The sequence below is a fragment of the Delphinapterus leucas genome, chromosome 1 (assembly GCF_059928025.1).
Source record: "Delphinapterus leucas isolate spDelLeu-1000000601 "Yukka" chromosome 1, BTC_Dleu_Yukka2, whole genome shotgun sequence".
In the NCBI taxonomy this organism is placed as follows: Eukaryota; Metazoa; Chordata; class Mammalia; order Artiodactyla; family Monodontidae; genus Delphinapterus; species Delphinapterus leucas.
Window position 1 is genome coordinate 171,179,152 of NC_143129.1, and position 142,027 is coordinate 171,321,178.

At 52.9% G+C, this 142,027-nt stretch overlaps 1 protein-coding gene across 2 annotated transcripts; it reads left to right on the forward strand.

Moving 5' to 3' along the window:
• The first annotated feature begins 49,045 nt into the window (after positions 1-49,045).
• RUNX3 (RUNX family transcription factor 3) lies at positions 49,046-111,790 on the forward strand. 2 transcript variants are annotated; one of them, XM_089898832.1, is made up of 7 exons: positions 49,046-49,137; positions 49,356-49,444; positions 83,056-83,324; positions 85,208-85,364; positions 93,028-93,132; positions 103,914-104,072; positions 108,697-111,790. In XM_089898832.1, the coding sequence occupies exons 1-7, from the start codon at positions 49,061-49,063 to the stop codon at positions 109,239-109,241; spliced, it is 1,401 nt and encodes a 466-aa protein (XP_089754958.1). In that variant the 5' UTR covers positions 49,046-49,060; the 3' UTR covers positions 109,242-111,790. The 2 variants fall into 2 exon arrangements, with proteins under 2 accessions (XP_089754958.1, XP_022407516.1); XM_022551808.3 differs by lacking the exon at positions 49,046-49,137 and having other exon boundaries at positions 49,268-49,444.
• Positions 111,791-142,027: the final 30,237 nt, after the last annotated feature.

The window sequence follows — 142,027 nt, forward strand, 5'->3', positions numbered from 1 at the left end:
CCCCAGATGGGGTGTGTCCCCAGAGCCTCTCTGGTCTGTGTGTAGGTCACCGTGAGGAAGCAGAGGGCCCTGTCCCAACCTCCCCAAGGGAGGCTGCTGCTCACAAGCTCCGGGACCTTAGGCAGGCCACGCCCCCTCCAGTCGGGCAGATACCCCAACTCTAGAAGGTCGTTGTGAGGATTAAATGAACAAAATCACCGGTGTAAAGAGCAATCATTACTTCAACAAGCACTACTGATTTTTTTTTCTGACTAAGTGTGAGTTCCAGGAGTGGGGACTATGTCTCTGTGTCCAGGGCCTGACACAGTCCCTGCTGCATGGTGGATGCCCTGCCTGTGTTTCTGGAGGGAATAAAGGCTTAGAGAGAGAGCCCCCCTCTCACAGCACATGTGTATGCATGCATGCACACTCGGTATGCAGGTGTGAGCCAGCATGGAAGTGTGTGTCTGTGCATGGGCCTGTCTGGGTCTAAGTTTTGCATATGGGTCTAGCGTGTGTGTATTTGCATGTATGTCTTAGGCTGTGTGCCTGGACACATGGACCTATGTGTATGAGTGTGCTCACCCCACAGGTGTTCAGGCCTTATGTGGTTAATTCTTTGTGTTCAGGCCTATATGTTAATTCTTTGTGGGGCGTGGGGTGGGAGGGTGCCCCTTGCTCTCCTGACCTCGCCCTTCCCCAGAGACTCCAAGTTATGGGCCCACCTGCGAGAGCCAGACTATGCAAAACAGAGGCCAGGCTTGGGGAAGCCCCTGGAGAGCAGCCCCTGGGGACTGGCTGGCCCTCCTCTCCTACTTAGGTTCCGCCTCCCCCCACACTCTCTCCATCCCCACCACCCTCACTACCCGCAGTAGAGCAGCCTGCCCCTTCCAGAGTCCTGTGACCCTCCGCTCCAGGCCCTTCACCCCGTCAGGAGCCGGGTGCTTAGATTTCCCTGCCCCCCTGGCCCTACCCGTCCTGCTCTCTGCCTCTGTTGACACTATGCCTGGCATCTCCTTCCTTCCTCTGCGAGGAAGGTGGCATCTCCTCTCCTTCCTCCCTTTCACTTCTGCACCTCCCTGAACTGCTTTTGCGAGCTGCACCGTGCAGCAGGTACTTGGCGCTTTACCAAGAGAGAGGTCTGGCAAGCGCCCCATTTTACCAGTGAGGAAATGGAAGCTCAGAGAAGTTAAGGAACTTGTCCAGGGTCACACAGCAAGTGACTGAGAGTCAGACACGAACCAGAGTCCACATCCAGATGTCTTACCCACTAGGCCACACTGCTGTCACATTTCAATTCACCTGAATGGCCAAGCCTTGCGGGGCTGACCTTGCGGACCTCCCCCCACCTCCAAAAGGGGCCTCAGGGGCCTGGGCACCATCTCATATGCCCACAGCCTAGGAGATGGAGACCCCGGACTCAGGAAAGAGCTCTTGTCCTCTCAATGGTGGAACAGTGGCCCATCCCTAGCTCTCGGTCTGAGCCACGTTTGGGCCTAGAAACTTCTGAGCCCACCCCAGTCAGGCCGACTTGAAGCACCCCAAGTCTTCCCATTGCCTGGTGGTCCCCATGGAGAGATCAGAATCCCCTTCAACAGGGTCGTTATTGTTTCCCCAGAGCACGCTTCCATTTGTCAAGGGGGTGTGTATCGGGGGAGCCATGTGGCTTTGATTTAAATTTCACCCTGGAAAGACAATGGTTTGGATTAAGGGAAGAAACAGTTGGTGACAAGTCATGAAAAGAAAGAAGGGGGGACCTTGTAGCAAAAATGAGCCCCAAACTTTCAAACCGGCGTTCCAGAGGTTTCTCAAGGCCTGCCGTCCAGCCATAGCCTCCCACCCCAGCACGCTCCTGTCCCCTTCAGTAGTTGGGCGGGCAAAGCTGAGGGAGTGGAAGGTAGGGGGGTCCCACTGGTCCCCCTCCCTCCTCTTACAGAGGAGGAAACTGAGGCTCAGGGAGGTTGATGATGGATTCTGGTGGCTTCCACGGAGGGCAGAAGAAAGGTGGGGTGGGGGAACACGAGCCTCTGCTGTTCGCACTCTGTTGGCAAGGAGCTTGCCCTCTCTAGGCCTCCATTACCCCACTGAGAAAGGGGAGAAAAGGGTGTTACAGTATCTTATCACCACTGGAGCTGAGTAAAGCCCAGGAAGCCCAGGCAAGGGTGATCTGCTTGGCTCTGACCTACTGGCCCTTTTCTCATGCCAGACTCTGCACCGAAAGCTTTCCACACATCGCCTGCATGAGTCTTCCCAACACCCGAAATCCCCATTTCACAGACGAACAGACTGAGGCTTCAAGAGGCTAAGAAACTTGCAGAGGTTCCCCAGCTAGGATGTGGTGAGTGGGTCTTGAGGCCAGGTCTGGGCGGCCCCGAGGGCTGTTTCTAACCACTGGGCTGTGAGACTGAGGCCAGGAAGGCAGAGTGGAGGGGAATCAGCCTAGGGAAGTGAGAGTTGGGAAAAGTCTGGAAACACGCCCACAAGAGCATTTCGTGTCTCCTGAATTGCCAGTCGTCAGAGCTGGGAAAGCCCTCAAAGATTATCCATTCCTCCCTCGTAGGGAAGAGGGAAAACTGAAGCCAAGGAGGGTGGGACGTGTCCAGGGTCACACGGTGGGTGGTGCCAGGCCCAGTTACAACCACGTCTCCCGAGGACCAGCTGGGGGCTTTGTGGTGCATGTCCACATTGTCCTGGAGCCGCGTGGATGGCCTTCACCTTCGGGGATGACAACCCTGGCCCAGCAGGCCAGCCTCAGGAAGTGAGCAGCCTGGGCTGGTCCAGAGCCCACATCTATGTCTCTGACATGGCTGTTTGGGGTCAGGACCCTGTGGCTGTGGCTATGGGTTCATCTGAGGCCAAGGTCAGGGCATGTTGTGTGGCCGGCGCTGTGTGTCAGGAGTCAGAGCTTTGTCTGTGGCTGGGGTCAAGGATGAGGAGTCCAAGGCAATGAACTGACTGTGGAAGACCAAAGGACTTCAAGCCCCAAAGACCAGGGCTGCTAATGGTGGAGTTGCAGGGGCTGTGATGGGCTGGGACAGAGGTGGGAAGCTGGGCTCTGGAGTCTCTGGGGGCAGGAGATGGGGGCTCTCCACCCCATGCAGTTCCCCTTCACACCCACCACTGCCTGGCTCCAGGTGTGTGCAGATGGCAGGCACACCTGGCTACCCCACCCCCACCCTCCCCCGGACAATGCCACCCTTTCCTCTGGAGAGAAGTAGCTGGCAGTCAGGTCCCTTCCCTCTCCTGATTTGCTTCCTATCAGACCAGAAGAGCCACTGCCCCTCAGTTCTGTGGTCACCTGTGCTCAGAGCCCAATATTGCCCCCCGTGATGGGAGAAGAACCATCTGGAGGCCAGAAGGGCAGTTCTGCAGGGCTGGGTGTGGGGATGCTGAGCAATGGACTGTGGAGGGCATCGTTCCAATTCAAGACGCTTCTGATCCCTAAACCCACCCCTGCCCCTGAACTATTCCTGTTACTGGGCACTTACCACCAAGCCAAGCCATGTGAGGTTGAGACAAATACCCCCATTTTATGGGTGGGTAAGTGGAGGCTCAGACAGGTGCCTTCACTTGCTCAAGGTCACCAGCCAGCAGGGATGGGGCGGGGTTTGCCAGGCCCGCCAACTCTGAGACTGGGCCATACCCACTCCTCACACGACCTCCTCCAGCTCCTCTGCCCATCCTGGGCCCAAGGAAAGCACTCCCGGGCTGAACAGGACAGGGCGAGGCGAGCACACCCAGCCATGGAGACGCCAGATCTGCCTTCTCAGAATTTCAGGAGAAACGGTTTTCCCTGGCGGTGGGGAGCAAACCTCGGCTGATATGATCTGCTTATCTACCTCCCTTGGGTTTCTGTGCCCGGTGTCGCCCCACTAATGCAATGATAATAATAAGGGCCAGCACTTCTTGAGGGCTTTGTACGTACCAGGTACCGTTCAAAGTAATTTCCATGCATTCACTCATTTCATCCTTCCAACTACCCCATGAAGTAGGAACTATTATTAATCCTATTTTTAAAAATAAGCTTTAGTTTTTTAGAACAGTTTCAGATTTACAGAAAAATTGAGAAGCTAATGCAGTGTTCCCGTATACCCTACACATATATCCCGTTTCCCTGTTATTCACATCTGACATTAGTCTGGTGCCTTTGTTACAATGAACGAATTGATATTATTAACTAATGTTCATACTTTATTCAGATTTCCATCATTTTTACCTGATGTCCTTTTTCTGTTGCAGGATCCCACCCGGGAAACCACGTTACATTTAGCTGTCGTGTCTCCTTACTTAGGCTCCTCTTGGTTCTGACAGATTCTCAGGCTTGCATTTTTTTTTTTTTTTTTTAAATGATCTTGACAGTTTCAAGAAGTGCTGGTACTGGTCAGGTACTTTGTAGAATGTCCCTCTGCTGGAATCTCTCTGATGTTTTTGTCATGATTAGACTGGAGTTATAGGATTTGGGGAGAAAGGCCATACAGGTAGAGTGCCATATCCATCACATCATATAAAGGGTACATACTATCCATATGACCTATCACTATTGTTGTTGACCTTGACCACTGGCTGAGGTAGCATTTGTCAGGTTTCTCTACTGTAAGGTTACTCTCCCCACTCTCAAACCTCTCCCTTTCCATACTGTTCTCCTTGGAAGTAAGTCATTAACCCATTCTACAGGTGCAAACACTGGGGCCCAGAGAGGTTAAGTAACTTGCCCCAGGTCACACAGCAAAGGACAGAGCCAGGATTTGAACCCTGGCAGTTTGGCTCCTTAGCCCATGCTTCCAATCAAATGCCATAAACTTCCAAGAGCCTAGTGAGGCATTTATAAAAGGTCACGTGCACACTATTTTAGCAAAGCAGGGCAGTGTGGGGGCAAAGGATAGAAACTCAGGGCCACATGGGCCTGAGTGTCAGGCTCCATCCTGCCATCGAGACTTTGAGCAAGTCACCTCACATCATGGGGCCTGACATGTAGTAGGTGGTCAACAAACAAGAGTCTTAGACTCTCAGCTCCAGGCTCCAGGTCAGGGAGATACTGCATAGCAGGGGAAGGAGAAGCCGGCCTGAGCCTCCAACCTGTGTCCCAAGGGAAGGGGCCCCCTCCAGCCTTTCCTGCTGACCTGGGCTTTGCCAAAAGGATCAGGGTCAGATTCCAGGTGTTGCTCTCAACCATATCTGCTCATGACTACCACATCTCTGAAGACAGAGAGAAAACAAGAGCTGGGTAGGAAGGGACCCTACATATCACCCTCTCCCCATTTTACAGAGCAGAAAATTGAGGCTTCAGGTTAGGAGGGGACTTGGCCAGGGTTGTACAGTGAGGTGCAAGCACATGCCTGGCCCAATAGGTGCCTCATGATAACAACGGAGCTATGCTTGCCTGCGGGCAGCCCTACCCCTCGTCCCCTGCACGTCCAGTCTCATCTAATCCTGTCAGGGCCATACGACCACCAGCCCCATCTTGTTGGGGGGTGTCCACTAGTGGGGGACAGTTTAAGGCTACGTTCACTCAACCAGCAAGTAAAAGAGGTGAGATTTGAGCCTGGCTGCCAGGCACCCAGCCATGTGTCCCCTCTGTGCCGCCAGCCTCACTCCCAGCAGCCCAGGCCAGGGGATGCCCAGGGTGTGGCAGCCTCATGCCCAGCACTCCTCACCCCTGCATCTTTGCGGAAGTCCGGGCCCTCTGCGTTCCACAAGGAACACTGTTCTCTTTACCCTCCAGCCTGTCTCATGAGAGGTAAGAGGAAGACAAACCCACAGACACAGGCGAAGTGACCCCACGCCCGCCATCATTTCCCCCGGTGGATTTTTTCTCTGCCGCTGAATTCAGAGGAAGCAGCCAACCTGGAGAAGAAATTAGGCTCGGGGCGAGGCAGCTGTGGCCAGGGGTGGGTGTGGGTAGACGGGGGTGGGCAGTACATTGACCAACCAAATGCAATTAGTCCATTTAGCATTAACCTTGAACAGTGTCAGAGTCCTGCTGGGTTGAGGGATACCAAGGCCCAGTTCTAGTGCCACTGATTTGCTGTGTGACCTTAGACAAGTGACTTGGCCTCTCTGAGGCTTTGTCGCCCCCACCTATAAAGCGAGGGGCTTGAGTTCATCAGCTCAACTCCGGCTGCACTGGGGATCTTTTAGAACATGCACTTCGTTAAGGTTCTGGGGTGGTCACCATTTAAGCCCACCCCAGGTGATTCAACCGAATAGCCAGGGTTGAGGGCCCCTCGCCAGGTCGTGTGTGAGGGGCCCTCTGGCTCTGACATTCCACCAGAGCATAGGGTTTGGTGTCCAGCTCTGCCACGCACTGCTGTGTGCGCCTGGGCCTCTTCTCTGCTCTATGCCTCAGTTTCTCCATTGGGGGCTCGTCCTAGCCTTCCCTGCATGAGGTTGTTGGAAGATTAAATAACCTGGTTGTGTAAAGTTCTGCCATGTGCAGAGGAAGGACTGGGTAAACTGGTGTGGAAAGAGTAGGACGACAGTTCTGAGCAGAGGGCCTCAGCTGGCATGTGTCCCTGGGTTGCAGGGGAGGATGCAGTGGGCTTTCCCGGAATGGATGCTTTTCTACCAGTCTGCCTAAGCCCCTGCGGCCGTGTTCTTGTGTGATCCCCTGAGCCAGTGCCTCCCCGGGGTGCAGCGGGGGCCTCCGGAGGCGGCGAGCTCCCTATTGGTAGGGGTGTAAGCAGGGGCTGGAGGACCCATGGTTGACAGGGAGCAAGCTGGTTCGGGCCTATTCAAAGAGGGTTGGACAGAGCTGGGTGTCCGACCATCTCAAGAATGTCTGCTTCTCCTGTTCCAGGATCTGGGGAGTCTAGAACCCGTTTGGCCCATCTGGGCCTCTCCCTCTTGCAGCTGCAGCCTCTGGCTCCCCACGCCCTCCCCACTGCCCCCAGTGTCCCTGTGGGCCAGGTGTTCTAGCCGTGGCAGGAGGTGCCTGGTGTGAGGAGAGGATGGGGGCTGGAGGTGGGACCTGTCCGGGGGGCGCGGAGGAGGCTGCCGCTCCGGGGTCGGGGCTGGCGCTGGGGCCCCCTCAGAGCCAGCAGCCCTGGGCTCCTGCTTGAGCTCGCTGAATGCCAGAAATAGGGCTCTGGACAAATCACTGCCTTCGATAAGCCTCAGTTTCCTCACCTGCAAACTGTAGCTGATAAGTCCTAACCTGTGAAGCTGTGGCGAGGAGAAAATGAGGCCACGCTCACAGCGGACATCTCGGAGATCACAAGGCGGGCGTCGGGCCCTGCATGGGGGAGCATCAGCTCAGCTCATCCTGAGTTCCATCAGTGTGCACACCGTCCCCGTTCACAGAAGAGAAATGAGACCTGTTTCGTTCACTGAAGGCCTGCTCTATACTTGCCCCATTCCTGCATGCCTCCGCCCCGAGCCAAGGCTCAGAATGGTAAAGCCACTTGCTCCAAGTCCAGCAACAAGAAGCGCCAAGCCTGGATTTGAGCTCAGGACCAGCAGACTCCCCAGCTCTGAACCAGTTGACTGAAATGTGCAGAGAGGCCCTAGCAGGGCTCCTTGCTGGAGGTGGGTGCCTCACGCTGACAGCTGTCGTATTGTTGCGTGGTACCCCTGGGCTCAGGCCTGGGCTGTCAGGAAAGTGAAGGAGGTGGGGCTTCACTGCCTGTGCTGGACCAAGGCTTGTGGCAGGAGAGCTGGAAGTGTGCATCCTTGTGGCCAGAGAACATCTCAGGTCTGGTGTGGGTGACAGTGATGATATCGACATGGCCTGAGCACGTACTGTGTGCCAAGCCCTGCTCCAAGCACTTTCCACCCACTAACTCACAGCCATCCAAAAAGTAGAACCACCATGGGCCCCATTTCACAAAGAAGAAACTGAGGCACAGAGAGGTTGAGTAAGGTGCCCAAGGTCACCGAGTTAGAAAGGAGCAGAGTTGAGGCTCAGGTCCAGACTCCATACGTGAACAGCTATGCCTTAAGACCTCAGTGTAGACACCTGTATAAATTCAAGAGGTCTCTGGATCAAGCACCCAGACTCTCCAGCCTGCCGCCTGGAATCAAATCCCAGCTCTGCCACTTACTGGCTGTGTGACCTTGGGCAACTTACTCAACCTCTCTGTGTGTTTCAGTTTCCCATCAATGAAATGTGGATGGAAACCAAGTACCCGCCTTATGGGGCTACTGTGACACTTAATTTATAAATCGGCCTGGTGCAGAGTCAGCCCCACGTAAGCTGTGATCATTACGATTATTTCACCCATGTAGATGGTATGCACTTAGCTGTTAGCAGGGGTTACTTCTAGGAGTGGGATGGCAGCATTTCCACTTCGTACTCACCACACTTCAGTAGCATTTTACTTTTTTTTCAATGAGCATTTAACCTCTATTTTGATATACACACCTTTTTTAAATAAAGAAAAACCTCGGGCTCAGCTGAGGTGTGAGTAGGCGTCAAGAGGTCTCTTGTGGCTAGTATGTTGCTCTCTTTAGATAAAAAAAGAGGGAGCATTTGATTGTACTTCATAGAACCTGAGTCACGGCTCGTGGGTGTGCAGGAGGCCAAGGCATTCCCATCGAGTTTAACAAGAAACAGTTTCACCCCCCTGCACACTCGGGGCTGCAGAAGGACCACTGGACCGTGAGCCCAGTGACTTAGGGTTAGCCTGGCATTCCGTCACCACGTATGATGAAACCTTTACTTATTTGCTCAGCAAATTCTCCCTAGTGCCTCCTCAGTGCCAGGTGCAGGGCCCCATGGGCTCTGAGGGTCCACTGCTCACCAGTCCTGGCATCAGTCCTGGGGGACAAAATATAGGACAAGGCGGAGGTGGTCCCCCTCCTTCTGTAACCGGCAGTCAAGCAGCGGAGGCCGGCACTATCAGATCATCCCACAAGCAAATGTCCAATGGCCACCTGATGCATGCTGGGGGAGAGGCAGGGCACAGGTGCTCTGAGAGCCTCTGTCGGGGCAGGGAAGGGTCAAGGCAAGGAGAAGATAAAGGATGTATTGCAGGGAGAGAGGACAGCATAAGCAAAGACCAGGTAGTGCAAAGGATCATAGTGAGCCTAAGGGAGTGAAAGTGTGCCTGGAATGAAGGGGGCAAAGCGGAGCTTGGTATGAATCTTGGTATGAATAAGAGGGAAGTGGGGGCAGGGCCGGGCCATGCGGGGGGTCATGGTGGGGATTTGGCCTTCACCCCTGAAAGCCACAAGGCCATGAAAAGAAAACCAGGGGAGAGGGGGGAAGGTCTTACCTAGTAAGATCCCTTCAAAGCCTGGGGAGAAGAGATTAGGTAGAGGGTCAGAGTGGACCCCTGCCAATCTCCAGTTCCTCTAGCTGCATAGGTATGGGCACAGAGCAGCATCAGTAAATGGCTCTTCCCCCATATCCTTCTCCATCAACTCACAGTAGCAAAATTTAGATCTCAGTCTTTTTTTATTTAATAACTTCTTTTCCTGATTACAAAATATGCACTCTATAGTGCAGAACAATGGGAAATTAGCAAATATGAAGGGCTGCCATGGGAATTAGGGGCTCAGCTTACTTCTTGAGGTTCTCATCAAATGGAAAACCAGATCTATAGGATGTAGCTATAAGGATAAGGAAGAGTTCCTAAGCCTGTTCTAGGAAATATTCTAAGATTCCTGGGTTCCTTGATAGGTAGTGAGTTCCCCATTCCTGGTGGTATGTAAGCTGTCAGAGTTTAATCTTAAAAAAGAAGTATGACTCATTCAAATATAGATTGAACATACGTCAAAAATTTGTTTAAATCATGAATGAGAGAACCAGTAAGACGGTAATGCTGATTCCAAGGAGAACAAGAGGAACAGAGTTACAAGATATTAGAGAAAGAACATTGGAATAAAATGGCTCAGTTAAAAACAAAACTGATTAATGTCCTAAAGGGCCAAAAATCCATAACCTTTTGGGGTTTTCTACTAGAGAGAAATCTATCAGCTAACATATAACTTCTAAAGTCAGGTCTTTTGATAGCACATACCAAGTCAAATGGAAAATCCTCCAGATAATTAAATACCCTTGGTGGGCCAGTTAAACAGTGCTCCAATATGAAGTTGAAAAAACATGTTGCCCTCTCTTTGTCTATTTTCAAGTTTTGGGTAATTTTTCTTACAAAGCTGTGCAAATGGCTCCAGTGAAAGGCTGCAGGAGAGTTCTGGTGGCAAGGGGTTGGCTGGTATATTGTCTTTTGTGGTATAAAATATTACCCAAAACTTAGTGGCTTAAAACAATTGGCTTTTATTATGTTGCAATTTCTATGGGCCAGGAATGGGAGAGCAGCTTAGCTGGCATTTCTGGCTCAGGGTCTCTCATGAGGTTGCAATCATATGTCAGCTTGGGCTGCACTGACCTGAAGGCTTGACTGGGGCTGCAGGATCCCCTCCCAAGGTGACTCACGACTGGCCAATAGGTGCAGGCTTTTGGCAGGGCTTGTCATGTAGGCCTCTCCATGGTTACTTGAGTACCCTCACAATATGGCGGCCAACTTCCCTCAGTGATCCCAGAGGGTAAGACAGAAGTAGCAATGTCTTTTATGACCTAGGTTCAGAAATCATACTCCAACATTTCTCCAACAGGCTACTGGCTACACAAGTCAGCCCTGCCTGATGTGGGTGGGGACTTCACAAGGGGGTAAATACCAGAAGGTGAGGATCATTGTGGCCATCTTGGAAACTGGATCCACAGCTGGACACCCTTAGGGTCCTTTCAGCCAGAGGATGTGGTTAGTACAGGTAGCAAGCAGAAGTTGCCTTCAGCTGCCCGACTGCCCAGGACCCTTCCTATTCAGCTCCTTAAAGCTGCTACACAGCAAAGGTCATGGGGCAGGTGGCTCTGCATCAAAGTCTGTCATTGTAGCACCTAGTTGTGTCTTGAGAGCAAAAGTTGCTCTGCCCATCCCAGAATCTCAGCCCAGGACCTCTCTGGGAGCCTCTCTGGGAGAGCTAGGCTGGTCAGTCAGACACACCTTGGTATGAATTAGTAGAAGGAGAAAAAGAAGGAGATTTGGGACGGGAGCTGGTGGGAAGCAGAGTCAAGGTTGTAGGGAAGGTAAGCCAGGGGCACTTGGAGGGATTCTCTGGCAGGGAGCAGCCTTTCTGGGGAGGGCCAGAAGGGACCATCTTGGGGGAAGCCTTAGAACGGGGACACCTCATGCAGCACATGGGTGGGGCCACTGAAGGGGGTCAGGGAGGGAAGAACTTGGGATGGGAGCTGGTGCCCACTGCTCAGGGTCATCTGGGGATCAACAAGTGCCCAGGTGAGGGCATCAGGAGAGGGCAGAAGGCATGCAGGGGGAAATGGCACAGCAAAGAGAAGCTTCTGGCCCAGATGGGTGGACCCTGGCTGGCCGTTAGGATGTGATTGGCTGGCTGCCTGCCAGTGTGTCTGACTGAGGGGTGGGCCACAGCCCACTAGCGACCAGCAGAGGCAGACACTGCAGCTGGGCCACCCCAGGCCCCTTGGAAGGCTCCCTTGAGGTCATGGAGCGGGAAGGAGAATCCGTACCTTGCCCAATGGACTGGCAAGGACCCGGGGTGGAAGGAGACCTCCTGGTTAGAGGCTGCATTCTCAGGAGTCCTGCCAGGCATCAAGCCCATCAGTAGAGGCCCACCCAAAGCTTCCAGGTGAGGCAGTTGGGACGAAGAGTCCAGGGTCCAGGGTCCAGTCTGGTCTCTGTCCTCCGCAGCACCGTGCCGAGTCCTCCGGCACACTTCTTCCCCTGTCTGGTGCTCAGTTCCCTTCTGTGGGAATAGCCAGGGCACCATGATGGTGGAGCCAGCTCAGGGAGCTGTCACCAAGGCTTTGCTTCTTCCTTGGCTAGGCCTGGGGCACAACAAGACTCCCTTCTCCTTCCTCTCCTCCCAGGCCAGTCCTCACTGAAAGAGGAGATAGGCAACCAGGAGGGAGGGCAATGACCCCTGTGGACCCCATGCCCAGCTGATGCCCAGGATCTGATCTGAGGTGGGCAACTTCTGGGGGAGGTGAGGGGCAGATCCAGCTGGGATCTGAGGTCTGTGAAACTGTCCTAGAGGCCTTTATGCAAGGAGGGAGGGGAGGGAGTCTGCCAGTTTAGGGGGTAATTATTTTGCAAAACTTTACTTCGGAAAATCTTGTTTCCCCCTTCACTGAAACCATTGTTTTTCAAGGGAAATTGAATTAGAAGGTGGCGGCTGCTGGAGGGGGCTGGAGAGGGAAGAGTAAGCCGCATGTTTTTCTAACTAACTGGGCAACTGTCCTGTACCAGCAATTCCAGAAGCTCCTCATACTTTGCCTCTAGGACCACCAGGGCTGTGGCTGGGGCTGGGAGAGAGCTCCCAGTAGCTCTAGGGACAGTGGCAAGACTGGAGGTGCCCCTAAATCAGCCCCCTTCGTCTGGGCTGGGAAGACAGTAGGATGTAGCTGAGAAGGGGGGTGGGGTCAAGCCCTTGGTGCTGGGACGGAAGCCTGGGAGAGGCTTTTGCAGAAAGCTGGGTGGCCTTGTGCAAAGCCTCCCTGTCTCTCTGCAGCCAGTAAGAGTACTGGCAAGATAAGCCTGTGAAGCAGAAGAGTACTGGCAAGATGGGACTAAAGCTCTTCTGCAAGGTGAAAAGGGCTGTGGTCTTCATTGCAATTAGCATCACCATCATCACCTTGTTGAGAGATAGTCAACCAGTGCATCCTTTAGGCCAATTCCATGTGATCCCAGAGACTGGCTGGGGCGCTACAGAGCTGAAACTGAGCTCAAAGGGAGAAAGTGCAGGGATTGACTATTGATGCCTGCTACGGATGCAGATAGGGAAGTACTGTTGTGTGTGCCAGGTATTTACCATCTCTAAACTAGTCCAGTTCCCTCAATCTACTGATAAAGAAGCTGAGCTCTAAAGAAGAAAAGGGGCATTTCTTCCTGCTTCACAGGCTTATCGCCATGTCCTTGCTCAAAACCCTTCACTGGCTCCTGCTGCTTAAAGAATAAAGTCCAAAATCTTTAGCTGGTCATTCAAGACCCACTCCAAGGACACTTTCCAAATGTCGTTTCCCTCCCTAGCAGCGTGTTCCAGCTGAGCAAGGCCACGCACGACCTCATATCCCCACCGCCAGGCCTTTGTCCCTGTGGCGCCTGTACCTGGGATGCTCTTCGCATGTCTCGCCTGCTCAGCTTCCTCTCCCACCCCAAGCCCTACAGCCCCCCACCCTCTGTTTTCCCTCCTGGTCCTGGTCAGACTTTATATTTTACTGATATTCCCATATGTTCTCTTCCCTGCTGAGCTGTGAGCTCCTGTCACTGAGAAGGCTGGACACAGTTTTTTCCTCTCCCCTTTCCTAGCATGGGGCCAGGCACAAAGATCCTCAGCAGACACTCAGCAAGTAAGAGAAATGAATGTCCAAGTTCACAGTGGAAACAGTGGCCTCCTCGCACTGGACCCTGGGCCCCTGACTCCCTGTCCGGTGCTCCTCTGGAGCCTCAGATGTCTTTCTGGGAGTCTGGCTCTCCAACATTAGCTCTCTAGTGGCTTCCACAGGCCAGATAAGCCTCCCTTTTCTCTCTCCCTCCCTCCCTCCCGCCCACCCAACCTCCTCAGAGGTATCAGGAAGACCGCATTCAAGGCTGGCCTGATCGGGACCAATGCCTCGTGGTGTGAACCCCCAAATGAGGAAAGCCGGGCGGCCCAGCCTGAAACCCTACCGTTATCTCCCCGGCTCCTGGGCTCAGCACATGTCTCTCTCCTCCGATGACCCTTTATCCCTAGGCATGAAGGAACCCCCAGTGCAGAGAAAGAGCCCTGGGTTGGAGGGTCTAAGTCACATGCTCTGACGGTGCGACCTTGGACAAGTCCCTCCCCCTCCTTGGGCCTCACCTGCGCAGGAAATCAGAGGACCCCCTCCAGCTCTAACAGGTGAGGCTCATTTGTGCCTCCCAGCAGAGCGGGGGGTGGGGTGGGGGGACTGGGACTGCGGGGGTAGAGAAGGGACCCCACTATGCCCTGTCCTGAGCGCCTGGCCTCCTGGCCCCAGTGCTTGAGCCCTCTCCTCTGGGGCCACGTGTCTCATGCTGCCAGGGAGGCTGTCGTTCATAAGGCCGACTGTCACAAAGGCCTTCCTGGGCCAAAGTGATGATGAACTGGAAACCAAAGACAGCTCCCGCTTCTCTATACATTTGGCAAACTGAAATACCTCCTTTGCTGGGGGGTGGGAGCGGGTGGGGGGCAACTTTGACTAAAGACACTAACATTGGTTTAAAAAAGAAGTTTTACATGTATTATATATATATATATATATATATATATATATACTTATTTACATTGAGAAAATACATTTCTACAAAGAAAGGGAGCCTCCAGGAGAGAGAAAGAGAGAAAGAGAGAAATGGGAGGGAGGGGAGGGGTATGGGGAGAGGAGCAGACTCTGATGATTCGGGCACTCTGCACACATGACAGCCACATGCAGGCGTCCTGACTGGGCATTCAAGCCCTGTTCTACTCCCACTTCTCCTCTTCGCCTTCCCCAGGCTCCAGGAAGCAGAGTCCAGCCTCCGAGCCTTGCTCCTGCAGTTTCCCCATCTGGAGTGTCCTCTCTGCTGGCTCAGCCTTGCTGTCCCTTGGGCAGGCAGGACAGGGTGGTGGATTTGGTCTCCGGGCTCCGAAAAGCCTAGGTTCCAGCGCTTCTTCTGCCACCTTCCTGCAAGTTACCTCACCTCTCTGAGCCTCAATTCCCATTCTGAAAAGAGAGATAATAGTACCAGCATCTGGTGGCTTTGAGGCGATTTCAACACTCTCCAATACTTAGGATGGCGTCTGGTATATATTAAGTGCTTAAGTCGTTAGCTATTAAATAATGATAAGGTCCATTAATGCCCCGCTGACAGCCTGCAGCAGGTTCTCAGCGAACGTCTATCCCTGGTGAGGCTGTGGGTGAAGAGGGCGGTGGAGAAGCTGTGCTGCCTCTCATCAAAGCCCCCGCCTCTGCGCAGGCCTCGTCCACAGCTGATCCCAGACAGTCTTGTACTTTTCGAGTTTGGAGCCACAAGAATGTGTCACTAATTGTTCCAGTTGCTACTGCTGCATAACAAATATAACAAATTACCTAAAATGCAAGAGCCTAAAGCAGCAATTTTATTTTGCTCGTGATGCTGTGGTCAGGAAGGGCTGGGCCGGGCCGGGCATCTCTCGCTTGGGGTCTCTGATGCCGCTGCAGTCTGGTGCCAGCTGGGGCGGCATTCATCTGAGGGCTTGACTGGGCTGGACGTCCAAGCGGGCTGCCTCTCACAGCTGGCTGTCGACCCGGAGCTCAGCTGTGCCGCAGCCACTGGAGCATCTACGTGGGGCCTCTCCAACACGGTGGCCGCAGGGTAGTCATATACCTTCCACGAAAGTTGGCTTCTCAAGCAATGGGGTCCCAAGAGAACCAGGCAGAAGCTGCAAGGCCTTTTACCACCTAACACTGCAGTCACATCACATCACTTTCATCATATTCTATTGATGGAAGCAGACGCAGGCCTACCCAGATTCACGGGGAAGGGACATAAAGCCCACTGCTTGATGATACCAGTGTCAAAGAATTTCGGCTACTTTTTGATCTGCCACACTGATTTTTTAAATTGAATTAATTTAATTTAAAATTATATCTTATATCTCCACACTAAATAAAAACCAACACCAAGTAACTGCAAAAATAAGTGTAAGGAAAGCAAAAATATTATCACTTTCCTGTTGCTGTTTAATAAATATATCAGCTTAACTCAACTGCAAGTTATGATCTCACGGTTCCTGTAGGTCAGGAGTCCAGGCACGGGTTAGCTGGATCCTCTGCTCAGGGTGTTGGCAGAACTAAAATCCCACTGGGGCCCAGGCTCCTCTTCCAAACACACTGGTTGTGGCGGACTTCAGTTCATCGTAGCTGTGGGGCTGTCTGCTTTCTTGCTAGCAGACAGCCCTCAGCTCCTAGAGGCTGCCCGCAGTTCCTCACTGTATGGCCTCCCATGTGCTGTCTCCCAGGCCAGCAGGAGTCACTTCTTGGCACTTCACCTTCTTTGAAAGTTTCCTCTGATTAGGTCAGGCCCACCCAACATAAACTTCCTTTGATTAAGTCACGTTCACGGGTTCTGCTCTCCCTCAAGGAGACTGGATTACACAGGGCATGTACAGGACGCTTGGGGGCCATCTGAGAAAGCTGCCTACCACAAACGTTCTGAAACTCCAGATGGATACTAGTCGGCTGAAGCCTCTGACTCTGAGACTCTCTGCCTAGACGGGAGTCTGGCAAGAACAAGACTGTTAAAGACTCTCCAGCACCTAACTGATGGGAATCAGAGGTATCAACATGAATAGAAAAGGGCACTCCAGGCTCACTCTGGAGTCCGTGCCCATCAACAGCCACCTAAAACACCTCAGAGACCAGACAGCCCTTGGCCTTTCCAGCAATAACGTTCTATGACTTTGACCATCAATCTCAGCCCCGTCCTTTTTGGTCACGTGGCCTTGGGCTGCTCACAGTGAGCCTAGGACTTGAGAATGGGCTCTGCCAACTGTAAAGTGCTGTGCTAATACAGGGGGTTATTATTATTCGTCCTGCTTCCTGAACTAAGCCAAGCTGGGCTTTGTAACTCTTCCGGGTACTCACAGCGGCTGCGCAGAATGGAGTTTGGCTCCCAATCCATTCTCATGACATTAAGTAGCTTTCAGTGTTCCTGGTGCTGGGGGTGGCCCAGAAGGGGCCAGGCTGTGCCATCTCAGGGGTCTGATAAGAGATGGGCTCGGGGATCCTCCATAGGGATAACCATCCTAATTGCTCTCCGAGGACTGTGTTATAGATGGTGCACCAACCAGTATTGGCTATTTTCGTGGTTATTTCATATATTTTAGGGTGGAAAGTCTCTAGTCAATCAAACCTGTGATTCCACAGATAAGATTTCTCAGGATGAGGCTAAATTTAATTAAGTAAAAACAGTGAATACATTTTTTAAAACATACGAAGTAAGGAATATTATGTGCAATATGAATTTAGAGCAAGAAATGTCTTGAAGTTGTTACCGGAATGACTGAAGTTTGGGGAAAAAAAGCATGTTTGGGAGGACAGTTCACCACAGAGCGGGGTGTGGCTCTGTTTCTTCCTGAGTCATCAAGCCAAAAGTCAGGGAGTTTAAGTCGGGTCCCTGCCACCCAGCCAAGTTAAGATGCTCTTCTCTAACAATGGCAGAAGCAGAGAAGCAGAGAGCGTATCCTTGTGGATTGAGTTGCCCGGCTGGACCTGGCAGGACAGTGGCTCTGCTGTGTTCCGTAAAGCTGACTGATGTGTAGCCTGTGGCCGTCCTAACCGGGACCAAAGGGCGACCTGGGCTGAGCCAGCTGCCCGTGGGGGCCAACTTCCTGCTAAGGAAGAACCTGAGGGGCTCTGGAGGCTCCTGAGTCTGGTTTCCGGTGGCCAGGGAGAGGACCTGGAAGGAGAGCTCACGGCAAGGGTGGAGGGGGTCCAGGGTGGGGCGGCTAGCAGACATGCCAGACAGGGAAAACCCAGGCAGGAAACATGGTCAACAAGCAGGACTTCACCTCGGGGACAGAGAAACCAGCATCGGCAAAGAGTAAATAAACCCACCCTGCCCCGTCCGAGCCTGTGCAGAGAGGCTGGCCTTGTCTCCTGGTGGGCCCAGCAGTCAGCGACCATCGTGGGGTGTAGGGAGGGAGAGCCAGGGCAGATGTCCTGGATGTCCTCGGTGGCCTCTTCGAGGTGCCGGAGGACAAGCCTATAGCCCCATCCTGAGCCGGGCCTCTGCTGGGAGGCGGGAGCCTCCCTCTGTTGTTGCGGAGAGCTTGGGGTGATGGGCAGGATGGAAAAGGAAAGGTTGGCACCCTGTCCTCAGAATTGTAAGAACAGAGTGGTGATACCCACTGGGCACTGACTGCATGCAGGCCCTTTGCAGCGTTAGCTCATTGGAGCCTCCCGACTCCCCAGGGAGGGAGACACTCTCATAGCCCATTTTACAGATATGGAAACTGAGGCCCAGAGAACTTTAAAAACTTCCCCAAGTTTACACAGCAGAGAAGTGGCCAGGCCCTGCCAATGTCACCTCTGCCCTCAAGAGCCAAAGTACATTTTTTTTTTTTTTTTTTTCAGTACGCAGGCCTCTCACTGCTGTGGCCTCTCCCGTTGCGGAGCACAGGCTCCGGATGCACAGGCTCAGCGGCCATGGCTCACGGGCCCAGCCGCTCCGCGGCATGTGGGATCTTCCCGGACCAGGGCACGAACCCATGTCCCCTGCATCGGCAGGCGGACTTGCAACCACTGCGCCACCAGAGAAGCCCCAAAGTGCATTTTTACATCAAGAAAACATGTCCTTCATATGAATGTAATTTACCAAGATGAGTTCACACCACATACTGCTCTGTAATCAGCCTTTTCCCTCGGTACTGAGAACCTCTTATCACATGATGACCTCAATCCTGATATTTCTCAAGGCTGAGAGAACCCAGGTCTGGGCTGGGCCTCTGCTGTGTCCCAGTCCCGTGCTCGGCATGACGGGGAAAGGGGTGACAGGGAGAGAAGAGTCTCCAGGACTTGCAGACGGTGGAGCCTGGTACCTGGTGGAATATCTCCAGTGGACATTTGTCCCCTCTGTGCCAGGTCCTGAGCTGGATGTGGGGCGCAGACACATACCCGACACAGCCCTGCACGGGCGGGAGCTCTCTCTAGTTGGGGTGTGAGCAGGGAATCCATTAATTCCAGGGCAATGAGTTGAGCTACCTGGAAAGAAGAAAACCCTTGACCCTCAGAACACCTGACAACTAACCTGATGTGCAGTGCTCTGCTGCAAGGGACAGACAGTGAGTTGGCGGGAAGCCTGAGGAGGGAGAGTTCGCTATGGAGGGACCCATCCGAGAGGCTTCCTGGAGGAGCTGAGCCTGGGCACCTTGGGAGGACGGGCCGGGTACAGAGTGCGTTAATGCCGGAGCAAATTCCCGCAGGAGGAAGGAGCCTGGTAAGCAAACTGGGACAGTTGGTCACCATAGGACGGAGCTGCTCGATGTCAGCACTAATGACATTTGGGACCAGCTGCTTCTCTTGGTGAGGGGCTGTCCTGTGCTCCGGAGAATGTCTGTAAGTGTCCCTGGCCTCTGCCTGCTAGTGGTGGCCCTCCAGTTGTGACGACCAAAAATGTCTCTAGACATTTCCAAATGTTCCCCTGAGGGGCAAAATCCCCCAGTGCTGAGAACCATCACCCTAGAGGAAAGAGAGCCTGAGAGACAAAGACACTTATCCAAGGCCACACAGTGGTAAACAGCAAGCCTAGGGCTGTTGGAATCGCAAACATGTGGACTTTCCACTGAGCCATGTGGCTGCTCCTGGCGTGGGGTATCAGGACATCTGGACGGGGGCCTTCGTTCTGCCTCTGATGTGCTGTGTGTCCCAGGCAAGGCTCTCCCTGACTCTGGGCCCCAATTTCCTCATCTCTAGATTTGACAGCCTCTGAGGCCCCTTGGGTTTAGATGCTCTACCTTCAGCTCAGCTGGCACGGGTGGGAAGGTGAGGTGTGGTGCAAAATCACGGGCAGGGAAGCTGGGGGGCAGGAGTGGTTACCGGGCAGTGAGTGCCAAGCCCTGCTGTCTGGGCTTGGCCACCATCGTGTGTCTGTCTGCCCACAGGCGTATCTCATTGGGGCACAGGAGGGCTCTGAGGTGCTCGCAGTGGGTGCCTTCAAAGGAGAACAGAGCGGGCTGAGCAGAGAGGGTAAGAGAACAGGGGTCAGCGGGGTGACCCAGCCGTTCAGGAAGCCTAAGCCTGTCTTCGTAGCCATCGCCCACACTCCTTCCTTTGACTCCTGCCTGCCAGGTCTTTGCACCTAGTGCTCAGGAAATAGTTTTTTGAATGAATGAATGAATGAATTCCAGCCCAGCTCCCACCACGGCTGTGCAGGATCCAGTCCCAGGCACCCCTGAGATCTCCCAGGCCTGTAGTTTAACCATCACCCCATCTTGGCTCCTACCTCCCTGTGGTCCTTCTTGGTCTCACCCTCCCCTGCCAGGCCTGACACACACTGTGCGGGCCCCCTGTAGGGAGGGGATGCTGCCCACCATGGGGTAAATCTCCATCTCCCTGGCAGAGAGCATCTGGCACGTGAGCTGGGGGATGCCTGGCAAGGAGGGGCTCGGAGCCCCCATGCTCCCCACCTCTCCCGCCCCCCACACTGCGGTTTGCTCACAGAGGAAGCAGCAGCTGGGCCTGAACACGAAGCCTAGAGGTGTGCTCGTTGGGCCGTGTGGAAAGTTACAGCCGACACCACTGAGGTCTTTGAAGACCAAACTGTTTGTGTTCCCCACAGCTATTTGTGGCCAAGGCGCCCACCCGCCCCCATCCCGCGCTGGCTCAGAACTGGAGACGAAGCAGAACTCACAGCCCTGTGGCTATACCCCAGCCAGCTGGAACCCAGGCAAGACCAGGCCAGCCTACAACCCAGCCCACCACACCAACCTATCCCAAGCCAGACAAGCCAACCAACCCAATCTGTCTAAGGCAGCCCAGTTCTAGAAACCCAAGTAACCTATCCCATCCCACTAGCTCTACCCAGCTAACCTTGCCCGCACCAACCCAAAGCAATCACCCAACCAACTAACCCAACCCAAGTAATGACTCAACCCCTGTAAACAAGCCTAATTCAGTCAACCAGACCAACTCAAGTAGCCCTGCTCCACCCACGTAACCCATCTTACTCAACAGGTTAGCCCAACTCAGCTGATCCATCCCAAGTCAACCAACCCAACTTGCTATGGACTGAATGTTTGTGTCCCCCCTGAATTCATATTTTGATGCCTAAATCCCCAATGTGGTGGTATTTGGAGGTGGGGCCTTCCAGGGATAATTAGGTCATGAAGGTGGAGCCCTCATGTTGGGATTAGTGCCCTTATAAAGGGATGAGGGGAGCAGAGCTTGCTCTCTACATTGTGAGGCTATAAAGAGAAAATGGCCATCTGTAAACCAGGAAGAGGGCCTTCACCAAGAATCTAACCATGCTGGCACCTTGGTCTTGGGCTTCCAGCCTCAGACCTGTGAGAAATAAATATTTGTTGTTTAAGCCACCCGGTCTGTGGCATTCTGTTACAGCAGCCCCAACTGACTAAGATTCAACTCAGCAGCCCAACACAGCTAACCTAGTTGAATCCAACTAACCAGCCAAATCCAACTAAATCAACCCAAATCAACACAACTCACCCAACCCAAATGAACTAACCCAAACAAAGCCAACACAATAGCCCAGCTCAACTAACTTAAACCAATTCAATTTACCCACATCAAGCCACCCCAGCTCTCTCAATCCAAGTAATCCAACACAATTCAACTAAACAGACCATTTTCCCAAACCTGTCCAGTCTAACAAAACCAATCCCACTCTACTAACTGGCCCAATCCAATTAACTCAGTTTAATCCAACTGAGCCAAAATAACCCAGCTTCACCCAGCCTGGGTAGCCCATCTAACTCAACTTAAATTCACCTGGTTTAGGATAAATCCTCCCAATCCAGTTCATTCTGTTTAAGCAGTCCAGGTCCAAACAGACTACCCACGGTCTCCCTCCAAAGGCCGCCCCAGCCCAGTTCCATGCAACGCGTTGGTATTAAGAAGCTACTTTTCTTCGGTATTAAACAAGCCCCTGAGGACGGGGATGAGAAGACGTAGGTCCTGTCTGCAGGGTCCTCACAGTCTCCCAGCATTTGGGAGGTAGCCTCCATGGCATGGAGGCATCCCCTGTTGTGGGAGCCACCTCAAATCTGAGCCAGGCCTGCAGGGTGGTAGAGGTTGTAGCCAGGGCATGGGAGCTCTAAACACCAGGAACCACGGCTGACATGACCTATGTATGGGTCCTGAAGAACGGGTGGGCTTTGACAGAAGGAAAAGGGAGGGAAGGGCGCGAGCAAAAGCTCAGAGGTGGGGAAGCTCTGGTCTTACTTGACAAGCAGGGGCAGTGTGTTATGGCTGGAGAGCTGGAGGCGCAGTGGGGAGAGGGGGATGAGAACAGAAGGGAGGGCTGGGAGGAGAGCACAGAGCGCCCTGAGTGGACTTCTATGTCTTGGGCAACAAGGAACCAGGGAGGTTGCTGAGCAGGGTCTGATCAGACACGTGCTTTTGAAGGTTCATCTTAAAGGATAGAGTGGAACAGGGGAGAGAAGAGGCCATGAGGGTGCTGCAGGTGGGGTGCAGGAGAAGCAGAGTGGCAGCAGGGAGGGGAGAAAGGGGGGAAGGGAGGAGAGTCAAGAAAATGTGGAGAGAACAGAGAGAGACAGCAGCATGTGAGATCAGACTGGAGGGGCCTCAGAGCTGCCCCAGCTCAGTGCGCCCCTTTTGCAGATGTGGGCACCGAGGGCCAGAAACCAGGGTTTATCCAGGGCTTAGACCATCAGCCCAGTGTTCCTTGACCAGCAAATACTGAAGCGCAGCTCTGGAAGCCATCATAAAGACCCTGTCTGCAGACCCAGCTCCTGAGGTCCCCTCCCTGGGGGCCAGCCCTACCCCCATAGAGAAACAAAAACCCAGGGCCCACTCCCTGACCGCAGGGGAAGCTACGGCCTCCTTGGGAGACAGTGACGGGGTGGGGCAGGAGGTGGGGGTGAGTATTATGAGGGCTTTTGAAGGGAACTTGCCAGGATAGGGTAGGAGTGGGTGGAAAGGGAACAGTAATTGACACTCTGTCCAGTACGGCAGGGGCCAGGGTGTGAAGGGAGCCAGTTATGCATTTACAAGGACCATGCCCACTCCATGAGCCCTCCCTGGGTAATGCAACATTTCCAGACAGCAGGGAATATCGTCACCACCATCAGCGAGATCAGAGCTGGACTGTCCTTACTGATCATTGGTCTGACCTCCTCCTTTGACCCCTGGGAACCTGAGGCCCAGAGAGGGACAGAAACTTGCCCAAGGCTACACAGCAGGTCAATGTCAGAGCAGGGGCTAGAACCAGATTGATGACTCCAGCCCAGAGCTGTCAAACACGCACCACCAGGTTATTCTTCAGGTTCAAAATCTAGGGCTAGAGGGAAACAGCAATGAATTGAAGCACCAGAAAGTATCGAGGTTAACCCAGAGCCTGGAAGGAGGTACCCCATGGGCTAGGCCTTTTCCTCCCCACAGGCTGGGGCTTCCCAGCATGCTCTGCAGTCCTGCCCATGCCAGCTGACCCTCCAAGCAAAGTGTTTCCGAAACTCAAGGAGAACTATTTCCTGGCTCCAAACCCTCTGCCCCCCATCGATTTCAGATTTGGAGGAAAACAGCTGCTTTCCCTGCGCTGACAACACAGATCAACAGAAACAGCCCTGCACTTGCCAGGCCAGGCAGGCTTGCGTGGCTGGTGGGCAGTGGATCTATACCAACCCGGGACCTTTGAATCCCACCTGCCTCAGCTGTCTGTCTCCCCCTGTTAGGGGAGGGAGGCCAGGAGATATATATTTACAACACACTGTTTCTAAGAGTGAGTTCCCAGAGGACGAACAGCGTTTGGGGATGGGAGGAATGGACCGCATGGGGCAGAGGTGGGAGGCAGAGAGGCGCTAAGAGCCCAGCCATTCCCAGAAGGTGGAAAGAGTGTGGAGCATCTTCTTTGAGAACACACCTCATTGACAGAGGAAAAATGAGGCTCAGAGAGGAGCCAAGACCCCATTGTCACAGGTGAGTGAGGTCAGAGCTGGGAGTCCCAGATCAGGGACATAGCCCATTCTGCCTCCTTGAAACCAGAACCAAACAGGAAACTGGAGAGAGTGTCCAAGAGCCATTACCCTTGTTCCATGAAGAACTGACAACTCCCCCTGGCTCAGCACAAGTGGTACAGTTAGTAGTTTAAGGGCATAGACCGTGAATCAGACTTCTGGGCTCAAATCGCAGCTCTCTCACGAATCGCCTATGTGAGCTGTTGGTGCCTCAGTTTTCCTACCTCTAAAATGGGAATAATAGCATTTCTCGCAGCTGTAAAGCATTTAGACTAGCACTGGGAGCATAACAAGGGTTCAGTAAATGTTAGCAGTTTTATTTCCCAGCACTCGACACTTAACCGTTGAGTAAATAAATGAAAGGACCTCCCCCAAGATCACACAGCGCGTCAGTGGCAGAACTAGGACCAGACGTCAGGCTTTTTGACTCCTGTTTCCATCTGTAAAATGAGTAGAGAAATGCTGAGAAGGGTCAACGAAAGCACGCACAAACTTGCTTGGGACAGTGCTGGGCACACGACAAAGGCCATCGGGATGGTTGGGATTCCTCTGCCCGGACTGAGGGTTGGGCTCTCATTGGCCCATCTTGGGTCACATGCCCAACCACAAACCAATCAGGGAAACCCTGAGTGGCCAGGTGAGTCACGTACCGGCCCTGGAGATGGGGACGTGGCCACCAGCACACCAGGAACTGGACCACAGGGTGATGATGCCGCACAGAGAGGCAATGCCCTCACGTCCAGAGCACGTGGAATCCGAGCCACTCACCGCCATCATTTCCCAGCACTGCCCACCCGGTGTGCACACCCGACCTATTAGGTGGGGACGGTTATCACCTCATGTAGCACGTGAGGGCGCTGGGGCAGCACAGAGACTTTAAGAGCCTCTGAATGATGTTGCCTAGGAGGAAAATTATGGAGACTGTCCCGATCAGAGACCTCCTTAGATTTAACTGAGAAATGTCACAGTGTTCTCCTGTCAAATGGCTGTTAGGAATGTGTAAATTAACAACAATAATAACAGCTGACTCTAATTAAGCACTTACTATATGCCAGACATTGCTTTAGGCACTTCCCATGTGTTAACTCATCTAACCCATGTCATACTCCTATGTGGTAGGTCTTATCTGTAAACTCCACTTTACAGATTAGGAAACTGAGGCATGAGTAGGTTAGGTAACCTGCCTAGGGTCCCACAGCCAATTATTGGAAGTTTCAAGAGAATTTCAATTAACCATGGTTTTACCATATGCAGGGTAGAGATTTCAGTTAGCATCTATATAGAACACCTCCCTTCCGCTTCCTCCCCACTGGACAGATAACTAATGTTACCTCAGCACCACCTACTTGCCAGACATTCTTCTGGGTGTATTACCTACATTTAGTCTCTCACTGCCAAGACCCCAAAGCTGGCCTCATCATCCCCATTTTACAGATGAGGACACTGAGGCTCAGAGAGGCAGAGAGACATGCCCGGGGTCACACCCACATCAGGAAGAGCTGAAGCAGGGTCTGGACTGGCCGGGGCCCCTTTTTGCCCTGTGGTGAGGGCCTGGATGAATGGGGCGCAACGGCGGTGTGCAGTGGAATGATCTGTGTCTGTCCCAGCACATGTCCGGAAAATCTGTATCCAGAGAGGGTGCAAGTGGCCTGGGTACCCTCTGGGCTGCTCTGTCTGAGGCTTGATTCCAGGTAACCTTGGCATCAGCTCCTCCAGGACCACAGCCTGACCCTTGTTTTGCTCAGAAACCCCACACATCATTTCACACAGGAAATTCAACCTGGCCTTCTCACGTCCTGTTCTCAAGAACAGGGGAAAAAAACCTGTAAAGTGAGTCGCTGTGTTGTTTTTTAAGCCGACTTTGAAAAGTTTCCTGAGAGGGAGGGAGAGTCAAGAGAAGGAGAGAGAGAGAAACCTGCAGGTAGAAATGGGAGGGAAAATGTGTCAGAAGGACCTAGAATCAGAAAGGAAGAGAGATGGAGCAGAGAGGGCGTCTGGGAGGGACCCCAGTGTGGAAAAGCACCAGGAGGCGCCTGCAGGTGATGGAGGAAGGGAGAGGAGAGGGAGGGAGAGTGAGCCAAGGGAGCCAGCGAGGCACACAGAAGCACAGGGGAAATTTGAGCCTGGGGAGGATCCCTACCCCCACCTCCAGGGCCACCCTCACCCTCCTGTCAGCTCCAGCAGCCTGTCCTCCCACCACCGCCCATCCAGGGCAGTGGGAGGGGAGCCTCACCTGGGGGTCAGACAGGCCTTCAGTGGTGTGCTGGAGCCGGCTGGTGCTGGCTACTGTGAGCTTGCAGGAGGCAATGGTGAAACATTTGGGAATTTTGCAGGCCAGTTGTTGGTAACTTGAAATTGGCCTTGGTGGGAGTATTTACACCATAGAAATTGGCCAGCACTACAAATCAGGGCTTCTTGTTTTTTGTTTTTTTTGAGAGCCAGTTTACACCGGAACACCAGTGCCTGGAGTCCAATTCTAGCCATGTCTCTTAACAGCTGTGTAACTGTGGTCTTGTCACTCTCTAATCCTGTTTCTCTTCCTATGCAATTAGAAGACTAATACCCAGCTCCCAGGGCTGCTGGGGAAATAAACTCAGAGTCTGTGTGAAGCACCTGCATACAGCAGACACCCAGCATATACCCCCTTCTTCCCTTGAAGAACTTGGAACCCTGTTTTCCTTCACCTTCTTCACTTCCCCTTTATGTCTGAGGTTCCCCTGCTAGAGAAAGATGGATTTAAGCCTTACCCTCTTTCAGTAGAAAAATACTCATCTTCCTGGTAGGGGAGGACCCTTTCTCAGGCCTTTAGTCATTTTAATTCAGTAGTTATTAAGTCCTTTGTATGCCCCACATTCCAGGGAGGGCGTGGGAAGGGGATGGGGAGGCAAGAGGAAAAGATAGAGATTAAGACGTATTTCCTGGAATCACAAGGAGAGATGAGGTGGTATATCCCCAAATGACTGATGCTAAGAAATAAATGATGTGTGGCTTTGAAACATGGCAATCAGGGGAGGCTCCCAAGGAAGGTCACATTTGAACAGCGTTGTCCTCCCTCCCTCCCTCCCCTCCTTCCTTCCTTCCTTCCTACCTTTCTTCCTTCTCTCCTTCCTTCCTCCCTCCATCCCTCACCCCTCCCTTTCATCATTCAATTATAATTTATTTGTTCATTATTCAGCCAGCATTTCCTGCCTACCTGCCCAGCTGAGGTGACGAGGACGCTGGAAAATGACACCTTCCTCCCGCCCTGCTGGGGCTTGCAGGCAAGTCAGGTAGGCAGGCGCACATGCAGCCCATTGCAGCGAGTTGTGGTCCGCTTTGCAGGCTGGCAGGATTGCAACATGTGGAGATGGTAAGGAGGACATTCCAGGAAGAGGAAATGGCACAAGCAGAGGCCCAGAGGCTGGACTGGGTGGACATGCTCAGAAGCCGTGAGAAGCCTGAGTGGCTGGAGAGGTGGGCAGGAGAGCTGGAAAGAGAAATCAGTCCCTTGAGTGCCTGAGACAGGACCTTTTTGCATCATCTGGCAGGACTGTTTCCAAGGACTGGCAGCATAAAGAGAGGAGGAGGGTGGAGGAGTGTCCCCAGAGACCATGGTCCCTTCCACCAGGGCTGCCCCTGTCCCACATGCCAGCCCTCCTCTGCAGAGCTGGGCAGCTGCAATGGACACCTTGTTTTGCACCCCCCCCCCCGCCAGCATCTGTCCTCACACCTTGTTTTGCCCCCCCCCCCCGCCAGCATCTGTCCTCTTCCTTTGAAAACAATATCTGTGTTTCCCTGTGAGGAACCCCCCGTACTCCATGCTCCCTCCTTGTGGGTCTGCATCACCTGACCACAAGTCAGATCAGGCCTCTCCTCTGCTCAAGATCCTCCCGTGGCTCCCACCGCCATGGAAAGACAAGGTAAAATCCTCCCAATGGGCTTCAGGCCCTACAGCTCTGGCCTGTGTTATTTTCCGACTCCTCCTCTCACACCCTCCCCCTCACTCACCTGCTCCAGTCACACTGGTCTCTTCACTTCCAAGCCTGCTACCACCTCAGGGCCTTTGCACTTGCTGTTGCTCTGCCTGGAATACTCTTCCTCCACATAAGGGTGCAGCTCGCTCACTCATTTCATTCAGGCCTCTGCTCAAATATCCCCTCATCAGAGAGGCCTCTCCTGACACCCACGTAGCTTTCAGTCCTCTTACCCTGCATACGGTTTCCTTCTTACTGCTCTTTGCCATCTGATATATTCCATTTTTGATTGTGCTTTGTGGTTTATTATCTCTCTCTGACTCCCCCGCTAGAGTGTTGTCTGTAAGGGCAGGGATCTTTGTCCCTTCTGTTTGGCTGTGTCCCCAGTGCCTAGAACAAAGCCTGATGTAGATCATCGGATCAGGGTTAGCCGGAGGGGAGAGGGGTTACTGCTGGGAGAGTCAGCACTGGGTGGCTGTAAAGAGCCCGGAATCAATCATGGCTTCAAATCCCAGCTGAGCCACTCGCTAGCATGTGACCTTGGGCATATCACTCAACTTCCCTGAGCCTCAGTTTCCTCATTAGTTAAATGGGATGTAATAGCACCCACCCTGCAGAGCTGCTGTGAAGACTGAAATAAGATGACACATGTCAAACCCATAGTGTGATGCTTGGCACATAATAAATGTTCAGTATGAGTTTGCCGTGATTGTTACTGGAAGCCATTTGGGATAGAGCTCCAGCCTTGTCTCTCTGTGTGGGTTCAAATCGTAGCTCTGCGTGCTCTGGCTGTGTGACCTTGGGTAAGTTGCATGACCCCTCTGAGCCCCTGTGCTCTGCATCTGACAAATAAGAAATTAGTACCGCCTCATGGGGCTCTTGAGGAGATGGAAGATTAAGCAAAATGATGGGTGTGGAGTATGTGGCCTGTTCTCAGCACACGGTAGTTGCTGATACTCAACTGTGACGTGTGATCCAACAGGGAGGGACCAGGCTTACAGATACCGAAGCGGCAGGATTGGGGGCTGGCTAAGATGTCTCAGCTGGCCGGAGCCACAGGCTGATCTCATTCATTCGTTTCAACAAACATTCATCGAGTGTCTACACGGGCCAGGCCCTGTCCCAGGTGCTGGGAACACAACAGAGAAGAAGGCAGGCAAAGGCCCCAGCCTCTGTGGAGCTTTCATTCGAGTGTCACGAGACAGTCAGAGGGATACATGTAAAACTGCTGGACTTGGATCCAAAATACAGCAGGAAGAAGCTGGCCTGAGCCACAGTGTGGGGGTGGGGACTTCGCACTTGGAGATGCATTGACTGGGTGACCTGGCTCCTGAAATTGATGCTGGGATTCTCGGCTGCATTAACGAAGGCAGGGCACCCAGAGGAAGGAGATGAGTCACCTTCTCCCCTGTAAGGTTCACACATCCCTCACAAGTCCCCAGCAATACGGAAGGTTTGGTTCATGAGTGGACATCTGTGTCTGTGCCTGCTGCCCTCCCTTCTTACTTCTTCTTTAAGCAGCATCTTTATTCTCCTCCGAGGAACTCCCCTCACCACCTCCCCACCCCCAAACACACACATAATTTCAGTCCATGTGGTTTGGGTGGAAATGATACTATTCCCCAGCGCCAGAGATTAGTATGTTGCCCAGGCCTAGCGAGTCAGATCACTGGGTCCTGCAGCTAGCCCTCGGTGTGAGGGAGAGCACATGATCCAAGCCAGGCCAATAAGGATCAGTCCTGGAGGGCTTCCCTGGTGGCGCGGTGGTTGGGAGTCCGCCTGCCGATGCAGGGAACACGGGTTCGTGCCCCGGTCTGGGAGGATCCCACATGCCGCGGAGCGGCTGGGCCCGTGAGCCATGGCCGCTGAGCCTGCGCGTCCGGAGCCTGTGCTCCGCAACGGGAGAGGCCACAACAGTGAGAGGCCAGCGTACCGCCAGAAAAAAAGCAGCCCTCCCTTTCTTTGCTTTGCTAAGCTTAGACAATAAGTTAGAACTTTGGGCAGGTTTCTTTGTACCTTGTGAGGAGAGCCTGCTCAAGAATGAAGCCAACACAGAGGAAAGCAGAACAGAGAGAGAGAGAGAGACAGATTTTAAGGAATGGGCTCACTCTGTTGAGGAGGCTGGCAGAGAGGCCAGCAGCTGGAGACCTATGGAAGAACTGGTGTGGCAGCTCCAGTCTGAAGGCCCATCTGCTGGCAGAAGTCCTTCTTCCTTGGGGAAGGTCAGTCTTTTTTCTCTGAAGGCCCTCAACCGATTGGACGAGGCCCACCCACATTAGGGAGGACAATGTGCTTTACTCAAAGATTATGGATTTAAGTGTTAATCTCATCTAAAAATACCTTCCCGAAAACGTCTATTAATGAAGAACTTGTCAAAGAAAAGGAAGTGGGCCTGGGTCTTACAGAGGCAGGTAAACAAGAGAGTCATCCACGAGTCTGATGGAAGCCATGAGGGAGGATGAAAAGGATGGAAGCTGTCTTATGTGGGAACATGCAAGGGCAGAGTGTTATCTGCCATCAGCCTTAGTCCAGAACACAGGGTAGGAAGATTTTTAATTGTTTCTGCTTTCTGGGACGACAGAGCTTAGATAAAGTTCAGCAATGCCCATAGTGATGACAAAATAATGTTGAAAATGACTAAATCCTCATTCTGAAATGAGGTACTTACAACCTATTAGGCACACGGCTTGCACCATGGATTGTAAATATATAAAGTGCATACTGTGCTTCAGTTCCTCCTCGTTAGTGAACATCCTGCCTCAATGTCTGCGCCTGTGCATTCTCACGGTGGCTCGTGTTCCACTATGTGCTGCTTCTGAAGTTTGCATCCCGGAATCCAAAGGTACACAGAGCAGAGGCAACCAGCCCTCAGTTTACAGGTATAACAATAAAGGTTTGCTGCTGTGAATCACTAAGATGCGCAGGTTATCTATTAAACAAATAAAAACTCTTCTCTTTTCCATCAAAAATAAGTAAATAAATAAAAATACCTTCCTGGCAACATCTAGACTGGTGTTTGACCAAATATCTGGATACTAGCACTTAGCCAAGTTGACACATAATATTAACCCATCACAGTTGGGTTTCTGTCACTTGTTATGGTCAAAAGAGTCCCCACCGGAGGCAGGGGAACAGTCCAGGTGACCTTTCTGTCTTTTTCTGGCTCAGGGACTCCACCTGGAACAGAGGCAATAGAGTGTCTTAGAAAGAGCTGGATTTAAGAGTCAGACCTGAACACAAATACCTTTCGTTATAAGGAAAAAGATAATAAAGAAGAAAGAGAAGGTTGAAATAAATGCCAAGGTGAAAACAGCAGATCACTCCTCTCTGCTTCCTCCAAAACCCCATCTGATGGAAAATGTTCCAGATGGAAAGATAAAGCATGGAGTAGAAACACCCAGATTGTGAACTCAGGAAGGCCCCAGTGCAACCCCAACTCTGATACTTCCTGGCTGTGTGACTATGGGGTGTTCCTTAGCCTCTCTGAGCCTCAGTTTCCTAACGTGGAAATGGAGGAGGTAGTACCAACGTCACCACACCATTAAGTAAATTTAAGGAGGCTTAAGGGTGAGGCTGAGTTTGTGAAATTTAAGGCCTGCATGTAGTAGGTGCTTAATATATGTGAGCTAAACCTGAACGGGGTAGAAATCCAGTGAATGCAATCACTGATGCCCATGCCACATACCTCACGGTGCCAGGCACTAAAGGGGCAAGCAGAAGCAGAAGCTGACATCTTGGCTACAAAAAACACAGAAGAATAGAAGCATGAGGTTGGCAGCTGGGAACTTCCTGGAGGAGGGGCATGAAAGCCAGGTCATGAAGGGAGAGCAGGATTTAGACAGTGGCAGAAGGAAGGGAGGGACCTCCAGGAGGAAGAATCCCTGTGGACAGTGACCTGGATTTTTTTTTTTTTTAAGTGCAAAGTATACCCTATCCTGGCTATGCAAGATGCATGATTAGAAGCAGAAAGAAGTTTACCTGGAAGGCCTCAAACTCCAGGCTGAGGAGTGTGGAGGTGCTGCTGCGGATCCCAGGGAACCATGGGAGGCTGTAGACAGGGACAGGATCAGGCATTTTGCATCCCCTGGGGCTGCCACGGGGCTGAGGAATCTACCCCAGCCCAGGCTCCAGGAGTGAGCGGCCTCTGCCCACGCCCTCCCTAAGCTTCCCGGAGGCCCATCTGAACAGTTAGAACCACCGAGGGAAGCAGACAGCAGCCGGGCCCGTCTGACACCTCGACCACATACAAGACAAGAGGCTTATCTGATGTGCCTTAATGCAGAGCTGACAGAGCAGGCAAGGGAAGTGTCTTGATTTCTCTCTTGCTTCTGGTTGCTCTGCCCTGGAAATACTATTGTAGCTTCAGTAGGAGCTGGGGGTAGAGGGGTTGTGAGTCCTGGGCTGTCCTTATTGGGCCACCAGGAGTGGCAGGGCCCAGGATTACATTGAGGCCAGGTCCCTAGTGCCAGTGTAGTCACTGGCCCGGTGATGCTGGGAAGAGCTTCCTCTCTCCTCTGCATCCCGCTGCAGGAAATCCCACCATCTCAGCTGCCTCCCCGCAGGCCTAATGCCTGCTCTATCCACTTACCAGAATGCAGGGGAAGGGGAGCTAGGAAGGTGGCTCAGTGGTCCAGGCCTCAGAGGGAAGGCATTTTGGTTGTTCTCTGGGACTGGATTCTGATGCGGGGAGGATGGAAAGCACAGGGATTCTCGAGGTTGGTGGGGGCAGGAAGGATCAGGCAGGATAAGGGACAGATGGGGGCCCTGGGACTTCTGAAGCCCACCTCTGCCTTCTTTGGCCCAGAGCTCCTATGCTGGTCACTTGTGCTTTCTGTGCCTCTACATCCTCTCCCCACCACACCAAACCTCGCCACGGAGCCCCAGGGTCCCCCAGGCCATGGTTCACTTTAGGGAGTTTCTTTTCACCTCCCACCTGTCTGGAACCTGTCTCTTTCCAAAGTATGCCGCCTCCCTGCAGCCCTCCCTGAGAGGCTGCCCCTCCATCTTCTCCCCGCTGTCAAGGGGGATGCACCTCCCCACTGCTTCCAGATGCCACCCCAGAGAGTCCCCCCATCATCTCCCACGGAACCCTCTGGTCCTCTGGACCCTTTTTGTCCCCCACCCCCTCCCCAGTCCCCTGGCCACAGCCCTTCAGCCCTTCCAGCCCTAGGCCCCTGGAAGGCCATTTTCCTCTTGGCCCCGAGCCTGAAACAGTGAATGAATTGATGAATGGATGAGTGAATCAATGAACATGGTCTGACTTCGGCTGCCGCCCAGCCCCGACCCCACACACCTGAAATTGCACCTGATTAATCACCAGCAACATCCTGCTCACCAAACCCATGGTCACGTCTTAGTTTCTCTCTGCAGCATTCGCTCCCATCAATGACACCTTCCTTCCAAACCCTCACCTGAACCCGCTCAACCTCCCCAGTCACCTTTCTGAGCTCACCTCGCCCTCCCGATCCCTCAGACTGGTGTGTCCCAGCTTCCAGCCCTCCGTCTGGATCTCTTCACACCCGCCCTTCCATGGCCATGTGTGAGCAGGTGATGCCCAAATTCCTTTTGGGCTCCAGAGCTGTACCTCTACCTGCCTGCTGGACACCTCCTCCAGGAGACCTCCTCAGATGTGGCAGGACCCACCTGGAGCCTTCCCAACTCTGGACCTCACAAGCTCTGCCCCATGTTCCTAAAGGCTCCACCCCATGGCCCCCACCAAACCGGCTCCGGCCTGGTGTTCCTCACCACCATCCACCCAGCCTCCAGGCCACAAACCCAGAGTCATTCTCAGCTCATTCTAGCCAGCTTCCTAAATACCTCTTGAATCCATCTCATACCCTTCTTCTGGACACGCCTCCTGAGCTCCTCAAAGCTAATGGCACCTCAGAAACCAGAGGGCACTTTTCAAGCACTTTGAAGCACAGGCAGGTGGAAGTGGAGGGCTCTTCGGAGGGTTGTCGCGTGGGACTGGGTGGAAGCAGCTGCAGGCCTGGGAATCTGTACTTTGACAAACCCCAGATGCACGTAGGCCATAGACCTCTCCCCACAAACACCTGTGTAATCGAGCTCCTTCCTGCAGAGACAGCTCTGGCACTGCAGAGCCCACGGAGGGGGGCGGTCATCCCCCAGGGCACCCAGATGGCTGGCCTTTCCCAGTCACAGCTCCCGCCTGTGACCTGGGCCAATGGGCAGAAGAGGGTGTCTTAACCTTTATTTGGGCCCTGGCTTCCTTTGGGAATTTTATGAAAGCTAGGGACCCTCTCACCAGAAACTACATATTGTATGTGACTTTGTGTGTGGTTTTTTTCACACAAAGAGGGGCCCCCAGACTCTCCGAAGCTTGTTGTACTCAGGGGAATAATGCCCACTGTGGAACATTATCTATCCAGGTGGGGAAAGATTCATGAAAATTCAGGTATGGGGATGACATCTTGGGAGGAGAAAGAAAAAGACAGACACTGACTCAAGAGAAAGATACACACCAAAAAAAATTTTTTTAACATCTGTATTGGAGTATAATTGCTTTACAATGGTGTGTTAGTTTCTGCTGTGTAACAAAGTGAATCAGCTCTACATGTACATATATCCCCTCCCTCTTGCGTCTCCCTCCCACACTCCTTATCCCACCCCTCTAGGTGGTCACACAGCACAGAGCTGATCTCCCTGTGCTATGTGGCTGCTTCCCACGAGCTATCTATTTTACATTTGGTAGTATATATTAGTCCACACACCAAAATATTGACTGAGTTTAATTCTAAGTAAGAGGTGTGGGGTAATTATTAAATTTTTTTCTTTGGTCTTTTCAAGTGTTCAGCATTGAACGTGTGTTGCTTTTGTAATTAGAGAGGGAGATGAACGTAACTACAGGCAGGGGAGAAAGGCAGGAGGAGGAGGGGTCCAGCCCCCATCCTGGGTAGGCAGGCAGGCCTGGAGGGACCCCCCAGGGGCAGAGGCCGGCTCCACTCAGAGCTGTCAGGGACTTGCCTGGCCTGAGCCTCAGTTTCCCATGCTTCAAATGAGGACAGAGGGTCACCTTGGTCAGCAGGTGAGGGTGAAGACGAGGGGTAGCGTGTAAAAGGTGAAGTGCAGGACACAGCAGAGATGAACCCCCAGTCAGCTCTCCCCTCCTGCCTGCCCCCCATCCTGAGGCAACTTCAGGCTCTTTGATCTGCTTCCTTGAAAGAGGGAACTCAAACATCTACACATGAGGGGCAGGGGTGGGGTGGGAGCTGGGGATGGGGGCAGACAACTTCCTCTCGGCCCCTCAAGAAACCTGGAGGGCCCGTTCCCCCCTCCCCAGGGACAGGACCATTTCTGAGGGTCCTTGGCCCTGTGAGGGGCCACAGGCCAAGGAGGGGCCTCCTGGGGTGGGCTGATGGGCAAATCCGAACCTGTGGGGCTGACCCTGGGGCCAAGGGGACCCGTGGAAACTGCCTGCCAATTGGTTGCCCCAATCCAGTTCCCTGATGCCTTCTTGACCCTCAACTGGTAGTAAAAGTTCAGAGAGGTTGAGGCGCTGGCCCTGGGTGCACAGCAGCGTGTGGTAGAGCTGCAGGTTTAACCCGGGTCCTTTCCACTCTGCCTTGATGGGTGCTGCCGTCGCCCCCATTTACAGACACGAGAGTTGTGTCTCGTGCCATGAAGCAACTGGCAGAAAGGGGTTTGAACCCAGCTTGGCTTGGTTGGCAAGTCCATGCCTTTCCACGCGCAAAATTCACTTCGGTTCAGTTGAGGACTGTTTTGGGGCAGAATACAACGTGTGGCAAGCCCCAGCCGGGCATTCTGTACACACTGGCCCAGTCACGCCTCACGCGTGAGGCCTGTGCTATTGGACCCTTGGACAGTGCACCAAGCCGCCAGTCCAGGATTCCAGGCAGCGAGGGGGTCTCAGCTGCATGTCCGTTTTCTAGGTCTGCGGAAACACACACTCACACACTGGGCAGCTTGAAACAACAGAAGCGTATTCTCCCACAGTTCTGAGGCCCAGGAGTCCCAGATCAGGGTGTGGGCAGGGCCGAGCTCCCTCCGAAGGCTCTAGAGGACAGTCCCTTCCTGGCCTCTTCTTGCTTCCAGTGGGTCCAACATTCCTTGACTTGTGGCTGCATCACTTTGGTCCCTGCCTCCTCTTTTCCACGTGGCCTCCCTTTGCCTCTAAGACACATGAGACGGCACTTGGGGCCAACCTGGGTAACCCCAGATAGTCTCATCTCAAAATTCTTAATTTAAGCACACCTGTTACAACATAAGGTAATATTCACTCTTTTGCCATATAAAGTAACATTCACACGTTCCAGGATGTGGACATAATCTTTTGGGGATTCACCACTCAACTCATGACAGCCAGGCAGGCCAAGGGTGGGGTGTTGGGAGAGGCTGTCCCTTTCTCCAAAAATGTGGGGCTGCCGGGGAGACCCTCATGAAGGGTATTGGAGGGGGCAGGTTCAGAGCAGGCAGGCTTATCTCAGGGAGGTTGGGACAGGGGCCCCAGGGCTAACCTTAACAGGAAGCTACCGCAGACTGCGTGGGGAGGGAAGGAGGGTGGGGGTCACCCTGCCCTTCTGCCCTTGGTGACAGGGATTGCAGCCTGTGTGTGTGTATAGGACGCCCCTGACCACAGCCCTCAGTCCCCCTTCAACTAGTTCTCTAGAGAAAACTTAGAACATGCAAACCTGATCATGTTACACCCCCAAGACTCACCAACACTATCCTCACCTCTGGTCACCTCTACGTCCTTCCAGAGCTGGCCCCTGTGTACCTGTTCAGCCTCCCCTCTCCCTGGGCCCATGGCCTTCTTCTGCAGCTCCCAAACCAGGCCGACCTCCTGTCCTCCTCCGGTCACTGCCCATGCTGTGGCCTCCACCAGGCCCACTCCTCCCAGGTCTCACCCCCACCCATGGGTCACAACGTCTCCTGACTCTGTAAAATGTCACTTCATCCATGACTAAAATTCAGTAATTATTTGTGAACTTACTTGTCAAATGTCGATTTCCCCCATCAGACTCTAAGTCCCACAAGAGGAGAGGTCACGCCTGTTGTGTTAACCGCTGTGTCCTCAGCACCAAGCATAGGATGTGACACGCAGTAAGTGCACAAATGCACAGCTGTTGAGTAAATGAAATGAAATTCGAGCCCAACTGCCCAAGCCCCCTCTTTTTCAGTATTTCAGAAAAAGAGGAGCATTCATTCAATTCCTTATTTGGTCATTCGATCATGGATTCATTCAACAAACATTCATGAGTGCTTCTTCCAGTATCTGGAGACACACTTCCTATTTTTGAAAACTCACAGAAGGTGGAGGGGACCAGACATAGGAATGACAGCATCTAGAAATATGGAGAAGCTGAGGAGCCTGTTTCACAGAGGAGTGAGCTGTCCGTGGACAGGAAGCAGGGGCAGGGAGCAGGCAGGCCTCTCGGGAGAGATTACAGCAGGGGCAAAGCCACAGACTTGTGAAGACACCACACCTGGCCTGGGAGGCTGGAGCTGGGAGGAACAGGGGGAGGGAAAGACCAGGGTTTTCTTATAGAAAATGGGACGTTGTTGAAAGCATAGGCAGAGTACTGACTGATTCTCCGCCTACCTGGCTGATAGGTGGAGGATGAGATGTCATCCCACCGGGCAAGAAGCAGCATGGGGATTATTTTGCAGGTAAATTCAACAGTAAATGCAGAGAGGAGAGTGGTCCAGGATCCAGCTTGGGGACAGGGCGGATGACCACGCCATTCACGGAAGAAGGAGAAGGGGGTTCTGATGAAGTCCCTTTGGGAGCTGTGGCATTTGCCTTGTCTGTGGGACCTTTGAGTGGACTACCCGGGAGATGGTTGGCTACTTCCATTTGTATTGGTTTTTCTCCCTTCCCCACTCTCAGATCTGCTTGTCACCTTTCTCTGCACTGTTCTGTGTACCCGGAGGCTACCATCTATGGCCTGCCTCACCTGGTCTCCATGCCCTCTGGCACTGTAGGAGGTGCTCCTTCCCTGCCTGGCCGGCCATGGTTTGGGCAGTGTCTGCGTTCCTTCTGTGAGTCACCTCCTGTCCCAGAGCTGTTGACTTCCTGAACCATCTCCCCTCCCTCGTCCCTACAGGCTGCGGTGATGGTTTCCCACTGCTGCTAGAATCTGGGACCATCGGCATCCCTTGCTGGCTCCCTTGATCCTGCCCATACCTCCATAAAGAGCTGCTTCCTTAATGCTCCTTAGTCAGGGCTTTGAGGGTAACATCTGTTTCCTCCAGGATCCTGACAGATGCACCCTTATAGGGGCATCGGTTTCTGGGTTCTTTATTCTATTTCACTGGCTTAATCGTGTCATCTCGTGCCAGTACCTCTCTGACTTCATGACTGTAACGTATCCTAGATCCTGATATCGGGCAGGGTGACCCTTCTAGCTCCCCTCTTACAGAATTGTCTTGGCTTTTCTTGGCCATTCTTCTTCCACATGAGCTTTAGAAATAGTTTGTCAAGTTTTACTTAAAAAATCCTGTTGGAGTGTTTACTGGAATTGCTAATATAATTTATAAGTGAATTTGGAGGAGAACTCACATCTTTTAAAGTTGAGTCTTCCCAGACACAAACAAGATATATCTAGAATTCTTATTTCAATCAAAATCTTCCCTCACACTCTAGAAGGCAGAAAGGAGTGGATTGAAGACATGAGTTTACCTCTGCTTCCTATCTGTAGAGTGTTGTTGTCGGCTAGGTGGTTGGCGGTGTGTTTTTTGGTTTGGGGGGTTATTTTAGGTTATTTGACTACCAGGTCAGAAAGAACAGAGAAAAGATAACAGCGGCAAAGTGTAGGAACCTGTAAAGCATCTGTGGGAGAAGCCACTGACTTGGCAGACCTGAGTGACCTGAATCCCCACAGACATGCCGTGGGAAAGCAGAAAGCAGCTCAGCTTCTTACATGGCAAAACTGCCAAAGACTCAGGGATTGGGCACAAGAGATATAACCAGAAATGCAGGTGGGGAAGGGACTGAGAACAGGAGGAATGTTTGAAAGTCTGTAGGAAGCAGTTAGATCCCCAGATTCTCTCTCCCACCTCACTAGGATATTTGAGGTTTATTTTTTGGAGAGAAAAAAAAAGCAGAGGGTCTCTTGACAGGAGGGGACCAGCCACATAAAAGATAGAGGTTATGTATGGCATGAAGGATCATGAAGGATCAGGAGAATGTTACATATGTGCATTTATAACCCTCTTGGCCCAGAATATTGGCAGCCAGTCCAATACCCTCTAAAGACATCAAGAGAGTCTACCCCAAGGAATTTGAGCAGACCAAGGGGAAAGATCTAAAGATACTGACCAAGGAATTGACCTAATCAGACCCCTCTATGAAGTCCAGAGTCAGGCTGGACTCAATTACACAGAGCTTCCAATCAGAGTTTAGTACCCCTCTATTAAATAGGGCAGACAGCCAAGGATCATCAGCCATATGAAGAAAGCCTCTACCAGGAAAGACAAGACAAAATAAAATGGAAAAAATAAAGTAACTGAAAAGAAACACACTAGGCAGGGAGATGAAATCTTTTTTTGAAAGTCTATCATTCATATCTTCAGAGGGATAAGGAGAAGGTACTGCATCTATGCAATAAGAAAAGAGATGAAATGTAATAATTAGAAAATCAAAAAGTATGAATTCAAATTATTATAACAAAAATTAGAAACTTAATAGAGACATGGAAAGAAAAAGATGAAGATATCTCCCCCCAAAAGACTACAAAAACACAACACAAAGAAACAGAAGAGAGGATAAGAATTTTAGAAATTATGAGAATCTTAAATTATTTAGAACTTTAGAAGCCTCAACAGAAAGATAGAACAGTGAAAAGGGAAGGGGAAAAAATAATCAAAGAAATAATTCTTGAAAACTAGCCAGGATCGATCACCATAAAAGTCCAAGTCATAGGATTAATGGAATGTCCAGAACAACGGGTGAAAATAGAACCACACAAAGGCATATAATTGTGGAATTTTAGGACACTTGGGACAAAGCATATCTTCAAAGCTTCCAGAGAGGAAAAAAAATAAGCTATTTTCAGAGATTGTCAATGTCTTCAGACTTATCAGTAGCAGCACAAAAAGCAAGAAAACAATGGAGAAATACCTTTGAAGAGGGAAACTTATTTTAACTATGATTTTTATGCCCAGCCAAACTACCTGTGAAGTATGACTAAAGACGTCATCAAATGCTCATCAATAAATCTACCTCACGTGCATCCTTTCTTGGGAAGCTACTGGAAGATGTGCTCCATCAAAACAAGGAAATAAACCAAGAAAGAGAAAGGATCCAGAAAACAGAGCCTCTGGTGTAAGAGGGGGCAAGGAGAACCCCAGGATATCAGTGTAGAAAGATCACAGGTTAATAGCTGAGTAGCAGACCTGGAGAGCAACCAGTCTAGCCTGGAGCAGGTTAGGATATTCCAGGAGAGAGGACTCCATAAAGGAATCAATGCCACTGAATTTCATAATAGGAGATTTGGACAACTAGTGGAGAGTTTGGGAATAAATTTGTGGTAAGCACACAGAAAATTATGCAAATGAAAAGCTAAACAAACTATAACTCCAGGGAAAACAAAAGGCTATGCAAGCAAGGAAATGTGATCAGAGCATACTATATGACCCAGCCGGGAAAGCATTTACCCAGTTGAAAAAAGGAAATGCTAACAGCTCATCTAACCAAAATAACTACTATCCTAGGAGGATAGAAATGGTACATGGTTAAGGAGAAGGCCAGGTAAAAGGAGCTAAATCCTCTTTCATATGGAAAGTCAATAGATAATATCTAAAACTGAAAAATCACAATGAATTTGGTAAACATATTATTTAGAGGAGTGGAGGAAATACTAAAAGAAACAGAGGTGTTGAACATGGTTTTCTCTGAGGAGTGGGAAGGAGTGCCTTATGGAAGTATTTGTTTAAATCACAAGCATGCATAACTTTGAGGGAATAATAAAAAAAAATTTTAATTAAAAATTAAAAGACAAAGCAGACTTCTTTGGCCAAAGTGATGGAGGACAGAGTCCCTCTCCCCCCATTCAGCCTACTCCCTGGTGCCTTCCTCCTTGAGGGTACGCTGAGACACTGACCCCGAGGGGTTTCAACAAACACTATTTAAAAACCAATGTCCAACATGCTGAAGCATGGATAGGGGAAGCTCAGGCTCTGGGACAGGCAGTGAGGGTATGACTTTGTACCTCATCTACTGTGCTAACACGTTACTTCCCTAATGTCATGACAGCTCAGAAGGGTTGATAGGAAGGATACTGAGGAAGATGCCTATGAAATAAGAAATCCTTATCTATCAGAGCCAAGGGATGCCTTAGAAATCATACACCCTCCCCAAATAGACAGTTCCCCTAAAGAACAGGTCGGCCTGAGGACATTTTCTGGTCTTGAGTGAGCTTTGCCCAAGGGGAGCAGCAAGAATTGTTGGAGAGTCATTACTCTTAGAATAACCCTCAACTAATGAGAGATGGGAGTTGGTGGATACACTCCCCAGCTCCCTGGCCCTTGGGGAAGCAGTTCTGTGCGGGTTCCACCCACGTCCTCAGAGGGGTCCCGGGGGGTAGAGCTCCAGGTGCCAGAGCAGCAAGCTGCACCCTGTATGGGCTACCTTCCCTTCCCTGTGCCACTTCCCCCCTCCTTCACCCCTGCTTCCTGGGATCATTTCCCAAATAAACTGCTTACACCTAGTCCTTAGGTTCAAGGTTTGTCTTTGGAGGAACCCAAGCTAAGAAAATGATCTCACCCTGTCCTTTTACATATAAGGAAAAACGACGCAGAGAGGGGAAAAGAACTTGTCTGATTTCACACAGCAAATTATTTGCAGAGCCTGGCAGCATGGAAAGAGCATCAGGCCACAAGTCGGGTGGTGCAGATTTGGGCATTAGCTGTGTGGCCTAGGGCAAGTTCCTGCTCCTCTCTGAGCCTCAGCCTGTAGCCTCACTGGCCAGGACTTTCTCCTTACCCCAGGCAGCCCCTCTTCCTACAATGCTGCCACTTACGTGCAGATGCTCAGAGCATCCTATTTAAAGTCAAGAAAACGCACACACACAGTGAGGAGGAAGCCACAGCCCTGGATGGTAGTTAATTCTTTAATTTCCTTGAGGGCTGCAGAAATTCCTGGGATACTAGATCGGTGGCATATGAAATGCCTCACCATTTCCCAACCACATAATGACACACACCCCCTTCCTTTTGCCTGGGTCAGCAAATTTGCTGGCCAGCACACCCTTGCAAACGGGGTCATTATGATTGAAGGAGGGAGAAAGGGATGGAGATGGGTGGGGGGGACATTAAGACCAAATCATTTTTTAAAAATTACAACCCTATCCAGGCTCCTCCTGGGGCCCAGCCTCCTCAGAGAAAGCAGCAGGGATTGGGGGATGGGTGGGGGTGGGGATTGAGACTGGCAGCTTCTAGCAAAGGCTTCAGGAATTCCAACAGATGAGGTTCAAATCCCGACTCCACCACTTCCTAGCTCTGCAAACTCAGGTGGGTCCCTTTTCTTGTCGGAGCCTCAGTTTCCTCAGGAAAATGGGAGGGGGGGAGAATAATAGTACCCACCACACACACACACACACACACACACACACACACACACACACACACATACAAACACACACACAAACACCATTTGTTGGGAGAATGAACCAAGGCCATAGGTGCCATGCCCTGGGAGCCCTGTCATGAATCCTGGCCTCATCGTTTGCTGTCCAGGTGATTTTGAGCACATTTATTCCTTTCTCTGAGGCTCTGTTTCCTCAGCTGGAACATGAGACTAACTAATGATAAAATAGACTGTCTGGGTTCAAATCCTGGCTCCATCCGCCCTGAGCCAAACTTGAGTAGGTCAGTTAACCTCTCTGAGACTCAGTCTCCTTGTCTAAGTGATTGGATTCTTGTGAGAATTGAGTTGATTTACCTAAAGCTCTTGGAAGATGCGAGGAGTGCTAGTTTATGATCATTGCTATGATTATTAGCATTGCGTTTGCGGGGAGAAAGCACTGAGAGAAAATGGGGGGCGGGGGGGCTTCCTGAGTAGGAAAGGAAGGAGCCCTGAGCCTGCGTCTGCCACGTGTGGCCCTGGGGGTTGGGGCGGGGTGGGCTGGGGACACCCTTCCTTGCTGCCCTCCTTCCCCACCCCGCCCCGCTGAGGAGTGCCCACCTCCGGCAGGGTTTGTGGTCACACCAAGCCTGTCCCTCAGAAGGTCTAAGTCCCTGGCAGCGCTCTTTGATGCTAAAAATAGATTGTTCCACCAAAAAACCCAGAGAGAGCTCGTTTTAGGAGCCCAAAGGGGCTACAGCTTGGAGTTTTCTTGCTTTCTCTGAGGGGCCTGGGACTCTGAGGGACGAAGCATGTCAGGGGCCAGTCTTTCCAGGTCTCAAAGGAGCACAGGAGAGGCCTCTGAGCTGACTGGCGGCTCGGGAGGGATGCACTCTGGCCGGGGTGACCAGTCCTGCAGCCTGGGACTCGGGTTCAGGTGGCCCTCGACTGGGATCGGCCTTCCGAACCCAGGAGAGTCAGCGTTGCTGGAAGCAGGGCCTCGGTGGGACTGGATGGGAGGGCAGGCAGCTGCTGGGGGCACCAAGGACCCTGGGAGAGTTGTGAGTCAGCCACACGCCCCCTCCTACCACCAGCTCTGCCCTCCATACAGGAAACCCTCACCCCTTACACGCTGCCGTCCGGGCTCTCAGACCGTCAGCCACAAAACAGCAACAGAAGAGCTTACCCCTGCCGGCTGCCTAACTGTGTCCTTCCCAGGGGCTCCCTCCTCACCTGCCCGCCCTGGGAGAAGACAGGGGCTTTTGATCTTCCCCATCTTACAGGTGAGGGCAGCGAGGTGGGGACAGGACCGCTGACATCGCACGGCGAGGAAGAGCCTGAGGGCGCTCTCCCGACTCCAAGGCCCCAGCATGTCAACCTCCCTAGAGGGGACTTGAGGGAGAAAAGGGAAGTCAAGGGGCGCCCTGGGGATGGCTGGGTGTGGCGGCAGCAGACCTGCAGTTGCCTCCCTCTTACCACACCTGCGACTGCACGTGAGGCCCTTTGCCTCTGCGAGCCTCAGTTTCCCCAGCTGTAAAAATGGAGAGAAGCATCTCTGCTCTGTCTGCCTGGGATGTTTGTGTGCAGGTGGCAGTGGGATGGGGGAGCATGTGGATCATTATTTTAAGCAGCGGGGAAACTCTGGCCAGAGAGAGAGGCAACAAGTCCATCTGGGGGGCAGCTGGGTAGAACCCAGCCTGTGTTCTTCCCCTGCAGGGGGCTCTGTTTACTCCTCCACCCGCTTCTACCTGCCTTTTTGACAGAGGGCTTATGGCTGAAATGTATCCAGATCCAAACGTGTACCGGTGGTAGAATTTCGGGCAGGAAGAAAGGCCGTGAGTGGAGCCCTCAGGGTCCCTGGTAAAGCAGGTGCTGAGAGCAAAGGTGGTTGCAGGATTGCCCTCAATGCCACCGAGCCTATGGCAACTGCACAGAGGTGAGGGCCTGGAGAAGGGGGCTGAGGCAGGAAGGGGGAGGAGAGGGAGGGGTTTGGTTCTGAAGGGGGCACCGTGAGCAGTTTTTTGAAACAAACAGCAGGAAAGAGAGAGGCGGGGGGCGGGGAGGGGAGAAGCCCAGAAAGCAGGCGGAGGGCAGGCTGAGTTTGATCCTGCTTCCTCCATCCACAAACAGGGTGCCCTTGGGCAGGTCTCCTCACCTCTCTGACTGCCCCTGGAAATGGCGGGAAGACCAGTATGCATGGTTGGCTGTCCTGAGAACCCACCATTGGAGACCCTGTGCATACAGCTCTTGGCGTGTGCATCCCACCTGGTACCTTCTTAGCTAATGATCCTTGGCTTGGCCTGTGTATCCTGGCCCCTGGGCGGGCTGCGTGCTTGCAGGCCTCATCCTCTGACCTGAGCTCCCGATAGAGCAGGGGGTGGATCTGGCTGGGGGGATAAGGGGAGATGGGGGAAGAGACATCTTATCTTGATGTCTCTGTGCTGAGCTCTGAAGGTAGAGCCCCTCCTCCCCTGCTTCTCTGCCCTATCCCCCACCCCCCCACCCCCCCACCCCTGGGCAGCTTGCAGTAGATATCAAATATCATTCCAGTACCTTCCTTGGACCCAGTGCTGTGATTGGCTGGTTGAAAGCCAGGATTTGAACTCTAAGACCAGTCCTCACCTCAAATCTGCTGCCTGTTTGGTCCAAGCTGGCTGTGCTGACTCCTAGAAGCTAAAACTCGGGATTAATTCCTGTGATTAGTCTTTTCCTCATCAGAAAAGTGAAGAGAGCCACACCTATCCCGCAGGTTGTTGGGAGGGTCCAGTGGGTTCAGGAGTGTGCCATCTTTGTAAACTGTAAGGTTCATCGACAGGCCCAGCAGCCAATGCTCATAATTCCCCAATCACAGTCACCCAAGGTTGTAGTGAAAGTATGAGCTCTGCACACAGGTTAAGAAAAAGGATTTCATCACCATTCACAGTAGGTGTTTTCTTAACTGACCCCAATGTAAATGGCCCATGGAGTTCACTGGTTCTTCTGGTGTATCATGCCCTTGGCCAGCAGATCCCTCGCTGGTATCCACACCTTCTGGTCCCACCAGCCCACTGAGCTGTCAACTTGCCAAACATCTGTTGGGTTTGTTCCCAAACCCGTTCATTCCAGCTGGGTTTCCATGGTTACAGAACTCCATTGAATACCATGCCAGTGTTGGGCCACTTTGCCCTCAGACCCATCTACTCCCTCCCCTCTTTGGCTCTATAATGCAGAGGTCTGATTCCACTACGTCAGCCGGCTCCAGCTCCATTCGACTGGTGGAAGGCACTAGAAGGAGATGGAAGGACGGCAGGAAGAGAGGTTGCTTTATTCTTTGTCTCAGGGGCCCTCCATGGCAGCTGAGTCTCCTCTGTGGCTCCAGCAAATGCAAGACTGGCCATGATGCTCCTGCTTCCACTGGGGACCCTAGCGGCAACACTCCTCCTTGTGTCCCTCTTGCAGAATGGTGGCAGTGGCTTCCTGCTGTGGCTACTCTTGGGGCTCCTCCCCACCTCTGTTTGGTTTCTCAGCTGTTCCATCACCTGGGTTGCCAATAATCCCTGAACTAACTAACTTCCTTCCCTCGGTGTCCATCACTCAAAGTGGCTTCTGTTTTCCTAATTGGACCCTCACTAGTGGCGATGTGATGTTGTTCATGGTATGAGGCAAAACGGGGGTGTCTGTCTCTATGAAAACTTTCCAAGGTTGAACACCTTGGAAAGACTCGGTGAAGGCAAGTTGCTAAAAAATAAACTGAATTGGGTGTGGGTGAAACGTAAAAGATTGGGCGAAGGAGTCAGGTCTAGATGCTACGGGGTGCTAATTGCTTTGTAAGCATCTTTACATTTGCATTCCACTTTAAAGAGGACAAATCTGGAAATTGTAGGAGACGCCTTCTGGGCTGGTTTGAGACAGAAGAACAAGAGGGAGGCCATTTATAAATTTAAAGGTAAAATAAAGGGACATTACTATTTTTTTTAATGATTTCCTTCTTCAACCAAAGTTTTGGATTAACCTGATCTAATGATTCAGAGGCTTCTAAGGTATCGGATTTTTTTTTTTCCAGTGGAGAACAAGAGGACACCTGACTGCCCAGAGCATGCCGAGAGGGTGCACGGTCAGAAGTGGCAGGAAAGGGAATCTCAGGAACTGGGCACCTACAATGTGCCAGGCACACTCACAATATTTGTTTTCATTTAATCCTCTTTGCAATTTTGAGAAGTGGGTCCTGCTGTTGGCCCCATCTCACAGGCGAGGAAGCAGGCTCAGAAGAAAAAAAGCCTTTTGCCCACAATCTCACAGCTCATAGGAACAAAGTCAGGCTTCGGGAAGGTTCTTTCTGCTTCCGTAGGCAGCCTCCAGGAGTTCGAGCAAAGTCTGGCACATGCCCCTGAAGAGGCACATGGAGATTATAAGCCTCTTGAGGGAAAAACCAAACTTGTCACCCAGTAAGCATTTGCCACATGGTCCCAGGAAAGCAGTAAACCACCTGCTGCACAGAAGTGCCCCTGGGCCCACTTCCTGGGCCTGAACTCAGCTTCCCAGGGAGGGGGAGTCCCTCAGAGTGACCAAATTATAGGTGTTATGGGGGGCCCACTCTTATGTGTGGAAAAAACAGCCAAGTGCGTAGGGTGGTACGTTAGAAACTAGAGGTGGTGTCGGCAGAGTGGAAACAACTCCTGGGCTGGGAAGCAGGGGCCCGGGTTCCACTGACTCACGGGTGAGGTAGGGTGAGTCTCTGCCCCTCTGGGGGCCTCAGTTTCCACTTCTATTAAAGGGGGTCTTTCCAGTTGTGTTCATCTCTGATCTATTTCACAACGTGGCAGACTCCAAAACGCTCCAAATTTATTCAGGAGGCCAAGGCCCCTTGGCAGGCTCTACTTGTGCCGCTGACCGCCCCTCTTCCCCCCCCCCACCCCGCCCCGCCCTGGCCCTACTCGGGCCAGGCCAGCTGATGAGTTTCCAGCAGGGGCAGTCTATCCTCCTATGTGACTGTGATGGTTCTTTTCCTGCACTTACTCATAACAGAGCCCAAATTACATCACTGAGCCTCAGACAAGGAAACCAACCTTCATGGTGCCCTCACCCAGTTGCCTGTCTCTTTGAGAAATGTGTTGTCCCCATTCTACAGGAAAGGAAACTGAGGCCCAGAGAAGGCAAGTGACTTGGCCCATAGTCTTGCAGCTGGGATCCAGCAGAGCTGCACTGGAACTTGAATCTGACTCCAGAGCCCTGTGGCTTTCATTGTAAGCCTGCTTCCTCTCTGGACAAATTAGAACCTCCACCCCCATCCCCTGCCTCCACCAACTTGCCAGTCAGGAAGAGGAGACTGAGCCTTCATGAGGATCCAGATGAGGCACAGACAACAAATTTCCTAGGGCATCCCGCTCCCAGGTGACCCAGTGAGGCTGGGGGCAGAAGCAAGTCTCCCTGGGACCTTGGACGAGCCCCTCCTCCCCCGGATGCCCCTTCTGCTCCGTGTTAGCTTACAGAGAAGACCGTGAGTCCGAGGCTGGTGCTGGGGTCTGGCCCCAAGCTTGGGCTTCCTGGGAGAGGCCAGGTGGTGGTGCCCAGTCTGCAGAGGACTCTTGGAAACCTTGGGATTTAGCTTAGAGGATGCTGCAGAGCACTGTGGTGTCATGGCTGAGGTCCAGGCTGCTGAGCCAGAGGCTGACATTCTAATTCCACTCAGAATACTGTGTGGCCTTGCACAAGCTGACTTCAGTATTCTGGGCCTCAGTGGTCTGGCCCATGAAATGGGAGAGTAGAACTTACGAGGGAAATGGTAAAACTGCCACCCTCCCCCACAACGCCTGACCTGGTTTCTGGGAACACGGAAGTGTGGCGTTGAATCATCCTCCATGTCTTTCCTACTTTGGAGTCTCCCTGGGAATGGAAGCATTCAAAAAGGGGCTGACAAAGGGCACTGGGAGCCGGGTGTGGGGGGAGCGGGGAGTGGGAGAGCAAGAGGAAAGACCCAGAAGCAGGAAAGCCCAGGCACATTAGGCTGGAACAGAGAATGCTACGGAGATGCACATGTGGGCAAAATGAGCAAAGGGCCTTGAACGACTGGCGCAGGCCTCAGAACCTGAGCTCTGCACAGGGCCCCTTGGCAAGGCCATGCCACCAGCCTTCCCTAGGAGGGCCTTTCTGAAGGCAGACAGGCCTCGGCGTGAGCGCCACTGGCGTCCCTTCATGTGTTTCCCTTTGTACTTAATCCCAACTCCCTAAAATCCCCCTGAAGTGCTCCCCAGCCACACATGTGGACGCCTCTCCCCAGCTGCAGTGGTGGGCAATGACAGCGTGAGAGCCACACGCAGCACAGGGTGGGGGGCCTGGAGGGGATCCGGGCTCCCGGCGCCCAATGCGGGGCCTGCAGGGCTCCCGGCTGCCCGGGCCAACACTGGCCTTAATTAAAAAGGGGTCTCCCACAGGATCCAAACCGCCCCCCCCCCAACGCCACTCCCTCTCCAGCCGCTTCCAGTTCTGCTTCTGGGCCGCGTGCTGAGGCTAGCTCCACAAATAAAAGCCATCCCTTTTTGTTCTCTCTTTCTCTTTCTTTCTTCTTCTTCTTCTTTTTTTTTTTTTCTAAAAAGAGAGAGAGGCAGCCACAAGATCTTCTAAGAGGCTGTGACATCATGGCCCAGGTGACCGCCGCCCAGCCAATGGGCCAAGGCCGCGAGCTGACTTCTTGCATCCTGTGAGCTGAGGTCGGGTTGACACCGTGAAGGCCTGGTCCCTCAACCACAGAACCACAAGGCCAGGCCCTCAGCCGCCTTCAAGGCCCTGCGCCGGAGCTGGTTGGCTCCCCGTTCTCCCACCCCCGGGCCGCCCTCGCACCCACTGAGCTGAGCTCTGCCGGGGGCGAGCCTCATTCATTCATTCCCGTGGCGCTTGATACTGGGCTGGCTCTGCTCTCACTGCCCTGCGACTCCTGCCCTGGCTGCCAAAGGCCCCTTCCCGTCATCTAATGATACACTCTGCATACGCTTCTGTTGAAAATTTGTGGCGAGACATTCCTGTGGGACCTGGAATCCAAATTCTTGGGTACAAACAGAAACTTACTTTCCTTGGGGATTTTTTTCTCTCTCGCTCACACACACACTCTCGCGTTCTTTGCTTTTTTCTTTTTCATAGCAGTAGGGGGAATAAAGGGACAAAACAAACAAAAAGCAGCAGCCCCCCCCCCCCCTTTATTTTCAAAAGTAGCTAGGAAAAAATAAAACGACAGCCAACCAAGTCAATCCCAACCCAACCCCCTGAAGGGCTGAAACCTCGCCTTCCTCAGAGCGGGGCATGGCATCGAACAGCATCTTCGATTCCTTCCCGACCTACTCGCCGACCTTCATCCGCGGTGAGTAATGATCCCCCTTTTGGGTGGGGAGCTGTGGCCAGGCCCCGGACCGCGACCCTCCACCGCCAGCCCTGGCTGCTTTCAAGTGCCCGGGCTGACTACCTAAATCCGCTGGCTTCTGAAAGCCTGAGGTGGGAAGAGGGCTTGGTGGCCTCCGTGGTCTCCTGCAGTGGAGCACCCTTGTGGACTTTCATCCTCGGCTGGTGGGGACTGTTCGTGGTGGGCGCCATGGATACCACAAGACCTCAAGACCTCAAAGGCCAGACCTCGGAGGGTCGTGGGGTGGAGAGGACACAGGGGTGTCCCTGTGACCCGAGGCTTCCCGCCTCACCATCAGGGCTCCTGAGCCCAGCTGCCCCAGTCCCTGGCCCATCCAGAGAGCTCAGACCCTCTACCTGTGCTCAGGCAGACGCTCAGATACTCCGATCCCCCAGAGCCCAGCCAGCTTCTGAGCAGAGCTGTGGAGCAGGCAGGGGGCAAGTCTACGCCTTAGGATCTAGAGACCTTCCCGAGGACTTCTCCTGCATTGGATTTTCCGAGTAATTCCTGGGATGAGGGAAGCAGAGGGAGGAAGGGGCTACAGGCTTTTGTTGGAACTCGTGCCGCTCTGCGTGACCTTGAAACTGGATTGGAGTTGAGGGAGCAGGCCTCGGGAAGGCTTATGGACTTGGTCCCGGGTAGAAATAAGTGTTTCTGGGTGGCTTCCGCCTCTATTCGTGGCCTAGAGGAACCCAGAGGTCGGAGTTACGTGCCTCAAAAAGGATAGGGTCCCGGGATCCCCCGCTTGAAACCCCTGACTGAGGCTAGAACTCGGGGGGAGACTGTTCCTGCCTCTGTCTGGCCCCCCTGCTGCCTTCCTCCCCGCTAGTAGGAGCCCAGAGGGGGCTGTGGCACCTGAGACTGGAGGTCAAGAGGCCCTGAGTCTGAGTCCCAGCTCAGTGGCGACCTTGCTGAGCGGCCTTAGACAAGTTACTTAACCTCTCTGTGCCCCAAATGGAGGCCCCTCTGGCTGTGACATTCTGATTGCCTGAGGCTGGGAACGGACTGTGTATGAGGGCACTGCCTCTGGGTTATACACGGGGATAAGTCCTCCTCCAGGATAGAAGGACTGAGTGGCATCCGGAACTCCAGGGTCTGGGGGCCTGGCGTTGCCTTTTCTCAGCTGAGGTGGTCGGCTGAGACACAGAAGTCGGTCTGACTGTCCATCTGCCCTTCTGCCCATCTGCCTGTCCTGCTGTGGGCTAACACGTGACTCTGCGCCAGTCCTTGGGCAGCCAGCTCTGGGCAGGGACTGAGGCACATGTGGGTGCCTATTGTCCAGAGGTTTCTGCGAGGGCTTGTCTGAGGGCTGGACCCATTCCTCCTCCCTGGAGAGAAGCTGAGGCAGGTTGTGTGCCCGCATGTGGGGGCTGAGTGGGGAGAGGCGGGGGCGCTCCCGTCAGACCTGCCTGTGGCTGGTGACCAGCAGCAGCCCGAGGTCTGGGAGCCGAGCGCCATGGGCTCCTTCCTTCAAGCGGCTCCTATTATAACGCTGTTCCCTTTGTAGTCCTCGGAGCTAATTAAAGGCAGTTCTGTGGCAAGAAAATAAGAGTTTATAAAAACCATTTGCTGGGTCTTTGTAATCTGTGTTTCTCCCTCCGTGAGCAAGATGGAGAAATGTCGAGTTTAAAACAAAGGAAACTTGGGAGACAGGACTAAAGGGCCACCCACCTAGGATGGGTTCCTGATGCCATGGGGCCCGAGAGATGGTAAACAGTGACACAGAGGGAGAGGAAAAGGAGAGCTGGTGGCTTTGGGCCGGCTGTGTGCACAGAGCGGGCTGATGCCTGGTGGGCAGGGATGCAGATGTGTCTTGTAAGACAGGGTCCGGGCGAGGCCTCAGGGTCTGGGGTCTGAGGCTTTCCCTGCAGCTCCGTGTTCTGTCCCCATTGTCTGGTCCCCTCTCTCCTGCCCAGTTCTGTCCCCCACATTCTGCTCACTTTGGGGGATCTGTCTACCAAATCCTGTCTCTGGAGGCTCAGAGGGCTGCAGCTGCCAATTCTGTCCCCAAAGCGATCCAGCCTCTGGGTCCTGCAGTGCTCGGCTACATGCTGTCCCATGTAGGGTCCTTAACCTGCCCTGAACCACAGACCTTTCTGGAGTCTCAGGAAGCCTACAGACTCCTCAGAATCGAATTTTTAAACGCATAAAACAAAATACAAAGAACTATGAAAAAACCCCAAATCTATGGAAATACAGTTATCCAACTATAAAAAAGCAAGTCTGTGACTCCGTGACCATGGGCCTCTCAGTGGAGATAGTAACGGCCGTAATACAGCAGGAATGGGCATACGTGGTATTTCAAGAGAATCCGTGACAGCCCTGATGAGACTGGAGGATATCTGTGATTTCCATGGGTGACAAAATCACTGTGGCAAAAGATGCTACATTTTAGTTAGAGGTCAGTGAAAGGAGAGCTGTCACGTGTTTCCCGCCTGAGTTCACGGACCCCCCTGAATGCAGGCCTGCAGTCCCAGCTCCTCAGCCGGAGGCAGTGGAGCCAGTGGGTCTCACGACATCACTGCCCCTCGAGAGCTTTTCAGGCTGGGTTCCCGATTCCAGAACTGCTCTCAGTTCCCTGTGACAGAGAGGTCTGGGGAGAGCGTGAAGAGGCATTTGATTTCCACACAAAGTAGAGGGTGAGGAGGAGACATGAAGAGGGCGGTGCTTACCCCACAGAGCTGCAGGCTGATGGCAGAATTCCAGGCACTGAGAGGCCAAAGGGGGCTCCTGGGGTGCCCTGTGCCCTGAGCAATTCACCACCTTCTCCCATCTCTTCTCTGGGACTCTCCCAGGTAGGAGAAGGGGTATGAATATTTTCTTTGACAAATGCGGAAGCTGAGGCCTAATGGTACTCTGTGTGACTATGGGCGAGTCCCTTCCGGTCTCTGGGCCTCAGTTTCCCCACCTGACAAATGTGGGCAACGGCCTTGATGCTGCCCAAGGGCCCGTCCACAACCCATGGAGGGCCAGCTCCTTTATTCTGGATCTGCCCCATGAGGCCCTTCTCTGAACCCCCTGGGGGCATCCCCCTTGCAGCAGGTCCCTCTCACAGCACCCTCAAACCGCACCCCCAATGGCAAAAGCACTCTCCCCAGGACACTGAGGGAGGGCACCCCTCCAGGGAGGGAACTGGAGGAAATGGGTCTAAGCTGCCACATGCAGGAATTGGGAGACTCAGGGAGATAAAGGTTTTCCTTTATTCAGTAATTCCACAAAAGCTTATCAAGGAGTAGATACCGAGATTCAAGCTGGGCTCTGGAATCAGACGCTCCAGGCTCAAGTCCTGGCTCTGCCCTTCACTAACCTTGTAGCCCGGGGCGAGCCACTTCACCTCTCTGTGCCTCTGTTTCCCCATCTGTGAAATGGCAATGATGCTTACATCAAGTCCATGGGCTCTGGAGAGAATTAAATGAGCAGGGTGCCTGGCATAGAGTAAGTGCTCAGTAAATGCCTCCATTTTTTAAATTATCAGGACCCTGGCCTTGTGCTGGGAGCTCAGGTACAAGGGTGACTAGGTCAGGCTCTCCACCCTTGAAGTCACAGTCTGGTGTGGAAAGACATGGGTAAACTGAAAATTGCACTGGGGTGTGATAAATTTATAAGGCACAAAGAACAGGGGGCTGGGGGATCAGAGAGGGGGCACTGGTCAGCCTGGGGGAAGACAGTCCTCCTGGAGCGGGGCCTTGCAGGGTGAGGGGGTGACAGGCGGGGAAAGGATGTCCCAGGCAGAGGCAATGGCCTGGGTGGGCAAAGATGCAGAGGCAGGAAAGGATGAGATGACTGTGGGCACCTCCTGGGATGGCTGGGAGTACCATGCGCGGTGAGGTGCTGGAAGGGGACCGGGACGGGCCTGTCTGGCCAGAGTTCTCTGAGCAGTGGTGGGCAGCTGCAAAGCTGAAGACACCTGGAAGGAATGGGAAGTGGCCTCTCAGGTGTGAGGCAGGCCTCACAGAACGGCCCTGGGCAGGTCTAGCCGGGAGGGTCTGACTCAGAGGTCACTGGATGGTGGGAGAGCTGCCGCGACCAGAGAGGTCACTCACCGTGTCCTGTGCTCAGCTCTGGGCAGTGGCTAAACAACAGGGGACTCTCCCGAGTCCCGGGCACCCCAGGATGGTTGGTCACCCTGGGTAGAGCGCCCTTGGCCGCCTCCCCTCCCCCGTGACCCTGGGAGATGAAGGTGCTGACCGCCAGCCACCCACAGCCACTCTGGCGTTTGCCTGGCGCCACCTCTGCCGGGGCCCTTTGACGGCGGCTCCTGAGGCCGCCCTGCACACGCCCATCTCCCCAGACCACCCTGCCAGTCCACAGTGCCCCCCAGGCAGGAAGGGCATTCCTGGGAGTCCCCCACTGGCCACAGGGTCTGGGCGGGCATAAGCCGGCCCCACACAGTGGGACTGTGTGTCCAGGCCTCACCCGCGCCCACGACGGCGGCCGGCGGCCCCCAGCGGCCCCACTGGTCACATAGAGAGCCCATTGACGCCTCAGTCTTGAGGTGGCTGCATCAAAGCTGAGGCCCGCTCGGCTACCGGAGAGCAGCCAGGAGTTAGATGCCCCAGAGCAACAGGGCCTGCAAACCTGACCTTCGAGAAGCCTCCTAGGGAAGGGAGGCAGAAGCACCCCCTGACCCCAGCCTCACCTCTGAGCCAGTTCAGACTCCTCCAAAGGCGGGGAACCTGGGCTCTGGGCTCAGGCTTCGGTGGGGCGGCCGCAGCACCAGCTCCTACTTCCGTCTCCTGGGGATGCGTCATCTGCAGAGCCTTCCTCAAATCCACCAAGCCGGGGGGTACCCAGCTGGCAGCGGAGGAGTCTCACCCAATCTTCAAGACTGAGCTCAAACACCCCTCTGCCAGGGGTCTTCCCTGGGACTACCTGTGGCCACCAGGGAGCCCTGGCCTCCTGGGAGATTCCGGGCCCGAGCCGGCCTGGGGCATCAGCCAGTTATTCCCGCCTTGGTGCCCAGTAGCCTCCCTTACGTGCTGGAAGGGGACGGAGGGAGGGAGGAAGGGAGGGCTTTATCCCTCAGTGGATTTGGAACATGAGTCCTCCATCACCCGCCTTGAAACAGCACTTTCTGGAGGGACACAGCTGGGCTGGGAATTGTGACACTGAGGCTAGGAGCGAGACTTGTCACACCTGGAGACTCCACAAGAAGCAGGAACAGTGCGTGAATCCAGGAGAATGCTGGAGCTGGCAGGCAGAGGGCCTCCGCCTCGGTTTATAGATGGGGAAACTGAGGTCCAAAGAGATGTGTGGTCTTCTGTGAAGTCGAATTCCGTAGCAGGAACACCAACTTTTCTCAGCTACTCGGGGACCAGGCTCGCATACAGTTTAAGAGTCAAGCCAGGTTTAAACTGTTAGATAGCTGGGTGACCCAACATGTTAATTCACCTCTTTGAGTCTCTTTCCTCCTCTGTAAGATGGGACTAGGGTGGTTGCAAGGGAGAATGTGACCCTGCCCTGAAGCCCTGCGCACGGCACTGGTCTATAGCAAGTGCTCACTCAGCACGGCCACTTCTTTGAGCCTCTCGGCCCCGCCGCCTCCCCACGTTCGTTCACTTGCCACCCGGCAGATGTTCCCACGTATCACCCCATTGCTCCATCTCCAGCACGAACCACCTGGTGCTCTCAGTGCTGGAGAGAGGTAAGCATGGGGGAGACTGTAGTGGGACTGTCAGGCCCCTTGTCAATGGCTCCCAGAGATGGGGATGGAGAAGAGGGTGTCCTCTGGGGAAGAGGCCACATGAAATGCAGTTAGTTACAAGCCCAGGCTGCAGCCAGGCCCCGTCATTTCCTCACTCTGTGGCCTCGGACAAAGTGCCTCGCCTCTCTGAACTCAGTTTTCTCATCTGTACAATCGGGAGAACGAACGGTAGCCATCTCAAGATGTGTTGGGTGGGTTAATGAGATCATGTATATTACGTACTTAATATAGGGCTTGGTGCAGAGGCAAGACCTCCATAATTATGGAAATTATGACTATTTCATGGTCCCGCTCCTCCTGGGCAAAAGAGTCTGACTCTGAACAAGATGGGGAAGGTGAGAAACCTGCCTCTCTCCTCTCAAGACCCAGCCTGACATATATACAATGGAATATTACTCAGCCATAAAAAGAAACGAAATTGAGTTATTTGTAGTGAGGTGGATGGACCTAGAGTCTGTCATACAGAGTGAAGTAAGTCAGAAAGAGAAAAACAAATACCGTATGCTAACACATATATATGGAATCTAAAAAACAAACCAAAAAATGGTCATGAAGAGCCTAGGGGCAAGACAGGAATAAAGACGCAGACCTACTGGAGAATGGACTTGAGGATACGGGGAGGGGGAAAGGTAAGCTGGGACAAAGTGAGAGAGTGGCATGGACATACGTACACTACCAAATGCAAAATAGCTAGTGGGAACAGCCGCATAGCACAGGGAGATCAGCTCGGTGCTTTGTGACCACCTAGAGGGGTGGGATAGGGAGGGTGGGAGGGAAGAGATATGGGGACATATGTATATGTACAACTGATTCACTTTGTTATAAAGCAGAAACTAACACACCATTGTAAAGCAATTATACTCCAATAAAGATGTTTAAAAAAATAAAAACCCAGCCTAAAGGCCGCCCCCTCTGGGGAGACTTCCCGGGTTCCCCCCTTCTCCCCTCCAGGCCTCGGGAGAGCCCTGCCCCCGCCCTCACTCCCCGCACCCCCTCCTGTCGGGTGGGGTGCTCCTGGGAGCAGGTCAGGCTCAGCGCTTCTTGCTAAGAGGAGGGAGGAGACAGAGGGTGAAAGGACCAATGAATAGATGGACCAACACTGACCTCCAGGGAGGGTTCCAGCTTCTCCCCTCACTTCCCCTTTGCCGTCTGGCTCGTTCTTTGAAACGCTTGCTAGTGGGTGCCTGAGCTCTCACATCCAATTGGTGCAGCTGTGTGAAGGGTTAGGTTCCTCTTTGGGGTTTTCTTTCACGTCTGGGAAAAGTGTTTTTGGCAAAAGGTTCAGACTTACGTGTGGGCGGAAAGGGTGGATGCCATAACTTATGATTCGCAGGGGTGACCGAAGTCAGCCCCCCAGAACATCCTTCATTGTGTGACACTGAAAGTGGACACTGGTGGACTTAAATTCCACCACGGCACTCGGCCCCTCTGGGGTGAAGCATTGCCGACTGGGCTTTTTTTAGAACGCAGGGTCCAGTGCCCGTGAGTTCACTGATCTGCTCACCTTTGTTAAGAGAACAGCGGCTGGGTATACAGCAAGTAGAAGGTGTTAAGGGAAGGAAAACTTGGGGTGCTCAAATGAAAGGGGCTGAAAAGAAAGGGCATGGGGAGGAGAAGGGAGGTCCATTTTGGTCATGCCCCTGCCCCAGACTCAACTCGCCCGGGTGCCCAGTGGCTAAAGGCCAACACTGCATGGCCCCAAGAAGTGCCCCCACCTTGAGGACTTCCATTCCGTCCTCCCTCACTGAACCCTAGTTCTGCCCCCCCGTTACCCACCATGGAGGAAGCCCTGCTGAGGTCTCACCCACAGCTCTGGGCTCCCTCATATCTTAGGAAGATGCATCGGGGCCAGCATGGTTGGGGCCCCATGTTAGGGGTGGGAGGGGCTCATGGCATTGAGCCTGGCTCTCCCCTGTACCGCAGGCATATCCCTTTCGGGGCAGGCAGAGGAAGCCGCCTCTGGGAACAAGGCCACCTTAGGAAAAAGACTGGAAGGACAACACGAAAATGTTGTAGTTAGTGCTACATGATGCAGTGATGGCGGGGAGCCTTTATTTCTAATTCTCTGGGTGATTTTTGTAGGTTTTCCAAACTGCTAAACACTGAACATGTATTACTTGTAAATTTAGGGGAAACTTTTTTTTCAGAACAAGGAAGAGGAAGAGGCAGCCCCACACTCCCAGGAGCAGGTGAGCTGGGCCTCCCATCAGCCGGGGCTGCAGCAAGGGGCCGGCCTGCTCCTGCCCAGCCAAGGCCCCACCGGCCGCCCCTCGTCTCTCTTCCTCTTCCCAAATCGCTGTGTCAGTCATCTTCCTCCCCGGCGCTCCCTATCTCTCCCTATCTGGCTGTGGAGCAAGGGTCTGCCCTGGGCTGGGCAGAGCCATGCATACAGCAGGTGCTTGGGAAATGCTTGTGGCCTGTGTTGTGGTCCCAATCTGAAGACAGTTTTCCCTGGAAAGGGCTGGTTTCCCTGGATTCTCCCATTCCCAGTGCCCAGGACTTGGGGTGTGATGTGGGCCAGTTGGTGCTGCTGATCATTCAATGGACATTTATTGAGCATCACCTACATGCCAAACACTGTCCTGGGCACTGAGGATTCAGGAGCAGACAAAACAGACACAGGTGCCTGACCTCCTGGAGCTGACATCCTCGTGATGTGCGGAAAGTTTGCCTCAGGAAAACGCCCCAGTGAGAAAGGCCAGCACCCCTTCGGCTTATGCCCCTCCTATCAACGTAGAATCTCAGGCTCCTGGGACTTCTGTAACTTCCCATCACCCCATAGAACCCTCATCACAGCTCCGTGTGCTGGGCACCACTATCTCCATTGCAGAGATGAATAAACAGACAGACCCAGAGCGATGGGCGATGGACACTAACATTTCACAGAAGGAAGACACTGAGGAAGGGAGAGGGGAATCATGTTTGTTGATGACTTGCTGTGTGCCAGGCACTGTGGTGGTTCTAATTTCAGTTAATCAGTTAATCTCTAACCCATGTAGTAGGTGTTATCGATATTATCCCCATTTTACAGATGAGGAAACTGAGGCTCAGCAAAGGGAAGTAACTCACCCAATGTCATGTAGCTAGTAACCGGTGAAGCCCAAATTCATGTCAGAATCTGTCTGATAGCAAAGCCAGCCTGACAAAACTCTCCTTTTTCTACCTGGCAGACATCTCTTCTTAAAGGCCCAGGCTCACCACCTCCTTGGAGCCCTCCCTGATTCCTCCAGGCAAGGTGATTCATATTTTCTTCTATGCAATTAGAGTACCTTCAGGCCCTTCTCAAATAATTCCAGAAGGCTTCCCAGAAAGGGTAGAATCTGAGACAGGTAGATCTGGGAAGGAAGGAACACTGGGGAGTCCAAGCAGAATTAATAGCATGGACAAAGGTATGGAAGAAGGACCACGTAGAGAGGATTGCTTAGAAATGGGAGGGCCTGTGGGTCCTGTGGCGACGTTGAGGGAGAAGAGACTGGAAGGAAGTTGAGCCAGGCCTAGAGGTTCAGCATGGCCTTCAAGGCAGTGGGGGCCCAGGCAGGATCCAAGCTGGGCAGTGACGTGGGGCAGAGCGTCCTGTGGTGCACCAGGCCGCTCTCTGAAACAGGCCAGTGTAGACGTGCGCCTTGAGTGCACGTAAGTGTGTGAACACAGACCACAGGGGCCTTCCCGCACCTGCTTGCGAGCCCTATTTTTATCACTCTCTAGACACACACCTCAGCAACGAAAGCAAACTTTTTCTCAGGCACATAGAGTGCGCCATGGATGGGATCGTCTGTGGTCTGACGAGGACAAGTCAGAGCAGCCAAAACGAGACCCATCCCCGGGAGAACCCGGGACTAGTGCCGGCGACACAATTTGCAGGGCACAGTGCAAAAGGAAAATGCAGAGCCGCTTGGTCAAAAATCATTAGGAATTTCAAGATGGCAACTGCAGAGCATGAAACCAAGCGTGGGACTCTTCTAAGCAAGGGAGCCTGTGTGACTGCTTGGCCTGCAGGCCCGTGAAGCCAGCCCTGCCTAAGGCAGCCCTAGGCTGGAGGGGCCCCTGGCCTGAAAATGAACCTCTGTCTGCCTCTCCTTCTTGTGTGCTTCGTTCCTTTGACTTGTGCAGGCCTCCATTCTTCATGAGTCCACAATTTTAAAAACAATGATAATAAATTAAGCCTTGGGCAAGAGCATACCCTGAAGCTTTTAGAACCAGCAAGAACATTAGGGAGAACATAAATCCACCCGACATCCCCACCCCACCGGCATTTTAGGTTGTAGATCACCTGAAGGACCTAGGAAATTTAAAAATAAACTCTGTAATCTCAACACCCAGAGAAAACCACTAACATTCAGTGTATTTCTGTCTAGACTGTTTTTCCCTGTGTCTGTTTTTTGCCTCTAGAGGGTCTCTTCCCTTTATGGGTGAGGCCATACGGAGACTTATGACATATCCAGGAACTTCACCAAAAATACTAACAATCATTATGCATATATGTCGGGATATGTCTTGGAAGAGTCTGGAGCAATGCTGTCCAATAGAACTTTCTGTGATGATGAAAATGTTCTGTCTCTACTGCCCGATACTGTAGCCATTCACTGCGTGTGAATACTGAGTACTTGAAATGTGCCCACCCAGGTCCACAACGAGTGTGACTGAGAGACTGAATTTTTAACATTATTTTATTTTAATTATTTTAATTTAAATAGCACATGTTGGACCATGCAGATCTAGAAGAATGTATGCCCAACTGTTTAACCCAGGTTATCTCTTGAGGTGAGGTTACGGAGCTTTTCATTTTCCAACTCAAAATGTTTGAAAAGTTTTATACCCAACCATCACGGATTGCTTTTGTAAGCAAAAAAAAAGCTGTTGAAGATTTAAGTTTGTAATATATTCCATGCTATAGGGGAAAAAAAGGCTTTAGATTTTTAAAAGCATATCACCAGGGAAGATTGATCCTGGCAGAATGAGATCTGTTTTTATTTTTCTTACCAATGTACAGAAGAAAGAATGTGGGGTTTAGAATCAGAAGTTGTGGGTTTGCCTCCCGTATCTGCCACTTACTGGCTGTGTGGCCACTTAACCTCGTGACCTCAGTTTCCTCACCTGTGAGATGGGGATATCGACGCTACTGACCTCGCCAGGATGCTGTGGGGACTGAATCAGACAGTGACGATGAGGACGCAGGGAACCAGCTGAGCAATGGAAGCAAGTTACTGGAGATGATTTCTGTAGAGGTGGAACCACTCGTCTCTGTGAGGGGCGCCGCTCACAGCTCTGCCATTTCCTAGAAACCAGGAAATGAGTGGGGCATCTCCCAACGTGTGTTCAGCAGATGTTATCAGGTGTTGAGCAGAAATAAAGGGGGCTCATAAAAAGGACTGAAATAATGCCACTTGCAGCGACACGGATAGACCTAGAGATTGTCATACAGAGTGAAGTAGTCAGAAAGGGAGAGACAAATATCATATAATATTGCTTATATGTGGGATCTAGAAAAATGGAACAGATGAACTTATTTACAAAGCAGAAATAGAGTCACAGATGTAGAAAACAAGCTTAAGGTTACCAAGGGGGGAAGGGAGGGTGGAATGAATTGGGAGATTGGGATTGACATATACACACTACTATATATAAAATGGATAACTAGGGCTTCCCTGGTGGCGCAGTGGTTGAGAGTCCGCCTGCCGATGCAGGGGACATGGGTTCGTGCCCCGGTCCAGGAAGATCACACATGCCGCAGAGTGGCTGGGCCCGTGAGCCATGGCCGCTGAGCCTGCGCGTCCGGGGCCTGTGCTCCGCAACGGGAGAGGCCACAACAGTGAGAGGCCCGTGTACCCCCCCCAAAACAAACAAACAAACAAACAAACAAAAAATGGATAACTAATGAGAACCTACTGTATAGCACAGAGAACTCTACTCAGTGCTCTGTGGTGTGACCTAAATGGGAAGGGAATCTAAAAAAGAGTGGATGTATGTATATGTATAACTGATTCACTTCGCTGCACAGCAGAAACTAACACAACATTGTAAAGTAGCTATACTCCGATAAAAATTAATTTAAAAAAGAGAAATAAAGGGGGCTCTGTGACCAGATAGGTCAGGAATGACGGTATCAAGCAGTGTTCTACAGAGGGTTTTACTGCAGGACTTTTCAGAGCCTTTGATATGCTAACGAACACTGGCTTCTTGAAGGAGCTGGTGTGTTGAGAGCCCACTTTGGGAAAAGCTGCTCTAGGGAAAGCTATTAAATCCACCATAGCTGCAGGCCTGTGGGAGCAGAAACTGTATGAAACTTGAAAGGGAAATTTGCTGGATCCTAAATGCAAAAGGAAAAGTACAAAATTGGAATTAATAAGTGCATAATTATCTAGAAAATATAAATTATGACAATTCAACTCTTAAATAGTCACATTGGCAGTCAACACTTACTGTATGCCAGAAACTACTTACTGTATGCCAGAAACTAAGTTCCTTACAAATCTTTGCTCACTCGATCCTCACAACCCTACAAAATGAGTGCTATTATTAAGCCTGTTGTATCCATGAGAAAACTGAAGCCCAGAGAGGTTAAACCACCTGCCCAGGATCACCCACCTGAGGTTCAAACCTGCATCCGGAGCCTGTGCACCTCACCGCAGCACATTAGCTCTGAGTTAACTGAGGTTTTCCCAGATAAAGGAACATCCCTTGGCTTCCACTGGCCTCCTTCCTGGGAAGGGCTGGCGGCACTTCCACGAGCCTGGCCAGTCAGGATCAGCTCTGCTGCTTTCTTGCTGGGTGAGTTATTGCCATTTCTTGGCTTCAGTTTCCTCCTCTGAGAAATGGGCCAGTAATCATTTGAAGACCAAGAGAGGGAGGTTTGTAAAACACAGTGCACAGTCTACTTAGAAAGCACTTGATGTATGGTGGTCCTCTCCTTCCTCAGTGCACAGTTGGGGAAACTGAGGCATGGAGCAGTGGGAGCGGGGAGGGGTGGGGTGGGGGGCGTAAGTTGAGCCAAAGTTGAGCTCATACAGCACTCCAAGGAGCCAAGCCCAAATCCCACAGCTGGCCCAGTCCACGCATGGCACAAGCAAAGGGCTCCTTTCTCATTTGGCAGGGAGGGTCCCCTGCTATCCCTCTCATAACAGCACTTTGAGCACTTTGGTGGGGGCCTCTCCCTCTGGGCTCCTCTCCCTGGGACGCCCAGCTTTCCCAGGGGTCCCTCCCACCTAGGGTAGGTTCTGTGTGATCCAGCACCACGCCCCAAGCCTACTGCCTGGGCATCCTGCAGCAGTCCTCTGGAATTCCCCTCTTGGATCCTCCATGTGGAGTGAGGGGCACACACAGACATGCCTCTGGCCCTATTCATGGACCCCCCTGCTTACCGGGGGGTATATTCCTCTGCCCTGGGTCACCTCTGAAATTGACTCGTGCCAGTACTGGGCTCAGCAATTGATATAATCACTACTAACTCGGACTAACCCAACCAGTTGGTACTTTTGTCCCCATTTTGCAGAGGAGGAAAGTGAGGCCCGGAGAAGTGAAGTCACTTGCCTAAGTTCCCAAAGTTTGTAGGTGGTGGAGCTGGGGTTCAATCCCAGGGTCTGCTCACCACTGCCACGGTGTCCCCCACGGGCACAACCTAGTGCACAAAAGGCAGCTCCTAAGTATACGTGCTGGGCACACACACCCACACTCCCCCTGCACCCCTGCATGTCAGGGGCTTTGTTGCTGGGGTGGAAGTTGGGTGACTGACCCTCCCATCTGAGCTGGGTCCCTCCCTCAGGCAGGCCAGCTTCGTGAGCTGTAACCCATGGGGTGCTGCAGGGCTCCAAGCTCAGAAGGTCCCCACGCTCGCGTTTAATGCTCTGTGGTTGCCTCTCGACATTCTTAATACATTTATCTTTGGCTAAAAAGGGGCTGCACGGGGGTGCGCACCAGCTCAGACTCTGGGGTGGCCCCATGCTCTGAGTGGAGGCTTGCCCTTCGGCCAAGGCAAGAGGGGAGCTGGGCTTCTCTGCCCCCTGCCCGGGCAGGCCCCAGGCCAGCACGCAGCCCCCTGCCCCAAGGAGGCTTGGCCCAGAGTGGTGGGCCTGGGGCGGTAAGTGGGCTCCTGGGGGCCTCCCTGCCCGAACAGACAGTGGACTGGTGAGGCAGGCACCCGGTCTTGGCTTTTGAACACATTGTGGCCCATGAAAAGCTCGTAAAGGCCCCTGCTGACTGGGGGAGGCGGGACTACAGCTCGTAGGGGGTCAAGCTGTGGTCAGGGTTGGGGCTCAGTCTGTGACCATTTGGGGGCTCCGATTAGGGCCTGTCTGTCTTGTTCAAGGCCAAGTCCCCAGTGCTGAGCTAGATCTGACTCCTCGGAGTGCTCAGTAAATACCGCTGGAGGAATGAATGAGTGAACACAGTTTTCCCAGGGGAGCCGAGTCCTGGACCCCGGGAGGATCTGCACTTGCAAATTAGCCAGACCTGGGTTCAAATCTTAGCTCCACCACTTACTCCCCGAGGGTCATATTTAAGCTCCCTTTCCCTCAGTTTCCTCATCTGTACAAGGGAGAGAACAACAGTTCAGACAATTAACCAAGACAGTATTTCAAGTGCTTAGCTCCGCCCCCGGCCCCAGTGAAATGCTCAGGGTATGAGAATTAAGATGATTTATATCAAGAGGCTCTAGAGACACCTTCCTCCTCAAAGATGCATGGTATTCACTCTGGCTCTAAGATTTCAGGCGTCAACATTTTTTAGGTGTTTTTCTGTATTTGTACAAGTTTTTTCATTGTGCTCATTCTACTTGTATCACGGGGCCAGGGGTGTGTTATGTGAGACCCTCAATTAATGTTATTTTTTAACAGTGTTGTTTTAAACAGACAATAAAAAGGAGGCAAGTCAGAGTCAGTTCCCCTCAGACCTTCACTGGGGTCCCAGCTCCTGGAGACCCCGACAGCACCGGGGCGCTGGGCCCAGCGTGCCCCGCTCCCCCACATGATCCCCTCCCCCACATGCAAACCTCCCCCACATATACCGCCTCGTCACATGTGCCCCTCCCCCCCATACGCCTGCCCTGCATGCACCCCTCCGCCACGTGCATTCCACCTTCAGGTTAGACCAGCCCCAGCCAAGGGGTTCTGGGTGGGACCTGTGGTTGTGGTAGGGCCTAACACAAGCTGCCCCTGTTCAGCAACCAAAGTCTGGTCCCCCCAGGCCCGTGTGCCCACTGGCCCGCATGTTCCTCCCACCCCCACCATGTACGTGTGAACACTCACAGAGGCAAACACACATCAGCGGCCACACCCACTGTGAAAGACACCCGACTTTTCAGGAACCCCCGTCTGTGGGGACCAGGTACACCTGGTGGTGTGGTCTGAGGGAGGCCGCAAGGGAAGCGGCTTTGCCCCTACCCAGGCTGGTCCCCGCTTCTCCGGCCAGGAATTTCTTCCTCTCCTGGGGGGCCCCCAGACACCTGCCACTGGCCCCTGTCCACAGGGCTGACGCTTCTCGAGCCTCCCGGGAAACCCAGGACTGATGGGACAGAGTGGAAGCCCCAGCTCAGAAGGAGGTTCTCCAGCTGGGAGACGCTTCAGAGATGCCCAGAGGGGACTCATGATCTGACAAGTGGGAAAACTGAGGCCCAGACAGGAGGGTCTTGCTTGCCCTGGGTCACCCCAGGAAGGTGGAGGCAGAGGAGGTGGAAGCACACAGCAGAGGGGGTGGTGAGGAAAGCAGGCCTAGTCCAACCTCTCTGGGCTTCGGTTTCCCTGCCTATCACACGGGGACCACATGGGGACCTTCCAGCTCCAACAGTCTGATCTGCTGGGAGCTCTGGAGGGCTCCAGGGAGCTCCAGGTGAAGTCCACTCAGCTCCCTGGCTGGTGGGGGAAAGAGGATGCAAATAGGAGGGGTCCCCAGGGACCTGGGTTAACCCCCTGAACTCATTTCTGGCCTCTTCTTCCTGTGGGGTTGGTTAAAAAATAGCCTCCCATCTGCCGGGGCTGGGGGGCGGGGTGTGGTGAGTAGGCTCCATCTGGGGCTGTCAGGTCTAGGACTGAGACTTGCCCACTCCAACCCCACAAGAACCAGGCTTGGCTGCCTCTGATGACGTGGCCCGTCTGACAAGAGTTCTCTCTTCCTTTGACTCAGCGGTGAGTATCACCACGGCTGTGCTCAGAGAAGCCGCATGCCCAGGAGGCTGTCATCTGAGTCCCTGCTCTCCCATTTTACAGATGGAGAGGGTGAGGGCACACACAGCATCAGGACAGCGGACAGAATCTGGCCCACCCAGCTTGTAGGCCAAAGCTCTCTCCTTACTTCCCAGTGATGCTGGGACTCTGCCCCATCAGGTAGCAGGCAGCAGGGGCAGGGGGGCTAGGTCTTTGCACCCCCAGATTACAAGGCTCACAGCTCTTCAGGGTAGAATCAGTGGTCTACACAGGTGCAGCCCCTGGAGGACAGAAGAGTCAGCTTTACACTGAGTCAGGCCAACCTAGGGTGAATCCCAGATGCCCTGTTTCCCTGCTCTGTAAGCTCGGCCAAGCCGCTTCATCCTCAGACCCTCAGTGATCTCATCTGTAAGATGGGAGATAGTCATCTCTACTTCCAAGGGTGATTGTGGGGACGCACAGAGATGCACAGGGCCTGGTATGAGGTAAGTTCAGTCATTGAATTATTAACACATGATGTCTATGCAGGCCTGAGGCCATGAGCACCCTCAGAGACGTCTGAGGCTGTTTCAGTTAGAACCGAGCGCCTGAGATGGAAATCATGAGCCTTAGACTATAAAGCGGACAAATGGCTAAATAAATGGGTATCTTCAGCCTGGATGGAACCAGTGAGGCCTTGGATGTAGAGGGGGGTTTTCTTCCGAGGAGGTCAAATAACTCCCACAGTTTCCTGCCAAGCCCAGAAAGCCAAGGCGAATGGTAGGTGCAGGACTGGGGAGAAGCAGGCAGGTGGGGTCGAGAGCCCAAGAGTGTCCACACGGGGGTCCCCATCCTGGAACACGTTCCAAGGGAGGAACCAGGGACGAGGCTAAGACGTCCACACTGGGGTGTTCTAGCAGTGTCTTCATAACTGAGATCCAGAAACACCTCAAAGGACTCACCACGAGGGAATACCACGGTGGTCCAGCTGGAACTGGGGGGTCTCTCCACACACTTACCCCCACCATGCCCGATCAGTGTAGTTTTGTTGCCTGCCGTCAGGGAGAGGATTAAGATAAAGGGGAAATGCACACTGTATGTTGGTGAGTTTCAAAAGCAGGTTCAAAACATGGACTACAGGTTCCCACTGTTAGAAAAGAAAAGAAGGAAAGACAGAGGGAGGGGGGAGGGAGAGAAGAAAAAAAATCTATACATATAGTAAGAATACCAGAAGGCTGAAAACCAAAATATTAACAATTGTTCTGGGTGGCAGGATTATGGGTGGTTTTAATTTTCTTCTGCATAATTTTATTATTTCCAATTTTTCTTTAATGAATGTGTATTATTCTTATAATCAGCAAAAAATGTGTTTTGTTTCAAGAGATGAGGGGGTAGGGATTAGAGACTGTTCTTCCCCTTTCATAGACTCTAAAACTGAGGCCCAGAGTGGGAAAGATGTTCGTTCATTCCCTCGTTCATTCATTCACCACTCATTCATTCATTCATTCACTGGTCCTTAAATGCTTCTGGAAAGCCCCTTAGAGCCATGCTCAGTTCTAAGTTCCTCGGCCAGAGAGCTGAAAATGACTCAGTTCTGTCCTCAGGGAGGTCATAGTCTGGGGGAGTAAAGGACAAAACAGCAAGTCCTTACATACAGTGCATTCAGACAAGGGACCAAGTCCTCCTGGGAGCATCAGAGACAGTCTCACAATGAAGGGGAATTAGGACATGGCTTTGGTGTATGAGCAGGAGTTCTGCAGTCAGAGCAAAGGGAGAAGCCACCCCTCAGAGAGGCACCATGGTCTATTAGAGAGAAAGAATCCACTATGTGTAGGGAAGTGAACCAGGAGATAAAGCTAGAATGTTCTGTAAGCCAGGGTCTTCGAGGGCCCTGCACTGCCTGGCTCTGCCACTCGTGGGCCTCAGTTTCCTCATCTGTAAAGTGGGCTAATGACCCCATTCGGTTACTGCAAGAACTGAGTAAGTTAGTAATTGTAATGCACTCAGAACGGTACCTGGTATATAGGAAGGGCCATGAAACTGTTTGCTTTCATTATTTGCTGTTATTTATCCTGTAGGAATTCTGGAAGCCAAAAGGATTTTTAAGCTAGAATTTAATGTTTATTCATTCATTTATTTATTTCACTCATTCAACAGATATTTATTGAGATCCTGGTATGATCTCAAGCACTTTTTTAGGCACTGGGAGTAGAGTTGCCAGACAAAATACAGGACACCAAAATTAGTTGAATTTCAGATAAACAATGAATGACTGCAATCGTTGGGACAACTTTACACTAAAACAGTATTTGTTGTTTATCTGAAATTCAATTTAACTTGGTGTTCTGTATTTTTATTTGCTAAATATGGCAACTCTAACTGGGACTGCGAAACCAAATGAAAAAAAAAAAATACCCTGCCCTCCTGGAGTTGGCATTCTGGTGCTGGGGGAGGGAAAAGACAATTCGTAAGTGAAAGTGTAATTTATCAGGCAATGATAACTGTGCTAAATGAGTATAAATAGGGGAAGAAGGATGTATGAGTTTCCTATTGCTGCTGTAACAAATCATCACAAATGCAGTAGCTTAAAGCAACATACATTTATTATCTTACAGATCTGGGGGGTCAGAAGGCCTATGTGAGTCTCACTAAGAGCAAGGTGCTGGCAGGGCTGTGTTTCTTTCTGGAGGCTACTGGAGAATCCATTTCCTCGTCTTGTCCGGCTTCTAAAGGCCATCTGCTTTCCTTGGTTACGGGCCCCTTCCTCTGTCTTCACAACCAGCAACACTGGGCCAAGTCCTTCTCATGCTGCCATCTCTCTGGTTCCCCAATCAGTTTTCCGTCTCAACTCTCCCTCTGACTGTCCTCTTCTGCCTCCCTCTTCCACTTGTAAGGACGCTTGTGATGTATTAGGCCCACCCAGGTAATCCAGAGCAATCTCCCCATCTCAGAGTCCTTAACCTTCATCATATCTGCAAAGTCCCTTTTGCCATGTGAGGTGACATATTCAGTTTCAGTGGTTGGGATGTGGGCATTTTTGGAGCCATTACTCTGCCTATTGCTGGGGCTCCAAGAGGGCCTCTCACTGGGGTGTCAGGGACCTGACTGAGGTGGGGAGTTGAGCCATGCAGACTGCATGTAAAGGCTTTCCAGGCAGAGGGAACAGCATGTGCAAGGGCACTGTGCTGGGGGTATAATTGTGTGTTTGAGGACCAGCGAGGAGGCCAGTGTGGCTGGAGTGGGATGAGGGAAGGAAAGAGTGGAAAGAGATGAGGACAGACAGATGGAAGAGTGGGGGGCAGTCGTGCAGAACCCCACAGGGCTGATTGGAAGGGGAGAATCAGTGATGGCCCTTCCCATTCCTGGCCCTCAACCCCTGCCCCCAGTACCACCCTGTCCTGCTAAGCTGACACCCACTCACTCAAAGGCCAAACTCCCCTCAGAAGTACCGCAAGATGAGAAGGAAAAGGGATTCAAGGGAGCTGGACTCAAGGATCTTCAAGGTCTTCCCAATATCAACCAGCTGTGATTTCCACACTCCAAGACCCTCTGATTCTAGGGATCTTATATTCTAGGACAAAAGCCTCATAACTGTGTGACCTTGGGTAGGTTACTTAACTCTGATGAGATTCAGTCTCCCCACCTGTAAGTGGGGGGGATCATAGAACCCAGGATGCACGGAGTTAAACCGTATAAAGTGCTCAGCACTGTGGGCACACAGTGAACACTCAATAAATGTGAGTTCCGATGACAAAGATTCCGCCATTCTTGCAGTGTCTCAGAGTCTGGAGTCCGTGACCCTGTCTCCGGGAGCCTGACATTGGCCGGCTGTGGGGTTCCAAGTCTCCGGAAGGCCCCTACGCTGCCAGCGTGCCCCCGACGCCCTGGCCTCCCCCATGTGCTGGGTGGCATGCCTACCTCACAGCCACATGAAAGGCCATTCCCCCAGGGTGTTCCCGCACCTGGGAAAACCGGCAGCCTGCCCGGTGCCGGCCCCACCCGGTGGCTAGAACACCAGGCAAGATCAGTGAAGCCCGGCTGGGCTCCCAGGGCCGCCACCTTGTTCCAATCAGGGCCGGGCGCAGAGCCCCCAGCGCCGTCCCTCCCAGGCCCTGCCCAGCAGCCCACGTTTCTAGCCCCGTGACCCCTGAGGAGCGGTGCCCATGGCCTGACTCCACTCTGGCTGTCGCCTGCCTGGACTTGGAGGTTGAAGAACACGCTGGACAGTGAGGCCGGCCTGAGGGGCACCAGGCCGGGTATGGGGCCTGGTGGGGTCCTGGCACTGGGGCACAAAGGAATGCAGTACAAGCCCCTCTCATCTCCAGCCTCAGCTTCCTCAGCTCTAGGTCAGGCTACTTCAATTCGCCCCATCTGGTTCTCAGGGCTATTGTGGGAGAAGCAAAAAGGGAGAAAAGGGGAAACAAGTTTTAGAATCATGGACGTGCCTGGTGCAGAGGAGGTGGGAGAAGGCAGGTGGGAGAAGCTGCTTCCTGCCGTGCTGTGGGCCCTCCCACCAGCTCCCCTCTCCTTTCCTCCACCTGAGTCTCCTCAACCTTCAGGTCTCAGCGCAGATGTCACCTCCTCCGAGAGACCTTCACTGACCTGCCTGTCTAAGGAATTAGTGACCACCCACTGTCTTATCTTCGTGTTTATGTATTTGCCTCCTTGTTTATCTTGTGCCTTCCCTGCTGGAGTCTAAGCTATCGTGTCCATTGCTGTATCCTCAGCACCTAAAATAACCCCTGGCACATAGTACATGCTCAAAAAATGTTTGTTGACTGAACGAATCTAGCTAGAGCCTCCTCCTTCCTTTGCTTATTTCCCCTTTTCCTTTCCATCCCAGCTCTTCCCCCATCAAGTGCAGGGCTCCCCGAGGATAGGAATGGGAACATTTCCCCCTGCGCTCCTAGGATGGGACCAGGCCTCTGTGAGCTAAGGACTTTCAGAGCATCACGCCCACTCCTGATTTGACTGAGGTTCAGAGATGGGGCAGTAAGAGGGTGCAGCCCCCACCCAGGGTCTGAGCACATTTTATGATCCCATTCCAGAAGTCACTCAGGGGCACCCAGAGGTGCACAGGTGATGAACGTCACCTTCTTGCCAGGGACAAACTCATGCCAACAGCAGATGACAAAGAGTGCCCAGTGTCTGAGCCTGTGGCCCAGCTTGCTCTAGCCTCTGTTCGGTTCTGCCCACATCCTCAGCACCTCCGCAAGGGCCACAGGCCCGCTAGGCGAAGAGGGACGGACACAGCTCATTGCACAGGGCTGGTATCACTCTGGGGGCAGACCTCCCTGCTGCATGCCCCAACCCCAGCCATCCATTCCTGCTGGCCTTCGGTTCCTGGGGGTCATCTGTGGACCCCAGGCCACAGCTCTGTCTTGTGTCCATGGCGTCTGTGCTCCCCATGGGCCTGGCAGGGTAGCACAGGCTGCCTAGGTTCAAAGCTCACCTGAGGTGTGAACCGGGGCAACTTATTAACCTTTCTGTGCCTCAGTTTTCCTAGTGCTATAATGGAAGTAATAATAAGGGTACTTAACACATAAGGTGGCTGTGAGGATAAATGCAATAATACATGTGAAGTGTGGATATCATTAGTTATTATATTGAAGGGCCTGGCCCCTGGGGTGAGGCCGCTGCATACAGCAGGGCACAACTTCAGCATCAAAAGATTTTGATTCAAATCCCAGCTCTGCCCCTTCCTAGCTGGGTCCAGGAGACTTACTCAATGATCTTCAGTCCCTCGTCTGTAAAGCAGGCCCGATGACGTGTACCTAGAAAGCTGTTGGTAAGATTTAAGGAGCTCAGTAGGGAGCATGCTCAGCAGGGGCTGGGTACCCCAAAATGCTCCACATGGGGGGCTGCCATGATGAGGATGGCTTCAAGGCCACCAGATGATTCAGCTGAGTGAGCTGGTGGACAGGACAATCTGGTTGAAAGAGTGATTTGGCCAAGAATACACACTCTCCAACTTTGATGCACCATGGGCAGTTTTGGAACTCTATGCAAATTTCAGCATTTTTGTCAATCATTTTTTCAGAGGTTTCGGGGAGGGAGGGCTTTTTCGGGGAGGGAGGGCTTTTTTACCTTTTGCTTTTCTTCTAAAATATTTTATTGTAAAATATAGTAGCAGGGAGTGTGTATAAATATTGTTTAAATGATAATAATAAAACAGACATCCATAAACCCCCCACCTAGCTTTTAAAAAACCCCACTAAGTGAGGTGGATGGACCTAGAGTCTGTCATACAGAGTGAAGTAAGTCAGATAGAGAAAAACAAATACCGTATGCTAACACATATATACGGAATCTAAAAATAAATGGTTCTGATGAACCTAGGGGCAGGACAGGAATAAAGACACAGATGTAGAGAATGGACTTGAGGGCACAGGGAGGGAGAAGGGTAAGCTGGGACGAAGTGAGAGGACAGTATTGACATATATACACTACCAAATGTAAAACAGATAGCTAGTGGGAAGCAGCTGCATGCCACAGGGAGATCAGCTCAGTGCTTTGCGACCACCTAGAGGGGTGGGAGAGGGAGGGTGGGAGAGGGAGGGTGGGAGGGAGACACAAGAGGGAGGGGAGATGTGGATACATGTATGCATGTGGCCGATTCGCTTTGTTGTACAGCAGAAACTAACACAACACAGTGAAGCAATTACACTCCAATAAAGATGTTAAAAAAAAAAAAACCCACTAAGTGGACCTTAGGGCTCCCACCAGTGTCCCCTTCCCAATCACATCCCTCCTTCTCCCTCTCCCTGCCACGGCGGGGCAGGGGAACCACTCTCCTGGTCTTTGTGTTAACCATCATCTTGCTTGTCTGTATGCTTTCTGCTTTCAGTGTCATTTTCTATTTATAAGAGCAGTCATTTTGGAATGAACTGAAAGGCAGCAATAAAAGATGTGAGCTATTGAACTACTAAAATTTATTTGGAGGGAAGATCATGGAAGGTGGTCAATTCTCCCCATTTTACAGATGAGGAGACTGAGGCTTGAGGAGGCCCAAGGTCACACACTAGCAGGTAAAGATGCCAGGGTGAGAACTCAGAGCTGGTAGACCCTGCATCACAGACTGTCAGGTCACAAATGGAACTTTGGTTTCACTCTATCATTTGTTCAATAAATGTTTACTATGAGCCAAACCTAGGCTAGACACTGGTACCTGGTCCATCCTCCAGCCCCATCCAACATTTAAATCCCCTCTACAATATCCTGGCCTCAACTTGAATACCTCCCATGACGGGGAGCTCTCTACCTCTAGAGGAATGTCTCATTCTGTCTCTGCTTCTTTTCCTCATATGGAGCCCAACAGCCACTGGCCATAGTTCCATCCCCAGCATTCGTATGGTCCCCTGCCACGCATGGGCTCTTCAGAGATCTGAAAGCAGAGCTCTCAGCCCCAGGCTTGCTCTTCCCCAGGACAAAGTTCCCAGTTGCTTTAACAGTTCATCAAATGACATGGCTTCAATACCCTTCCCCATGCTGAGGTCCCTGGGGGTGTCACCTAGGCCCTAAAAGAGGGGGTTCAGGGTGACTCACCCTGCAGGGGTGGTCAGGCTGTGGCAGCTGCTGTTTCTGAGCTCCCACGGGAGCCAGAAGCCCCTTCACGACACCCTTTGAGAAGCAGTAATTGCCCCGTTTTACAGGTGAGGTGGCTGAAGCTCAGGAAGGTGATGTGTCATGTCCAGGGCCTCTCAGCCTGAACCTGACCCCAGGGCTTTGGGGCCCCAGGCTCATGCTCTGCCCTCCAGCCCAGGCTGCCTCAGGGACCCTCCCTGCAACCCTCATATAACAGCCACCTTTTTCTGGACCAAGAGGGCAGGCTCCCCTCACCTCCATGGAGCATTTGGGAGGGAAGGAGGTTAACAGTCAGATACTGGGCAAGTGTCTGAAAGCACTGGGCTCACAAACCACCTAGAGAGTCAATGCCCTTGAACTAAGAAGCAGCAGAAACTTCCACAGCCAGGGTTCAACTCCTCCCAGAGCTGAGCTAGAGAACAAATTCAAGCTCTGAGCCCTTACTCCACACCTGCCTCAAAGTTTGCATGTAGCTCTGTCCACAGGATGGTCTGTGTCTACATGCACTTGACGTGTGCCTATGGAGGCCTATCTGCGTCTACACTACTGGGTCTGTGAGTGTTGACACAGACAGATGTGTCTCTGTGTGAGCGTCTTTGCACACACATACACTTAACTGTTTACATGTGCGGCTGTGACCTAGCAGTGTTGGCCTCCATGAGGACTTGTCCACATAGATGTGTGAGTGAGTTTGTGTGAGAGTGTGCGCATGAGAAGAGGTGTGTGTGTGTGTGTGTGTGCGCACACGTACCCTGTGTGCCTTGGGTCCAGTAAGATCTTTCTTCTCCTGGCTTTCCAGCGCTCTATCCCTCACCTGCCCCTTGGGTCCTAGAGTTTGACCCTTCCTCCCCATTTTCTAGCCAAATTATAGCACCTGGAATAGAGGCTTTTATTATGGAAACAATAACACAGCCTAAACGTGAGTGGGAAAAAAGGACATTACCATCACCAGGCACATTTTTTCCTAAAGAGGACCCTTAGCTGAGGCTTCCAGACCTGGGCACTTAAGGTGCCTGACAGGCCATGGTTACCTGTGGAGGACAAGACCAGAGTTGGTCCCTCCAAAGGTTTGTGCAGAGAAAAGCTAGGTTATCAGGCAGGAGCCTCAGAGTTGGGTCCGGCTGCCGGTGAGCATCCTGTGTGACCTTGAGCAAGTCTATGACCTTGCCTGGGCCTCAGTTTCCCCAGTCATAGATTAACATGGAATGCTAGAACATTGAAGATGGACAGTCCTCCTGGGGATCAAGTGTGGGCTAATACATTTCTCTCCCTGATGGGGTGTCTGAGGCCCAGAGAGCGAAGGGGCTTGCCTGAGGTTACCCAGCAAGGAATAAGGGGACGGCTCCCCTGGGGCCAGCAGCCAGGTCATAAGTCATGACCACCTTTAGGCTCCATTCAGCCCCAACTTTCTATGATTCATAGAGGATTGGAAGCCCTTTGTGTTTATCAAGGTATAAGGCACAACTGCTTCCCCAGCCAATGAGGGTAGCAGAGGAAAACTGGAGCATGAAAGAGTGAAGTCACAAAGAAGGACTTCTAGATGTTTAGGACGGAGAGTGGGGGAGGGGGGCCAGGACTCCCACTACATCCAAGGCCAGACTCAAGGCAATGACCCACACAGAAGAGCTAAAAATGTACAAGTGCAACAAACAACTATAAAACTGGGACACCCCTCCCCCTCAGCCCTATGGGTCTGGGCCCAGGTCCACTGTTGCCCAGTCCAGGACCGAGGGATCCCTTCCCCACTGACTGGGTATGACCATGAGTACCTTCACTTGTCAGGCCTCAATTATCCCTTCTGTTATTTGGGAATAAAAAAGCCTGACCGTGTGCATCACCATCCCCACTGGGCATGATGAACATGAAAGACTGCAGAATGGGGAGTGGTTCAGACACTTGCTTTGGAGTCAGAAGGACCTGACTCCAAATCTAGGCTTCCTTGCCGCATGGAAGCCTCTTTGAGCCTCAGTTTCCACATCTGCCCAATTCACGAGGTTGCTTTAAAGTTCACCTCAGATAATATGGGTGCTCAAAAAACACTCTCCCCAGGCCTGGGCCCATGGAAGGGGCCAGGAGACATGAGGCAATGGGCTGATGGGGTGACCTGTGGGCAGGACCAGTCATATCATTTGAGGGGCCTAGTGTAAAATGAAAATGCATGCCCCTTCTTCAAAAAGTATTAAGAATGTCAAGGCAGCGACGGCAGAGCATGAATCCAATTGCAAGGCCCTTTTGTGCGACTGCATGGGTCACGGGCCCAGGAAGCTGGCCCTGCCTGTGGGGCATCTGGGGCGGCTCAAACTCAGTTCAGGTTGAGAGACTGAGGCCCTGCCACTGTGGTTTCTACCACCGCGCGGAGGGCTACCCCTCTCCCCCGGGGTTGCAGCTGGGATCACGACCTCTGGGCCCTGCCACTCTCGGTGGCCATCGGAGGCCACATAAAAGACCAACTCTTCTCCACCTCATTCTGCCCCGTTTTTATCTCATGCCATGCATACAGCTCATAGTTGATTTCTTTCCGCAAAGGGCTGCGCTTTTTTTCTTTTCCAAGGGCGACGCTGGAAAGCCATGTGGCTTTTATTGCTGTCAGGAATGTCTGAGGCGTTCCTCTACTACCACATGAAATGGAGCCGTAATCTTCCTCTGCGTAAGGCCAAAGCCCCCAGTCTCCTCAGAGCCATCGGCCTCTGAGATTAATTAAGGCTTCACAAGGACTGATAGTCATTAGGACCTTTTTGGGGCGATGGAAAATCCCTAATGGGACTGGCTGGGCCCGGGAGGCACTGGGTGGGCAGGCATGGGGGGAGGTGGCATGGAGAGAAAGGCACCCTGGAGCACAGTCAGTGGGAGGCGGTGAGAGGGGGTTCCAGACTCTGCCCCTGGCCAAAGCTGCGACCTTGAGTGAGACCCTTCCCCTCCCTCGGCCTTGGTTCCACCATTTGATAAATAGGAGATTTGGATATGATACCTCAGAGCCCTGTGGAGTCTGACATTATAAAATTCTGAATCCTGCCCACAGTTCTCATGCCAGGATTCTAGTTCTATTCCGTGACTGTAACTTCAAGCAACTGACTCTGGTCCATGAGAACAAGAGCGTGGTGGTCAGGAACGTAGGCTCTGGGGCCACGCTGCCTGGTTGGAATCCTAGCTCCACAGTTTCCCAGCTGTGTGTCCTTGGGCAAATTACTTAACCTCTCTGTCTTCGGTTTTTCTCACCTGTAAAATGGGGGTGATAACTGTACCTCCCCCATAAAAATATTGTGAGGTTAGATGAACTTTAACTGTTGTCAGTAATGATTAATAAAGCTCAGCATTCTAACCCTGTGGTTCCAATCCTATTCGAAAATTGGTTTTTGGACTCCTATTCTTGCCACCTGATTAAGGTTTGGAGGCATTTTGAACCTGAAAGCCCTCCTGTCTTTCCTCTACTATAGGGGATGCAAGAGGCAACAGCCACTCAGAAGAGCCCTTTCCTTAACTGCCAGAGCGGAAAGCTCCATCCAGAGCCTGGGGAAAGGCCACACCCTTCCCTGAAGCCCCCTTGGGCTCCAAGATACCCAGGCCCCTCTCACCATTCTCTTGCTCTTCCCTGCCCCCCAACAGAGGAGTCCTCTGATTTGATGGCTCTGCCAGCAAGGAGCTTGGCACCCACCCAGTGTTGTGGATGGAGGCACTGTGACCAGCCAGCAGAGCAGAGACAGAGCCCTGCTCTGTGTCAAGGAGTCATGTTAAAAGAAGGGCCCTCAAGGGACTTCCCTGGTGGTCCAGTGGCTAGGACTCAGCTGTGGCCCCAGGTTCAATCCCTGGTGGGGGAACTACGATCCTGCAAAAAAAAAAAAAAAAAAAAAAAGAAGAGCCCTCGAGACTTTCTTGTTTGAACCTCTCAGGTTCTGAGCCCCAAAGGGAAGAAGCTCTTTACTCTCTGAGCCTCAATTTTCCCACCTGTAAAGTGGAGAACACAAAATCTCTACCCTGCGGAAGCCTCATAAGGGTTAGTGATAATTGGGGTGGCACTCCCAGCACACAGCAGGAGTCCAACCAATTAGGGCAATTGTCAGTCATAGGCCACAGAGTTCTGCCAGAATTATTTCCGTTTTATAGATGACCAAAGTGAGGAACAGGGAGGGTGGTAGGAAGACCAGACCCAGTGGTGGGAGCCAAAGCCAGAATCCACTTCCCTGGCTACTGCTGGGGCCACCTCCCCTCCCCTGGCCACACTTGTGCTGAGACCACCCCTCTGCCCTCCGTCCTCCCTCTCGCATTCCCAAAGCTGGGCACCCTCTCCCAGGAGAGCTACCCTCTCCCACCCTCTCTCAGGGTGGGAGTGGGAGTTGGGGGCTCCGCGGCTGCAGGGACAAGAGGGGACCCGGCACCTCCTGAGGCTCCAACCCGGGGTCACAGTGAAAATCATCTGGGGTACTGCGGGGAGCCGGCCCAAAGCCTAGAAGGTTGGTGAAAGTGAGGCCTGCAGCGAGACGGGGCACTTTCCCTGGAGCGATGGGTCGCACCTGGCCGGGAGGGGGCGCTGGAGGGACGCCCTGCAGCCCTGGCTCGCGACTCTGTCTGCGGGCTCCAGCAGGGTGGGCGGAGGTCAGGCCGCCCGGCTGTGGTGCTGCCCCCTGGCCTTGCAGGAGCTCCGTCCAAGTCTCCCTTCTTCCTTGGTGACTCAGGTCAAGTCTCTCCCCGTTCTGGACCTCAGTGTTCCTATCTGTATACTGGGGACTACAGCTGAGTCAGCCTCCTCCCAGGAGAGTCGGTTCCGAGGTGAAAAGAGAGCAGGCTGTGAGAGCGGATAACCCCTGCACCCGCTTCCCGGAGTCTGAAGGGTCTGCTGATTTCCAAGTCCACCGTTGTTTAACAAATTGTATTGCCTCTAGCTCCCCTACCATCATCACAGCTAACCGTACTGAGCTCTTTCAATATCTGTACACTGGGCTCTTCCCATTTCTTCATTTAACCACTGGTGGGGGGAGGGAGGAGGAACGTATATAACCATTTGAGGTGCCTCCTCCCCGAATTTTGAGTCAGATTGAGCTTTTAATCTGGCGCTTGTCCTCCTTAGCCCAGAAAACCTTGAGCAATGTTTCTTTTCATTTAAATGGGCGTAACACCTATCATGTACACATGAGGATCGAAAGACGCACTTAAAGCCCAAACACAGTGCCTGGACGTGATAACACCTCAGCCAACATGGCCGTTACTTCTCTTCCTACTTTATTGTCCAGGGGACCAAGGCTCAGAGAGGTGCAGACCCTGGGCAAAAGTTACAGCCAGTTAACGGCAGAGGCTGTAGCTGTGTCCTACTCACCATGCTCTCCCCAGCTCCCTCTCCCGCCCCTCAGAGTCTGGCCCTTTCCAAAAGAGAAAAAAAAAAAAAAAAACCCTGCAATTTGCAAAGCCGCTTGTCCTCCTCCTCCAGCCCCATCAGCAGGAGCCTTCCTGAGAGGCTGCCCAGGAGGGACGGCCTCAGAGATGGATTCTCGGGGGTGAAGGCTCCCAACTCCGGAGGCAGCAACCCCTCAACCGTATTACTGTTTTTCATGACCCTTTCTCACTAGTTATATATGTATGTTTTAATATATGATATATAGGTAGCATATATAATAAAACTTACATATGTATAAATATATTTCTGAAATAAGGATACAGACAAGTCCTAGTTTAAATAGCAGCATTCTCTTTCTTTTTCTTTCACATGGAACAATTGATGGTGTTTTTCATATGGTGAAACACAATGCCCCTCCCCGCCAGATTGTGAAATGGAGCGATTAGAATGACCTCCATTCACAGAAGAGGAAACTGAGGCTCAGTGAGGGACAGGAATGTTCCACCTTGGGTTCCAGGACACTAGGAAAGAAACAGCTTTCACCATGGGTCTCTCTGGAGTGGGTGTGGAGGTCGGGCTGGGAGAAACCATCAGCTTCTGCATGACTGTCCTCTGTCTATTCACTGGACTGGGGCTCCCATGAGACTCAGGATAAAGGGAACAGCCGCCTCCTGGGGAGGGCGCGAGGGCTGACAGTGCTGGCTGAGGTCAGTTTCTACTTGGGAAAGTGTCTGTGGGGAGGTAGGGGATGAGGCGAGTGGGTTTCCAGAGTGAGGGTCTGAGAGCCCAGGGGAAGGTGAATCCTCAAGGTCCAGGCACTGGCAGCCCTGTGATGGTTGCTGGAAAACCCTCCTGCAAGCTGTCTCTGCCTGGACATTCCTTAGCTCCCCCAGGCCGCCCCCAGGAGAACCAAGGGGGACAGGATTGCCAAGGACTAGATTCCGAGTCTGGGGAAGCTTTGAATTTGGGAACTGGGTATTTCACAAATGGGAAATGTGAGGCCCAGAGAGGGGAAGGGACTTGCCAAAGGCCCCAGACAAGGAGTGATCAGGACTTATTTTTTTAGTATAAACAACAGTGCCAGCTAGAATGGATGGAGCACCACCTATGTGCCAGGCCTGTGCTAAGCACTTTACACACAATTCTATGAGGAGGCCACTGTTATTACCCCCACTATACAGACGAAACAGATGAGGCTCAGAGAGGTTTTAAGCAATTTTCCCTAGATCACAGTAGGTGGTGGAAGAACTCAGGCAGTGGAACCTCAGACCAAAGCTCCTTCCACAGCCAATGGACCTCTTAGGTTTTCCAGAGCATATACGTCCACTATCTGGCACGGCTGGGGGGTCCTCACGCCTCCCCAAGCACTGGGACTCCCTAGGAATCAGACCTGCCCTCAGAAGCACTCTCTCTGGTGGGAGGGGAGAGACGCGCAGGCACCTCACTACCGGGAGTGTGCTAGGAGCGCACTCCTAGACATTCTCCTGCAGCAGGAGGATGGTGCCCGACACAGGGTCATTCTGACCCCATGGATCCCCTTCCAGGGGTGGAGGATACTGGCGGGAGGAGTGGCTCCCAGAACCCAGACTCTGCAGGCTCCAGGTTGTGTCCCTGTTTACCCAGCTCTGGGCCAAGGTAGCTCTAGACCTCTTGGCTTCCTCCCCCTGCTGTGGACAACTTGGCGTTCCCTTAGGTGGGCCGTTTGTCCATCGGTCCCAGAGAAGAAGGAGAGGAGATGACTGTCCACATAAGATGGGGAAGGGACAGGGTAACTGGGTGTCCCAGCTTGGGGACGGGGAGCTTTCCAACTGTAACTGTCCTTCGAAAAACGGGGAGAGAGGGGGTGGGAAGAGAAGGAGAGAGAGAGGTGTGACCCTAGGTCTGTCAATCTGGGGTGGGGACAAAGCAGGTTTGCCTTAGGTTGAAATTGGGAAAGAGCTGGTCTGTTCCTCTGTGAGTGCTCCTCAACCCCGGTGCTCCGGAACAGGACAGGAAAGTACTGTGCATTTCTGCCAGAGGGAACGTTCTGCAGCGGGTCGGAGGGCGCAGGAGCCCTCCGGTGTCCGAGATGCGAAGGCAGAGAGCGTCCTTGTCCATTGGGGCGGAGAGGGCAGCCTCTGGTCTACCACAAGGCCACTGGTTTGTCCGATACGTAGCGCACAGATGGTGAGGAATAGGGCGGGAGGTCTGTCCAGAAGGGGCAGCTTGCAGGAGGCGGCCGGCGGCGCCTAAACGCGGGACCGCAGCTGGCGCACATCTGTGCGCAGAGCCTGTCGGGGCATCTCCGCGGCTGGCAGAGTGCAGGCGTCAACTAGCGGTGGATCTCGGAACTGCTCCTCCCCCGGCGGCCCCGGCGACCTCCTACGTCTACAACCCAGGCTCCCTGGTTCTGGCGCCCACTGGCAGCGAGCGCCTTCCTTAGGGCTGGAGCCATGACGGGTCCTATGCCAGGTGCCAAGATCCACAGGAGTCCTATTCTCAGGAAACCCATTTGTAAACCAGCCGTAGGATGAGAGGGAGAAATCAGGCGGAGAGACAAGTAAGGGCATGGCTGCAAACCAAAACCATTTGACAAATCGGATTTACGAACCTCAGAGGCAGCGGGTCCTGGCCGCTCCAGGGCAGTGCGGCGTTGCCCGTCCTCCCTGGCCCCGGGCCCTACCTGGCAGGAAGCTCCCAGAGGTTGGATGCGCCCAGGTCCTGGTTCCTCACTTTCTTCTAGTTCTGCGGCTAGTGTCAGTGCTCACGTGAGCGAGCGGGCCTGAGCCCCGGCGATCGGCAACTCCGACGTGTAGGCTCTATAAAAAGGTCCAGTGATGGACCTTCGTCGTCCCTGTTCTCTAAATGGCCCGAGGGACTGACGTGAGGCTCCGACAGGGGTGGGGATCAGCTCTCCAGGTGGTCGAGGTTGGGCCAGAGCCGGTCCTCCCTGGAGCGGACGCAGGGCTTGATTTCGTTTGGCAACGACGAAATGGCTCGCGATGGGCCGGGGTCAGATCCAGGGCGAGATCTTGCAGCCACCTTCAGATCCTATGCTTCTTTGCTCCCGAGGCTTGGAATCGGTCGTTTTGCACCTGTCGAGCGCCGGAAACAACGAATATCCAACCCGATCTGCAAAACGGCGGGGAGGCTCTGCACGCGTTCGTTCCCCAGACTCCAGGGAGCGCATCTGTGGCGATAATTCAGTGTGAATGGCGGCTTGATCTTTCCAGTTCCCCTCCTCGATGTAGCCTGTCCCTACGCCCGCTCGCCCGGCCTAGGAGGCGGGAAAGGGATTGTTTGCCTGCTTGCCGCCGGGGAATGGTTGGGCCACGCGGCCGGGAGTGGGAGCGAGGACCCAGGGCCGGCGAGCAGTGCCTCGGCAGAGCTGTCTTTGGTCCCTGCCCGCGTGGCCCAAGCGCACCGCCCGGGCAGAGGTGGGCGTGGACCCGCGGGAGCCAGTTTGCATCCACATGGTGGATGAAAATTCCCTCCTTTGGAAGAAGGGGCCCTTAGCTTTGCAGCCATTCCTGCGTTCTCTGCACAGTTTTCCTCTCACGAGGGACTCGCGTCCTCTTCCACGATGCAGGACAGGGTTTACATGCGCGCGGGGTCGGCGGGGGGCGGGGGTAAACACTCGCGTTTTTCAGGCCCCACCGTGTTTTTCGAAGACCCTCAGGCCGCCACAACGAAGAACGACGCAGCGAGGCCTGCGCGATGCTGAAAGTTATTTTGAGGGGAGAGCGGAGAGAAATGGGGTTACTCGCCCCCAAGCCGATGAGGGCGCATAAGGGACACCCTTCCCTTTGTCCCCAGGTTGGCACCGGGGCCACCGGGGCCACCGGGGCCGGGAGGAAAGTCGCGCAGAGCTGGGAGCTGCAGAGGCCTCTGGCTCGCGCGTAATCTCGTATGCGGTGGAGGCTCTTGGGTCAAAATAATTTGCGGGACAGGTAGGGGCAGTGAGAAGCCACTTTGGGGCAGCTCCCCGCTAGATGTCACCGGCCTTGAGGCCCCCGCGGCCCCCAGCTGAGAGTGCAAGCTTCACAGGCCGAAAGCAGCTGGAGTGGGGAGGCCTGGCTGCGGGCGGCCGGGAAGGGCGACAGAAGAGCAGCTGCAGCCCCCGAGTCAGGAGGCGGCGGCAAATGAGCCTCTGTAGGGACTAGACGTTTTAAACGAATTCTTAGCCTCGGCTCCGGATCCCCAGAACTCTCAAGGAGCCCCGGGTTGTCGCGCTGGGGGCCCCCCAACCCCGGGCGTCCTCGGCGGGGCGGAGCCTTCCGCCCCTCCCCGTTGGGCGGCCTTCTGCGGTCCCCGTTCCTCCCCCGCGAGCGCTGCCGAGGTGCCCGCGATGGGGGCTCCGATTGGCTGCACGACGCGTCGCTCGGGCCGGCCCCGCCCCCGCGGGCCCCGGGGTACTAACCCCTCGCGGGCGGTTTCGGCACCGCCACTTGATTCTCGAGGATTTGCTCTGGGGCTGCGGCTGCGGAGTCGGTGGGGAGGCCGCTAGCGGGCTGCGGGGGCGGGAGGCGGCGGCGGTGGCTGCACAGCCCGCGCGGGCTCCGCCGCGGCCAAGGCAACCGGGATCGCCGCGAGGGCGGCCACACGCGGGCCGCTCGCCCAGGATGCGGGACTAGCGGACAGGCTGCGCGGCCGTCGGGGCAGCGAGGCCTCGCGGCTGGCTGGCCCAGGGGAGGCGTCCCCGGGCGCCGCCCCCTGCGCCCTGAGGCCTGGGCCCGGCTGCTTCTGCTTTCCCGATTCTCGCGGCAGCGGCTGCCGAAGAGGCGCCAGCGCCAGCCACCCCCGGGGGAGCCGCGCCGCCGCCGCCCGCCCGGTGCCCTGACGGCCGCTGTTATGCGTATTCCTGTAGACCCGAGCACCAGCCGCCGCTTCACACCTCCCTCCACGGCCTTCCCCTGCGGCGGCGGCGGCGGCGGCAAGATGGGCGAGAACAGCGGCGCGCTGGGCGCGCAGGCGGCCGTGGGGCCCGGCGGGCGCGCCCGACCCGAGGTGCGCTCGATGGTGGACGTGCTGGCGGACCACGCGGGCGAACTCGTGCGCACCGACAGCCCCAACTTCCTCTGCTCCGTGCTGCCCTCGCACTGGCGCTGTAACAAGACGCTGCCCGTCGCCTTCAAGGTGAGTGCGGGGCCCTGGGCGGGAGGACACCGGCCCAGTGCCTTCGGGCGTCTCAGCTGCTGGAACCAGGGCCCCCGAAAGGGAGGGGCGGGGACGTGCCCGCGACCCCGCGGCTAGAGCCCAGCAGCCGAGCCACGGGCGCTTTCGGCCTCTTTGCGCGCTCCGGCCGGGGACTTCGGCGTTCCTTCTTGGATGCACCCGACACGGACGACTTTTAGAGGATTTGGCCCCTCCACCCTTGGGGAGCCCTGCGGAGAGATGTTGATGCGGAAACGGGCGGATGGGGCTTCGCTCTTACCCAGGCCGGATCCCTCGGACACAGCCCTGCGAGCAGCGGGGCAGAGGAGCCCCGGGACCAGGGCGAGGACACCGGAGGCGGGGTGCGGAGGGTGGAGAGGGCCTACCCTCCTCTCAGAGGAGCAGCACCCCTCCTTCTGCACTGCTTCAGAAACACTTCCTGCTCACACCGTCAACTCCCGGCTTCTGAAATTTTACACCGGGAGGCTCTAGGCCGGGATCGGGGGCCTAAACGAACCCTAAACGGTTGCGGCCGGGATCCCGAATGTCAGGCAGAGACTGGGGGCGCTCCCACCCCTGGCAACCCCCAGTCATTCAGAGGAGCTTTTTCTCTTTGCTGGGGAGTAGGCGACTGTTTCATTTTCATTTTTTTAAGGGGGCAGCGAGATGAAACGAAAACGCCTTGGTTTTCCCCTAAACCTCTCACAGCTGCCGTGAGAAAGGGCAAGGCAGGAAGGGCCAGCGGCTGGGGGTGGCGGGTGCCTGAGGTGGCTGGAAACAGCGGCTTCTGGCAGCTGAGGCCGTCCTTGGTCCCATTAAGACGACTCCAAATTGGAAAAAGGGATGAGTGGCTCTTTGAGGTCTCCCGGGTGACATCTTAAAATACCAGTGGGGAAAATCTCCCGGGGAGAAGGGGGAGGGGGAAGCCCGTGTGACTTTAATCCTCAGATCGGAGGTTTTACTGTCACTTGGAGCTTAAAAGGAATCTTTGAAATTAAAAGAAGACAGGATGTTGACAGGAAATCTGGCCTTTTTAATCAGACCCCAAACATTTTCTCCTTGAAATTTTTACCATCTGGATCCCTAGTCCCTGCACGCGGTGGCCACGTTTAAATGGCTGTGAGTGCCTTTGCAGTCTGATTCCTTTTCAAAAGGCATCTGCCTCCCCACGCTCCTTGGGATGGGGGCGTGGGGGAGACTGTATTAGGGGGGCATCTCCACCCCCATCCTGCAATTCCCAGCAGGTGCATCCTCCTGCTATCAAAAGCCCCTCTCTCACTTTAAAGGGGTTTTCTGGACAAAACCCTCTGAAAACACCAGTTTGTTTTGCATTTTGCATTTTCCCTGCATAACGAATTCAGGCTCTGCAGAGGCAGATAAACTGGGCCTGGGCTGCATTTCAGGGCCACATTTTGTACCCCAAAGGGCTCTGGCGTTAATTGAATGTGGGGAGCAGTCCTGTTATTATTGATGATATTATTTTCATTTAGAGACTTGGTTGCTAGGAGCGTGTTGATTCCTCTTTTGCTCAAGCCGAAGGGAAGAGAGGAACTGCACCCCACAACATACTGCCTGCGCTCATTCACTGCTTTCGCTTAGATTAAATTTCATTGAAAGGATAAGTTGTTCAGGACGTGACTTAGCCAGCTGATCTAGGATTTGGGTGTGGAAGGTAGAGATTTTGTCCTTTGATTTTTGTTGTATTGGGGGGCAGGTCGCTATTGTTTTTAAACCTCTTCTCCAACCCGCATTTGAAAAATCTGCAGTGCGCCTGGGACCTAGGGGAGCTGCCCGCCCAGCTCCTCCCCTTCTTTCCTTGGCCTCCCCTACCTTCCTAAGCTGTCCCCCTGCCCCCATGCCCTCAGGTGGTGGCTCTGGGGGACGTGCCAGATGGAACGGTGGTGACAGTGATGGCCGGCAACGATGAGAACTACTCCGCTGAGCTGCGCAACGCCTCAGCCGTCATGAAGAACCAGGTGGCCAGGTTCAACGACCTTCGCTTCGTGGGCCGCAGTGGGCGAGGTGAGCGGGAGGGAGACCGCGCCAGCCCAACTTTGGCAATGGCAAAGGCGGGGAGAAGGAAGCTGAGAGCGAGGTCTTGGGGTCCCTGTGGCAGCCCAGAAACAGGTCTTCAGGGCCAGCTCTGTCGAAAACAGCGGTTTGGAACCCCTTAGGGTGTTACAGACCCTTTTGAGGATGTGAAGAACGTTAAGGTCTTTTGCCGGAAAAGACACAACTTTCTTCCCATTTCTGGGGTTTACTAACTTGTGAAGTCTTCCACACCTCCCCTCTTTCCCGGTTAAGCACCCTTGTCTCACAAAAGATGCTGGGAGAAGATAGTAGACTATCACTGTCTTCAAAATGGGGCCTCGTCGGTCTTTTTTGGCAGGATGCTTCGAGGCTGATTTAGACAAATCCTTGGTCTTTAGGTCCCCAGCGCCCCAGCCACTCTCCCCACTGGGGTGGAATCTCCCCCACGCTTTGAGGCTGCCTCTCCCCAGCTGCGGTCTCCTGAAGCCACAGTTTCACCAGTTCTTCGAGCCTTAAGGTGGTTTAGAAAAGAAACGAATGCAGTGCAGCATGCTGAATGTTGGAAAGCATAGCTCGAAGGCTGCCGTCTCCCACCCTAGAAACGAATGCAGTGCAGCATGCTGAATGTTGGAAAGCATAGCTCGAAGGCTGCCGTCTCCCACCCTAGAAGCATGGCTGGTGTGCCACCCTGCCTGTCTGATCTTCCTCAGGCAATATGAAGGAAGGCAGGACCAGACGCCGCTGTGGCTGCTGCCAGGGGCTGTTGAGTGGGAGGCTGCTGGGACCTGAAACCCATCATCACTTCTGGGTGGAGAAGTTCTAGAACCCCTGCCGGGGTGAAATGGAGACTTAAGGGCTCGCTGGCCCTTTAAGACCAGCCTGCCGAAAAGCGGGGAGTGTCCTTCCCAAGCACCAGCCGGCCCCTCCCGCTTAAGAAAGTAAGCTAGGTTCCCTCTGCTTCCAGTTGCGACAGAGGCTGAGGCAGAATGGTACTTTTCATCACCAATAAACAAGACCTGCTTAAGGTTTTAGTTCCCTCTGAGCCGCCAGTCCTGCTCGGAAAAGGGCATCTGGGCACCATTTTTTCCTCTCCAGCCGCTCAGTGTATACATACAAATGTCAAACATATTTTGACTTTTCAGCATTAATTAAAACCAGGGCATTATTTGCATGTAATAACTGTTTACTTGTTACTTTTTATGAAACTGAAATAGTTTACATTCTTTCAAACATTTCCTGTTCCTGTTGGCTCCCTTCCCCACGCCCAGATTTCTTTCAGACGTTGCCCTTAACTGGTTGCAGGTTGATGGATGGAAAATGTTTGCTTTTATGAATTAAGCTTTCATTGCTGCTCCTAATTAGTCTTCAAGCCCCTTTTGTCATCCCCAATCTCTCAAGCCTTTTGCAACTTAATCCCAGCCCCAGCCCTGAGTGGAGAGTCGCTCGCCACTGGTTGGTGGTAGCTTGCTTGGATGCAGTTGGACGGCGGGGTGGTGGCCAGGTCCGCAGGCCCAGATGGCAGTGGCGAGGGAGGCCCCCTACAGCTGCAGCAGAAGGGGAGGTCGGTCTTGGGAGCCCAGTAAAGCACCTACACCCTCTTCTGGGAGGTGAACTCCAGAAAGCGAAGAGATGGTGATTCTCTGTGTTACTGAGACCCTGCCTGGCCCTTCTGCTGCTGAAAACGATTTCTTTGTGGTATTTACACCCACAGACCCGCACCCACCCTGCAAGGCCCACTGGGAGGGAGATAGGTTTCCAAAGCATTGTGTAGCAGCGTGTTCCTGGAGCAGGCAAGGCTGAGGCTGGGGTCATGGCTCTGGGAGATGCAGGAGGCTGGGTTTATGAGACATCCTCACAGCCATTCTCTTGCCAGTCTCAGTGGTCCTGGGAGGCAGAAGAGGCCTGAGTGGGCGCTCCAATACCCGTGGAACTCGACGGGACTTTCAGACCTTGGAGGCTCATGGTCTTCAACAGCCTGGGCTCTACAACCAGCCGACCTGGATTTCAGTCCCAGCTCTGCCAGTGACTTGCTGGATGATATTGGGCAAATGGCTTAACCTCTCTGTGTCTCCGTTTCATCATCTGTAACATGGGGATAATAATGTTACCTACCTCATGGGACTTTTGTGAGCGTTAAGGAGACGGGTACTAGCATATCAGTTGGCACGTGCTGAGAGCTGGATACAGGTCAGAGATTTTGTTACTCCAAATGCCTGGGACTGAAGGAGATCTTTGCAGTCCCTTTGAATGGTGACAGTCACTGATTTTCTGATTATGGTGTGGTTTGGGCGGGGGTGGGGGAAACCCAGAAAGTGTGAGGTGTCGAGTGGGAGAAGTGGAGGCGGCTGGCAGTGAGATAGGAGGACACAGGGGTCCTGTGGCATGCAGCTCCGCATCTGCTGTGCCCCTCCTGCCCACTGGGAAATTCCCTCTGAGGAACAGATCGGTGGTTGACACAGACAGTTTGGGCCACTTTAGGAGGCAGGACAGGCTGGGGTTTTGGACTCAGAGCCTTTCCCTGGCTCTCTGACTTCTGCCAGAGCTAAGAAACCAGATGGAAACTTCTGCTTGTTTCCTTGCATTTTACTCCTTGAATCTGTCTTAATTCCAAGAAGATAGCTTTCCGTACAAGGCATACGCACAATACCACCCCAGAGCTCTCACGATAAGCCTGAAGGTGTAAACCAAGAGAAGAAAGGGAAGGAAACCAAGTCATTCTCCTGCAGTGATTAGGGCCAAGGTCCCCGCCCTGCCGGACGCAGTGCCCCTTCTTACAACAAATTTTTGCAGCACGCCCTCTACCATCCTACAATTGAAACGCGCAAGATAACTTAATCTATCCACCTGTGTGCATATTCAAAATCTATATAATTCCATAGCTATAATGGAGAGAAAAAGGAAAAGTAACTTATAATAATGTACCTATTTGAATATGTAAATGTTGGGGCGAGATGACAGACACTGTGAGGTGGATGGGTGTTTGCACCTCTAGCTGAAGCCCTGTGACCCCTGCGGCCGGCCTGACAGGCCAGGTGTACATGACTCGAAGTCTGAACGTGGCACTGCCGTCAATGACATGATTCGCTGAAGCTGTGAGCAATTCTTGGCAAAATTCTGAGCAAAATTTTTTAAAAAACAGAATTGTCTTCCCTCCCAGAAAATTCAGTACATATCAAAAGAATGTAAAAACTTTTTCCTTGTTTTATCTAAAACTGAGTTAGGCTCATGGCTCAGAGAATCTACATAAGCAAGTTTTTCCCACACGGGAAGAGTGAATAGTTGATTGCCCTGTGCAGTGCTAGACATTTGCATCCCCCCCCGCCTTCCACATCCCACCTCTTGAGGACCACTCAGCACACATCCCCAAAATGCTGTCTAGGAGGGGGCCACTGGCCTAAGTAAAGATGAAAACAACATGACTTCCTGAACTGTCATGACCTGGTGAAAAAGAAACCGTAGTGTGTGGAGACAGATTTGGGAGCCAACGTGTAGGTGCAGGCTTAGGGGGACCACTGGTGGGGGAGGAGTGGATGGCTTCCTGGTTGACATTGAACAAATCCAGAGGCCCCCAGAGATGTCCCCTCCCGCTGTCCATGAGGCCCCAGTGAGTGGGGCTTGTCCCACAGGAACCCAGGCAAAGAGAGACAGGGACTTGCCCAAGGGCACACTGCCAGACCCCGCTGTATCTGCTGCTCCATCCAGCGACCCAGGTCCTGCGGGGACGCCTACGGCCACTCTCAGCCCCAAGGAGCAACTATTTCCAGACAGGACTTCTCCGCCTCCTACCAGGGCCGGTGGGAGCACCTTGATTTGCAATTCCTGGGCTCCCAGCTGCTTGAGAGTTTGCCCAGGGTTCCTGCACAGTTGTCCACCTCCTTTGTCCCCTCAGCTTCCTGCTCTAAGAGAGTGGAGAGGTGGGCGGGCGGATGGGTTTGCCGCCAGGTGGAGAGAGAGGTGATGGGCGCTCAGGGAGACAGCTTTCCCCACCTGTGGTTCGTGGGGCCCCTGCCTCTTGTGGCACCTGACACTTGCCCCTCCCTCCCACTCCTGCTCCCAAGTGCCAGCCCTTCCCTTCCTCCCTCCCTGGTCTCTGTGGGTACCTGGGAGGGGTGGTGTCAGGCCTGGAAACTGGGAGGAAGCTGTTAAGGTGGGCTGGTGACCTCAGGGCAAGCCTGTGGTTTGCTGCCTGGTGGGGTGGAGGCTCCTCCCTCCCCAGGAGTAGGTGCTTAGGGTCGGTGGGAAGGGGCAGGCTCCAGTACATTCTAACCTTCCTGGGCGCTCTGCCTGGATACTGTGTGACCTGGTCAACTCATTGCCCCTCTGTGAGTCTCAGTTTTCTCATCTGTAAAATGGGAGCCGTAACCTGTGCCCTTAATTCATTTAACAAACATTTATTGAGCACCTACTATATGCCAGATGCTGTCCTAGGGGACACAGCAGTGAACAAGACAAAAGTTCTGGCCCCCAGGGAGCTTATAATCTAGTAAAGGGAGACAAAATAAAATAAATAAGTAGGTAGATTATTAGAAGTAATAAGCATTAGGAGGAAACTCAAGCAGATCGAGTGGGAGTGGGAAGGTCTTGATGCTTCAGAGTGAGCTTCTTAACCTTTCATTACCCCATGGACCCCTTTGACAGTCTCAGAATTGTGCTTTTTAAAGAATGAAATAAAATACAAAGGATGGCAATGAAAACCAATTATATTAAAACATAGCAAAACGTTTTTAAAAATTGTGATAAATGCGCTGCCTTGTTAGCTTGTTAAATAACAAGATCTAGCAACGGGTTTGATGACGACCGTGACTTTGAAGTTGTGACGAGCATGAAAGATATTTAAAGAAATCTGCAACGTCTGTAATGTGATATGTAAATATTTGTGACGTCTGTTGGTGACAAGGTCACAGGGACTGCTGTAATGCCTCTGTGGTTTGTTGTCTACGTTCATACTTAAGAGAGATGCTAAATTTCAGCTAGAGGCTAGGGACGATACAGTTGTCATTTTTTTCTTTTCCTGTCCCAGTTTCTGAGCCCGCTCAATTCTAAGAGGGATGTCAAGTTAAAAATGCCTCCTTAAAAAAAAAAGCCTCCTCTAGATAAAGTGACCAGGGAGGGCCTCACTGGAAAGGTGACTTTTCAGTGATGACCTGAAGGAAGGAAGGTGAGAAACAGAGCACTCCAGGGAGCTGGCAAGTGCGGGGCACAGGGGCCCATCCAGCCCTGGGCTGTCAACCTCAACTACGCATCGGCTTGGCACCCTGCGGTACCAAGGAGGTGACGGAAGGGTCAGAGGCCCAGGGACCCCTGGAGAGGGCCTGACTGGTTGGGGGAAGGATCCAGGAGGGAAAAGACCTCAGAGTGAGGGGAAGCAGTAGGGGGGAAGGAGGGTCCCAGGAGGGGTGGGGCCTGGAGCAGGAGGCCTCTGCACTTCCTGTTTCCAGAAAGCATGGAAAGCACCCCTGTGGTCTGAGTGAGGGCCAGGTGGGTGTCTGGCCCAGAGCTCCAGGTCGGGAGTGGGTTGCATTTCCACCCCTGCCTCCAGTTGGCAGCTCTGGCAAATCCCTCCAGAGAGGCCCCACTCTTCCCCAGTTTGAGTCACACGTCAATTTAAACCCCTTCTGTCCCCCTACCCCCTTACATCCCCCCAGTCTCAGAAGCCCTTGGGTTCCTGGGTGTGGCCCCGGGAGCCTGGCTGGTTTTCTTTTGTGCTGGGTTGTCCTCTTTCTGAGGCTGGAGTTTTCCCTCCATCACCGATCAACAAATACCAGCCATGCTAAGCTACTGTTTCTCACAGCCCGCTGCCCCCGCAAGCTTTCGTCTCCTACTTGTGAAGTGGGAATATGGAATCAGGCCTGCCTGCCCTGGAGAGGTGTTGGGAGGATGAGGACAGCCCTGGGGGGACACAGGTGCACAGGGCCATCAGCCCCTGCCCTCGGGGAGTCCCCAGGCCTGTAACTGGGGACCAGAGATAGGGGTGCCCAGAGGCAGGGCAGGAGGAGGCCAATTTGACTTGAGGATCAGCGAAGCTCCCCCCCCACCCCTCCCCAGCCTCACACGCATGGAGGCTTTGATGCTGGTAGAGAACAGGGCGGGAGAGGGGGCTCTCACTTCAGTAAAGATGCTGGGAAAATTGGGGTGCCCTTTGAAGAAAAACCCAACCAGTAAACCCCCAGAAGAATCAAAGAATTCAATGTGGAAGGTAGAGAGGATGGTGTTTATTGAAGGTAACCTTTCTAAACACAAAATGACAGGAGAAATCACGAGCAAGAGGTAGAACTGAAAATGCAAATCAGCTTGTGTCAGAAAGCGAAATGTAAAGGCCAGTGAAGTGGGAAACCGACTGCCACAAACAGGACAGGAAAGTGTTAACAAGCTTGATAGAGTGACTTTTCCTTAAGGCATTGAAACCTTAATGGAACAACAGTATGAAAGACCATGAAGCAATGATTTGTGCTGGATTAGGACAGACGATAAACCTATAAAAAATTTCAGTCTCACTAGTAATAGAACAAAGGCGACAAAGTCAAGAGTGTTTAAGAGATCTTTCCACCTCGATAGATGAGGTCACGAAGATGCTAACAGCATCACGGTAGACTCGGGCCCACACCAATCACGACAATCCTCTCCAGAGAGCCATCTCACCGGAGAGATTAATGCCCCTGAATCCATCCCAGCCCTCTGACGTGATGAAATCACTCAGCACTTCTTGGAATCTATTCTAAGGAAGTAAGCAGAGATGTAGACAAAGATTTTTATAAACAGAAGGCCATTTTCGTTTTATTTTAAATGGTAAAACAAAAATGATGATTTTAAAAGTTTTCTCCCCTCTCAGGAATTTTGAATGGAGACTTTGGAGCCAAATGTCTATCTAAAAATAGAACAGAGCTCTGGAAATAACAGTTGTGTCTACAAATGAAATGTCTGCAGTTCCCAAATCAGTCCTTTTTCAGCCCCAGCTGCACACGCCAATAAGAAATTAGCAGCAAGGTAACACCCAAGAGTAAGGAGGTGGATAAGTAAAAGGTGAGGCTTCCATGAGTTGAAATGTTTTGCAGCCATTAAAAATGAAGTTTATGAAGAATTTTTAATGACATAAGTGCTTATGATGTGATGTTAAGTGAACAAAAAAGAGGGTACGGAAATACTTATTTTAGTGTCATTGCAACTATGTAAAAACACACGCTCGCCCAAAAAGGGTTGCAGGAAAGAACACCCGAATAAATGTTAATAGTGTTTATCTCTGGCTAGTGGAACTGTGGGTGATTCTGTTTTCTTCTTTTTTATATGTTCTGTGTTCTCAAAGTCTTCTATAAAGATCACTAATTATTTTCATGAAAAAAAAATATGTACTCATCTGAGCTCCCCACCCCCAAATCGCAAGGGTCTCTAGGTAGAAGGAACAGCACAAACAAAGGCCAAGAAGCAGGGAGGAAGCAAGCCAGGGTGGCCAGAGCGTGGGGCAGGGGAATGTGGTAAAGTTGGTGCCAGACCTCCCGGGGCCTTGAATGCCAACCCCAGCAGCTTGAATTTTACCCAGAACCCTATCTTCTGCCCAGGTTCAAAGTAGAGAGACCTGCTCCTTCTGGAAGATGAGGGCTTCAGGGTGTCGTGAATAGCTCCAGGTGCCAACCTCTTCTTTATTCCCCACTCCCCCCAGGGAAGAGTTTCACACTGACCATCACCGTGTTCACCAACCCCACACAAGTGGCCACCTACCACCGAGCCATCAAGGTGACCGTGGATGGACCCCGGGAGCCCAGACGTAAGTGCCAGAGCCACTCAGGCCCCTGGGTCGGGGAGGAGGGCCCAGCGGGGGAAGGGCAGTCGCCGAGGTCAGACAGATGGCACTGGATCCTGGGAGCTGTGGCGGATTGCAGTCCTCCGCTCCACACCCCCGCCCCGACTGTGTGCCTGTGCTTAGCCCCGGGCTGTAGGAAGCCATTCTGGGAAGAGGAGATGACTGAATCAACTTGACCTGCCCTTGGCTCCCCGTACCCCAAGGGATGACTGCCCACTGCGGGCCGGCTGGGGGAGTATGGATTTGCAACCTTTAAGGAAAGGAAAAGGATGGGTGTGTGTTGTGTGTGTGTGTGTGTCTGTGTGGTGTGTGTGTGTGTATGTGTGTGGTGTATGTGATGTGTGTGTGTGGTGTGTGTGTGATGTGTGTGTGTATGTGTGGTATGTGTGGTGTGTGTGGTGTGGTGTGTGTGTGTGTGGTGTGTGTGTGTGTGTTTGGGGGTGGAGGTTGGGCCAGGTTTGCTCTACTCCACCCCAGCTTCCTCTGCCAGTGGCGGAGGGAGGGAGCCATCAGAAGTAGGGGCTGCTCGGGCTGCAAGGCCAGATCCCCTCCTTGGAAACGTTCTTTGAGTCTTAGCATGTGACTTAAGTCACATAGAGCCCAGACACTCTGACCCCAGGACCCACATCTTGAGATCAGGAATGCAAATTTGATTCTGCAAATATTTATTGAGCACATATTCTGTGCAGGGAGCCCTGATCCGTGCACTTTAGCATCAAAGAAAGTTTGTGTTTCATTGCTTCTGCCTGATGAATGACCTAGAGTTTGCAGATTCAGACTGGGGAAACTGGAGGGGCAGCTGCCACAGTGGGCCTGAGGCCTGTGTTCCCTGAATGAATGAGTGAAACAAAGAAGCAGCTGGTCATCGCCGGACTGGCTGCTTCCTGAGCTCTGAGCAGAGCTCTTGTGTGGACTGGCCCCCACTCACGGCATGCTCATGCCTGGTGTATTGAGAGCTGCCGTGTCCTTCTCTTTGTAACTGTGGCCCTTTACAGTTTAGAAAACCCTCTCACATTTATTATCTCATGGGATCCTGAACCAAAGGGTCACTAGTTCCAGGGAGGAGAGAATCCAGCCCTGGGGATGTTGAGAACCTGACCAGGGCGTCACACTGTTTCAGGTGCAGGGAGGCGCCAGTCTTCCCAGAGGCAGCCTTCAATTCCAGTTCCAGGGCTAAGTGGGCCTGAGGCAGGAGGCTGAGAATGGGGTGTGGCTGTACCAGGGCAGTGCCAGTGAGGGCCACCCAGGCCTGGCTCCCCATCTGTCCAGTTCCTGGGCCCACTCCAGTACCTGGCCACTTGGGAAAGGCTCCGAGCTGGGCCCGGTGGCCCTGGAAGAGTTTCCCTGTAGGCCTCTCAGGGCCACACCTCCTCCATCCTGCCTCGGGTTCCTGAACCTGGTGATCAGGCCCAAGTTACTCACCTCCCAGCTGGCACCTGCCCTGGCCAGATTCCTGCTGAGTCCTTCCTGCTGGGATTGGACGTGGATGGGTCCATGCCTCTGGCCTTGGACTTTGTGGCTCTGAACGATCATGGCTCCCTTTTGGCCTCAGTTTTGTCATCTGTGAACCGGGTCAGTGACCCCAAGAGTCTCAAGGTGGTGATGGCTGGGAAGCCCTTGTGAGCCATAAGCCCTCGGTACAGAGAGCAGATTCTGAGCCAGCTTGCCTGGCTGGGAGACCTTGGGCAAGGTCTGATCTCTGTGGGCCTCAGCTGCCTCCTCCAGGAAGTGGGATGATACCACCCAGCCTGCAGGCCTGGAGATCAGTGATGGCTTGTGGATAGCATCTGGCTGTAGCAGAGGGTCCTTGTGAGTCTCTGTATCTGTGGTATTCTCTTATCCCTGGTACCTGGCATCCCCTCTGTACTCCCACCACTAGCACCGTTAGCCGATGGTGAACCTTTCTTGGTCGGCAGCAGGGTGGCTGCTGAGAAACCCAGGCCATAGTAATAGAGGCATCAAGTCTCCGTTGAGGGAGGTGGTATCGTACTCTAAGTCTTCAGGGGCAGAATCAGGATGAATGGGAGCCACGGTTGGGCTCAACGTGATGATGAGCTGTTAGGAGCCACTCCACAAGAGTGAGCACCCACTGTGTAGAGGCATGTGAGCAGAGGGCGCTGGGAGCTTGGGGGGAAGGCACCCAGGGACCGGCCAATGCCTGGAATCCCTCAGAACCCTCCACGTTCAGCCCTGCCCAGCCCAGAGCAGCTGCCCACCCTCCCCAGCCGAGGCCACTGGATGAGGGTGGAGGCTCAGCCCTACCCTTGGAAGCCCCCAGTCAAGTCCTTGCCTGCTCGTCTCTCCTGAGGTCCCCCAGACATGAGACAGCCCCTTCTCGGGGCGAGGTGGTAGGGGAAGGGGTGGCATAGGTCGAGGCAACAAGAGGAAGGGAAAGAAATCAGGAGCGGAGAGAAGCTGGAGTCAGAAGCAAGGCGGTACAGGCCAGATCAGTGACTTGAAACAAAATCTTAGCAGAGGCTCATTTATAGAAAAGAGCAGATGTGGGAGGTGGCACATCTCCCAGTCTCCCATCTGAGCACCTGCTTGCTCTTTCCCCCTGCCCGGCCCTCAGGGCAGGTCTCACCTGCACCCTGGATTCCAGCCCCAACCTGCCCTTCACTCTGCGACCTTGGACAAATCTTCCTCCTTCCCCAACTTCTGTTTCCCCACCTATAAGTGGTCAGAGGGCAGCTCAGCTGCTGCTGGTCAACGAGCACTCCCTGTGTGCCAGGCCCTGTGCAGGGTCTCTTTTTTTTTTGGCCGTGCTGCACGGCATGTGGGATCTTAGTGCCCCAACCAGGGATAGAACCTGCGTCCCCTGCATTGGAAGCGCAGAGTCTTAAACACTGGACCACCAGGGAAGTCCCCCAGAGTCTCTTAACTGATCCTCGACAACCCCAGGAGGAGACAGGCCAGGAGGCCAAGCCACTTGCCCAAGGGTGAGCTTCGGTGCACCCCAGGGGCTCCAGCCTGGGGCTCAGGGAAACAAGGGCCACTCAGAAGGGCCTTCCTAGCTCAGTGTGCTCATCTGTAAGATGGGGATGATTTTAGCTTCTGCTCCGGGGAGTTGTGAGCTTTACATGAATTACAGCTGCCTGGCCTGCAGGAGGTACCCAACAACCCTGATGGATTATCACAGGGTTTCCCTTCGGGGCTTTTCTTCTGCTTTGTGACCCCCGACTCCGTGTGAGGGCTGAGCCTTCCGTGGGGAGGGGTGGGAGTAGAGGCTGGTCCCGGGAGCCAGGGAGAGGCGCCTGCAGATCCCCGAGGCCCGGCTGTGGGTTCTGTGGCCAGGTCGTTCCCCTCCGCTGCCCTGCAGAGCATGCCCAGTCTGCAGCCAGGTGGCCGGCTGGGTTTGAAGCCTGGCTTGGTGGCTTCCTGCCTGTGTGGCCTTGGTTTCTGAGGTTCTCGGTGCTGGTGTCCCTCAGAGTCACCGGGGGCTGGTAAAGAAGCAGTGGAGCAGGATCCAATATACGGGGCAGCAGGCAGTGTAGCGCCTGGCGAGCCTGGGGTAGACTGCAGTGTGGGAACTGCTCACCCTGTCTCCCAGGCTTAGCAGGTGCCGTAGCTGAGAGGGCAGGACACAGGTTCTCCATGCTGCCTGAGGCCATGGGCCGGGGGCTGTTCTGACATCTTGCCTGAGGGCCCTTTCTTCCCCAAAGTGTACATGGGACGGTTTCAACAAATATTTTTCTGGGTACCGACCACGTGTCAGGCACTATTCTAGAAGCTAGGGACACTGGAGTGAACCAACAGATGGGCTCTGGCCCTCTTGGGTCTCACACACTAGGGGTGGGGAGAAATGGTAAACCATGCTGTTGTCACCATGGCCCACGAGGCCCAACCTGATCTGTGCCCTTTACCCCTTGCCTTCCTCTCTGACACCCTTCTCCTCACTTACCCAACTCCGGCCACCTCGGCCTCCTGACCAGTCTTCAAACTGGGCAGCTTCACACTTCTGCCTCAGGGCCTTTGCACTGCCGTTCCCTCTACCTGGGACACGCCTCCCCCAACAACCCCAGACGTGTGGCTCGCTGCTTCCCACCTTGAAGTCTTTACTCACACTTCTCAGTGAGCCCTCCCCTGACCACGCTGTTTTAATCAAACACACAGGCATCCCCCTCTCGCCCTTACACTTCCCGGCTTTCATTTTACTTATCACCTCCTAAGACGCTATATAGTTCACTCATTTATTTCACGTATTTTTCATCTCCCCTGACTACTATATATGCTCCATGGAGTGGGGGTTCTTTGCTTTGCCAGACATTGAGGTAGACCCTGGAACACAGACGTGGGCACTTACTAGGTGCTCAGTTAATGTTTGTTGAATAAATAAATGAGGTAAACAGATAATTAACTAGTTTAATTTCAGGTCGTGAGAAGTCCTGCAAAGGAACTCTAAGCTGGGGGTCGGGGGGAGTGGTGGAGAGTGCAGGGCTGGGACCCACAGTGGGAGGGGGACAGGGGAGGCCTCCTGAAGAGGCGACATTTGAGCAGAGGCCTGAAGGAGGTGAGCAGACAGCCACTGGGGCTGCTGGGGGCGGGAGACGACGTGGGCAGGAAAAGTGACCCTGAGCCTGCAACTTGAGGACTGAGGCCGTCCTAAAGTTGCCACAGTTCTGTCCTCAGCTCCAGGTGGGATTGGAGGGATGCCCAGCTTGAGGAAAGGCAACTGCTCCTGGCCCCTGGCTCCCAGGACCCCACGCCCCTAGGGGGAGTGCACCCAGCAGGAGGGAAGGGGTTAACCTTGGACCTCCCCGGTTCCCCTAATCAACCCCAGGCCACTGGAAGCCCCAGTTGTGCCCCTGGGAGAGCCACTGGCCCCCCACCCGCCCGGTTCCTTGCCTAGCCACCGACTGGCTTTCATCTGCTCACGGGGGGCCAATTCATGGCAGACCACCTGGGGCTCAGCCCCCACCTACGACTCTGCTTGGCTGTTAGGAACCAGGGGTAAATCTCCTGACAGGCCGCAGAACGGGCCTTGGGCCCGGGTGCCCCACCCCACGGCTGGACAGACAGTGGCTGCTGTGTATGGGATGTGGCCGGGCAGCCAAGGAGGTGGCCAAGTGGCTTCAGATGGGAGAAGGGCCCCGTGGCTGGGGCCCACATTGTTGCCTGCAGACCACACTGCTCCTGGGGCCCCGCCCAGCTCTGCTTCTCCCCGCTCCCTGCTCCCGTTGGCCTCCTGCCCCCCTCACCCCACCGCGGCAGGACACTGAGCTGGCCTCCTGCCAGTCGGGCCTCACTGCCAAGGAACCCAGCTCTGCTCTCTTGGAGGTCTTGGGAAGTCAAGACCTTAGCAGCTGAGCTGCATGCAACACGCTGACCAGTCCAGGTTTGACCTTGACCATGTGCCTCCACTTTCCCATCTGTAAAATGGTTGTGATGATAGCGGCCTCTCAGAAGATCGTGGCCCTTGTAGACGACACGCGTGGCCTGCCTGGCACAGTGCTTGGCACGTCGTAGATGTCTGCTCAAGCGGTTGCCACGCTTATCACGGGGGCTTGTGTCAGGCCAGTGTGAAGGCAAGGGCGTGGCCCTGATGGCCCCTGGGTTTCCCCCTGAAGCACCAGGTACCTGGCAGGTGTGGGGACCCGGTGCTGGCCCGGTGCTGAGAGATGCCGGGTGAGTCACCCACCTGGCTGGGCCCCAGTGTTCCTCCCCCAACTCTTATCCTTCTCACACACCTGCGAGGCTGGGCCCTCCCACTGTCCAGATCCACTGAGGAGGGGTTGTAAACCCAGAGTGCCTTCCTTGAGTGCCAAGGCCAGGTGGGCTGTTTAATTCTCCCGGCCTGTCGCCAGACTCAGGAGTTAGAGTGTGAGCTCCACTTCACAGGTGACACAGCTGTGGCCCAGTGGGTAAGAGCTGCCTGGGACAGGCCTGGGCCGCTGGGTCCTGGAGGGTCATAAGTGAGGACCGGAGCAGGTGCCGTCCCATGGGCTGTCAGTGAGTTGAGCCCAGGCGCCGCAGGCGGACAGGCAGCCCAAGCGAGGTCCAGAGGGCCAAGGTGGGGCCGTCCCCAGGCAGTCCCCCTCCTCTGCACAAAGTGCTCTACCTTGAAACACTTGGGGCCTGTCCTCCAGCTCATCCTCAACTCAGGGGTTAGACACTATGATAACCACTTGACAGCTGTGGAAACTGAGGCCCAGAGGAGCAGAGGGACTTGGTGGGTTAGAGCAGGGTGTGATTAGAGGGTTGGACGCTCAGCGCTGAGCTTCCGAGCAGGGCAGGGCTCCTGGTGGAGTCCACTGAGACCCTCTCATCTTCTTCTTTCCAGGCCTGTAATCCTGCACCTGCTCTGGGCCCTGGGCCTGGGCTGGGTCCTAACACCCATTGTTTGGAGCCCCTGACTTTCCAAACCCAGGCTCCTTTCCTACAAGATGGGCTCCGGGAAGACAAGGTGGCCAGGTGCCTCTATGTGACCTCGAGCATGTCCCTGACCTTCACTGAGCCTCAGTTTTCTCACCTGTGAACTAGGGACAGTGGTAGACCCCCTCATGGGGATAATGCAGGTGAAACAAGGCAGAACGTGTCAACTGCTTAGACAGTGGAGTGGAGGAAGCACTGAGTAAGTGTCGGCCACTGTTTTTCTTTCCGTTCCTGCTAGCTGCTGCTCTTAGCCTGCAGAGGTGCTGGGAGAAGGGGGCTTCCTGGAAGAGGCAGAGAATAAATACTAGAGAAACCCTGGGAGCAGCAGCAGCAGGAGGCGGTGATGGGGGTGCCCGTGGGGGGCCTCATCCTGGCCAGTGGCTGAGTCTTGCAGTCTTAAGTCAGGGACTTTCAAAGCTAGAGGGGCCTCAGTGAGCAGTGTGTGCAGATGGGAAACTGAGTCCCAGCATGAAAGAGCTGGGCCCCTGGTGACCTAGTGAGCTGGGCCAGGGCTCCCCACCCAGCTCTCACTGTGGGCAGCCGAATGAAAGAGGTCTATTCTGAAGGCACATCTTCTTTCCTCGGGCACAGGGAGTTCCGTTCTGCTCCCAGTGTGAAGGTCCAGGCCCCGTGGCTCTGAGACTCTGTGGCGCCCTGGCCACGTGGAGCCACCTCAGCTCCCCTTTGCCCCTCCTGGGCCGTGGCTCCAGCATTCCACAGCAACAAGGAAGCAGTTCCCCAAGTGCTGTTAAAACTCCTCCTCCAGGAAGTCTGCCCTGCATGAAGGCAGAGCAGCATGTGGCAGGAGCGTGGGCTCTGGGACCACATTACCTGATTTATATCCCAGACCAACCGCTTAGTGTAGGGCTCATCTTGAAGCCTCAGTGGCCCCATCTGTACAATGGGACCAAAAGGGAAGTGTCAGGAGAAAGAGCACTGGACTTGGAGTCGGGGTCTGGGTGCCGACGCCAGCTCCGCTGTCCTGGCTTTGTGTCCCGGACAGGACTTACCATCCTGGCCTCCGTGTCCTGGTCTCTATGTGGGGATGATAATCCTGCGTCCCTTGGCACAGGCTGGGGTAGAAGTGACCGTGCAGATGGTGGGGCCCCAGGTGGGTGGAGAGCGTCCGGTCACCTTATTTTGCCAGCAACACGACCTGTGAGGGCACCACGATGCAGACACCGTGGCTTGGGGTGGGTGGGGGAAAGGGGTGAGGCCACCAGGCGGCAGAGCCCATCCTCGGACCCAGGCTGGCTGCGAACCCCTCCCTCCTTCCACTGGCCCCCAGGAGTATCTCTAGACACATAGTGCACAGTGTGACTCAGAAACGGGACTTTATTAGCCAGTGGCCATAACAACAAGGCCTGAGGTTTTGCGCCAGCTTTCGTGTAACCCCGCTGGCTCACTTCAAGCTTGCGGTTGACTAAGACACCCAGATCCTCTGCACCTGAGCTGCTGTCAGGTCAGTCCGCGGCCTCCAGATCTATCCAGCCGGCTTCCTGCCTGTTGAGCTTGTTCTGACTTCATTCATGCCCCAGCTCATCCACATTGCCTTGCCATTCTCAGTGGCCTCCACAGCAAGGGCAACAGCGTTTCCTCCAAGGCCGATCAGGACTGAGGCCAGGCCGTCCGGCACTTCCCTAGAGACCACGTCCTGAGGGGTATCCATGAGCCAGTCCTCGATGGCTAAGGTTAGACAACCAACCAGCAAATGAAATCCCAAACTTGGAGGATGCAAACTGGCAGCCCCTGAACAGGACATGTTCTACAAAGCGCTCGAGTTATTTTGTTGTTGTTTTCAGTATTTGAATTGCCAACACATAAAATACGGGAGGTTTCACATAAAAGCAGGTTTATGGCTTCCGGTAAACTGGAAGCTCTGGCAACACTGGGTCCACCCCCACCAGGGCACCAGTCAGCTGGACTGGATGGCAACTGCCCCTTCTACGAGGCCCACCCTCTCCAGTCTGCCCCAGGCCCTACCCATCCCATGTGCCTCATTTATGTGACTTGCCCAGCCCCCATAGTCATCTAGCCTGGTGGCCCCAGCTCCAACCAAACTACCCCCAGCCCACATTTTTCCTGTTGCCAAGGGTCCTGGGAGGCAGCAGTGGGGGGCCCGGCTGGGAGCCAGGTGGTCTCATTTTGGCTGCTGAGTGTCCCATGGGCTCGGGCCTGGGGCCTCCTCGGAGGAGAAGGTGGGTCCCTGGTTCTTGGTGGCTTGCTGAGCCCATTGAGGATCCCGGGACAACCTGTTCCATTTCTAAGGGCTCTCACATGCCTGTTTGAGCTTGTGACAGGGGTGTGTAGCGAGACTAGGGGCCTGTGGGTACCAGGATGCACTGCATCCCCCTTTTGAAAATCAGAAGTCAGGCCCATTCTGAAGTCCCCACCTCTGTCCCCTCACTCCCAATGGCAGTGAAGAGTCATCTCACACCTTCCAGGCCCCTAGGACACCATTTTCCAAGCCTCAGCAAGCATGGTGAGGAGTTTTGTTTTACCTCCCGCTACCCCTCTCTCCTTCTTCTTTCTCTGTCAATCTAGAAGATTCCTCGTGTCACTGAAGACCCCAGGACTCAGGCAAGCCTTCCCCTCTCCCTTAGCCCCTCCCCACACTTCTTTTCCAAGGATCCCAAGTCTAAGACATCCTCCCTCTTTCCTCGCTGTGTGACCTCGGGCAAGCCTCTTCACCTCTCTGAACTGCAGTTCCCTTGTCTGTAAAAAGAGGACCAGGCCCACCTGTCTGCCTGGCCTCCTCCCTCAGGGTCAGGTGGAGCCGAACGGGCCAACCTCAGCTGACAGGCTGATCAGGAGAGCCCAGGAATGTCCGGTCCTCTCAGTGAGGAGTCTGTTATAACAGAGTGTCTGCCCTGGAGAAATCCCCCGACACAAGGAGGTGTGTGAACAGAGATATTCCTGGGAGTCCTGCATGCAGGGGGATCATTTGGAAGCGAGCTAAGTGTCCATTTAGAGGAACGGCTGAGGGGACTGCGGCCTCCAGGGGATGTGACGAGCAGGAACGAGGGACACCCACAGGCTTAGTGAGGCCGTCCCGCCCCCACCTGTTGCCCCTCACTGTGCCCTGGGTTGGGCTCCCGAGGTTTTGCGGGAACTCTGTTGTTTCTCTGGGGCTGGGTTACTCTCTCCATCTATCAGATAAGGAAACTGAGGTGGCCCCCCAGGTGTGCTACTGAAAGAGCAAGTTAGAGAATGATACAGCCAGGCTGAGACCATTCAAGAAAGTTCTGTGAGAAACTTGCTCTGTGTTTTGCATGCACGTGAAACCAAAAAACGGCTGGAAAGAAAGACCTCCGAACTGATCACATGGGGACTTCTGGGCAGGGATTTAGGGTGGGTCAGAGGGGCCATTAGCCTTACCTGTAATGCTTTTATTTTTGTAGCTATTCATATTTTGCTTGTGAAATGTAAAATGAGTAATTGAAAAAGTGGTGTGTGTGTGTGTGTGTGTGAGTGTGTGTGTGTGTGTGTGTGTGTGTGTGTGAGAGAGAGAGAGAGAGAGAGAGAGAGAGAGAGAGAGGTGGTCCCTGCAAGCCTGATGTCATTCGAGAAGCCTTGAGGGTGGCCTCGGCTGGCTGCTTGAAGGCAGGGGCATGGCCATCTTGACGAGGCTGGGGTCCTTCCTGTGTGGGCCATGGCAGAGTGATACTGGGAAATGCTGGCGGCTTCTCCAAGTGTGATGCCCAAGCCAGGTGCACTGGTCCCCTGTTCCCAGCTTCGGGACAGAGATGGGAGTCCAGCCCCTCACACAGCGCCCCACTCCACTTCCCAGCATCGTGGTGAATTTCCTCTCCTGTCTGAGACCCAGAGGGGAGAAGGCATGTGCTGGGGGTCCCAGGGTAGCTCTGGGCTGGAGGAGCCAGCATTCCCATTCCGGGGCCATCTCCCATTCCTCTTGCAGATGTGAATGGCAGGCAGGATGGATGCTGGGGGGCAGACAGTGGCAGCATCCCTGGGTTCTCTCCCTGCCTCCCATGGAAGCCTGCTTAAGCCCCTTTCCCGTGCCTGTTGCCTCAGATTCCCCTTCTGCCCAAAAGCGTAACGTAGAGGTGTAGGTCGCAGGCTTTGATTTGAACCCTGAGTTCAAATCTTGACTCCACAACTTACTGGCTCTGTGGCCTGGAACCTCTTTGAGCCTTACCTGTGGCATAAGAAGGTAGGCGTGAGATGATGGCAGCCCCAGGGCAGCACGTACTGACCATTCTCTGTTCAGAAGAGACATCGGTAGTGGCCTTTGGGTTCTCCCTACAGAGGCCTAAGGGTAGACCTCAGGGAGAACTTCCCAGCAGAGCAAGGCATTTCTGCCCCCCGAGACTCACGGGGACCAGCTTCTCACGGGCTCCCATGCTCTGCAGGGCATCGACAGAAGCTGGAGGACCAGACCAAGGCGTTCCCCGACCGCTTTGGGGACCTGGAGCGCCTGCGCATGCGGGTGACGCCGAGCACGCCCAGCCCCCGAGGCTCGCTCAGCACCGCCAGCCACTTCAGCAGCCAGGCCCAGACCCCCATCCAAGGTACGGCGCAGGGAGGTGGGGGCTGCGGTGGGAGAAGGGGACGGCGGCCTGGAAGTGGTCTCTCTGCTCCAGACCAAAAGCTCATCCCAGGGTCACTGGCTGCACCACCCTGGTGTTTGTTATAAAGGAACACGGCCTGCTCTGAGGGCCTGCTCTGCCCGGTCCTGGGCTCAGCCCTTCCTTCATTCATTCAGCAAACATTTATTGCCGCTCACCCTGTGCCGTCGTGGTGCCTGGCCCCAGGGATGGATAGACAGGCACAGTCCCTGCCCTCCAGGGGCTCCCTGTGCCCGGCGGGAAGTGGGTATTAGTCCCCCAGTGCACCCGTTAAAGTTGGGCAGGCCTCGCCCCAGGAGCCTGAGACAGACACGTCTGCCAAGGACACCACATTCCCCCAGGCCTCAGCTTTCTCATCTGAAAGCGGGGTGGTGGTGGATGCCTCTGCCTGGGCGTCGGGTGACGTTCAAATGACGTTACTGCGCTCAAACTTCGTAAACTGTGAAGTGAATTTGTCCCTGGAGAGAGACAGAGCATCTCCTGAGAAAGTTCCCCACCTGGCCCAGAGACTCTTCCCAAACAGGAAGGAGGAGGGAGGCCTCTGGGCGGAGGCCCAGGATGGAGTCTTTACCCCTTGGCCAGATGGACACGGCAGGCACGTGTGAGCCTAAGTCTCGGGCAGGCCGTCCAGGTGTACAGGGCCTGGCACATAGCAGGTGCTCAGTAGGTGGTCAAATCGTGAATATCTACCCTGCTGTCTAGGTTCTCTTGGCCAGTGGGTTGGGGTGCAGGAGGCTGAGTGCACAGCTGACCCTCAGGCCAGGCAGGGATGGAGAGTGCTCGGCAGCAGTGCTGGACGCGGCCGGGAGGGCTGGCTGCTGCCATCATGCACCGTGGGTGTCTGTTCTTTCTTGGTCCTCCGGGCGCTGGTTAGAACCCATTTGGCAGATGAGTGAATTGAGGCTTAAGAGGTTAAGGGCCACTCTTGGGTCACACAGCGCATCAATGACCAGGTTCAAAGTGTCCACAGCACCCGCCCCCAGGAACTTCCTGTACTTCTGAGGGCACAAGCAAGGGAGTCCCTACTGGGTCTCTCCATTAAGGGAGGCCCTGCCCCCAGCCCTGGCCATGTGTGCCAGGCACAATGCCATGGCAGGGGGACTTGATGCAGCCCTGTGGTGTGAAGAGACGGTACCTCCCTTCTGGCCTGGGAAGCTGGGCCTTGGCCCTGCTGAGCCCCCAAGGTGGGGAGAGGCCCCAGGTCCAGGCTCTTAGCCACGTGCTGTCGAGTTTGAAACACTCAGCAACTCTTGAGCCAGGGGGCTGGCTGCAGGGTGGAGGGGTCTGAGCTCAAGAGGCAGTAAGATGTCCTCTGGGCTCATGCCCACCCCTGCCCAGAAGCTGTCCGCGCTCCCCTTCCCGGCAGGCCAGCCTTTGCGCAGGTACAGTGATCTAACACTCCAGGCCTTTCCCTGACATGGGCAGAGCTGGGCCCCAGCCAGGGGGCCCTGGAACCCAGCAGGTGGGGGCTAACAGTGGCGTCCTGTCCAGCAGCTCCCATGGAAGGAGAACCCACCTCTCTTTCCACTTGTGTGGACATGGCTTGGGAATCAGCACCTGCTGGAGCCTGAGGCAGGCCTACCCACCCTCTGTCCAGCCCCAGAGGGCCAGGCCTAGCCCAGCAGCAGGCAGAGCCCCTGCCTCCCCCGAGGCTGGGAGGAGAGGAGGTCGGGCCTGTGTGGGATAGTGGCTGACCCAGTCCTTCCCCTTCTGCTGTATCCTGAGGCAGGGTGCTTGCTAGCCACCCACAGCATTGGACGTCAGGCAGCCTCTGTGGCCCTTCACACCACCCAGGCCTCCCCGTCCTCAGGCCTGTCCCCTTTGGAGTGAGAGGAAGGGCTTTTGACAACCAAGACCAAGGAAGGAACGTGAAGTTTGCAGTCAGGTGGACGTGGCTAGGAATTCGGGCTCTGCCAGGCACTGGCTGTGTGATCTTAGGCAAGTCGCTTCACCTCTCTGAGCCTCAGTTTTCTCATCTGTAAAGTGGGAAGAAGGAGGTATCTGTCACAGGGGCGTTGGCAGGGCCAGGCTTGGGGAGTCCCTCTCACTGGCCCTCCCCTCCTGGTGGGACAAGCCTCTACTTTCAGACTCCATCCTGGGGGTCCCCCTCAGGATACCCCACCACCACTTCTCTTGGTTCCTGTTAATAGCTTTGACCCCCCAGCTTTGGTGACTGGCAAGCAGTGCCAAGGCCCCAACCCCTCCGTACCCCAGCCCCCAGCCCCCTGGCTGTGACCGCCCACAATGGGGGCTTCTCACAGCTCAAAGGCCTCATTCAGCCACCACACAGCAGCTGGGGCAATTTGGAGAAGAAAATAAACATTTCCTTCCAGTGTTGGGATTGGCTGCTCGACAGAGGCCTGGCCAGCTCGGGTTTCTTGGGGCTACTGGGCTGGAGGGGGTGGGGCTGGGGGCAGGAGCTGAGGGGGTGCTGAGGGCAGACGCTCCCCCCACCCGGGGAGGGAGGCAGGAGAGGACGGTGAGAGGGCCGGGCAGGCCTGCCCGCAGCCCACATGACCCCCGAGGGCCACACGCACCCAGGCCCACCTGGCACGGAGGCCCGGCTATAGCCCTGCCATTGCATCCTGGGCTCCCTGTTTGGGCTCCCTTTGTTTTGCAAAAGGGGTTCCTGTCAGGCGGCAGCGCTCGCTCCCCTGGGCTCAGGGCAAGGTGTTAGCCTCATGCTTGGCTGTGCTTGGGGTGCCAGGCACTGCCAACAAGGCTCCTCCCCTGGGGTTCAGAGATGAGGGCAGGAGCCAGGCTCCTCCGACCCCCTAGGCCTCAGGGCAGCACTGACCAGCCAAGAGATCTGTTAGGGAGGGTCTAGATGTGCCAGAAGGCCCCCGTCTCCCGGCCCCTAGCCCCCACATCTCCCCACCTGGAGCCCGGAGCCTCATCCCGTATCATCCACATCCGGGACCAGAGCCTGCTGCTGAAGAAACACCCCCCCAGCTGAGCTGGGAAGACCCCAAAGTCCAGAGAAGTTACAAGTCTTATCTGAGGTCGCACAGCACCTCAAGCAGATCTGGGGAAGTGAGGCCTGAGGGCACCTGCAGCTCTAGCCTCAGCCACGCCTCAGGCACGGCAGGCAGTGCACACCTGGAGCTGGCCAGGGGCAGAGGCTGGCCTCCTCCTGAGCCCTCTCTGGCCCCTAGTCTTTGGTGGAGAGAGGGCTTGGGAACAGACAGACTTTAGACTGCTGCTGTGTGCCCAGTGTAGGCACTTTACATGTATTAACTAATTTAATCCCTAGGAACTGTTATTGTCTCCATTTTTCATGTGGGACAACTTGATGCACAGAGAGGTTTAGTGACTTGCCCAAGGACACACAGCTAGTAAGTGTCAGAACTAAGATAAGTATCCAACCTCAGAGACCACACAGTTAACCTTCAGTCTGTGCTGCCTCAGAGATGGGACAGTTACCCTTCAGGCACGTGTCGGAACTCGGGACGGAGAGCCCTAGGATTCTGTGTAGGTCCAATGTGCTGTGTGACACTTAGGCAAGTGCCTCACCCTCTCTGAGTTTCAGTCTTCCTACCAAGGGGTTTAGACTCAATCCTGAAGCCCCTTTGAGTGTTGAGGTTTGAGGGGGTCTGTGATTACAAAAGTATGGGGCAGAGGCTGGGATACTTTTGTCTTGGAGCCAACGCCTGGGGGAGCCAGGGTGGGGCCTGGGCTGGACACTGGGTCTCTCTGTGACAAGGGCAGGGTCCAGGCCACCAAGCCCCTCTGGCTGCCGTCTGTCTCGCTTTGCTGTGGAGGTGGGTGAGGGTGGCATCTGATCCTTGTCTGGCCACCAGTCAGCTCCAGCCTGCAGGGCAGCCCTGGAGACACAGGTCCAGGCTGAGGCCGCGGTGGGGGGGTGGGTGGGGGATGGACAGAGCTGCCGTGGACCCAGCTGCCACAGCACAGGCAGAAGCTCCTATAACCTAACTGAGCCCCACCTGGGCAGGAGAGGTGCAGGCGCACGCGCACGTACCCCCAGCGGGAGCAGAAAGCAGAGGCCTCGTGATGAGTTCCAGTCCTTTCTGTGCAGCATGAGGAGAAGCCATCTTTCTCTCTCTGCCTGGTTCCTCGTCTGCGAGAGCAGGGCCTGACTCCCAATCTCACGGGACCGTTGGAGACCCTCTTTACCGAGAGCGAGAGAGAGAGGGCGAACCTGCCGGGCCAGGCTGTTGGGCGGCCTGTGCTGGCCCCGCCCTTGGCTCCCCACGCACCCACAGCCCAGCAGGGAGCCCACCTGCCCCTCGACAGGCCTCTGCATGGCTAGGCTGGGAAGAGGATGCCGGGAGGAGAGAAAAGCCCTCCCCCTCCTCTGCCTGCCCCGGCAGCGCCCGGGGCCACCCACAGCCCAGACCCCTGCTCGCACCTGCTTCCCAGGTGGGGCCGGATTGGGAATCAGCAGGCTCCAGCCCCCGAGCAGCTCAGGGCGGTGGGAGCAGAGCCACGTGTAGCACCAGGGATCCCCCTAGATGGGCCTGTAAACCAGAGCCCGAGGTCATTCTTGAAGAAAGGCCGCCGGGGTGGTGTCGGGCAGTGACTGACCATCCTCCTTGCTGTCCCCCAGGCACCTCCGACCTGAACCCTTTCTCTGACCCCCGCCAGTTTGACCGCTCCTTCGCAGCGCTGCCGACCCTCCCGGAGAGCCGCTTCCCCGACCCCCGGATGCATTACCCAGGGGCCATGTCGGCCGCCTTCCCCTACAGCGCCACACCCTCGGGCACGAGCATCGGCAGCCTCGGCGTGGCCAGCATGCCGGCCACCGGCCGCTTCCACCACACCTACCTCCCGCCGCCCTACCCGGGGGCCGCGCAGAACCAGAGCGGGCCCTTCCAGGCCAGCCCTTCCCCCTACCACCTCTACTACGGCGCATCCTCCGGCTCCTACCAGTTCTCCATGGTGGCCGGCAGCAGCAGCGCTGGCGACCGCTCGCCCACCCGCATGCTGGCCTCCTGCCCCAGCAGCGCCGCCTCTGTCGCCACCGGCAACCTCATGAACCCCAGCCTGGGTAGCCAGAGCGACGGCGTGGAGGCCGATGGCAGCCACAGCAACTCGCCTACCGCGCTGAGCACGCCCGGCCGCATGGACGAGGCCGTGTGGCGGCCCTACTGACCGCCCGCGTCCAAGGGGACTGCTCCCGCTGGTGGCGGGGACCCCAAGAACCTTCCAGACAAGTGGCGGGCCCAGCTCCAAGGCTCAGGGCACTCATGGGACTTAACGCTTCACGGCAGCTGTGGGCCCAGGGTCCATGGTCCTGGGGCCCAGAGCTGGTAGCTGGCTCTGAGAGCGTCTGGTCCAGCCACGTCTTTGTACAGAGGGGTCGGGACCTCCCCCAGGACCCCACCCCCAGCCCAGATCCTAGTCATCTCATCCCACGTCCCCGTGGGAGAAGTAGCCTCCTCCTGCCACCTCCCCTGGAATGACCTGGCTGTCCCCAGCTATGCCCACTGCTGTCACGGGGCCCAGGCCTCCTGGGACAGAGACCATCTCTGTTCTAGAGCGCGACTGCATTTGCCCACATGGTTTGGCCCCTTATCCTCGGGACCCTAGAAAGATCTCCCCACCCTTGCCTTCCTCAGAGACCCCGCACCCTGTGGGCCCAGCCCTCCCTCTGCATTTACACAAGTTGAGTCACAACTGGAAGGTCCCCCAGCCCTGAGAGGGGCTCACTTATGGTTTGGATGGGGAAGGAACCCCTCCAGAGGCCCCAGGGAATCGCTAGCAGAGATGGAATGAGGATACCCCCAGGCCCGCCCCCCAGCTCTGTTTCCCTACAACCCCTGGCAGCTAAGGGCCCCGACCCCATCCCAGCCGTCCGTGGGTCCCAGGCCCCAGAGCAGACTGGCCTGCGGCAGCAGGCCCCTAAAACCAGGAAAGACACCTGCGGACAGGTCTTCCATGCACTTTACCAGTCCAAGGCATTCGCCCTCTGTTCTCTCAGTGCGGGCTGGGAAGGGTCCCTTTCCCCCTAGGCTGGTCTCAAAATTGCCATTTTTGGAGAGAGCACCAGGACCAGACAGGTCCTACCAGAAAGCCTTGGGATAAGGGGTCATGGGGTGAGATGTCAGCATCCCTGGCCCACCTAGGTCCAGCCAAGCTGTGCACAGCCAAGCTGTGCAGCCTCGTGGGAAGGCCCAGCCAAACCTTCCAGTCTCTGACACACAACTCCCCGTCTTTAACCAGTCTGCTTCCAAAGCAGTCTTGAACAAAAACCCAGTTTTTAAAGCTGATTTTAGAGAAAGAAGCTTGTCAAACATTTTCAGACACACGATCTCTTACAGAAAAAGCCCCCATGATAGTGAACGATACCCCTCCCCCTCTGAGAGTGTGGAATTGTTAGGATCCCAAAACCTCCTCAAGAGGTCACAGTCCTTCAGCAGCATCCCACCAGCTTGCACCAAAGGCCAACCTGGTGCAGAACAAAGGGAGCACTGGTGAGATGCTGGAATCTCAAGTCTGTGGCTCTCGGGCATTTGTCCGAGAGGACGTGTGGGTGTCCCGGTAGAGGTGGGAGGGATGTGGGGGAGTACGGTGGCTGCATGATGGCAGAACACAAGAGCTGGGAAGGGCTTGGCAGCCTCAGCTCAGCCCCTGCTCTGCTCACAGGGGAAGTATTACAGTTTACAAATGGGAAAGCAGGCCTTGCCCAAGGGTTTAAGCATGTCCGAGTATTTTTCGTCCTAGAAAGGCATAAAAGACCCATGTCTGAATTTTTTAGTTCTCGAAAGGCGTAAGTGGAAAAGGACAAAACTCATAAGCATTGGGCAGCATGTGGCTTTTAGCCATCGTTTCAGCCCCATCCTCTGTGGATGTGGAAATCTCCCCTACAAAATGCTCCTTAGCGGTTGTCTGTGTAATAGCACGTGACCTGCCTGCCACCGCACCTGTGACAACCGCCAGATAGGTACATGGGATGCACACTCAGGTTAGGAGCTACAGCTTCTCTTGTCCTGCCCTCACTGGAAAAAGCAGTCCCCTGCTTTTATCTCTTCAAAACAGCTGCTGGGGGTATCCTGCTGACTCCCTTCAGCCGGGGGAGGGGCGGGGGGGGGATATCTCCACCCCTTCTCAGGAAGCAGCTACAAATCCATTGCCCTCGTGTCTCCTCCTCTCCTATTCTCTTTGGCTGTAGACTGGCCCCAGGCCCCAGTGGGAGGCACCCTTGGGTTCCCAGTGCCCAGCACTTTGTAGCCCCTCCCCAGATTACTACCCCTTCCTGACATCCAAGCCCCGGTGGGGGCAGGGACAGGAAATAAATCGACCCCCTCCCCGAAACTCCCTGACTCAAAGTGATGGCAGCCATGCTGAGTCTTTTTTAAGGCCCATAGTGGGTACAGACAGCTTGGGCTGGTAAAAATGGGTCCTTATTTACAAGGCTGCTTTGAAGTTGTACTAGGCAAACACACTGATTTAGAAAGCACAAGGAAACAAAGGGGTTTGGGCACCATATTACTGTAAGCCTCTTGGTGGTGGGTACGGATACGTTGTGACATATTGTCATGCTGAGGAGTTAATACCTGCTATACTCATATCTTCCGTAAAACCGACCCAGGGCTGGGAAGAAGGTGGGGAGGGATGGAAACTGCTTTGCACTATAATTTGCTTGGTGTGTTTGTTTTTAATGCACAACTTCCATGTACAGTAAACTGTCTTCTATACTATTTAACAGTAAAATGGAATTTTGACTGATTTGTTACAATAATATAACTCTGAGATGTGTTGAAGGATCTCAATGCCAGACTTCTAGAGCTGGTGGGAGAGGATGGGAGTCCTCCCGCCACGGCCAGGGAGGAATGAGGCCGGGCCTGGGGACAGGAGCAGGACTGACCGCACTGCTTTGGAGATTCCCCAGCGCCTTGGCCTCCCTGCATCCGACTCCACCCGGAAGGGCCACAGAGACCACCCTGGGTAAGTACAGCTGGCAAGGGCTCTCCCATGTGTGGCTGGAACCCCAGAGGAATAGCAGGTCTTCAAGGTGCCACCATCCCTTCTCCCTTCGCAGGCGGCCCATGACTTTTCACAAGTCAACAGAACAGGCGAAGCACCTGTTCCAGCTCATCCCCCAGGCTCTGAGTTGGGAAGGGGGCATAGGCAGGTAGACCGTGAAGCAGCCTTGGTGAGAGCCCATCTCTGGGAGCTGTTCGCGGCCATACTGATAAATTAGCAGCGATCAGCCATGTCAGCTCCCCCATTTTGCAGATAAGGCGACTAAGGTGCAAAGAGGGTGTGTCACCTGGCCCCACAGCTCCGCGGAGGAGTTTGTGGCTGATGGTGAGGGAGGCGGGTGTGAGGGTGTGGGCCCCTGGCTTGATAGCCTCCCCAAGCCTGCCAGCAAGGAGGCCTGGCCCACCGTGCCTGTCCAGCTGGGGCTTGGGGACGAGAAATTTCATAAAACACCTTAGTTTTGAGTGAAAATACTTCAAAAGCTAATCCCAAGACTTTGCCCTGTTCAGTTAGGCTGATCTGCCTGAAACCCAACAGCCGACAGGAAGTTCCCCTTTCCCCGGCCTAAACCCTGATCCCCGCCCCTCTGCGCTGAAGCACGGCTTCTGCCCCAGGGCCAGCAGAGTCTTCTCTAGGCAGGATCCCGGCCAGAGCTGCAGAACTGCTCTGTGGGTGTGCTCTGAGTGCCGTCGCCCGGATGAGCAGGAGTGGTCCTGAAGCAGCATCTATAAGTCAACACTCTGCTTCCGTAATATGTGTTTATTTGGGGGCCCTTTGTAGAGAATGATGGAGGTTATGAGGGAGCCACAGTTCAAGCTCCTCCCCGCTAGCCACACTCTGGTGCCACAGCTGATACAAGAGGAGGTGTGGCCTCCAGAGCCCCTGACTCAAAGCTCCATCACCTTAACCCTAGCAAGCACAGACCAGCACACCCAGGTTCCCAAAGGGAACCTGAGGCCCAGAGAAGTCCAGGACTTGCCTGAGGTCACACAGGCTGCTGGGGGAAGAGCTGCAGTAACCATATCAGCCTGCAGGTGGCAGCAGGTGGGGAGAGTGAACATGCCCCTCCAGAGAAGGGGGAAAAGGGATTTGCCTCAGTTATGGCCAGAATTCAGGTTAGGTGTTGGAAAGAACTTCCTAACCTCAAGGGGTTCATCCCAGAAGGGCCTGGAAAATATCTTGACATGGAGGAAGGGTTTTCTTTCCTTCTTTAGCTATGTGCCTGTGGGAGGTCCCTGTCCCTCTCTGAGCCTCCCTTTTTATTCAGATATTACACGAGCACCTACCGTATGCCAGGTATGTGGTATCAAGTCCCATGATCCCCAAAGGCCCTGCTTTGGGACAGTGGTTTTCTCGGCTTGAAGGAAAGGTTGACATCCCTGGCCCAGCATCCCCAGCCTGCTGGAGCCCAGGCCCGAGCCCCCCACCTCCTGCACCTCCCATCAAGGGTAAAGGGGCCATTTTGTTCCAGAGTCTGGGAGCCCCTGGACTCTAGAATTCCATTTTGAGGCTCGAGGAGCTGGTCCAGTTTGGGCAGTGCCTACAGGTTCACCAGCCGTGTCAGGCCACAGCCTGTGTCCGGCCTGGCCAGAGGCTGAGAGAGGTGGTCCAGGCCTTGGGACTCCAAGGGGTGGTCTCCCTGGGCACTGGACTGATCTTGGCACCTCCTGAGGGGTGAAGTGGTCCCAGGCAGACTTGAAAGTGCTGGGCTTCTGGCCATGGGGATGGCTTTGGTTTTTGTGGTGAGAGGTGGCTGTCCCGGCAGGGGTCTACGGGCCCCAGGTGATGATGTGTGACCAAGGGAAGAGCTGTGAGGGCCGAAGGAGGCTGCGGTGAGGGGCTGCCCGGTGCGGGGCCAGCACCGGTGCTCTGGGGAAGGGCTTCAGGCCTGCCTTACTCCCCCCTTTCCCCAGACTGCACCCCACAAACACAGCCAGGCAGGCCCCCCCAGCATGGCCCAGGGGGCAGCTCTCAGCTGCACCAGACACGCAGCTTGGCCACCGGGGAATGCACCTCAGTGGGTCGGTTCATTCTGGGGTCGTAAATGAAATGAGCTGTCCAAAGGACGGGGACGGGGGGGGCACCGGAGTGAAAGAATGAACTGTTCCTTGCGGAAACTCAGGGTGCCTCCCGTTCCTCCCCATGAGGGCTGGGGAGCTGGGAGGGGGTGAGGGGCCGCATCCCCCCAACACACACATCCACACCGATGTGGTCCAGCAGCTAGAGGAGCCCGGGGAGCCGGATTCCAGGCTTCCTATTTTTAGTTTTGCAGTTAACGGCACGCTGTTTGTTTTATATATTTATACTCACCCGCAGAGGGAGCCTGCCCTGAGCCAGCCCGGAGGAAGCCCTTGAGCAAAGGGGAGAGGAGCATCCCCCGAGCTGGCTTTCTGGAGCCACCCTTCCTTTGTGCCCATGCCAGCTGCTGGAAACCGTTGTGACCTCGTTGTCGTCCTAATGGGTGGCAGCTGTTTGGGCCACATACCCCACTCTGCTCTTTGGGCCTGGTGTCTGCGAGGCCTTGGCCAGAGTTCATTCACTCATTCACCAAACAGACCCAGGCCTCGATCCACCCTCAGAGGACAGACAGGAAGACAGGAGGGCTAACCCGTGGGATACACGGTGCGGATGAGACAAGATGGAAAGATGAGTAGAAGTTCACCAGCAGAACTTCTACTCAGAGAAGCAGCAGGAGAGCCTCTAGGTGGAGGGAACCACACGTGCAGAGGCCTGGAGGACAGGAGTGTGTCTAAGCTGGGAGGACAGTGGGGAAGGTGGAGGAATGGCGAGGAATTATGGGAGACAAGCAGGCCAGGGGGTCACAGGGGCTGAAGGTCAAGCTTGGATTTGGTCCTGCAGGCACTGCGGAGTGGGGGCAGGCTCAGAGGGTTGTGCGTCTGTTGGAGGGAGTCGCCATGGCAGCCTGGAATATGAACTGCATGGGGGTGCAGAGAAGACACCTGCTCACAGGCTACTGCAATAGTCCAGGCAAAGGAGGGTGAAGCCTGTGCAAAATGGTCAGAGGGGGAGCTAAGTGTTCCCTAAGGCATCTTTAGCACAAAAGTCATAGGATGGATCCAGTGCCCCAACCTCAGCTTCAAGTGTCTCTCAATGTCTTGGGTTCATGGCATTTGATGGAGCCACTGGGGACAAGGTCTTGATAATAGTTTTTGTTATGCCAAGTGTGTAATAACAGCAACCCTGCCCTCTCCCTGATCCCTACCCCCCACACATGTTTTAGTGAAGCCTTATGTCCTGGCTCGTGACAACACCCTCACCACCCCTGAGGCCACATGGAGCCCCCCAGACTAAAGGGTCCAGGGCTCAGAGTCCGGTCCTGCCACCCCACTCTCCTCCATGGCCCAAAGATGTAATGGTTGTAAGATCCTGAGTCTGAGGTTCCCAAATTCTACGTATTAAATTTTAAAATCAAATTTTTTAAATTGAAGTATAGTTGATCTACAATATTATATTAGTTTCAGGTGTACAGCAAGGTGACGCACTTACTTTCTTCAGATCGTACTCCGTTATAGGTTATTACAAGATAAAGGCTATGTTTCCCTGTGCTATATAATATATCCTTGTTGCTTACTTATTTTTTACACAGTAGTTTAGATCTGTCAATTCCATACCCCTAATTTGTCCATCCCCCTTCCCTCTCCCCTTTGGTAACCACTAGTTTGTTAGAGAATATTATGCTTAGTGAAATAATCAGACAGAGAATTATAAATACTGTATGATATCACTTATATGTGGAATCTTAAAAAATAATACAAATGGATGCATGTGCAAAACAGAAACAGACTCACAGATGTAAAATCACATTTTAAAATTACACCAAATAATACTAGTGTAATTAGTAGTAATTACAGAGAAAAAATAGATTATACAGATTACCAAAAAGAGGACAAGAAAAATTACCCATAACCCCATCTCTCCAAAGATAACCATTGTTAATACTTTCAGGGATTTTCCCCCATCCAGATCTTTATTTTCTATAAATATTTTTCCTGGAATAAATTTTTTCTAGCCAGGTACACACTGTATATACAGTATATCAATTAATGTAATTTAAAAAATAGAAATAAAAGGAATCTAGAGTGAACTCACTGGAAGGTTGTGGGTTATAGCTGTTTTCTGTTTTCTTCTTCATATTTTTCAGTGTTTTTTCAAGTTTTCTAAAGTGAGCACATTTGTTAGGGGTATAGTGTATTAAACTTCTAGACCTTGATGAATATCCAAGCAGAGGAGTTCAAAATCATGCTTGGACCAACTCCTTTGACATTAGCTGAGGTGTCACCTCTTCCAGGTAGTCTTCCCTGATAACCTCATGCTGGGTTTGGTGCCTTCTCTGTGAGTTTATCTTTGGAATGATAATAATAGCTAACACTGCATGCCAGGCATTATTATAAATATTTTGCCGTGTTAAATCAGCTCTTTGAGGTCTATATTATCATTATCCCCATTTTACAGATAAGAAAACTGAAGAACAAGGAAAGAATTCCCTTCCATTTCTAACAAGGACAGAGCAATACCTGAAAAAGTTGAGCTTAAGTTTCCCATTAGCTAAATGTATTGGGGGCTCAAAGTAAGAATTAAGTTCACTTTAGGAAAAAAGTGTAATTTCTTGCACACCTGAGTTTGTGCCCCATGACTCATCTTGGCCATAAAGATTGCCCATCATAGGGAAAAAGAAAGGAAAAAGCCATGAGAAAATGTCTTTTAAAAAAAAAAAAAAAAAGCAGAAGCAGGGAGGACACAGGCGTTACAGCCCTTTCTTCTCATCTGAGAGCGATGTGTCCGCCTTTCTGAGTTGTGAACCTAAGATTTCACAGAAGTGTGAAATCGAAAGAGAGAAATCACCGTCTCTGGACCCTCTGGTGACCCCCAGCCTGTCCTGCATACTCAAGGGGACAGGCGCCCTGCGCATGAGGCCTCCCTGGGGGGACCCGGGCCCTTGGTGGCAGGGCTCCCTCGCCCTGGACAGGCACACCCAGTGGGACCACCAGCCGAGGGGGCAGTGTTCCCTGCCTCAAACAAGTGCTGTTTCTTTTTCCATGAAAACAACCCAGTTCTAAACCACCGACGCCCGAAATTAGAAAAATACGCGACCAGTATTATCATAAAACTATTTTAACACGGTGGGGCCCTCTGGGTGGCAGGAGGGGTGGCCAAGAGCCCACAGCAGCCCCTTCCAGTTGCAGCCCCTGGAAACGCTCAGGGGGACAAGAAATTTGGTTTTCATTAGCGGTGAATGTGAGCGGTTCTGTCACTCTGAATGGACCTTTGATTCTGGCTGGCGGTGGAATCTTTCCAGGACAAGTGAGTTTTGTTTTGTTTTGTTTTTTTCATACAAAATGGGCCAGGCCCTTCTAGCTTACGTCTCCCCGAACTACACGGGAAATGGGCGACTCCCCAACCTCTTGACTTCTAACATCAACAGCTGGGGCCGGCAGGAGGGGCACCCGAGACCATTTGGCTTTATTGACCCTGAGGTTTTATTAAAAATGTTATGTTTCCTTGAGGTCTGCCCCAGACCCAACAAGAAGCCCAGCCAAGGAGGGGCTCACCAGGCCAAGGGGATTTACGCCACCTGGAAGACAGCCCACCTAGACCTGCTTTCTCCCACCCCGGTGACCCCCAGAAGTGGCCCCCACTTTAAAACCTCTGTAGAAAACCCTATCGTTTGACTTCTGTCGACTTCAAGTGAAAGAACACAGGTCCGCTCTTTTATTCATTCGACACATTGGTTCAGCACCTACTACCATGATGGGGGCTTGGGATGCAGCTGTGAATAAGCCAAACTCCTCAGCCCCATGGAGCTTACGCCCTTAGTAGGAGAGAAAGACTGTAAACAAACAAATAAATACATGCCATGATTTCAGAAAGGAATAAGGGCTACAAAAAATAAAATGGGAGAATATGATGGAGGAAGAAGGAGTGTTTGTTAGAAGACAACGTAGTCAGGGAAGGGCCCTCTGAGGAGGGGACGCAGCCTGCCAGGAGCTCGGCCAGGTGTGGCTGAATCTCCGCTACAGGTGGCATCTTCACTGGGGCAGGTCAGCGTGTCTGGAGTCCGGCAGACAGCTATTGATCTGGCAAACTCTCTTCATGATGTCCCACGGCAGAGAGGAGACAAAGCAGTTTGCCTTTACACGGCAGGGACCGCAGAACCCCCTTCCCGGCCCTGCCCGAGCCCCATCATAATAACACTGCCAGGGGCTGTCTTAGCTCAGGTTCCCTAGAAGCAGATCCAGAGGTAGGGATTTTTGTGGGGTGGGCTTTCAGAAGTGGAATGAAGGAAGTAGGACAGAGCAGGGGAAGAAAGCTAATCCATGATGTCTTTGGGCTGGAGACTGGCCCCCTTCTGATCTCACGGGGGCCTCTGAAGTGTGAATAGTACCACTGAGTTGCCTCCCAGGCAGCCGGTGTGGCTGACCTGCCCCCGCCAGAGGGGAGTAACCCCCCTGGTAAGATCCCTACTATTGGGAGGAGAGCAATTCTCCAGGGAAGGAGGCATCTATAAGCTGCTAGAGCCAACCTGGTGGCCCAGGGTGGTGTCTAGAATGTTTAGAGGATCAGACACACCATAGTCGATGCTGCCAGAACATTACCCCTACCCCCCTCCCTGGGCCAGTGCCCCATTCCCCTGCCGCTGTGAACCTGAGGAGCTGGAAGTGGCAAGAACATGGGTGCCAGAGGGTGGAAGATAAACCCCGTGAAGATTCAGAGGTCCGACATGTTAATGAAGACAGTAAGGAAAAGGGAGTTGAGGCATGCCACGCCTTCACCTCTAAGAGAAGTCGCTACACTCTGCACCTTCTACCACGCAGCAGGCAAAAAAGTCCCCACACCAAAAGATGCGTCCATGTCTTTATCCCTGAAACCTGCGATTATTACCTTATTTGGAAAACGGGTCTTTACAGATGTAATTAAGTTAAGGATCTCAAGCTGAGAATATAATCTTGGGTTATCCGAGCAGATCCTAAATCCAATGACAAATGTCCTTATAAGTGACACACAGAGGAGGAAGCAATGTGACCACAGAGGAAGAGATTGGAGTAAAGAAGCCACAGGCCAAGGCATGTCTGGAACCACCAGAGGCTGGAGGAAGCAAGGAATGGTTCGTCCCCTGGAGCCTTCAGAGGGAGCAAGGCCCTGACAACACTTTGATTTCAGGCTTCTGACCTCCAGAACTTTGAGAGAGTAAATTCTTATTGTTTTAAGCCACCATCTTTGGCCTCCCTAAATTTTGAAGCAGCATATTCCACACTTGGCAATACTACTCTGACCTATTCATTAGGTGATCAGAAAGCTACCAGCTTTGTGTGTGTGTGTGTGTGTGCGTGTTAAACTACATATAACATAAATTTCCCATCTTCACCATTTTAAGTATACGGTTCAATTGCATTAAATGTGTTCACACTGCGGTGAAATCATCACCATCATCCATCCCCGTAACTCTCTTCATCTTGCACGACAGAAACTCTATATCTATTAACTGATAACCCCCAAGCCCCTGACAACCACCCCTGTACTTTCTGTCCCTATGATTTTTGACTACTCTAAGTATCCCATATACGTGGAATCATACAGTATTTGTCTTTTTATGATGGCTGATTTCACTTAGCATTAGGTCCTCAAGGTTCACCCATGTTGCAGCATATGACAGGATTTCCTTCTTTTTTAAGGTTGAATATTGTTCCATTGTGTGGATATACTACGTTTTGCTCATCCATTCATCCATCGATGAATACTTGGATTGCTCCCATGTTTTAGCTATTGTGAATAATGCTGCTATAAACATGGGTGTAGAATATATCTTCAAATCCCCGCTTTTTATTCTTTTGAGTATATTCCCAGAAGTGGAATTGCTGGATCATATAGTAATTCTATTATTAATTCTTTGAGAAGCTGCCATAGTGGGGATGGGGGGGGTGGGTATTTTTTAAGTTGATTTACAATATTATATTAGTTTTAGATGTACAAAATAGTGTTTCAAAATTTTTATAGACTATACTTCATTTAAAGTTATTATAAAATATTGGCTATATTCCCTATGTTGTACAATATATCCTTGTAGCTAACTTATTTCACTAAGCATAATACTCTCCAGGTCCATCCATGTGGTTGTAAATGGCAAAATTTCATTCTTTTTTATGCCTGAGTAGTATTCCATTGTATATATACACCAAGCCTTCTTTATCCATTCATCTGTTGGTGGGCACTTAAGTTGCTTCCATATCTTGGCTGTTGTAAATAATGCTGCTATGAACATTGGGGTGCATGTATCTTTTCGAAGTAGTGTTTTCATTTTCTTCAGATGTATGTCCAGGAGTGGAATTGCTGCATCATACGGTAACTCGATTTTTAGTTTTTTGAGGAGCCTCCATACTGTTTTACATAGTGGCTGCACCAATATACATTCCCACCAACAGTGTCCAAGGGTTCCCTTTTCTTCACATCCTTGCCAATATTTGTTATCTGTGGTCTTTTTGATTATAGCCATTCTGACATCTGTCAGGTGATATATCTCATTGTGGTTTTGATTTGCATTTCCCTGATGGTTACCACGTTGAGCATTTTTTCATATTCCCATTGGCCATCTGTATGTTTTCTTTGGGAAAATGTCTAGTCAGTTCTTCTGCCCATTTTTCAATCGGGTTTTTTTTTTTTTTTTTATTGAATTGTGTGCATTGTTTATATATTTTAGGTATTAACCCCTTAGCAGTCATATCATTTGAAAATATGTTCCTCCATTCAGTAGGATGTCTTTTCATTTTGTCGACGGTTTCCTTTGCTGTTCAAAAGCTTTTAAGGTTAATTAGGTCTCATTTGTTTACTTTTGCTTTTGTTTTCTTTGCCTTAGGAGACAGATCCAAAAAAATATTGCTACAATTTATGTCAAAGAGTGTTATGCCTATGTTTTCTTCCTGGAGTGTTATGTCTTACATTTAGGTCTTTAATCCATTTTTAGTTTATTTTTGTATATGGTGTGAGAAAATGTTCTAATTTCATTCTTTTAAATGTAGCTGTCCAGTTTTCCCAGCACCACTTATAGAAGAGACTATCTTTCTCCATTGTATATTCTTGCCTCCTTTGTTGTAGATTAGTTGACCATAACTGTGTGGGTTTATTTCTGGACTGTCTAGTCTGTTCCATTGATCTATATGTCAGTTTTTGTGACAGTACCATTTATTTTGATTACTGTAGCTTTGTAGTATAGTCTGAAATCAGGGAATGTGATACCTCTAGCTCTGTTCTCCTTTCTCAAGATTGTTTTGGCCTGCCATACTGTTTTTCACAGTAGCTGTACCATTTTGCATTCTCACCAACAGTGAACAAAGGTTCCAATTTCTTCACATCCTCACCAGCATTTGTTATTAAAAAAAAATAAAACTATCATTTTTGAGACAAAAAAAGTGATAACTCTGTGGAGGTTCAGGCTGTAATGCAAGCTGCCCTGATATTTAAGCCATGTGACTAAGAAGATTCCACGGTGCTAGATAAGGATATTGGGCAGAGTCTTTGGCAAACCCCAGAAGAAGAGTGCTGGTGCACACTCCTTGGGTTTTCTGCAGCAGAGAACTACTCTTTCTTTGTGATAATTTATGGCATTCTCCTGGATCCTAATAGAGACTGCATGCCTGACCATGAGACACCCAGCAACTATACCATCTGAGCTCCCCTTGTGAGCTGGGTATTATCAAATCCACCAAGTCATAATATTAGGAGGGCCCAGCATCAATCCATTATAGAATGGAAATGATATATTTGGAAATGGGACTGAGCAGGTCCCGAAGATCCAAGCAGGTTCCATGAAGAGGTGTGCCAGCCCCATGCTGCCCGCCTGTGTTGCATCTATACCTGTCCCTCCACACACTCCTGTGGCCTCATGGTCATAGTTCCCTATGGTCAACTGTCAGAGGAGTCAAGGACTCAGGTCTGGGTCATGGGCTGGCACACAGCGACGAGCGATGCATGAGGTCGTCCCCTTCATGCGGAGGAAGAAGGACTACCCGTTGGCACTAACTCCCAAGCTGGTTGGTCAGCAGCCTGAAACTTCAAAATTAGAAGATCTCAGATGGTACGGCTGGGAAGACTGGCCTGAGCAGGATGTGTGGAAGACTCCTCAGGGCACCCAGTGGGTGAATCCATTTACAAAGCATCACCAGCTACAAATCACTGAATCTTGGGACCCTGTGAGGTGGGTCCCTTCGTGGCTCCCCTGGGCTGGGTTCCTGCATCAGTCCTGGCCACAGCAGGCTCAAGGTATGGGTACTTGTCTCAGGTTGGGCTGCCCAGAGTAGACTTTTAGAAGAGGTTCTATGTGAAAGTGAATTTCTTAAGGAAGTGCTCCCAGGACAAGCCATGAACAGAGTGGGGGTATCTGGACCTGGAAAGTGAACTAGTCAGCTCAACTCTGACCTATGGAGGCCTCTGAAGTGTCAGCTGCACCTCAGAGTTTGTTCCCAACTGGAGGCCAGTGAACTGGGCTTTCATACTCCTGCATGAGGACCAGCCAGTCATTATCATGCTAAGGCCGCCCTGGGGACAAAAATGCCCAGGCACTTCTGGGTGTGTGTGTGTGTGTGTGTGTGTGTGTGTGTGTGTACATGTGTGACAGCAAAACAGCTCTAGTAGCTCAAGGGGAGGCCCCTGAAGAGAGTCACAGGTGCAGGCTGTTAGAAGCAAAGGCACCCGGGGGGGTCACAGAAACAGAATGTCAGCTCCAGCCTCCTTCCCTGTGTCAGCTCCAGCCAGCTTCCCAAGAGCGACAACTCCTCACCTCAAGCATTGGGTTTCACGGTGTCCCTTCCAAAATTCATGTCCTTCCTGGAACCTCAGAACTTATTTGGAAACAGGATCACTGCAGATGTAATTAGTTAAGATGAGATGGTAAGGTCATCATCAGATGAGTAGGGTGAGCTTTTCCTCTACCATGACCGGTGCCCTTATAAGAGGAGAAAAGACACAGAGACAGCGACACAGGGAGAAGATCAGGTGAAGACGAAGGTGGAAATTGGAATGATGCATCTGCAAGTCAAGGGGCACCAAGGATCGCCAGCAGCCACCAGCAGCTAGAAGAGAAGCGTGGAACAGATTTTCCCTCAGAGCCTCCAGAAGGAACGAACTCTGCCAACAACTTGATTTCGAATTTTTAGTCTCTGAAACTGTGCGAGAACACAGTTCTGCCGTTTTAAGCTACCCAGTTTGTGGCCCTTTGTTACGGCGGCCCTAGGAAATGAATGCACCTGGAAGCGTCTGGGTGACGGGCAGCAGAAGCAGCACGTGGAAGCCCGGGGCTTTGATGAGGAGGCCAGCGGGCCTGCACTGTCATCACCTGGCCAGAGAGACTTGGAAAGAGACTGACGTTCCGAAAGCAAAACGAGCAAAGGAATAACCACACGCTTCCATCACCTTCCAGGAGGTGAGGAACTGCCACCCCGCCCGACAGGAACCTGGGTCTGGGCTGTGGACAGGAGCACCATTAGTCTGGGCTGGAAACATATCCAAATGCTCCTGAGGTTGTTTTTGGAACCACATTGGCCAGATGGGAGAGGTGCTGGGCCTGGCAGCTGGACCAAGGCCCAGTTGGGGGAAGAGGAGGGAGCAGACGGGCACCAGATGAGCAAGCAAGAGGGATGGCTCTTCTTTGCTCCCGGAGACCCCTCGTCCATGAATGCAGGTCTAGGAAGAGCAGGGGAGGTGAAACCTGGCTGGGACCTTGCCAAGTTGTCCCTCTGGGTGGGAGACCAACAGCCATATCACCTCAGTCCTGGCATCTTTCACTAAACAGAGCATCTCCCCAGGCCAGAGGAAATCTTCAAGGAGCAAAAATCCACTAGAAACAGCATCTCCCAAACTTCACTCACTCAAGTATCATCCCTCCACTTTTTCCCATATCTGGCCCATATCAGCTACACAGGTGTTTTACTTAACATTTTTCTTTAAAATATTGCCTTGGGGTTTCCCTGGTGGCACAGTGGTTGAGAGTCCGCCTGCCGATGCAGGGGACACGGGTTCGTGCCCCGGTCCGGGAAGATCCCACATGCCGCGGAGAGGCTGGGCCCGTGAGCCATGGCCGCTGAGCCTGCGCGTCCGGAGCCTGTGCTCCGCAACGGGAGAGGCCGCAACAGTGAGAGACCCGCGTACCGCGAAAAAAAAAAAAAAATCATTAGGGAAATGCAAATCCAACCCACAATGAGATACTACTTTACATCCACTAGAATGGCCAAAATGTTTAAAAAAGAAAGAAAATGGCAAGTGTTGACAAAGATGTGAAGAAATCGGAACCCTCATACATTACTGGTGAGAATATAGAATGGTGCAGCCACTTTGAAAAAACAGACTGGCATTTCCTCTAAAAGTTGTACACAGAGTTACCACATGACCCAGCATTTCTGCTCCTAGATGTATACCTCAAAGAATTGAAAATAGGTATTCAAACAAGTACATGAATATTCATAGTAGCACTCTTCACATTAGCTAAAAGGTCGAAACAGCCCTAATGTCCATCAGCGGGTGAATGGGTAAACAAAACGTGGTCTATCCATACAATAAACTATTATTCAGCCATAGAAAAGAGTGAAGGACTAGTACATGCTACAACATGGATGAACCTTGAAAACGTTAAGCCACATAAGTCCGACACAGAAGATCGCATATTATATGATTCCTTTTATATGAAATGTCCAGAATAATTAAATCCATAGAGACAGAAAGCACATGAGTGGTTGCCAGGGCTTGGGGGGGAGGACTGAGGAGTGACTGCTTAGTGGGTACAGGGTTTCCTTTGGGGGTGATTAAATTGTTTGGAACCAGATAGAGGTGACGGTTGCACAACCTTGTAAATGAACTAAATGTCACTGAATTGTACATTCAGTGTACAATGAAATTAACAAGAAATGGAAACGATCCAACCGTCCATCAGTGGTTGAAAGGATAAACAAAATGTGCTGTATCCATACAGTGGAGTATTACTTGGCCATGAAAATGAATCAAGTACAACACGGAAGAAGCTTGAAAACATTATGCGCTAAGTAAAACAAACGAGCACATACTATATGATTCCATTTATCTGAAATGTCCAGAAGAGACATTGACATTAACATTGTCTATTGTTCACAATATTTAGAAATGTCTATCCATAGAAACAGAATAGATTAGTGGTTGCTAAGGGCTAAGAAGAAAGGCGGATGGGGAGTGACTGCTAAAACGTACATCATTTCTATGGAGGGCAATGAAAATATTCTGGAATTAGTGGTAATGGCTGCATGACTGTGTGACTACACTAAAAACCACTGAATTGTACACTTTGTAAAAGGGTTAACTGTATGATATATGAATCATATCTTTTTTCAGAAAAATGCTTTTGAGTCTGGAAAAACTGGGGACAATCTGGCATGACTGAGGCTTCTACTCTTCATGATAACAGCACCTACCTCACAGGAGGGATGAGCAGGTTAATAAACTAATGCCGTGATTCTCAAATTTTACATTTCAGCAGAATCTCCTGGAGAGGTTGTTAAAATACCAACTGCTGGCCACATTCCCAGGGTTTCAGATTCCGAAGGAGCCCAAGGATTTGATTTCTCACAAGTTCTTAAGTGATACTGATGATGCTGCTGGTCCCTGGACCACACTTGGAGAAGCACGGAATTAATTCCTGTAAAGTGCTCTGGGTCTGGCCTCTGAGCAAGGACTCACTATCACGTAAGCACATTTTAATTATTCCCATAACCATAACTGGGAGGTTTGCAGGACCAGGGCTATTATCGTGGTGGTGAAATTGAGGCTTAGAGAAAGCAGTAACCACCTGGAGTCATGAGGACTGGAGGTGGCAGGACTGGGACTCGAGCCCAGATATTCTGGTCCGTGTACTTCCCTCTGAATTCCCCACAGTTCCTGAAGCACGTGCTAGGTCCGTTCCAGACTCCCAGTGATCCAATCCACTCGCTCCATCTTCAGCAAACTCACTGCAATCTCCCTGCTATTCTGGGGTTTTATCTAAACCCTCTGCTCTCAATCCTCTTCAATCCGGATGCTGCTTCCGGCCACCGCCTCCGCCAGCTCCAGACCAGGTCTCAGCCTTATCCTCCCTGCCCCACCCACCAGAGACCCAGTCCTTGGTCCCAACAGGCAGGGTTGGGGTACGGCAGCCTGAACCAAGTCACAGAAGGAAGGGGTGGTCCTGAGGTCTCCAAAGGGGTCACATAACGATACTCTCAGTGAACCCCTCAGAGTTCCTGCGAAGCCATGTTGCATGCCATCCTAGTCGCTCCTATCAATTTCACAAAAAAGGACTTTCTCAAGGGCAGGGAGTCAGGCAGGCTACAGGATGCAGGATGACGTCCCTCCACCAGGGTCTGTCATTGGCTCATTCATTTAAATATTTCCGGGGCACCTGCTCCGTGTCAGGGGTGTACTGGGTTTTTTTGTTTGTTTGTTTGTTTTTGTTTTTGTTTTTTTGCGGTACGCGGGCCTCTCACTGTTGTGGCCTCTCCCGTTGCGGAGCACAGGCTCCGGACCTGCAGGCTCAGTGGCCATGGCTCTCGGGCCCAGCCATTCCGCAGCATGTGGGATCTTCCCAGACCAGGGCACGAACCCGTGTCCCCTGCATCGGCAGGCGAACTCTCAACCACTGCGCCACCAGGGAAGCCCTGTGCTGGGTTTTGAGGGAACACAAAGTTGCAGAAGGTCACAGCCAGGTTGGGAAGACGACACTGACCCCGAAACAGTCATTAGAGGGGTCTGTCTGAGGTAAAACCCCGTAAAGAACACCTTGAACCATCCCCAGAGAGCACAAGCCCCACCTTCGTCTGCACCCAGAAAAGATGGTCCAGAAGCAGCCTGGTGTCAGAGGCACGGTTCCCTCTCTTTCCAGGTCAGGGCCAGAGGTAGTAACACCCTGGAGATATGGGCAGATGCCACCTGTTTAGGGATGGGATGACCAGTGAGACTGCTGGCCGTGAGGAAACGGAGGGACATCTGCTTTACGGAGCTTAAAGACGAGCTGCTTCTCAAAGGAAACTGCTTCAGCAAGGAAAGATGTTCAAAAGTGTAACAATACACTGTAACTCAGCCATTCTAAGAGGCATGGTTTTTCACATTTTAATAGCTCTGAAATGAGGGCGCGTCTCCCAGTACCTGCTGGCCGGGGGCCCTCTGGATGGAGTCATTATTGCCTGCCCAGCACTCTGGTATGGGTTTCTGCAGCTTGGAAGAAAACCCTAGAGACAATAGAAGAGTATTCTTTTAACCTCTAGGAACCAACCGGTTGTGGATAGAGGGTGGAGGAGTCAGTAAAGCAGACGTGTTCAGCCGCATTCCTCACGCGGGGATCAAATGTGGGAAGAGCCACAAAAGGCAAGGCCAGTGTAAGGACCCCTTGGCTTTCAATTTATCTGTGAATTCTTGTAAGAAATGCTGCTTCAGAGAGGCTCCTTGGCGGAGGTGGGCTAGGGAGAGCACAAAGGGGCCTTCTAGGCTGCTGGAAAACTCTCTCCTGACCCCTACAGTGGCCACACTCAATGAGGTGCTCGTAAACCAATCTCTGAGGGGGGAGGGGAGACCCTGAACTGTAGCGCTTGCCAATTTCCATGGTGTAAATATTTTCACCATGGCTCATTTTAAGTGACCAAGAGTTTAAAAACCAGTGTGCAAAATTCCTAGATATTTAACCATGAGCCCACCATTGATGTATACATACGTGGACAAAAACTCATCAGATAATCATATGGTTTTTCTTCTTCAATTTGTTAATATGGTGTATCACGTTGATTGATTTGCGTATATTGAAGAATCCTTGTATTCCTGGAATAAACCCCACTTGATCATGGTGTATAATCCTTTTAATGTGTTGTTGGATTCTGTTTGCTAGTATTTTGTTGAGGATTTTTGCATCTATGTTCATCAGTGATATTGGCCTGTAGTTTTCTTTCTTTGTGACATCCTTGTCTGGTTTTGGTTTCAAGGTGATGGTGGCCTCGTAGAATGAGTTTGGGAGTGTTCCTCCCTCTGCTATATTTTGGAAGAGTTTGAGAAGGATAGGTGTTAGCTCTTCTCTAAATGTTTGATAGAATTCGCCTGTGAAGCCATCTGGTCCTGGGTTTTTGTTTGTTGGAAGATTTTTAATCACAGTTTCAATTTCAGTGCTTGTGACTGGTCTGTTCATATTTTCTATTTCTTCCTGATTCAGTCTTGGCAGGTTGTGCATTTCTAAGAATTTGGCCATTTCTTCCAGGTTGTCCATTTTATTGGCATAGAGTTGCCTGTATTAATCTCTCATGATCATCTCAATAGATGCAGAGAAAGATTTCGACAACATTCAACACCCATTTATGATAAAAACTCTGCAGAAGTAGGCATAGAGGGAACTTTCCTCAACATAATAAAGGCCATATATGACAAACCCACAGCCAACATCATCCTCAATGGTGAAAAACTGAAAGCATTTCCACTAAGATCAGGAACAAGACAAGGTTGCCCACTCTCACCACTCTTATTCAACATAGCTTTGGAAGTTTTAGCCACAGCAATCAGAGAAGAAAAGGAAATAAAAGGAATCCAAATCGGAAAAGAAGAAGTAAAGCTGTCACTGTTTGCAGATGACATGATACTATACATAGAGAATCCTAAAAATACTACCAGGAAACTACTAGAGCTAATCAATGAATTTGGTAAAGTAGCAGGATACAAAATTAATGCACAGAAATCTCTGGCATTCCTATACACTAATGATGAAAAATCTGAAAGGGAAATCAAGAAAACACTCCCATTTACCATTGCAACAAAAAGAATAAAATATCTAGGAATAAACCTACCTAAGGAGACAAAAGACCTGTATGCAGAAAATTATAAGACACTGATGAAAGAAATTAAAGATGATACAAATAGATGGAGAGATATACCATGTTCTTGGATTTGAAGAATCAACATTGTGAAAATGACTATACTACCAAAAGCAATCTACAGATTCAATGCAATCCCTATCAAACTACCACTGGCATTTTTCACAGAACTAGAACAAAAAATTTCACAATTTGTATGGAAACACAAAGGACCCCGAATAGCCAAAGCAATCTTGAGAAAGAAAAACGGAGCTGGAGGAATCAGACTCCCTGACTTCAGAGTATACTACAAAGCTACAGTAATCAAGACAGTATGGTACTGGCACAAAAACAGAAAGATAGATCAATGGAACAGGATAGAAAGCCCAGAGATAAACCCACGCACATATGGTCACCTTATCTTTGATAAAGGTGGCAGGAATGTACAGTGGAGAAAGGACAGCCTCTTCAATAAGTGGTGCTGGGAAAACTGGACAGGTGCATGTAAAAGTATGAGATTAGATCACTCCCTAACACCATACACAAAAATAAGCTCAAAATGGATTAAAGACCTAAATGTAAGGCCAGAAACTATCAAATTCTTAGAGGAAAACATAGGCAGAACACTCTATGACATAAATCACAGCAAGATCCTTTTTGACCCACATCCTAGAGAAATGGAAATTAAAACAAAAATAAACAAATGGGACCTAATGAAACTTAAAAGCTTTTGCACAGCAAAGGAAACCATAAACAAAACGAGAAGACAACCCTCAGAATGGGAGAAAATATTTGCAAATGAAGCAACTGACAAAGGATTAATCTCCAAAATTTATAAGCAGCTCATGCAGCTCAATAACAAAACAACAAACAACCCAATCCAAAAATGGGCAGAAGACCTAAATAGACATTTCTCCAAAGAAGATATACAGACTGCCAACAAACACATGAAAGAATGCTCAACATCATTAATCTTTAGAGAAATGCAAATCAAAACTACAATGAGATATCATCTCACACCAGTCAGAATGGCTATCATCAAAAAATCTAGAAACAATAAATGCTGGAGAGGGTGTGGAGAAAAGGGAACACTCTTGCACTGCTGGTGGGAATGTGAATTGGTACAGCCACTATGGAGAACAGTATGGAGGCTCCTTAAAAAACTACAAATAGAACTACCATATGACCCAGCAATCCCACTACTGGGCATATACCCTGAGAAAACCAAAATTCAAAAAAAGTCATGTACCAAAATGTTCATTGCAGCTCTATTTACAATAGCCCAGAGATGGAAACAACCTAAGTGTCCATCATCGGATGAATGGATTAAGAAGATGTGGTACATATATACAATGGAATATTACTCAGCCATAAAAAGAAACGAAATTGAGCTATTTGTAATGAGGTGGATAGACCTAGAGTCTGTCATACAGAGTGAAGTAAGTCAGAAAGAGAGAGACAAATACCGTATGCTAACACATATATATGCAATTTAAGAAAAAAAAATGTCATGAAGAACCTAGGGGTAAGACAGGAATAAAGGCACAGACCTACTAGAGAACGGACTTGAGGATATGGGGAGGGGGAAGGGTAAGCTGTGACCAAAGCGAGAGAGAGGCATGGACATATGTACACTACCAAAGGTAAAACAGATAGCTAGTGGGAAGGAGCCGCATAGCACAGGGAGATCAGCTCGGTGCTTTGTGACCACCTACAGGGGTGGGATAGAAAGGGTGGGAGGGAGGGAGGGAGACGCAAGAGGGAAGAGATATGGGAACATATGTATATGTATAACTGATTCACTTTGTTATAAAGTAGAAACTAACACACCATTGTAAAGCAATTATACTCCAATAAAGATGTAAAAAAAAAAACTCATCAGATATACTTCTGATTTGTGCATGTTATTATATGGAAGCTTTAGTGCAGTAAAATGTTTTTAAAAATAGAAAGAGAGAGTGAGGTCTGTGTCACCAGCCCTGGCCGACACAGAGGACGATGTCGTGTGAAAAAGCACCAGCCTTGGCCACTCTGAGTCAGAGTCAGATTTTGAATGTGAAGAAGTTTATTTTCACATAAATTTAGTTTCATATAAATTTCCTTTTATTATGCACAAGAGTGACATGTATATATATACATATATATGATATGCATCTAAGTCTAAAAGAGCTCTTTTACTAAGTAGGAAACAAAAAAATCCTAAGTGATAACGTATTGTGTCTTGGTTTAACTGACAGCATTTTTATTTCCTAGGGTATATAAAATACTGGTGTATCTATGTCCAATGATGTTGTGGATTTACTGAAATATAGTAATGTATTTTTTTCAGTTTTACAGCTGTTCTCAAGAACTGTTTAGAGCACTGGGCCAGGAATCAAGAGATGAGTTCTAAGTCTGGATTTGCTGCTCTGTGACCTTGGGCAAGTCAGTTATCCTCTCCAAGCTTCAGTTTCCATACTTCTAAAATAGGGATGATAATATTGTCTACCTCTTACAGCTGCTGGGAAGATTAAAGGAGATGTTGTGTGCAGCATGATTGAGCATCATGCTTTTAGTGAGGCATAAAAGAGCTCAATAAAGGGCAGCAAATTGATGTCATTGTCATTTCTTAGCTTCTCTGAGCCTCCATCTATCAAATGAGCCCAAGTCCCAGGTTTGCTGGGAAGATCCACTGAGCTGTTGCATATATAAGTGCTATGCAAACTAGAAAGTGCTCTGCTAATGAGAAAGATTGTTAAGAACAGTCTAAGGAGTGTGTGCAATAGACATGAAACACATCAGAGCATCAAGACCACGACTGGAGCACATCACCCAAGGGAGAGAGTGAAAAGGGAACCGTGAAAACACGTCAAGGCTCAAACTCACTTCCACATGTGGAAACATCTGTCAATCTGTGGTTAGACCTCCCGTCCCAGCCTGGTCTCTTGGTCATTTCAGAATGGAGAAGTGGCCATGGGAACGGCCTCCTCGTCTGTAAGGGACTGACGTAGGGCCTTGGACAGAGGGCGGGGAATGAGGCACCAGAGATGAACTGAAAACGTTCCCAGGGAGGCATCCCATGCATTTCCGCCCCACTGCCCAGCTGTACTGTGCCAAGACCATGTGGGCTGGCCCCAGGCCTTCACAGCCAGGGAAAAGGGTTCAAATCCCTGTGTGCCCCCCAGAGCCGAGTGGGCTTGGACCCTCTCCTCTCTGAACCTCAGATTCTCCAGCTGAGACACGGGGATAATAGTGCCTAAGTTCAGGTTATTGGGAGAATTAAACAATGCATGCAAATCATTTAGTAGGTTAGCACTGGGGAGGCAAAGTCGTGTCCATCAAGCTCTGTGCTCCGCTGAATCAGGTGGACAAACGTGGAAATTCATGTGTGATGTGATGCAGTTAGTGCTAAGCAGAGAAGCAGGCACGAGGTGCTTTGAACGGGCACAAGGGTAGCGTCACCCAAGATGGGTGTGCTGGGAGGTTTCCTGGAAGAGCTGAATCTCATCAGGGGGGCGAACGTCAGCTGAGCAGTGGAGGGTGGGAAGGGCATTCCTGGCAGCTACGACAGCATGAGCAACGCCGGGAGGCATGAGGCGACTGTCTTACACAAAGGGCTCCTGCTCCAAAGACAAACCCTCATCTTCAGGCTGGGAGTCGCAAACGTCTTTTCCTTATCCTGAGCCAAGGTTCATACTCAGCAGGCAGTGAAATGAGCTGTTGCTGCTCCCTCTAGGATTAGAGAGTGAGCTCCCCAGCACCTGAAGCATTTAAGCACAGATAGTCACAGGCCAGTCCTGGGCTTCCATTCTCAAATACCTCCCTGTCTGTGTTGCATGGGGCTGATGCCTGCGGGCTGCATTGCCCAGGCTCTCCTGCCAGCCGGTTTCCAGTTGGGTCCTGCCCTGTCAAGGCACTGGGGGACCTGGAGGAGGGGGGCGTGAAGAGAGAAGCTGGACTCTTCCTCCCCCGTTCAAGTCTGCCCCAGGTGGGGTCACTGGCAGCAGCTACTTTTCCTCTGTGCTCCACCCAGCAAGGTTCCAGCTGGCACCAGGTAGCCCAGGATCCTGGGTTCTGCCCACCCCACCGCCTCCCCTGGTCCCTCCACCCCTGGGTGGTGGCAGTTTCCCATGGTGAATGATCTCTGGTTTGACTCATCACCCCTCTGGCCTCTCGGCTCTCCTATACACCTGGGTGGCCAACTCCCTGTTTTAAGTCCCTCTGTCTGAGATACCTAGAGCGTGTCTGTTACTCGATTGGGTCTGAAAGGACACAAGTCCTTCCTGAAGCCACATGAAGAGCCTTGTCCTGACAAGTCATGGACAGAGGCTGATCCGGGAGGTCCTTTGTAAGCCTGCGACTCTCACCCAGGAGTCCACAGCCCCCTGCCCATCCCAGTGCCCACTTCCCTCTGATGGGGCATTGGACAGGCTGGCTCCATCCAGAGAGGTCCTAGAGCAGAAACTGAACCACCCCCAAGCCATCAGAAAAGTCCAGTAGCCTTTCATTGTCACCAGAGCAGAGAGAGTCCTTTCGGACAGCAGGGAAGAATTGCAGGGCGCTGGAGAAGAGTCCTTGCCACGTTTTCTGGACTGGCATCCGATGCAAGCCAAGAAAGGCAGCCCGTGCCCTCTGGCCAGCATCCTCTTTTGAGGTAAAGGAAACAGGCTCAGAGAGGGGAAGTGACTCTCTAAGAGGCCAGGCCTCCTGACTCCTGGCCCAGGACTCTTTCCCCTCCTGCGTCGTCCTGTTCCCAGCCACCTCCCAGGAATCAGGGTCTCAGGTCTGCTGGCACCCTGATTGTGACCGGCGATGCTGTGGTCCGGCCAGTCCACCCTTGGGAAGGTTTCCTACGCCAGCCTAAGCGTATCAGTGCAGTGGGGTCACTGAAGCCTTGTTTAAAAGTGAAAAGCTGAAGATAAGCTAAGTGACATCCATAGGAGGTCAGTCACAGAGCATGGCACGCCCACACTTAGCCCCTCCGGGGTAGCCGTTAGACCAAACGCAGTATGACCTGCCCTCCCCTGGGTGTTTGGGGGTTCAGAGAACGCATAGCAGGGGTCAGTGTGGGGGTGGGACTGAAGATAACTCATTTTTCACAGTAAACCTTTTACGCTGTTTACGTGGCTGCCTCAGGCACAGCATTGCTCTAAGAAGAGTTAATAAAGTTGTTTTTCATATTTCGTTTAAAAAATAAAAAAGAATGAGGTTGCGCTCTATGTGCCGACATGGAAACCTGTCCCTGATAAATGAACGATCACTATGTGTAGTGCTACCTTTGGGAGGAAAAAAGGTTCTCCGTGTGGAAAGAAAAATGCCTTGAAGGAGACTCACCAATCTGTCGACAGAGGTTAAGGTTTGGGGAGAGAGAGAGCAATGAAAAAGGGCTTTGCTTTTTACTCTATACGCTTTGGAATTGCTTCACATTTTTACAGTGAGCTTGTTTCATTTTTGTCATTTAAAGATGAGAGGAAGGACTTCCCTGGTGGCGCAGTGGTTAAGAATCCACCTGCCAATGCAGGGGACACGGGTTCGAGCCCCGGCTGGGAAGATCCCACATGCCACGGAGCAACTAAGCCTGTGCACCACAACCACTAAGCCTGCGCTCTAGAGCCCGCGAGCCACAACTACTGAGCCCACGTGCCACAATTACTGAAGCCCGTGCGCCTAGAGCCCGTGGTCCGCAACAAGAGAAGCCACTGCAGTGAGAAGCCCGCGCACCACAACGAAGAGTAGCCCCCGCTTGCCGCAACTAGAGAAAGCTCGCGCGCAGAAACGAAGACCCAATGCAGCCAAAAATAAATAAATTAATAAAAAATAAAGATGAGAGGAAGAAAACATATTTTCAGTTAAAAATGACGGTGGTTTGCCAGGGTCTCCTCTGGTCTCTGGGCACAAGGCTGACTCAGCCTGACCCTCCTCTGGCTAAGACCTCCATGCCTCAGACAGCTGTGCCTGTGCTTTTGGAACACCCAGAGAAAGAAAAGGATGAGAGCAAGAGAGAGCTGGCAAAGGTCATGATGTCAGGTAAGCCCACCCTATATGAGGAGGATGCCGGAGGCCCCTGTATCTTCTCTGCATTCTGCAGCCATAGTCTTGTGCTCAGCCCTGCATGGAAGAAGGATCTGGACAAATGAGAAGGGTGGGAGGTGGGAGATAAGAAGAGCGGGGGCCTGGAGCATCCTGATGGAGAATGGCTGGGGGGAGCAGAGAGCAGACCCAGATAACTGTAACTCGTACGTGGATTAGACGTGCGACGTGCTCCATGCGGTCCCAAGAGAAAGGACTGGAACCCATGGGACGAGACCCCCCAGGATATAGAGCTGGGCTCCACATCAGGAAGAACTTCCAACAGACCTGCCTAAGATGGAATACACTACTTTAAGGGGTGGGGCGTGAGCATCCTGTCATCAGAGGAGATCAAGCTGAGGTTGGCACTGCCCAGCAGGACACCACAGAAGTGATCAATTACAGGATGGAGGGGTGGATTCTTCCACCTTCCTTCCACCCTGAGAGTCCGTGATCCTGTGACTGGAGGACGCAGGGCCGGGAGAGCCCCCTTTGCTGCTCCCTCACTTTGGCCCACGTGCTGAGCAGCGGGCTGTGCAAACACTAGCGCCTCAAGCCTCACAGCAAAGCTGCGGGTGGGATGCTACTGCTTTCCTGTCTTCCAGACGAGGAAACAACTCAGGGAGCCAGAGAGACAGTCAGACTCCACCCCCGCAGGGCAGTGGATGGCACTAACCACCTTCCTGAGACGTCCCACGGGCACCCCTAATCAAACCAATTGCCCTGGGGAGAAAATGACATTTCTGGAAAGATCCATCTTGCTAAGGATCATGATCAGTGGCTGGGCATTAGACGTCTGGGATTTTTAGAGAATGTGGGACTCCTGTGACCCGTCCAAACCCCTGCCTCTGCCTAGGGCACCCGGAAACCTGCCTTGGAGATGTGTTCCAGAGCCTCCCTGGGCACCTCCCGGACACCCCTCTGGACCGCCTTGGGCTCCGCTCTCTGGGCTCCCCTCTGGGCCTGTGCACATCTCCCCGCATCTGGGGACATCAGGCTCCTCTTGCTCCTTGATCCCCCCTGCTTTGCTCCCAGGCCCCATTTCTGACATTTAATCCTGCCTGGCCTCTCATCTTCCCACTGGAGCCACTCCAGGGGACCAGGGGCTCTGGGCAGGGGCCTCCTCCTCCCACCTCCCCAGTGGCCCTGCCCAGGGCTCCTGCTTTCTCCCCTGTCTGAGTGGGAGCCTCTCTCGGCTTCAAGGAAAGGACACATGTCCTCAGACACGTGCCCGCCTCCTGAGACGTGTACACAGATCCCACCCGATGGGCCCCCAGCTGGGCAGCGTGAGAAGTCACGTGCGCAGCCCTGGGAAAGCCACCTACTGTCTTCAGGAGTCCTTCCGACTCCTTCCCTGCTCTCGCCGCCCTGGCCTTCCTCACCCCTCAGCCACGCCAGCTCTTCCCTTCCTTGGGGCTGTCCCTCTGCCCAGGGCACTTCCCCTAAAGAGAGTAACACACAGACCTCCCACGTCTTGGCCGCTGTCAGATGTCACCTCCCCAGAGAGGCCTCCACCAGCCACCCGCGCAGGGCCCAGCCTCTGAGGCTGCTCCATCCCACCAGCACCAGCCCTCCGCCCCGCTCTGCGTCACCACCCATGAATCCTCTCACTGGTTTCCCTGTTGATTGTCTGGTTCCAGCCCTGTAGGCCACCTTGGGGGACCAGGACCTCATCTGTCATGAGAAGGGCCTGCCTGGCATGAAAGCAGGTGCATTATAAATGTTCTTTTCGGGAATGAATAAGCAGCACTTTACAGTTTACACGGTGTTGTCATGTCCACAGTACGCTCAATCCACAAGAGCCTGGCAGGTAGGTGGTTTCTCATCCCCTTTCGAAGATGAGCAAACTGAGGCCCAAAGAGGTGAAGGGACTTGCCTGACGTCACAAAGCCAGGAAGTGGCAGAGCTTGGACACAAGCATGTCTTTCTGATGCCAAAACCCTTGCTCTTCAACACGATGTCATAAATTCTTTCCCTGGTAGCATGTTCTTTGGTCTGTTTCTCCCCTTGTGTGAGGAGGCCGCTCTGAATCCTGTCCTACCGAGCCAGTTGCCCAGTGGCTGTTGTGATCAATATATACTAAGGGACTAATAATCTCCCACAGGGGTCAGCTGTGCTTGGGGTTAGAATCGGCCTCAGCCTTTCCTGGCTGTGTGAGCCTGGACCAGTCACCCACTCCTCTGGGCTTCAGTTTCTTCATCTGTAAAATGGGCATCTTAATGATCCTCACAGCCTGCTACAGATCCAGAGTTCAATAAATGGAGACTATTATTGTTATTTATTCATATACAAATATATTAAAATATTTTCAATACAAAAGTAGAACCTCAGTACATTTCTGTTACAAAAATATTAAAACATTGTAAATAAAGCTAAAGAGCTCCTAGCAACCGCTGTTGGTTTGGTGAGATATTTCCAGACACTTTTCTCCTCATCTGGAGAGATGGGACGGGGGGGTGGGGTGGGGGGTGTTGGGGGGCTGCAGTTGAAATAATGAACATCACCATCCTGTGTGGCTCAGCCTGAACTTGATTTTCCCATCAGCACTTCGTCTCAGAGATGTCCTCATGCTTCATCTTTCATGGAGTGTTTCCCTCCCGTCTTCTACCTTGAACTTCACAGGCCTGTGATGGGAGCTGGGCAGGCAATATCCCCATTTTGCAGATGAAAAAACTGAAGTTCCAAAAAGTAAATGACAATTGCCCCAGGTCACACAGGAGGAAGGAGTGGGGCCACATCCCAAAGCAGGAAGGCTGAACAGGTGCCTCCTGAGATGAACCACCCAGGCGGGGACAGACTGCTCATCTTCATTCACTCATTCATTCACTCATTCATTCATTCAGCCTTTACCAAGGACCTGTCACAAGCCAGGCCTCCCGCTGGGGTGGGGTTCCAAAAGGGGCCTCGAGCAATTTCCACTCCAAATGAGGGATGAGAAGTCCGTAGCAGCTCCGGAGACAGTGCAGGCGATTCAGACAAGAAGAGGTGAGGACCTTCATGTCTGTGCCGTTTACAGTCTTAAAGACAAACACACATTTCTTTCGTTACTTAAAAAGAAAAAAAAAAGCAAGCACAAAGAAGAAGTCATGACAGAGGTTCAGCAGGTAAAGCCGGGTGAGAAATGGGTGACTGGAGGACTCCGCGAGGCGCCCCAAAGCTCCGGGCTCCCAGCAAAGCCTTAGGTGCTGAGCAGGTAAAGCCGGGAAGCGTGGAGCTGTCAGCGGGAGCTCAGGCCCCATTAAAAAGGCCCCCAGACCCGAAGGTCATTTCCTCCTGTGCAGTAGATGTATTTCTTTTATGGATCTGGCCAAACGCAGGGGAGAAACCGGGCTGCCGAGCGGAGGGGCTGAGAGAGAGTCAGTGGGGGAAAGAAAACATCGTGTTTTACAAGCGGCATTAAATCCCCTCACACGATGAAGCGCGCAGCCGCTAAGAAGACGACTCCGGAAAGTCTAGGGGACGGAGTCGGGGGAGATGCAGGGAGTCGGATCACGGTGAATACAAATGCACATACGCCACACACACGTATCTGCTACGAGAAAAAAGGGGTTGGGGAGAAAACACACCTGCAAGGTTAGAACTCTGGAACCATCCCAGCAGAGTCCCTTTGTTAGAACCCTCCAGGGTCATGGTCACCTGCGTGGAGCGCCCGGTCTCACTTTATCGTCCTCCTGCCCCTCCCATAGGGTGTAGGTGTTGGGCCTGGCTGAAGACACATCTCTCCTTCACACTCGCACACTCATTTACACACACACCACTTTCATTTCTTTTCCTCTTGGGGGAAACATCTTGACCAACCATCAAAACCATCACAAGGTCCTCCATGGGGGTGGGAGTGGGGCAAAATCGCCAGCGTGCCCCTCCCTCCCCCTCCCCCATCCCCCATCCCCCCTCCGCCCCTCCCCCCCCACTGCAGGAAGAGACAGTTTTTCCCCACGTGGGGTTGGATGAGGGCCCGATGAGGCTTGGAAGAGCTTAGCACAGGGCTACGTACAGTCTTGGTAAATGGGAGGTATTATTTTTCATGTCATGTTATTATCATTAGCAGGGACCTTGGGAGAGCCTGTGTCGGGGGTCGGGAGTAAGGGGGAGAGAAGCAGAGGACCAAGGAAGCTGGAGCAGGCGTGGTCGGGGAGGGACTGCCGAGCAGTGTCCCACCAGAGAACAGGCCTGTCCCGAGGGCCCGAGCTAGGGTCTGCAGTAGGGTTAGGGAGCTGGTGTGAGGCCAGAGTCACCGAAGGTCACCCAGACTGGCAGTCAGAAAGGAAAACTGGATGTGAATGAGAGCAGGGACAAACCGGCCCCCGAGGATGGGGTCTGAGCATCTATCACTGAGCGTGGGGGGAGGGAGGGGGAATATGGGCTCTGTCACCAGGAGGAGGGACAGGGGGTGGCCTGGAAAGATGCCTTGTGTCCACTCAGTTGTACACAGAAGCTTTGCCTCAAACTGTGTGACCCTGGGCTCGCCCCTGACCATTCCGAGCCTCAGTTTCCTCTCTGGGAATCTCAGGATCCCGCCTCCCCACAGATTTATGGCTCAGTCTGACGCTGCCCACTGGCCCCACCAAGAGTGTTCCCTGCACCCCCCGCCTCGCCCTAAGCCTCCATAGCTCAGGCAGCAGCCAGGAAGTTCTACTAACTGTCTCTCCCTCCAAAACAAACCAGAAGGAGTCACGATCCAAGCGCACTTTGGGTCTGCTGCTGGTCTTCCTGAAGCCCTGCCTGATTTCCTTGAGGCCCAGTTATACAAAATGCTACTTTATCTGACAATTGAGAAGGAGAACTGGGTTCTGATGTTTGTTCCGGACAGCAGGTAATCTGGCAAGTCATAGACTGGTGAGTGCAGAATTGAAATTATTCAAGGCCGCACCCCAGCCCTAAGCACATACCCAAACTGTGGAGGGCCCGTAGTGAATTCGTCAAAGTTAACAACGGGTTCTGCCAGGAGGGAGTGCCGGTCAGACCCCGAAGCCCCGGGAGCCAGCTTCTGGGCAGGTGGGCGGTAAATTGTCCATTGTCTGAAGGACCGCTTGGGGGTGGCACCAGGGCCGGAGACCTCAGCACCAGCCCCGCCTCCATGCTCTCCTGCTCCTTTAAGAGTTGTGAGCTGGAGGCTTCAGGAAGCCCTCCCATCGGCCCCTACAGCTCCACCAGGGCTCCCCAGACCCCAGCTGTGGTCATGGCCAGGGTTAGGGAAGCCAGCAACATCACCCTGTTTCTGGGGGAGCCCAGGGCCAGTCATGTTCCCCAGTCCATTGTTATCGACCAAGGTTCTTGGCCTCCTTAATCAATAGAAGTTGATCAGAAGCCAGACAAGAAATTCCTGCAAGGCTTTACTGGGGCCTCAGCAGCAGCAGCGGGGAGAGAGAACAAGCAACAGTTTCCCTTGGTTGCTGGCTCCCCGATGGGGGCGGGGCAAGCTTGTTCCTTATATGGGGTGAGGGTAGGGGTGTGTCCAGGGGTCTGGCCGGAGGGGTGGCTTAGGGGGTTTGCCCACCCGTTTAGCGGTGGTGTGTGCAGGGGGCATGAGTAGTGCCCTGCTTTTGCTCCTGACCCCCTGCTTTTGCTCCAGGCTCTTCAAAAGTTGCAGCTGGGTTTTTTGGTCTCTTTGTATGTTTTGTCCAGAATTTGCCCCAACTGCGCATGCACACAGTTATTTTTAGTCCCATGCAGTTTCTTTGTATTTTGTTGCTGGAGGAGAGGTGCGTTCAGGTGCAAGCACTGAAGCAAAGGGTTCCAGGTTCCAGCTTGTCTCACCATCAGGGGCTGCTCAGCTGGCAGGGTCGCCAGGACAGCTGGGTGCCTTTGTGGGTCACACCCAACCTTGCCTCCTTCCTGCCAATCCTGCCCCATGTCTGATGCCCCAGGGAGGGGGAGTGACAAGACTGGGGCCCTTGGTGGCTGCAGTCACAGAATTCCCAATGCCTCCTGATGCTCTTTGCACCTCCAGGTGACGGGACTTCTGCCTTGGGGACCTACAGGTCAGCAAACAGCCATCAACAGTGGCCAAGAGAGGGCTGGGGCCCTGGATTTCCGGATGCTGTTGCCACCCAGTGGTTACTAACGGGTGTACGGTGAGTGACACAGCAGGAACCAGGATCCCCCAGGGTGGCTGGGGGGACTCATTTGAAATTTGACTGCTCAGACCCCACTGCAGATCTACTAAACGAAACCCCTGATGCCCTGGCCCTGAATGGGGCTCCTGGGCCCCCTGACAGTGCCATGTGGGGCACAGTTCTTAAGGTACAGTCCCAAGAACCAACAGACTCAGGGCAGAGCCCTGATTCAGCCCCTTATGAGCAGTGCAGCCTTGAGCAAATAACTGAACCTCTCTGAGCCTGTGTCCTCATCCCTAAAGTGAGGATGCTACTGGCACCAACCTCACCTGGTCGTGAATAAAACACAAGAGGCTTCAAGACAGCACTCAGCGCAGGACTCAGCACGGAGTGATGCTCACTAAACGCCACTGCTGTCATTGCTGTTGCTGGGTGACAGGGAGCCCACTGTGAACCACTACCTTGCTCGCTTTCAGGCTGGAATCTCTCTCTGCCCTGCCTTGCTGACCAAACTGCCCCTCCAGTCAGGGCTGCCACATGTGGTTGCCTAGTCTGTGCACTGCACAAAGTGCTGTCATTGGCATTGGGGCTGAAATCCAACCTGACTCCACTAAGCCAGGTGCACTGGCATGTGAGCTGTGCCCACAAGGGGCACGTTTTCTAATCTGCCCAGAAGTACCACACAGGCAGTGAGGAGTTTTACAGAGCCCTGGCCACTTCCCGTCAACGGGCCAGGATCAACGTTTGTCAAGGACTGTCATCCAGCCCCAGCTCACTGGAGCCTGGTTTGTAAAAACTATATATATATATATATATATATATATGGAGGACAACTTGGGAAATTTGAAAATCCATTTATTATCAGATAATATTAGGAAATGTGTGTTAATTTTCTTAGGTGTTGGGCCTAAGAAATTATTGAATTATTTATGAGGGATATGTCATGAAGTTTACAACTTACTTTGAAATGTTCTAGCCAAAATATAGGGCTAGAGATAGAGAGATAGAGATATCATAT

Coding starts and splice junctions, on each gene's coding strand:
- RUNX3 (XM_089898832.1), top strand. CDS start 49,061: ATGATACACTCTGCATACGCTTCTGTTGAAAATTTGTGGCGAGACATT. Junction 83,325..85,207: donor CGCTGCCCGTCGCCTTCAAG/GTGAGTGCGGGG, acceptor CCATGCCCTCAG/GTGGTGGCTCTGGGGGACGT. Junction 85,365..93,027: donor CGTGGGCCGCAGTGGGCGAG/GTGAGCGGGAGG, acceptor CACTCCCCCCAG/GGAAGAGTTTCACACTGACC.